Source organism: Solea solea, chromosome 7 (assembly GCF_958295425.1).
Source record: "Solea solea chromosome 7, fSolSol10.1, whole genome shotgun sequence".
NCBI lineage: Eukaryota > Metazoa > Chordata > Actinopteri > Pleuronectiformes > Soleidae > Solea > Solea solea.
In genome coordinates, this window is record NC_081140.1 from 30535457 (window position 1) to 30670687 (window position 135231).

Below are 135231 nucleotides of genomic sequence, written 5' to 3' on the forward strand. Positions count from 1 at the left end.
GGATTATTTGATCAATAAGACTGAAATGAATTCTGCCTGCTGCAACATTACTTGCAATTATTTTGCTCAGGTTATTTGGGACGTGAAAATGTCATTTATTTTAGTTCAGACTGTTCGATGACTGGATCAATCAGTCCAGAGTGAAATATCTATCATTATTGAATGGATTATTACAATAATACATTGTTATATGAGTATAGAGCTTTTAGTAAATGACAGTTCAATATAAAACAACATAAATCACACACTCTGAAGAAGCCCCAGACTTCTTGGTCCTGCCTTGCACTATAGCTGTTTTTCATCACGGTACGGTGCTGTTTGAAATGGTAAACCGAACTGTTCCACACGATGGAAATGATTAAATTGTAGCCCACTTTTTTGGCAAATCATTATATGTTATCAAGTTAAATATTATCCCTATAAAACATCAGCATGTTAGCACATAAGAATTTGCATAAATGGTCTCTGAGTCATGTGTCTGGTCGGTTGAACTTTGTAATTTTGGTTATATTTCATTGTTAAAGAAGCTTCCTGTGTGTGTGTGTGTGTGTGTGTGTGTGTGTGTAAAACCATCATCGCAGCTGTCTTCCGTCTCCTCTGATTCCTGTCTCACCCCCCCACCCCCTCAAATCAGTGTGTCAGTCCATCACGTCGCTAAATGGGCTGAGGCAGCGAGGCATTGTCGTTGATTTCATACATGTCATACGACACAATTACATGAATGGATTTCACACAGAGACACAAAGAGGCTGCTGTCATCTCTGTTTGCAGCTCCAACGCTCTTATTAGCACACGGCACATTTGACAGCCATGTTGCCAATGATTTGTTTACAATGAACACATAAGAGACTTGTTGGAGATGAGTTCATTATCTTACTTTCTGTCTTTCTTTCTTTCTTTCTTTCTTTCTTTCTCCCTCAGACCACCTTGAATCACCCCCTCAGGACAAATAAAGCTTCCTTCCTTCCATCCGTCTTTGCTGATAGAGTGGTGTGTAGGATTAGAGCTGTGGTTCTCTATTATTTTCTGTCATGCCCCCCCCAGAGGACAGAAATGTTTTCACGTCCCCCCCGAATTGAAATACTATTGAGAACCTGATGATTTTTATTGCTGTATCTGTATAAACCACTGTATGAGTTGTCCTGCTCTGCCTCTCACGTGTGTGTGTGTGTGTGTGTGTCACTGCAGTTTCATGAAGTAATAGAGAGTTGAGTCAAGTGGATCCTAATAGATTCTATAGTGGATCGCACCATTACAGAGGAAAGTCTTCTTCTCTGGAGGTTCAAACAAAGACAAATGTGCAGCAACAAGCGGTTTAAACAGATCTGCTGTACTTGTACTTATTACTACTTGTGTACTTGTACTAATGAATGTAAAGTGATCACAGACTCTACATGAACATGCACAGTCAACAGAGCCAGAGACTGCTTTAGCATTTACATAATATACATAATAATATGTTATCAGAGTCAAAGCAGCAGAGTTACTGCAGCTGAGCTAAAGGCAGAGGCTGATTGTGTCGCTGCCTGGCCCACAGCCATCACAACAGCAGCAGCAGCAGCAGCATCAGCAGCATCATCAGCAGCAGCAGCAGCAGCATCAGCAGCAGCAGCAGCAGCAGCATCAGCAGCATCAGCAGCATCATCATCAGCAGCAGCAGCAGCAAGGATGTGACACACAGGGAGTCGGGAGTGTTCCTCCATGCCAACCAAACCAGAGTCACGGTGCTGCAGGTAGTCTCACAGAGGAGTGTTAGATTCTGTTGGATCCTGTTGTTGACGCCAGTGCAGAGGAACTGGTGTTGTGTGCGACATGAAACTCCATTTTTCAAAGATAAAGATTGGACGAGGGCAGCTGACTTATGGAATCATAAGCTTCCCCATTCATTCACTAATTCCGAATTGATAAGCACTCGACATTAGAAACTCAGCAAGCAGTAAATTATGAATAAATTCCCTTTAATTTGGTGCAATACTGCAAACTAGGGAAGTGCGAGAACCGTGTGTTTGCTTACATGCTTATTTATCTGTGAAAGACCGACAGTGTGGAGCGTTTATTTTGCTTTTTGAAAGGATCAGAGTAAGTTCTCTAGGCAGTGGAACTTCTGTCAGCATGTAAGTGATTATGGTGTAGATTTAATGTATTACACACGCTACCCCAAGGACATCCATGTGCGTAATTATCTACATTAATGGCCTCTGAGCCTGAAGTCATATCTGAAAGTCATTTGTCTTCCCGTTCGCTCACTCAGCTGCACAAAGTCAACTCCTTTCTGTTTGTGATTGCATATCGGCTCAATTAATACATCCTGACGCATCTCAGAGTTAAGCTCTACAGTGTTGGAAATAGGAAATATACATTTGCAGTGGCCAATAATGTTTCCTAAAGTTTCTTAATGGGATAGATCAGGTTTGTTGCATGAGGTAATGCTGACAGCACCTCACATGCAGAACCAGTTCAAGGGCTGGATCCTCAGGAGTCTGGATGTTATCACGATGCGTCGTCACATTGCCGTGACGTAGATTATCCCAACAGATGTCTCCTTCGCTGCCGACCATATTCACATTTCAGCTGTTTTTTACCTTAACCTTTATGATACTAAAACATAAAAAACAAAAAGTCATCCCCTCCATCAGCTGCACACTCCTGTGGTTTCTCTCAGTGAAAACATGGGGACAGATTTTCATGGCCATGGGACACTGCACTTACACTGGGTGTGTGCGGCACAGTTAGACCTGCACGCCTTCTTTCATACCTTATTCCATTTAGATATTTGAATGTTACTACAACTATCACCTGGTCGTCTGGAGTGTAATGACTGATAAGCACTGCCGCTGCTTAAAGGTCTTCAGGTTTAATACAAACTAAGTACAAGGGAAGAACGTCTCTGTCACACAGTTGAATAACATACAGACTTTAACCACTGAACAATAGACTCACTTTATAACATGTGTTTATAACGAGTGTCGCCTTATCACACTGCAGACAACAGTGAGATCATTTTGAATGAAAACTTTGTTTTATAAATCACTCACTCTCCAGAGAAAACTCCTGATTGATGGAAATCACTGATTTTAAATCACAGTGATGCAGCAGGTCCTGTGTCCCTGTGAGTTTACAAAGAAAAGGTGTTCTTATGGCAAGAGAAAGCAGCGTTCTTGAGATATTGTGGACTGAAGCAAGTCTTCTTCAGTGGCCACAATCAGTGTTGCCTTGTTTCTGAGTAAGGTTTTCAGCACAGTGGGACAGCAGTAGGCGTGTGTTCCACTGATGATGTGTCAGAACCTCAAGTCTCACTTCAACACACCAAGACTGAGCTTTTTCTCTGAGGAAATGTGACTCTTGAAGTAAAAGCAGACATTCGTCGACATATTTATGGACACAGTCATGGTAACGACGTCTGTTAGTTGGTGGAGATTATCAGGCGACTTCCTTTTTCTTTGAGTGTTTCTATTATTGGAGCTCGACAGATTGTGTTGCTGTGGTTCAGGTGCAGTAATGCTTTCAAAATGAGATGTGAAGAGAAAAGTGCAGTCAGGAAATGACCATTCATCTCAAAATCCACTGCATTCAGTTTGTAAAAGATAAACTAGAAACATGAGTGTGGAAGATAAATGATTCCATTCACAACAGAGAGGGGAAACTGACACGCGTGTGTGTGTTGTTGGTGTAAGATGGTGTTAAAAGAACAGTGTGCCTCTCTGGTGACCCCACTCCCATCTGTCATGGTAGGTAAAGAGCCCTCTGACATCCACTGACACTCCACCAGGACCCTGATTGCCCCAGTCTGCCGACTTATGGGTGGGCTTCTGTGGATAGTGAGATCAAGGACACACACACACACACACACAAGAAGATATCAACAAACACATTTCCTCCTCATTGTGGGGTCAGTGTGGGGCGTTTAGGTGCCTGACAGTTTGTTGTCACATTCATGACAACAGTGATGGGGTCTTCCACCACCTGGCTTAGATTAGAGCTCACCGCCAGATGTACACACACACACACACAGACACACACAGACAGACTGAGTGGTGGCAGTAGAGAGCCGTCTGGGTCGTGACAGGCATGATTGAATAAGCGAAGCATCTGTTCTCGTCCTCGGCCTCCTACAATAACAAAGCCTGATTTGAAAATCTGCTGCCTCGCGGCTCTGTTTCATGCCTCATATGTGGACAAACATTCAAGAGCTCCTACTCTGTCCATGCTTCCAGTGCTCAGCTCAAACGTTCACCATGTTAATGATGTGGGGGAGCTGGACTCTGGACTCTGTCGCAGCCCAAAGGAAAATCCACATTACAGCGACTTTCTTGGGTTTATTTATATAAAATGTTCAACTGTAACAACTCAAATGCCTCAAAAAATCTCACGTCAAGGTCCATTTAGTAGTAGTTGTGGAGCTCTCAGTCATATCACTGTGTCTTCAACAACAGATGGGGGTTTGCTCCGTTGTCATGGAGACATAAGGTTCAAATTTCTCTTGTTCCATGTCATGTAAAACAAATGAAGCTGAGTGATCATTGATCCTTCTATAATGACCACCATGGTGACTGACCGTCTTTACACTTTTGTTTTATCTAAATTGTTGACGTAGCTCAGTCCATATAGAGTTTGGTTCAGTTTAATCTTTTTTAACTTGAATGATAAAAAAATAACTTCTCCATTATATCTAAAAACGTATTTAATCACTGGTTTGAACGGGTTTTCCACCAGTGGGAATGTGTCTGAGTGGCATTCACTCTAACCCTAACCCTTTCACTCAGGAAACTCAACAAAGACAACTGCAACAAAACAAACCGAGGTACACCACATACACCAGGGAGGCAGGGGGCAGGGGTAACAAGACACAGGTGAAACACATGAGGGCGGGGCAGCCAGGACAGGAAGTTAAACTTAAACAAAATATGCAAGAAAAAAACTACAAACTTAAAACTTAAACACAGACTGTCAACAAACAAAGACTGCCGACATAAATCCAGAGGTCGTGACCTGACCCTAGGTGGCAGCGTTGTTACCTCTTTAACTTCAAAATATGACCGTACATAGATTTGTTCTTCTCATCAGTCTGAACATTCCCGGTCTGGATTTCCTCCCTGTTTTTGTCACTGTTGCCTTCTGTAACTACCTGTAATAGTCATGTGACTCTGGTGTAGATGTAGGTGTGTCAGTCCAACTTTGAGACATTTGATTTAGTGCAGTTGAAGTCAGACTAACATGTTTACACAGATATTAAAAGTAATGTTCATAGAACCTCATGTCTGGTCTGATTACAGCTGGAGACGTTTGGTGTATTATGTGTATTCTAACATTACTCAGCCGTCCTTCATGTGTACTCACACCTTCATGTGTGGACGTCCTGGACAAACACATGAATACACAGGAAGTCAGTGGGTGGAGGAAGTGCAGTGTGAGTGAGTGAGTGAGTGAGTGAGTGCAGAAGCTTTAGCCAATTGTAGAAGCGGTGTCATTATCTGGAAATACAGTTAATCTACAATCATGTATCATATTATTACTGGAGCATGTGTGTGTATTTTAGAGCTTTATTTTCTCTTACGCCGTAAGTCATTCCAAAGAAAAGACAAATGACAAATGATGTCAGGCTGCTTAATATTTTCGTAGTAGAAACAGACCATTTAATGACCAGTGCCTCATGTTTAACACTCACTTGGCTTCTCATGATCCAGAAGAAAAACCTAAATCTCTACAGAAAAGAGTGTAATCTCATGTATTTCCTCAGAAAATTAATGAGCTATATATTATGCTTTCAAAGCAACTTTTCCAGCACTTAAGATGAGATGAAACTTTAATGACCTCTCTGGGGAAACTGAGTCTTTGCAGCAACAACGAGAAGGTTCTGAACAAATGCATGCTTCCATTGTTCCTGCAACACTTTACTTGACCATAACAGTCATTTAGTGAGACTCGAAACACAGGAGTGCCCACAGGAGTGAACACAGGAGTGAACACAGGAGTGTGTGCTGACTCTTTCTTCTGGCACCAGATTCACAGTAAGCCAACGTAACTCCATCAAGAGTCGCACATCCAGTGACTTCTCTGTGAACACAGTGAAGCCCCGCCTCTGCCCTCACACCAGCTCCAATTGTCCACTCACTCATCTTCACAGGCTACTGTCTAATCCCACCCCCAACACCATGCACCCACCAATAAACACTCACAGCATCTGGCAGTCTGACCAAGGTTTAGCTTTTCATTTAGGCCCAGTTCAGACCTGGTATCATATAAGGCCCAGTTCAGACCTGCTATCATCCATCCTCACTCTGACCATTCATAGATTTTTCTCCCACTTCATCCTCCACATGGGAGTGAGTAAGTAAGTAAGTCAGGGTACACACAGGTGACCATCATCACCATGGCCAACATAGAGATGAACAACCACGTCCGCTGATGCTCACGGTGAAATGTTGAGGGTCCACTTAAACTATGATACATTCATTTCAGATAAAATGATGTAAAAACAATGGTGTAACATCAAGGGGTTCCATGAAGGTGACAAACAAATGATGGAGGTTTGTTTGAGGAGGGTAAACTGCACAAGATAACATAACAGAGCAGCTAACTATGTCTTTCTCAAGTGAGTAAAAGAGTGAAAAGTAGCAGCAGGGTCATTATCAGCAGATGAAGAGAGGGTGGGAGGTCTGTGGGTGACAACGCTCCAACATCTTGTTGACAGGTAGCTGTCCAGCGGTCCAGACTCTGTCCGACAGGCCTGCCAGAGAGATGGTGCTGACGTGTCCTGTTCTTGTGAAGACACAGCTGGGTTCCCGCTGTAGTCTTCGGTGAAGGAAGTAAATGATCATCCTTTACAAGGCAGCAGTTGTTTTACCGGGAAACTCTTGACATGTTGTGATGTATCACATGGTCGTCTTTTGGGCTGATTCAGCGATACTGTGCTCAGAGTGGGACGAATGTCATCAGAAAACAAAACTCTGAACATCTGCTGCAAAACATTTAACGTTATCATTTAAAATCAGTGAAGCGGCAACTTTCATATTCCAGGTTGTATATGTGCTGTAAACTCAGGTGTCTTTACATGCTTTTAAATTAAAACTGCGTTTTTATTTTCCCCTTTTTTGAAGTGTGGTCAGATGACGGACACAGCACTAACGCCGTGTTTCCACTGGCTCGCCTCGGCACGGTTAGGTTGTGTTGCCACTAGCATAGTACCTGGTCCCACACAAGAGTCAAGCCGAACAGTGCCAAACTGTAGATCAGTTAAAAAGACTTTACAATCCTAAAAACTTGTGTTAATCTCTGACAACAACCAGAGAAATGTCTAGAATCTCCATATTGATCAGAGGAGTCTGGTGTATTCAGCCCTGCTGATCGTGAGCTGCATCACAAACCCTGCCGCTGTATTTCAGTCAGTGACTGTGTCAGACTGACTGACTTCACTGACAGCTCTGTCTCAAGCTGCTTCCCAATGCAGGGAGTGAGATGGAGGTGGGACCGGCTCAGTTAGCGGTAACCACGTGTCAGTGCCTTATAACCACACATGAAAAGATGTGGTCTATGCTTTAAATGCACTGTTGCACACAATCACACATTTCTGTAAATGATGTGTCTCCACACAGAGTGACCTTGAGTGTACAGTTGGTGGGTTTCTACACCAGCGATGGTGGTTGGAGGCGCTCTGTGGGTTACAGCACTGAAACTCATATTAGTGGGCACTGAGTGAAACAGTCAACCACAGTGTTTCAGGAAAGCAGTGGAGCTTTAACACCTACTGTAACGCCCTGCCCTGCTTCCTGTTCTGGATTACGTCTAGGCTTACAGTAGAACAGGACACAAACACACACACACACACACACACTGAGACTTTTTCTCACTGTCAGCCTCTCTGCCCCCCCCCCCCCATTTTGTTCACCTTTCCCACCCACTCACATCCACACAAGGGTTATTCAAACTGCTGTATCGTAGCTGCTCATTCTCACATGTGCACACACACACACACACACACACACGCAGTGACATCCAAGCTATTACCTAATCCACTTAATACAATACCTGTTATAATAATGACTTCTTAAGAGTCATGGTAATGGACAAACAGCAAAACATCTGAAGCATTATTAATAAAAACACACATTCACAGCAGCTATGATAGGATCACACACACACTCACACACACACACATGGACTTTTGTTACATGTAAGGGTAATGGAAAGCCCCCACCTGAGTGTGCTGGCCTCATTTTGGTAATTACCCCGGTGGAAGGTGTAATGGAAGCCTCACACCCTTGAGCAGAACAAAGTGACACAGAGAAACACACTCAAACACCTGCCAACATACACTGTGTTGACTTATGAGCGCATGTTCATTTTCTCATTGTCTCTCCATCGACTGAACCCTGAACACATGGCGGCAGGATTTTAGCCACTGAATAAAAGGCATACTTTGTCAAATCTAAACCAGTTTATGTCTACAATGTTTGCCTTTGCTTTATTTTGTGGTTTAAAAGTCGTATTCTCTTCTCTTACCAAAGCTCATAGAGTTGATCAGTGATCTTAACCCACAGCACTCTGATGTTGGCGTTTGAAATCCTTTGTTCAGATTAATTAAGTGACACGTATCAAACTGCAGCACTTTGGGTTTTTGGTGCAGGAAAGTGAGTTGTTTGCAAAGGTCAGTTTCCACGTGGAAAGAGCTGCCAAACATGTTCTTAAGATGTCACAGAGGTAAGGTAACATGCATGTTATTAGCTGAGCCTTTGGTGTAGTTTTCACTGAAAGTGAGTGTTGTCTCAGGCACAGTCAACATGCAGTGCATTAACACGCATGTTAAAAGTCAGAGTTTAGTCAGACTAAGACAATAGAATGGTTTTCTGAGTGTCATGTAAACATGTTAGACCACTAAAATCTAATTATTCTAGTTGGAATAACATTCCTCAGTGATCTGATTTAAAGTCTGATTACTTGTGATAATTTCTGACCGACTTATCTTTTAGTTCCTCTATTAACTACACTAATACAAACCTGAACTAAATATCTCACCCGGACTTGAACCTAAACATATCTTAACCTAGAAATATGTCTTCACCATGAAATTTAATCATTTACATTACAGGGACATAATGTGCGTCATTGTGAGGAAGACATGCCACCATAAACAAGACAAGTGTTATTTTAAACACACACACACACACACCATCTGTCAAAGGCCAGTCATATCTCTTATCAGCATGTCTTGGCCTGTCATACCTGCCTGTCGTCTGCAGCCTGTGTCCCAGAATGCTGACAGATAAGCCTGAGATTAAGTGTGTGTGTGTGTGTGTGTGTGTGTGTGTATTAGCCAGATTGGGCACACTTGTTGGATCACACTCTCGTCCACTTAAATGGCTCCCACGATCTGCTGGGTTAATCTCACAGAACACTCAAGGATCAAGGGGACAATGTGTCTTTAAACAACAAGTCAATTGAAACAAGACGCTCACGTAACATCATGTGACATCATTTCCAACAGTACAAAGCAGTCATTTGTTAATAAAGATAGATTTTATTTGAGGAAACAATGTTACTGAGGCCAATATCCATACTCACGCTCAGTGCAGTTACATCAAGCTGCTACACTGTCTTTGCACACGGGCAACATCTGGATGGATGGATAGTTGTTTATGTGATGTGCACCATTCTGTGTCTTTCTACCATCCATGAACTTCAACTTCAAAACTTCAATTCTTTAAGGTGACCGAGCATAAAAAACATGAAGTGGCCTGAATGTCACCATGTTTTTGTTGTTATTGTCTTATTCTTCTATGATTCCCAGGTTGATGCAGAGGGAGGCGGCTGTGGTGCATCTGTCAAACACCCATATGCATTGTCTCAATCACATTATCTGGGTGTGTTAGTCCGACATTGAGAAATTTGATTTAGTAACTTACGTAACATACATTCTAACATAATTAGAATTCAGTTTTTCCTCAGAGAAACCTGACCTGAGGTCTTCTCTGAGGAACAGCTGGATAATCACACACTCATGAGACGACAAAGCACAGAATCACTATGTGTTCTTTGCACAAATGTGTGGTATTTGAAAGACTGTTGTCAAAGAAGAGTGCAGAGGTGAAGACGAGAAGTCTGTCTCTGAAGAAGAGTAAGGTCATTTGTACTGTTGTTGTGTGTTCTCTGATGAGCAAATGTAATTCTCATGCTTTGTTCATCTCTAATGCTCAGTTGCTCTCATCCACACACTCGTTATCATCATTTTTGTATCCTACTGGCCTCGTTCTTCAAACGTTAACCTTAAGAAATGTCTTCAATAAAACATGTATTGCCTGAAGTCTGAATAAATGCTGCCTGGACTCCTCCAATGACTCTGCAAAGCTTTTCGGTTGCACTGGAGCTATCCACCGACACACCACAGAGGGGCTGGAAGAGCATCCTTCAGGAGTGTTTGTATTTGAAGACTGATTACATCACAGTGGAGCATCGACGCTGTTCCACCTCAAACATGAGAAATGCAACCTCCCGTTCCCAAGCAACAATGTTCTCAGGCCAAAGCATGCAGCAGTGCAGTTGTCTGAACCGCTCAAAGGAATTGAACAGTAATGTGGTGATGAAAACAGGAAACCCTTTGTCTTGTGATTAGAATTCTTTAGTCTATACGTTTGTGGTGTGGTGTGCTCAAAAAGCCTAGTGCCTAAGAACCTCTTTCTCACTGGTCAGAAAAACTCACCCAGACCTCTTGTAATGAGAATACATACAATCTGCATTCACTCACTGATCGCATGACATTTAATTCATCAGCTTTGGTGCTAATTGGTCGTAATGTAAACATGACACTTATGTGAACATGTTTATTTCACCATCTGCTACTTTATTTGGCAGTCTCGTGTGCAGCCTCTCCAGCATGAAATGATGATGGTGAGCTACAATGTTCCAGTTGCAGCACATTTATGACGTGAGGGTTTTCCTTTGCAACCTGACAGAAGCCCAGAGACCTCTGAAGGAACACATGTATGTTTAGTGGGAAACAAACAGATAATTCTGACAAAATAAAGAGTCTTAAGCTGTGTTTCCACTGAGTGGAACTGTGCAGTATGCTACATATAATTTGTGTTTCCATTAGGAATAATACCAAAACAACCAGCCCCAACTGTTCCATTCTGTGGCAACTTTCCCTTGAGGTACCAGAGTATAGTTAGACTGACTCCACCCACAACAGTCAGCTGATCAGGCAACAGAAATGCATCACTCCTTTACGACTGCTCTAACTTTCCCAACTTTTCCTGAAACACAAGCCTGACGAGGGCTTTACCATTCCAAATTGGAAGGTTGTTTCCCTATCATGTCGTGTAGCGTCAGAGTAGTGTGTGGTTTTATATCGGAAATATCCGTTTGAGGTGTGGACTCTTCACTCAGTAAAATCATTTATTTACATTTACCTTTACAAAAGTTATAATAGTTGAATTTTTTTATCAGATGTTAAAAACAATCAAGCTCTGAACTGATTCGATCGTGATATTTGTGAGTTTGTCACAGTAAGAAATGGTGAGTAACCATCTCATATTATGACTGGTAATGACTAGTTAGAGTGAATGTGCAACCAGCAGGTTTTGTGTATGATGTATCAATGGACAAACCTCTCTCTCCATCTCTCTCGCTCTCTCACCCACACACACATACATGGGGGGGACGGGAGGGGGGGGGGGGGGGGGGGGCTGGTGGTGGGTGGCACTCAGCGACTCACAGTAATAAAAGTCGAGCGTGATCTGAAAAGGCTCTATTGTGGCTTCATTCTGTTTTTCCACAGGGGTAACATTCCTTCCAAATTGGACAAAAGAATTTTAATGGGGCGGCTAATGGACTGTGATTAGATAGGAGGAGAGAGAGAGAGAGAGAGAGAGAGAGAGAGAGAGAGAGAGAGAGAGAGAGAGAGAAAGAGAGAGAGAGAGAGAGAGAGAGAGAGAGAGAGAGAGAGAGAAATAGGTAGGCCTTGTTGGGAGTGGGCAAGACGGGGGTCTAAGAGTTGTGCTGGGGGGTTCCAGTTTCATCCATCCAGAGAGAGGGGGCGATGGGCCAGGAGATTACTCCATTTACCTGCAACCTTTGAGGGGGAACTGGAGAGGAGGACGGAGGGGGGGTTATTGCATAGGTCAGGTTGCAAGGGGGACACAGGGGACTCCTCTCCATGTAGGTATATCTGAACCTATAGTGGAGAGGGCTACAGAAGCCCAGCAGCTTTTAGCTGTAAGTGGGTTGAGTGTGGCTGAAGTGGTTTAACAGAGTAGCGGCTCACTGCAGGACTGATGTCCCTCTGTTTTGTAACGATGCAAACATAAGCCACATAAGCCAGGATGTAAGAGAACGTGTGGTTGTATGAGGCTCACACCTGCGCAGATAATCAACCACAACAACAAGCTGGAAAACACCCAGAACTGAGGTTTGTAATCCACTCGCTCTCCTACACCAAATAAAGGAAAGCTCACATGGATTCAGTGGCTGCTGATGTATACTGATGTATGTATATATATAGTCACAATATTTAAACACATTTAAACTAGTGGAGGCATCACTGGACCAACAACTCATTTGTCTCATATTGTCACATTTTTGTGTGTGTGTGTGTGTGTGTGTGTCTCTGTGACATCACCAGTTAAATGGTGGTGAGGTGAGAGAGGTCGTGAGGTCAAGGCTCACATATCACTTTATCATGCAGACAAACACACAGGAGTCTTTGTCAGCTACTGTTTACTTTCTGTCCATGTGACACAAGTGTGGAAGCTGCTGGGAATGGGATTAAAGTGTCGCCTGAATCCACTGCTACTGTGTGTCTATGCTGGATTATATAAGGATATATACGTATATGGATCTTTATTCTACTATATGTTGTTTGCTTGTTTTACCACACCTGTGTCATTTATAATCAGTAGTATCCAATGTAGTATCCATTGGTTTTCTGCTAGATAGTAAGTATACTATGACATCATGGGTTAGAATGAGTTGTTAGAATAATTGAACAGGTGCATTTTTAAACCTGAGTGAAGCTGCTGAAAAAGGTCATTAACATATGATTCCCATTGTTCTCCCCTGTGGTGTTTTTCCACCTGTACATGAATTGTGCTCAGTATCATTCATTCATTCATCAGATCATCGGATGGATTTATTTCATCTAGCTAAAATCGAGCTAGTCTTAGTCTGACTAATATACCTGGATAATGTGATTCATAGTCCGATTACTCCTGCATGTATACACTTAGTCAGACTGGAGTCGGACTCGGTGTTCTGTGCATGCACCAGAATTTCCTCCACAGTCTTTGATGACGACGTAGAATCAGCAGAACTGTTGCAGGAAATCATACACAGCCTCAACCTCCAGAGCCACGTTTGGTGATTAACGTACAGCAGGTACAAAACATGCGGAACCACAGCACAACCCGTCTCACCTTCACTGTTCTGTGACGTGAAGATCAACAGGAAACTGACTCCATACGCACAGGCTTACAGAGAGAAACACACACACACACACACACACACAAGCACACAACTGTCACTTTAAATAAAGATACTCTGAGATTCTCACAATGATTTTCTCTCTCGATGATTCAACACATTTCTATTTGAAATGTATAGATATTTGTGTAAAATGATCTCTATCACCATAACGTCTGTATCTCTGCCTCCCACCACCACAATACTGTCTGTATTCACACACACACACACACACACACTTCCCTTCATTTCTATATGCAAATAAACCTCAGACACACACACACACACACATACATACACACTTACTTATATACATAATGCCATTCTTCCCCAAATTGGATAGAGATGCTGCAGTGGGATATTTAAATCACTGATGCCAGGCAGCTGCTCCAGGGTCCAGCAGCTCCTATCTCACAGCACAGGACGGGTAATTGCTATTTTGGCACTGAGGTGCTACCTGTGTGTGTGTGTGTGTGTGTGTGTGTGTGTGTGTGCGTGCGAGGATCTTGTCAATAAGACTCAGAGTAAGAGATGTGAATCTATTTGAGATGGATTTGTATGCATATGTGTGTGTGTGTGTTCCTGTTTGGTCCCTGACAGAGTGAATCTCTTCTCTGTCTCTCTGTCTGTCTGTCTGTCTGTCTGTCTGTCTGCAGCACATGTGTGGATGTTGTGGTCGTGTTAGTTTGTGTCCAGTGGAGACAGTCGTGTGCGTCTGTAGCCCACAGCTCCTCAGCTTGATATTTGGTGTTTGTCATCAGTGCATATTGTGTGCTGCTGTCGTGTGTTTTTAGTTGGTTGGTGTGACTTCATCTCCACCTCCTTCCTTCACTCTCACTCTGCTAAAGTGTGTGTGTGCGCTTGTTTGAAGCCAGTACGTGGGCAGCTGTCAGTTGCTCTGAATATCTTCATTTTGAAGGCATGTTTTTGTCTTTGCGTGTGTTTCTGATGTTCTGCGTGTGCTGCATGGTTAAATCAGGAGAGTATAGTCAGTGGTTTCCATGCACAGTGGAGTCAAGCTTCAGTTGGAGCTTGACTCCACTGTGTACAGGGACAACTGCCCTTGTCCCTGTACACAAGCACCAGCTGGAGATTGAGTTATTAAATTCATTTCTGTCTCACTCTGCTGACGTGGCAATATTCCTCCGTTCAGCTTGTTAGTATTATAGTTATATAAGTTATATAAACATAGTCTGATTGATTAACGGGCCACACGGTGGTTGTAGCGGTTACACTCTTGCCTTTGCAGCAAGAAGACCCGGTTAGAACAAGTGCTTTTCTGCACAGAGTTTGCAGGTTCTCCTCATGTGGACGTGGGTTTTCTCCGGGTTCTCAGAAATCTACTGATCACATTTGATTTTCAAATCAGATTTGTGTCCCTTCAGTACGTTTTCTTAAATCATATATATATATATGTGTGTGTGTGTGTGTGTGTGTGTGTATATATATATATATATAAAGGCAGGACATGGCGGATTCCAGTTAAAGCCAAACAACAGTTAAAGCCCCCCCCCACAGATTGTATGATTGTAAATATTTATATAATATATAAATATAAGTGCCGTATGCAGAACTTCTAAAGTACAAACATGTTTGATGACTTTTTGTTACATCATTTTATACAAATATGATTTCATTGTTTTATTTTTCAGTATTAGAGATGAAAACTGACCCTGAAAACATGTCAAAAGAAAGAAGTTGCTTTAGTTTGTGTTTTGAACCTTTTGCTCATTATGTGTACATTGTTGTTTCAGTCACTTGTGAATGAGATGAATTCAACAACACAGCAAGCTCAGATGCTGTATGCCGGGAAGTAGAATGTTGAAATACTTTTTGTGGCACAGACCCAAAACCAGACATCCCATAGTTGCTTTAAGACCCACAAATGGACTGCCATCAGTTTCTATTTCTCGTCTACATTCCAACACTGAGTGGACTCACAACAATATCACATTTTCTGTTGTTTATGACACATGCAAATAGGTCAATGTGCACATGCTTGCCATTTGACAGGACAGTCGCATACACATGGACGTCAAGTGCAAGGTACTGTCAAATGTGATGTGTTATGAAACAGCACTGAGCAAAGTAAAGGTGCCTTAGTTCAGAGTCTGGTATAAACATGAAAAACAATGATGTTAATGCAGCTGATAAAAGGTCCTCAAGTGTAAAGTAATTCAACCTGTCAACTATTATGTGTGTGTGTGTGTGTGTGTGTGTGTGTGTGTGTGTGTGTGTGTGTGTGTGTGTGTGTGTGTGCTCCACATGTCGACAGCTCTCTCCTCCTCTGTGCAACTCAATGAGCTCTTGTTGCTGTCGCTGTACAGCAACAGGACACTATAGCAACCGCTCCACCTTTGGGTGATTACGGTGTTCAGCTCAACCTCGCCCACATCCTCCATCAACACCGACGGTGCAATTACAGCCTGCACATGCAGGAGGGACCAAGAGCAAGAGAAACGCTGGTCTCAACTAAATATTTCACCTCAGCGTCGCAACATCTCTGCAGTCATCAAGTCTAAAAGCAGAGATTCTACTTGTGACAATGGGAAGTAAATGGTGTGACTAACAGCTGTGCTTGTTATATGGACTGTTTCTGTATTTTATTATGTATATATATATATATATATATATATATATATATATATATATACACACACATATATATACACATATAATAAAATACAAACAATACAAATATTGTTACTGTTCATGAACGTTAAACTGAGGCACAATGTCAACATGAAAGAGCATGAAAAGTTACGGACTGCAGCTTTAATGTGCTGCATCATTATGAGCGAACGCTCGGTTTGTCGTCGCCTAACGATCTTCTCTCCTCATCCTCATCCTCTCACACGGTCGATGAGGTGAGACATCACTATCTATTTATTCTTTCTCTCATTGATACATCAATATGTAATAAACATGCAGATTCATGAATTCAGGAGGTTAACGACGCGTATGATAATCATCATATCTGCACCACCTTCACTCTCTGGCCTCAGTCACCTCAGTCACCACGTTCACATGTCACATGTTTGACAGTATGAAGTTTTATGGCTGCAAACAGGAAGAGGAAGTGACTGCAAATAGAGATGAAGCTTTGCTTCTGTGAGTGTGGTCTTCGTAGATATTACAACCACATGTCTTTCTTGTTTTTCTTGCTTATAGTAATAATAAAGACAGATGAATTCTTCCTGCAGAAGCTTTGGATATTAGTCTGTGTGAGAGGAGCAGCTGAAGGACCAAACGCTCACTGCGTGCTTGAGAACTCCCACAGCCTTCTGTGCTTTTTCTTGGTCATGCACTAAATTAGGAGATGATGAGATCAGCTGGAACACAGTCTCCGTCATGAACCTCCAAAGTTTGATCAGCTAAGTGTCACTGTGTGTGTTATTCACACTGCGTTTGCCTCGTGTGTCTGCTGAAGTCCCGTCTGTGACATGTTAGGATTGTGTCTGCTGCTAAATCTTTATCTTTATCAGACAGTTTGTGTTTCTTTATGAAACTCACTCCCTGCACCAATGTCCATAGAGAAAATCAGAGGTTTTCCACCGTGGCAAACATGAGTTCATCCCCTGCTGATGTTATTTTGTGACTCCAGTGTTTGAACTCTTTCACTAAAGTGACACAAACCTGGTGAACAGAGCAGCAGCTGCTGTGTCCCTGTGAGCGATGAGAGCGGATTCATTCACTGGACTTTGGTGTGGGACAGTGAGCAGGTTACAAACCTCAGCTCAGTCAGAAAAGGTTTTTAATGGTAAGATACAGTGGTGAACATATCCTGACATTCAGCAGACACAGGTTTGATTGTGAAGTGGTTCATGTCGTTCTCAGTGAGAATAAGCGTTCATGTCTCGAGCTGGGGCGAGATGAGGACACACACACACACACACACACACAGCACAATCATCAGTACTGTACCACTTTAACGTGTCCAGTTCTAATACAATATCACTAAACTATGAATCTGTTAAAAACACATTTGTGCTGAGTCATTTCGAGCTATTTCAAATACCTAATTCTCCCATAAAGAAGAAGTGAACGGCCACAACATGACTCAGCTAAGATGCAGCTGCATTGTTTACAGTCTGCACATAGTGTAACATCGTGTTCTGATCCAGTGATTTTGAGCAGTATTGTATTGGCTCATCCACAGTTATAAGATCATTTGACAGATATACATATATGACTTATTAAAGTAAAGGTGGTCTAGGCCCAGTATGTTTTAATGCAGCACTGGTGAAAACATCATATCTTATCAGGAAAACCTGTTTTTGTCCAACTAACATTTTCTTCTTCCGTCAATATTGTACAAAAAGTGACTTGTTTTCAGAATAAAAGCTTTGAATTCTGAATTCTGCACGACTTTGTCATTTTTGAGGAGAAAATCAAGCAAATTAGAAAACTTTTTTTTAATTTTTAAATCCTATTTTTGAATTCACCTACTGGACCAGATATTAATGCTATAGTGGGTTTAGTGAGTTTGGTGTTCACCCCAACAACAGAACACAGTGGACTACAAGCACAGAGGAGTCTCATTGTTAAGGACCTTCTATGACACTGTGGTCTGCTGGGAGCTGACTGGATGAGAGGGTTAGGAGAGCCAGCCCGGTCGGTCCTGGACATCCCTGTGAACACTGATGATGTGGCGTAGCTGACCTCTGACCTCTCGCTCCCGACATGACACTGTGGCAGCTTTAAGCAGCTCTTTCAGACGGAGGTCATTCATTCTGCCATTAGACTGTATAACAGCAGCACTGTGTCATAACACTGTGGAACACTAACATACACTCTGTCATTTGCACGACTACAACTCACACAGCCTGTAATATCTGGTTCATCACATAATCAGCAATAATCCTGCTCTGCTTACATCCTCAACTAATAACACAAGTGTAATATTATTATAACGTGTGCAGTGTAATATATGTAAACATGTTTCATTGTTTCTGAATGTTGGTCATGTCTTCCTGCATATATATATATATATATATATATATATATATATATATATATTATATTACTTATTTAATCTGTTGTAGTTCCTTTTGCTCCCATCTTTGCTGCAGTAACAAGTGAATTTCAATAAGGGCTAATCTAATTTAATCTAAAATAATCTAATCTAATCACATTTGATCTAATCTAAATGTCTTCTCCTTCGTCCCTCAGCTTCTTCCTCTGGCGTGACCACAGCAGATCCCCTGCCTCCATCTTGCCCCGCCCCCCGTGTCCTCCCACTCTCATCTAAATACATGCTTGTTTAATACTGTATGTATTTGTATATGCACACGTTGTTACTAACATGCCAGAGCCTCAGAGTGATGTTCTTCATGCTCTGCACACACACACACACACACACACACACACACACACACGCTGTCACTTCTCCGCCTCCTTGTCTTTCCCCCTTAAATCATAATCCAGAGGCAGAACAGAGTCCCTGACACGGGGCCATAAATGAACTTAAAGACACCTTAAATCATCTCCCCTGGAGCTCTTCCTTCTCTGTTGTAGCTGCCAAATGTCTTTTGCATGTAATCTTTCACATAAAAACTCTCCAGCTGCCTGGAATTGGACCTGATTTGTAGCGCGTGGTGTTGATGATGCTCGGAGCGTTGAGTGACTGTCGCACCACAGACATCAGAAAACGCGTCCAACGGCAGCGACTTCATCTGGCAGCCACATGACTTTCCTGGATCGTTACTCAGCCGCCGGAACAACCATAAAGTGATGCATCTACAAACAAACCGTGCGACGACTGGCTTGTCATGAGGTAACAAGCAGTCATTTGTGATGTTGGTACAACTTTGTTACCGTTACGGCCCATAAAACAAGACACCGTAGTCAGAGCCTGAGAAACATTCATGTGTTTGTGTGTTTGTGTGTCAGACTGAAGCAGAGAGCGGCGTGTCACCTCGCTGCGTCTGGATCAGAGAAGTAATATTACAGCATGGCATTAAAGAGCCTCTCTGTGGGGACACATGCCTCCTGCTGTTGGGTATCAAACCGCTGGCATTTCCTACAACAACAAGCCAAGACTGGAAGAGGAGGGTGGTAAACAACAGGGTGGACTCTGTGAATACCTTCAGGTGATTCTGAGGTGACACAAAGGCTCGCTCGCCGCTCACTCACATTTCCACCATCACAGAGAAAGCGTTCGCCCGCTGGGCTCCACTGGTGAAACTGCTGCGACGCTCATCGACTCTCACGCTGTCGTCGGCTGACGGGTTATGAACGGCTGTTGACTTTTCTATGTTATTTGTGAGAGTTGGTGATTGTTCCCACTTGTTTTTCTGTTGTCTGTCTTCATATGAAACCATCACCTTTAAACAGGAACACGCGTTAGGCTGAGGAAGACGCCTGAGGAAGACGCCTGAGGAAGACGGCTGCACATCTGTCAGTCTGATTCTGTCACAGATCTTTCTCTCCACTGAGTGCTTGCTCATTTATTCTTGCTTTACTATTGTAAAGTATCTGCCTTACTATGTAAAGAGCCTTGAGATAATGATTGGATCAGAATCAGCTTTATTGGACTGGGGTTTTATGCTTAGCACACGCTGTACATTAAACATAAAACATGAACATACATAATCAACATAACAACATTCAACTGGAAAGAACAGGACAACAAAGAAGAATAATTTAAAACACATTGTAGGTGGAAGTGACTATAAATGCAGCAGATGCCAAGTGTATTTATAGTGTTCATAGAGAGCTCCTGGATCTGCTGCAGCCACTAATGTTGTGCATGAGACGAGCGCGGCTAATGTCTGACTATATTATTTACTTTATATTATATTATTACTGCATCTCAATCTGAGTGTGAGCGTGGAAAACTCATCACCTGTCGTCACGTCCTGTTTTCTCCTGATTTGACCAACTGTGATAGTAAATGTCTCTGTACACAGTTGAATAGACCTTCAATCCCTCAGATTAATAATCTGGATGACACATGCAGATGACCACTCCCAGCACTACAGTACAGTGTTGCCATTCACTCATTCACACTCACTCACTCAGAGCAACAACATCCAGGGCTTTCTCCATCCTATCCATGAACATGTTGATCATTAGTCAAATGCAGATGGAATTACTGCGAGAAAACAATCAAACTTGACTTTCTAATGCTTTAAAGTGATTAAGAGTAAATGCAGGGAGACGTGAACGTCTGATTGTGTGAGTGAGGAGGAAACTAAACTAAGAGATGGAATATTGTTAAAGTTAAATACGAGGTCCCGCTCGTAGCCTCCTGGTTACTGACAACGTCACCTCGGGACTTTTACCCAGAGATTTATTTTACCCCAATCAAGGACACGCAGGTAAACTCCACTGAAGAGGCAGGGGACGTGGTTCAGAATCTTACAATAAAATAATCAATTTATCTATTAGATCTTTTAAAAGCACAATTTATTCATTCATACCAAAAATAAATCTGTTCAGGCTACATAAAGCACTAAATGCTCTAAAAATGTATATAATACAGAAGTTAATTAAATCTAAATAACCAAAATAAATCTCAGAAATCAAAAACAAAAGAAGAAGGCGGAATAACAATCAAATTAATAAACAAAATAGAAATAAACATAAACTAAGAGACCAGCACAGGAAACACGGACCCACTACAGCCCACGAGAGCCACAGCAATAAAGACAACCACAAACGCACGAGTATGACGCCCGCGCGCGCGCGCACACACACAGACTCGCGCTGCTAACCACGCAGGTGTTAGCCGTGAAGCACCAGTTTGACGCAGAGGGAGCGGACACTTACCGCCGCAAACCGAGGAGACAGCGCACCTTCAGCGTGGCAGCCCAGCTGCTCTGCGCACACGTGCGCCCACACACACACACACGAGCACATGGTCCTACTCACCGAGAGCCGCACACTCCGACCGGAAGTGACGCGTTGGACAGGAGCGCAAAGACAGAGAGGCGGGAAAATCTGCCGCATTTATAGTCCCGTCACCGACAATGCCGAGCTACCAGTGATGTTCAAACTGCGTCATACATGTTGTTTTTATCATGAGTGTTTAACATGATCTGCCCTGACACCGATATTATGGGATGCACTGAACTGACACCAGTACAGGGTCCGATGCTGCCCTCATGGAAAAACACTTAACTTAAATACTTCACTTAAGTTAACAATAAGTGGATGTGTTGCAATGTCAGTACAGTAGTTCAAGTAAAGATAAAAGATCTAAAGAACCAACACAAAGCACAGCAAAGGAAAATATGAACTATTATTCTTTGAAAGTCTAATGTACTGTTGCTATACTTGTGCTGTTCCCTTACACACACGGCTGTATTCTGTAAGTGTAGTTTAACATATCTGCATGTACATGCCTGGAAACTAAAGCTGAAATATCTTCAAACCCTGTGAGTAGTGAGTCGTCCTCACTCTTCCAATACCTTTGTATCTAATGTTATATTTAGTTCACAGTCAAAGTGAGACAAAGAATATTTGTTTTCAATATAGTTTTTTGCTTTAATGATATTATTATTATTATTATTATAATAAGTACTGAAATGTATCTAATTGTACTGGGATATGTGCGTTCATAATTCAGATGTAAACAGAGGAGGAAGTGTAACTGATAAAGCAGTGAAGAAGAAGAAGATCACACACAGACACCATGTGACTCAGACAACAGGTTTCTGGAAACACTTTCAAAGGCTGGAGATAAAGAGTAAAGAGTGGAGAGGCATCGTGGCTGATCCAGTGACACATGCTGTGTATATATATATATATATATATATATATATATATATATATATATATATGTATAAAGATGTATCTGGTAATGATAAGAGGAGACTGAGTGAGTCTGAAATCATCAGCACAGTCTTCACTGAGCTGGCTGATCTAATGGGAGGTTGTATGTGACTGAAACATTTCATTGTGTTATTCCACTATGTCAGATAACACAAAACACTTGTGTGTGTGTGTGTGGGTGTGTGTCTGTATTGCTTGTGTGAGCAGTTTTTCCAGTCCAGTGGATTTTATCTCTGACATTCTGCCTCAGAGCGACTCTCCTGCTCCTGCTGCTGCTGCTGCTGCTGCTCCTGCTGCTGCTGCTCCTGCTGCTGCTGCTGCTTCTGCTGCTGCTGCTGCTCCTGCTGGTGCTGCTCCTGCTGCTGCTGCTCCTGCTCCTGCTGCTGCTGTCGCTGCCACTTTGATCTCCATCCTCCCATTCTGCTCCGGTCTCCTCTGACTCCCACTTGCTCTGACCTCCGGGGACGGCCTTCCTGACTGCAGCCCCGAGGAACACCCGCGAGAAGCTGCATGTGGATCCGAAGGCGGTGGGCAGAGCCTGGAGGGTCACGGGGCGGCAGGAGGGAATTTAGGAGAATTAGTTGAAACAATGGCCCAAACTGTAGTGACAGAGGTGGGAGAACATGACAATAGGAGTGAGGGAGGGGGGCTTTGCTGCAGGTTTTTGCTTTGTTGACAATAAAATGTGTGGTACACTTCCTGGAGAGTAAATGATTGAGTGAGGCTGCTGTGATGGTTTGTAGGTGAAAGTTTGACAACTCTTGTTTTTAAGCTGCTGAAAGGAAAGTCTTATACATAAAGGTTAGGACGCCTCAATCCTGTCCGATACTGACTTTTCTTTCTTTCTCCTCTTTTATCTTAAAACATGTTCACTTAGCTCACACAATCAATGCAGCGTTGCAGACGTGTGCATATCTCACTCACGTTTATATATAATATAATATATAATATAATATCATATTAAGGGCGTTTGGATCATATCAGATTCTATCTTTTTACTTTGTGCAATATCCAATCCTGTGATTTTGACATATACTGTACAGTATATAAATCACATAGATTAGATTAAGATTACATTGGATTGCCATTCAATTATTCAGTAGCTTCAGATAAGCATTATCAAGTGCACTGATGCTTAACTTGATGAAGATTATGTATGTTGTTTAGTTATTATACAATATTACATGCACATTTGCTGCAAGCAACAGTGATTAAAACAATAAAGACCGAACAACCACTTTGTTTTGTTTCCATTTTGATCATTAGACAAACATGTTTAAAAATGAATGCACACCCAGTTACAATATATGAATATATATATATATATATATATATATATGTATAACATCTTTATAAAAACAAAGAGTTTATTGTTTATGATGAAATACAATGGAAACATTTATATCTTGTTTTAGACATTGTGTATGTATAATATTTCATGTATACATATTTATATAATATTTACTTCTTTTATTCTTCAACACAGTCCCAGGTTTAGTTAATTTGTTTAACTCTAACAATTTGTTTGTAACGTTTTCATTTAATTCCGTGTTCATGTCGTTTCGAACGTCTCTGTAAAGAACAACAGTCTCTCTTGCCTTTAGAGATCGTTTCGATTTTCACTCAATAATATCCATCATCACCAAACACAAAGTTAGTGCTAGTTAATTTGGTTGAGCGTGTGTGTGAGTCGGTGTGTATGATTGGCACACAATGCAGATGTGTGGGCAGCAGATGCCATGTGGAGAAAGCGCAGTGGGCGGCTTTAGGGAGGGAGTGGGGGTCTCCTCCCTCACTCCCACTCACCAAAAAAAGCTCCTGCTTTGACAAGAACATAAAGGAACGATGGGAGTGTCATCAATCAAAAATACTGTGACACAATTAAACAAGACAAGAACCACAACCCACCCACTCGCACCCTCGACCACCATCACGCACGCGCCACCATTGTCGCTCCCTGAAACTTTGCTGCCATTGGTTTCTCCTGGTCCCTCTCTGGGTCCCCTAAGGTTGTCCCCTAAGGTTTTCCCCTAAGGTTGTCCCCTAAGGTTGTCCCCTAAGGTTGTCCCCTAAGGTTGCCAGGCTTGTTGTCCCCTATGGTTGTCCCCTAAGGTTTTCCCCTAAGGTTGTCCCCTGAGGTTGTCCCCTAAGGTTGCCAGGCTTGCTGTCAAACAGGGGAAAGTGTGTTTCTTTTTTGGACAATCATTGTTTTGGGAATAAATTGGACAATTTGAGTGGAGCACCAGATGCTGTGTGTGCTTCATTACACAGGTTGAGATGGTCTTTAGCTCTGCAGTGGCACAGTGGCACAGTGGAGTGCACACGTCCCAGAAGAGCCTCATAAACCCACAGACAATCATCTCTGTCTCCTCTAAATCAGCCTAATACGCTTTGATTTCCTTAAGTAATCCAAGATTTGGACTCTACTGCCTCTCAACTTCCAACCACATCTAAATAAAAACACTGCACTCTGTTTCTTTGAGTGGCATCTGTGAGAGGAAAACAAAGCCCCACACTATGTTTGTGAAAGCCTTTGAGACAAAGGCGGGTCTATTCACAGTGAGATCAGTTGTATGAGAAAATCTCTCCATGTTTCCTTGTTTTCCTTGTTTGTGCAGGGATATATATATTGTAGCCAAGTCTTGGAAGAGCCTGGTGTGACGGATACAAAAAGGCATGGGAACTGCACTGTGCCAAACACGGATGCTCCAGGCCATAGACTATATGTCCTCACGATGACATAACGATGACGACAATGATACTGTAATGAAAAGAGGGAAATGGATCTGTGTCATCATCTAAAACAGATTGAAATCAACTTCATTTAAGCTTACAGTGACTTTCATCTTGTCACATGTATCAAATGTATTGTTTTTACAATATGATAGTGAGTATCGGTATCTGGGCAAAAATGAGAAAAAAAAACAATCCAAAATCCTATTTCTCCAACGCTTCCCTCTGCACAGACAAGTGTACAGTGTCAGAAAGTCATGTTTGGGGTTTATTTCTTCTTCATACGAGCAGATTATGTGGGACAATATGCTTCATACTGTTAAAGGCGATATTGACGTCAGTGTTGGACACGAAAAAGTGATGAATATTTTTGGTGTGAGTCATTTTTTTCCAGCATTATAAACTTAAACTCTATATGTTATTAAATCATTACATGAGACAATTTGAGCGACACATTTACAGTTCTATCTGTAAAGCCTACTATCATTTTTAGGTACAGACACAAAAAACAAGATGTTGATTTACACATTTTATACATACATATAACTCCAACAAACACTTTATGGCCTTTTTGGCCTTCTGTACTTTAAGCATGCATTAACATTTCAAAACACAGGAACAATGAATGATATATGTGACTCTTTCTTTGAAGAGCAACATAAGAGACAACTTATTCTCATTAAAATCTCATTTCATTTACGTTGAAATGGCGAGGAAAGTGCAGCCAAAATCCACAGTTTCACTAAAGACGACCACAGTTCCCCGTGTTTCAGCAGCAGGAGTGAGAAACGAGTGCATCACTTGTATTTATAGCATTTATTATCATCTCTCTGTTATTTCTTGTGTTGGTTTCAAAGTGTGCCCTGCTCTTTTCATCCTTTGCTTTAAAGGTCACAGACTTCACACATTGATATGGAGCCAGTTTTGTCGACTGAGTGATCTGAGTGTATTTTGACTTTCCACTCTCAGAAAGTATCATAACTCTTACAGTAGATAAGGATCCGATGACTTGCCTCAAGGACACTTCAGCGTGGTTGGATGTTTTCCCGCTGAATCACTGTCTCTGTAAAAAGTAAAAAAACAAAAACAAAACAGCATTCCACTCACGAGGAGATCCAATAATGTGAAGCTGCTGGTTGTGGATGTGTGTGGTGATGCAGAACAACAACCCTAACCTGCCCACACTGTGACTATCTCCTGTGTGGATTATTGAGAGGTTGCCTTCTGGCCACAGCGATGGTCACATCTCATGGGAGCAATGGCAGACCTGTGTGGGAGGACATGAAAGAGTGGGAGCCCCCTGTGGGCTCAAGCCCAAACCTGGACACAGCTGGCTTTTCTCAAACACCAACAACAAGGCCTTTGTTTGAGGGGAAAACTGCACATGTTACATTGATTCCTTTGCATCTTTCACCTTTGCAACCTCAAAACATGCAGGTCTGCACCTGCACGTCCATGCACGGGCACATATTCATCATGAATACCCATAATACCTGAGGTAAACACTGCAATAAACACAGAGACACGGCCCAGGACAAGCACATCAGAAAAATGTCAATTTCTCAAAGTGCAAACCCGTGTAATGTTACAGAGGGAGGTCACTGCTCGCGCTTGTTCTCTCATCCAATTTGCAGGCAGGAGCAGGCGTCTGTACATCCGCTAGGTGGCGACCTTGGACTGATGGGGCTCACCTTGGACAGCACAGCGCAGCGCTGCGCTCGACTGGAGCCAGACTACATGATGCACGAGCAGTAGTAGCAGCACTGTGTGTGTGTGTGTGTGTGTGTGTGTGAGAAAGCGAGAGACACACACACACACACACACACACACACACACACACATAGTGCTGGAGGAGACAAAAAGTGACGCAGTGCATTTGAATGTACACATATCTATATTTGAGAGTCAAACACACTCTGCTTATAGGATCCATGTGACATTTAGACTCATCATTTTCAACCAATCCGTGACTTTCTCTGTGAGTTTTTTTAGGATCGTTTTTCTTTTTTAAACATACAATGAATTTGCTTTGTTGTGTTTGGTGTAAAACAAACAATGCAACAGGAAACTGGGGTCAAATAAGTGCATTACACGGAGCACATGAGCAAATAAATACAAGTTAAAAATGAAATCTATAATAATATACATGCATAATATACACTAATAACACATAATAAACACTGGTGTAAGGTGAGGAAACATGTCGCGTGCATGGTGGCAGAGGAGGGGGGTGTTAATGATTATTGCCCCCAATCCTCTGCCCCCTCCACTGTTTTCTCGCCCCCCTCATATATGGTTTGACGGTCTCCGCCGCGTCACTCACACACCATAGACCCGCCTCCTGGCTGTGGTGCGCTCTCACTAGTGTGTCTGTGTCCGCTTCAAACCCCTATTCCACGGGGAGAGGGTAAGAGAGAGAGAGAGGGACCAAGAGCGAGACTGTGAGTGAGTGAGTGAGTGTGTGTGTGTGTGTCAGCGAGAGAGAGAGAGAGAGAGAGAGAGAGAGAGAGAGAGCTGGAGCTGGAGCTGGGAAGAAGAGCAACGGCAGAAAACGAGGAGAGAGAGAGAGAGAAAACGGGACAAGGACACAAATGGCACTCATGGCAGGGGTTTTGTTCACGGTCAGCTTTCTTGTTTCTGGGATCTCTACATTTGTTTCCTCGGCTCGGATTTATCCTCCTAATGAAGGTAAGGAGATGTTTGCAGAGGAAACAGGAACCAGGAACCGCCGCCGCCGCGGCTGGACTTGTGCGACTTTCGCTCCGTGTGTGCCGTTTGCGCAGCGGAGCCTCTCACTTGTGCGTGGCCCCTGCGTGGTTGCGACTGTAGTGCGGATTCATCTTTATTTTGTTTTATTGGAAAACAGAGGAGTTTTTTTTCTTTTTTTTTATCACTTTTGGGCAAACAAGCTGGAATTGCGGCTGTCCCGGCACGAGGCACCGACTCGGGCTTTGGATCCGAAATCCTGGAAACAGGGACACGACTTGTTGTAATCAGGGCTCTGCGCGCGGCTCTGAGAACGTCACGCTCACCAAAAAACATCAAATGATCACTTTCATTAAAAGAACCGCCACATGTTGTCATGTTGACTTTATATTTGGAAAATGATGGAACATAAAACCCCAAACTTTCGTTGCGCCGTATGGTGCACACAACTGCATATTAATACAAATGCAATAATAGATGATTCTAGTTATTTATCACTAATTCATCTTTGTTTATTATGCGTTGAGTGAACAAACAAACAAAAACAGTTTATAATGATCATACGCGCGTCCCAGGCTCGGCACACAGAGATCTCCGGGATTACGAGTTCCAGGACGCAGTTTGAAAATGCTCAACGCACTGACACACACCATTATATGCATTTAATATTCACTATAAACACACATATCTTACATTTTCTAGTATACTAGTAGACTTTATACACCCTGATCCGACGTGAGTCCTCTCCAGAACTGCGTTTTCTGTTTCTGCAGAAAAAGCTTTTCGACACAAGTCCAAAAAAATGATGCATCACGATCTCAGTGTTGGTTAAATATGAAATAATGTGCTGAACATTTAAAATAGGGTTTATAGAACGAGTATATTGACTCATTTATGTGCCGAATCAAAATAACCCGCACAGATTTATAGAATGTGGATATAAACAATCACTACATCTCCATACGGTTGAAGTAATATTGTAATATTTCGTGTTTTAAAATGATCTTACAAGGTAATTCTGTGCTTTTTTTATTTTAATATTTTCTCCTAAATTCACGCACACGCCGCGCCACCACGGCTTCTCTCGGCCGATTCCGCTCAGACTCGGCGCTGCTGCTGCTGCTGCTGCTGCAGAGCAAACTGAAAAATCATTATTTAAACACACTCGGGAAATGCATTTGTCATCCATTGAAAAAAAAGAAAATAAATCATTATCTGCAAGAAAAATCAATCCCTGTGACACCTGCAGAGCTCAGCAGAGGCTTAAACACAACACAACAAGCACAAGTGTGTCATTTGTAAGCTCTTTATTCTCCTGGTGTGCACACATTCATCACACATTCATGTTTTTATATCTGATAAATCACTTAAAAAAAATGTTCAACATTTAATATAAAATGATCCTTCTGTGAAGTGTTTCATTAATGTTGTGTTGTTGTGTTGTTGTGTTGTTGTGTGTGGGATCTGCACACTCACTTCTACTCCTCTTGTTTTCCAGTCACGTTACTGGACTCCAGAGCTGTACAGGGGGAGCTGGGATGGGTCGCCAACCCAACAGAAGGAGGGGTAAGTCGGCTTCAGCACTCAAGTGTCCCCTGGTTAGGATGCATGATCCCCATTTCAGCCCAGAATGGAGAGATGTTATCTTTTATTGGCAGAATAGATTGTTTTCCTGGTGAGGGCTTCTCAGAAACATCTTTGTGTGTGATTTATTGTGCGGCTGGCTGCTCTGATGGGACGTCAGGCTCACGCTGCAAAAATCATGACACTGACATATGGATAAATCAGAATTGGCTGTTTCGCTGTTTATACAGAAAACCGTCTGGGGGCCCCATGGGGACCCCAGTGTTCACTCTGAGAAGCACTGGGTCCATAAGTAGCCCCTCTTTCTCCTCCATCCCCTGCGCTCTCTAACCACTCAGATGCTCGGGTTGATACTGCAGCGGGCGTCGGGTTTCCTGAATAGACGGTGGATTGAATCGGTCTTTGTGGAGAAACTTTATATCCCTTTCCACCGTTGAGTCGTGGAGTGAGGAGGGGGAGACAGAGAAGAGAGGGACTTGGCAGCTGAGAGAGGCTCCTCTGGTATGGATGAATAAAGGGGGGAAAGAGCAGTGGGGTTCAGCTCCTGCCGCAGGACGGCTGTGCCGGGCTGTGCCGGGCTGTGCCGGGCTGTGCCGGGCTGTGCCGGGCTGTGCCGGGCTGTGCCGGGCTGTGCCGGGCTGTGCCGGGCTGTGCCGGGCTGTGCCGGGCTGTGCCGGGCTGTGCCGCAGAGTATGGTAAGGCCTCAGTGACCCTGATGTGCCATTAGCATTAGCTTTTTTGGGGATGGGTCTGATCTATTTTTAATTATGGGACGATTTCATCACACTTTGCTATAAAAAGCACTCACAATGATTTTACAATGAAAATCACAATACATTCAAGTGCAATATCCACACAGCAAGAATCATGTTGAAAGAATCGTGTTGAAATACTACACAAATGTGTTTGTTTGTCGACTGAAGCCAACAAACATCTCATCTTTACAATTGTGATTTATTTTGTAATAAAATAGACGCTAAGATACAAAAATGATACTTCATACTGATTATGACTCACACAGCAATCAGAATGTCGCACAAATAGATTCTATAAGATATTGTGCAGCTGTGATTATGGAGTATTTCACATGAATTGCTTGAAAACACATATACAGACTTAGTGATTTGTTTTGAAGAGCCACAAGAGGGAGCTTTTCTGTCTTTCTAGTCAATCCTGGACCTTTTTTTTGTGTCACCTTAACATCTAAATCCTATCTATGATAGAAAAAAGTCAGCGGTCACGTTAATGAGAAAAGTGAGCAGTAGGTGACTGTTGTTCTCCTCACAGAAATGACACAAGCCTTTTAATATTTCCTGACAATTAGAGCAAATGATCCTCACTAATGCAGCTAATGAATATGAAATTCACCGTGTGCACATGTTGCTCACATGCTTTTTCATAATTGAGCTCAGACCCTCCTCTCGGTGATTGACAGGGTCCTGGCAGCACCGTCAAGCCCACATTCACCCTCTCATTACCACCAATTGGCCTTATTCTTCCTCCTCGCTGCTATCAGGGGAAGGTGCAGCCTTATCTCAGCACGGCTTGATTTCCACAACAAAAGAGGCTAAAGGAAGAAAGCAGAGTGGAATGGAACAGCAGGGAATGATCGACGTTTGCTGCAGCAACGTTTACCATTCACTCCACTCTTCTCCAGGGAAATAAAGCTTTAAGCCAGATTGTTTATGATAAGGTGTCACAGTCACGTATCATTATTATTATCATTATTATTATTATTATTATTATTATTAATAATAAATATTCTTCTTGTTTGAGATGGTTTGAGCTGCGGCGGCTCTTGTTTACAGCAGAGTTCAGTCAAAGACGCTTTGAACCTCTCAGTACACGCTCGTGTTTGCTCAACGGCGCTCTGTCGGGAGGAAGAACTTTATCATAAGTAAAACAAACACGCCTTCTGGCAAAAATGAGCCAGGCCGCGCTGGGTAACGTGATCCATGTGACCCACGTCAGCGTCTCCCACTCTCACTCACTCTCCCTCCGTCTCCCAGTCGTCGTCCTGTGTGCAGACGTGAAGCAGGCCCACATTAGATCATCAGTAGTGATTCTCAGAGACTTTTACTCTTTGCACTTCCCTACTTTCATTCCTTCCACTTCATCTTCTCTCCTCTGTGTGTGTGAGTGTGTGTGTGTGTTAAAAAGATATCAGTAAAATAAGTCGTTGAACTCATCACTGATGCACAGAGATGATGATGAATTGTCTCACTCACACACTCGTCATGAAACATATTAATTCATCGCTACAATAAATGCTCCTTTAATCGGGTTAACATGTCTAATAGGTGCCATTGATAAAATATGCATTAAGTTTAGCCGTCAATGAATTTCTCTGGTGAGACTCAAATATTGACTCATCCTTCCTGAACGCTCCTCTCTCTGTCTCTCTCTGTCAGAGGCTTTTATTCTGTCCTTGTGTGAGTGTTGTGTTAGTTAAACTGACATCTTAACATGTTAGTGTGGCTGAATGTTAGTGTGGCTGAAATCAAAGTCCAACAAACGTTGAATTACTATATACTCATGTTATGCAGTTCCTACCCCTGAACTAGTTAAAGAGGCCAGTAAACAGAAGAAGAAGAAGAAGAAGAAGAAGTGAGAAAAACATGAGAAATTACGAGTGGTGCATTTTTGGAATGACAGGGAAACAAATGTAAGGCTCTGCCATCTCAAAGAATTGAACATTTCAAAGTTCATGAATGACAGAAAGACTTGGAATGGTGTTGAACATATTTCATAGAAGGATATTTTGGTGTGTGACGTCATCAGTCAACTGGAATAGCCCTGCTACTAACTAGCCTAGCAAAACCTACAAACCTAGCTCAACTAAACTGAGCAGCATTGAGTTCTGATGTTTTTCTGTGTTTCAGGGGTTCAAGAGTGTCCTAACATTGTTTTCTCTGTCTATGTTTGTCCAGTGGGAGGAGGTGAGCATTATGGACGAGAAGAACATTCCCATCCGGACGTACCAGGTGTGTAACGTCATGGAGCCAAACCAGAACAACTGGCTCCGCACTGATTGGATCCCCCGCGGCGGCGCTCAGCGCGTCTACATCGAGATCAAGTTCACCCTGCGAGACTGCAACAGTCTGCCGGGAGTCATGGGAACCTGCAAGGAGACCTTCAACCTTTACTACTATGAGTCCAACAACGACAAAGAGCGCTACATCCGCGAGAACCAGTTCGGAAAGATCGACACCATCGCCGCGGATGAGAGCTTCACCCAGGTGGACATCGGCGACCGCATCATGAAGCTGAACACGGAGGTGCGCGACGTTGGCGCTCTGACCAGGAAGGGCTTCTATTTAGCCTTCCAGGACGTGGGAGCGTGCATCGCGCTCGTGTCCGTCAGGGTCTTCTACAAGAAATGTCCGTTAGCGGTGCGTAACCTGGCCCAGTTCCCCGACACCATCACAGGAGCAGACACCTCCTCGCTGGTGGAAGTGCGTGGCTCATGCGTGGATAATTCAGAGGAGAAGGAGGTTCCTAAGATGTACTGTGGGGCTGATGGAGAGTGGCTGGTCCCCATCGGGAACTGTCTGTGCAACCCTGGACATGAGGAGCGCAATGCAGAATGCCAAGGTAAGGAAGTCACTATTTATAGAACACTCTCTCTTTTCTGACATCGCCTCTCTCCACTGCACCTCACCTCTTTTTTATTGCTCCCCCTCCCTCCCTCCGTCTCTCCCTTTTTATGCCCGTTTCCCTCTCTTTGTCCCTCCCTGGATTCACCTTCCTCTTTCTCCTCGCGCTCCTGCTCTCTATAGTGAGAGAAGCAATGATGATTGTAAATGGAGTAATTAGCGCCCCCACTGGGAGGTGTTGTGCAGTGGGGAGCATCCCAGGGGAACTGGTGACACTGGGAGGGGAAAGTCTCACCCCCACCTCCTCGTTCTCTTTCTCCCAGTGGAGCCTGGAGCTGGGAGAGGAGATAGACAGCTGTATATGACGGGAAATAGAGCGAGAGACTTTATCATTCCAAGCAGGTATGAGACGAGTGAGGATACACAGCTGTGTGTGTGTGTGTGGGGGGGGGGGGGGGGGGGGATTATTCCAGCCTCATGTTTGATGAGGTCAGTGTCCACTTCCTCCTCGTGGCTGATCCACTCTACGACCTTTCACATTTAAAAGAAATTATGAAACGGTATAAAAATCTACGTCCAAACATTTTTAAACTCAGTCTCAGTTCATTCAGAAACACCCGTTTTCAAACTCCTGCATTGGTTCTAATGTTGATTTAACTCCTTTGATTGATGACTGACGGTAGACTGCAGTTAGTGGTGTGCAGCATGGTACTGTTCAGGGCATCAGCTGCACATGCACCTCAGGCAGGGCACAGTTGCCCGCTGCCTGAGTGAGTGCATGCTAATGTTTGCCCCGGACAGAAGCAGCAGGCGACAACACTAAAGGGGGCCAGGGGCAGGGGCAGGGGCAGGGGTGATTAACAGTGGGATGGCACTGCTACACTTCCCCTAATTTACAATGGAGCTTTTATCTTGGAGGACTAATTACCTGACAAACAGGTCTGGTGATTTAGGATTATGGCGAGGCTGTCCTGCAGCCCCCCTTCATCATCATCTTCATCATCATCATCATCATCATCATCATCATCATCATCATCATCAGCAGCAAGTTAACGTCTTACATGCTTGGGAACGTGTTAGTGCTTGCATCATCATCGTGTCCCTTTACTTTAATTATTTGAATCTACCTGCAGCCCATTATATGTCAATAATGGACATTACTGAGTCAACACTTTAGATTTTATAATCAGCTGATGTTGATAATGATCTTATTAAAATGTCAAATAATTAAAGACTAAAGAAACCAGTCAAATTTGTAAAACTATTTTATAGACAAAAAACCACCAAACTGACATTTATACTGAATAAGTCAAAGTGTGTTTTTTAAATCTCACCGTTACCTTTTAGAGTTATTGAATGACTGCACAGCTGCATACGTCTGATACTGAGCTGTTGTTTTTGTCATGACATTGTAGCAGTACGGCTGTAGCCTTAGGTGTGTGTGTGTGTGTGTGTGTGTGTGTGTCATGTGGGCTGAAAGAATCCATGTTGTCCATCTTCCCTGTCTCTGAGCTCAGGCGGCTGCGGCCCGGTTTGTGTCCCCGGGGCTGGCTTCAAAGAAGCAGAGGGAAATGGAGGGATGATTGAAGGAGAACAGACGCTAGTTAGTTACAGACGTGAGCTGGTGATCTGTCATGCTGTTTACTATAACAACCTCCCATTTTAGCCCTGATCTCATGCTGTACATCATAACTTTAATTTGCCTGCGCCAGTGAAATGGACTCTTCATCTCTCCTTTAATTCCACTTAAGATGAATAGCTGTTAGTGAGCAAAGAAGCAATAAAGGAGCTGGAACGCGTGGCTTTATATGACTAATGCAGTCCTGCAGCGCCTGCCAGCCTCTGAGCTGGCACTATTGTTTTTCAAGCCAATATATCCATTGAGTTCACATATCACTGCATCTGCATCTGCATCTGCATCTGCTGTGTTTAACTTTCCAGTGCCAGCACATGCACTCGCTCCACTCTGAGCTCCGATTACAACGTTGAACAAGTTAAACATTTCAATGCAGTAACATGCACGTGATTTAACGCTGACACTGTGACAGGCTCTTTACACGAGGAGCTCCACCACTGCGTTACCACCGCTGACCCAGGGGTTTACATGGGAGCTGAGTCTGGGGGTAATTAGGGTAATAGTAAATTAAAAGTTAAGGTTTTTTGACGGGAAAGAAACTTTGGTTTCCAGTCAGAATAAAAAAAAATACACATTATTGAAATAATCATATATTTTTAATTGTTTCATGTGCTGAACATGAGCCTAGTGTGTGTGTGTGTGTGTGTGTCTGTGCTCGTATACGTGTGAGGTCACGAGGGCACGTTGGTCCCTGTTTCCCAGCGTCAGATGAATGGCCTCTTCTCCGTCATTGTTTGGGGCTGCTGATATTTTTTTTTGGGAAAGATGGGGGGCGGGGCATAAGAGTTGTATTCTCCACTCCTGGCAGAGGTCAGGGGTCATCCCCTCCTGCATCCATCTTAGCGCTGTGTCTGTCAGGGTCGTGGATCCAGGATTGATTAAGACATCAGGGTTTTGACAGCTGTGGCTGCAGAGTGTGTGTGTGTGTGTGTGTGTGTGTGTGTGTGTGTGTGTGTGTGTGCTCTGGTGTTCATTCAGGGCCAAGGCAAGAGAAGCGACTGGGGCACTGAGGGCCACGAGGGCCCCCTGATCTGAGACGAGAGACTCTGTCTGTTTGTGTTTGAGATCCTTTCCCTGTTAAGCACCTCCCCCCGTGGACGCGGTGGGGAAGGGTGGAGGGTCAGGGTGTCGCCCCGCTCCTCATCTGCTGAGGGAGTTCCTACTGTTGGTGGGGTGTTGATAAGAGAGAGATTACTGAGAACCAAGTATGTCGTTATGGGTAAATGATCCTCACGGTGTTTTTTAGCTGAGGTGAATAAACTTTTGAGGAACGGCAGCAGCTGACGTGGGTTTGTAAAATGTTAATGTTCACGTTAAAGGACACGACAGCGATGCTGTTGTTTCAGCGACATGTCCAGTCTCAGAGACATGTCCAGTCTCAGCGACATGTCCAGTCTCAGCTTCTCAAATCACATGTGGAGGCAGAATGCTGGGGTTTGTGGGTTTAGCACAGGAGGCCGAAGAATGGTGAATTAATGGTGATTTCATTTAAGTGGATGTTGTGTGTGTGTGTGTACTTGTATATGTGACCTCTTTGGGACCTTAAAACAGAAACACCTTAAACCAGTCGTCCTCATGTTGTGATGAAGCTGAATGAAGATTTTGATTGTGGTTATGTTTAAGGTTAGAGTTCAGTATTAACTGTTCTAATGAATGCAAGTCAGGAATAGCTCTGTGTGAGTGTGTGTGTGTGTGAGTGTGTGTGTGTCTGCGATGCTCTCTCTCTGCAGTCAGTGTTAAATATGCACTTGGGAATATCATTCTAAATTCACCACATAATTCTATTTAGCCCACTGGTCCCCAGTGACTGTATACAGACTCCATCCCTCACTCTCCTCCTCCTCCCTGTTTGTGTCCTCCCTCCCCGTCCTACACATATGTACATATCAAGTCTTCATATTATCTGTTCCTTTAACAGCTTCTTAAAGTCTGTGGAAAGTGATAAAAAAAACACGTCTTCTGAGTTTTTCGACCCACAGGAGAATGTGGAGAATGTGTTACTCCACCTCGTCAAATTCAAACGACTCTCTGCATTTTAACAGTTGTTCTCTCTTTTGCTTTATTTCACTTTTTTGCCTCTCGTAATTTTCACCCATTCACACTCGTTCTCCGTCATCCTCCTCCCTTTCTTCACCCTCCACGTCTTGGCTCCAGCCGTGTTTGTCAGCCTGTGTGTGGTGGCAGCAGCAGGAAGTGGGCTGAATAATGACATTACCTTCAGCGTTGGGAGTGAGTCACAAACACACGTGTTGAAGTGTGCGTGTACTAACATGTTTACATGTGTGAGTGAGAGAGAGAGAGACAGGTGATGCAGGTACATCCAGACACACAAAGACTCATGTATGGTCGGGCTCAGCAAAATTAGTAATTTACTTTTTATATCATTCAATTTAAGTCAAATCATCTACATATGTGGATATAACGCTGTTGAGATGTTTGTGCAACAACACGCTGGAAATACACTAAAACATACACTGTTTATGATCTGTATTACATGATCTTCAGATAATACCTGGTTCATTTATTTGGCTTTTTCATGTTAAATGAAGGATATTTACGTGTCTTAGAAACAATGAAATCACCTTTAAATACAGTCACATTTATTTTTTTATCAATATATAATATTTAGTGTATTTGACAAAAGTATTCAATCCAAATGTAAAATCTAACACCATATTTTGCCTCATGTCCAGCTGTAATGTACAGCAGCGACATACACACTCATCACTCTCGCTGAGCCTCATTTTGTGCTGCTTAGAAAAGACGAGGAATCTATTACTGGCCGAGAGCAGAGAACGATGAACAGATACACACACAAAGGACAAAATGTCTCAGGAGCAATCTTCATCATATCCTCCTCTTCCTGCTGAAATAATTGCTTAAAGCACCCCCTCCTCTTTTTTTAATATTCTGTTCTTGTTTAGCTCAACAAAAAAAGTCCTCTCAGCACTTCCCCTGACTGACTGGGGGGAGGTGCTGCTGCTGCTGCTGCTGCTGCTGCTGCTGCTGCTGCTGCTGCTGCTGCTGCTGCTGCTGCTGCTGCTGCTGCTGCTGCTGCTGCTGGTGGTGGTGGTGGTGGTGGTGGTGTAGCTGCTGCTGCTGCTGCTGCTGCTGCTGCTGGTGTTGGTGTTGGTGGTGTAGCTGGTGGTAATCCAGCCATCATTAGCGGAGGTGCTGAAATGCTTTTCCTGCTCGGGCTGTCGTCCTGCCTCGCTGTTTGTTCCCTGTTCAATCCCCGACACTCATCACCTCTCTCTCTTTCTCCGTGTGGTGCCATAAGGGCAGGAAGCCACCAGTGATGGAGACCGTGACCCGGGCCAGTGTGTGGCCACAGTGCTTTACACTTTACACTGCCGTGTGCACATCCGTCGACATCCACCTTTAAGTTCTTTATTTCCCTTTTTTGCTTTTAGAATAAAAACAAAAAACTAAAAAATCAAGGTGAACATTTAGCTTGTTTTTATCTGTTTTTGAAGCCGACACGAGTGTTAAAGTATGTTAAACTACAGCTGAAGTAAACTGGAAATATCAGGGCTTGGTGTTAGACACACACACAACAACTGTTTTAAACGTGTGCCATTAAAGTTCTTCATTATTCTGTGGAAAGCAGAAACATTGGAGGCTCCAGAAATGATGGTCTGTCACTTTTCTCAGTGAGGAGCTGTCGCTGTGTGCTTTAACTAAACAGCAACAGGTGTGATTGAAATCTCCAGAAATCTCCAATATTTTTTTGTTCAAATTTGCCATTATGATGTTAAAGGGATAGTTTGGACTTTTTTAAATGGGCCATGAGGTGTGATGCATAGTCAGTGTTTTTACAGAGAGAAGACAGCATTGCAACACACACAATATACATGAGTACCTTTTTTACCCCCACTTAAAAAAACTATACCTTTAAAACTTAAAAAGCCTCTTTAAATTAGATTTATTTTGGTTTTTTTTGTTAATGGACACTGTTGCTCTGTTCTTTAGCTGCACAACTAGCAACACAAATGTGTGTGTGTGTGTGTGTGTGTCTCGAGACACAACGCCACATCCCGAAGAAAACATATTTATAATTTAACCCCCTTTTTATCTGCTGATTATATTATATTATATTATATTATATTATATTATATTATATTATATTATATTATATTATCGCCTATAGCACTACTCGATAATGTGTCAGACTTATGTTTACTTGAGGTAAGATTCAGATGAATTGTGTTGTAGTGTAACAGAGTTGTCAGCTAAAACCAGCAACATGAGTTTATGTTGATGGAGTCGAGCCGCTCTCTCTTCTCTCCTCTCTCCTCTCTTCTCTCTTCTCTCCTCTCTCCTCTTCTCCTCTCTCCTCTTCTCCTCTCTTCTCTTCTCCTCTCTTCTCTCTTCTCTCTCCTCTCTCCTCTCCTCTCTTCTCTCTCCTCTCCCTCATCTTTTTGAAAAGCATCCTCACTTTGATGCCCGTGATGGGAAGAGGGAGCGATTAAAGCAGTCAGCATGCAAATTAGCATGTCAAAAGGCCCTGAATCAATACCCAGCTCTCTACCAACACAATCCTACAGTCCTTTCACCCCCACTCTCCCCTCTCCCTCCATCCCTCCCTGCTGTTCCCCCATTCCTGCGGCTGTTTCCCTTCTTCTCCCTCCACTTCCCCCACTTTGCATGCTCTTTCCCTGTAGCTCCTCTCTCTCTCTCTGTCTCTCTCTGTCTCTCTCTCTTTCTTTCACTCACTTTAAAATAAAAAAACAACCTCTGCTTTAGCTGACAGAGAGAGAGAGAGAGAGAGAGAGGAGGCTGAGGTTTGTAAAGAGAGATGGACGGATGTAAAGGCAGAGAAAGACGGAGAGGCAGAGAGAAGTGGATAGCGATCAAGTGGGCATGGGTGGACTGGTTTTCATAGAGAGAGAGAGAGAGAGAGAGAGTGTTGTGAAAGAGAACACGAGGGCCTCTGCCACCTTTTCTGTGCTGAAAGAGAGGCCAAGACGAGTGGAGGAGATGGAGACGAGGGAGGCGAGGGAGACGAGGGAGACGAGGGAGGTAGAGAGAGAAAAGCAGACAAAAACAAACCAGGGAGGGAGGGAGGTGAGGTGGAGGAGATTCAGTTCCAGTCTGGCAACCAGGCTTTTTTCTACACTTCATCCATCGCTTCACTATTTCAGAGAAATCCCTTTGATCAGTGGCTAATGTGTTGCTGATCACAACAGCTGTGTGTGTGTGTGTGTGTGTGTGTGTGTGTGTTACCTCTTAAGGACCTTTTCTGGCATAAACACTGACCTTGTCAGGACCACATGGAAATCAAAACCAGGTCCTAATGAGGCAGGACCTGATCTCTGAGGAGCTGGTTATGTTTAGGGCTAAGACGTGTGTGATGTGTGGTGAGGTTAAGGTGTGATGGGTTGGAGTCACTGCATGTATCATAAACTTCTATTAACGTTCCGATCTGGCTGTGTGATCTCGCAGCAGCTCTCCCTCATCCTCTGACAATGGGAGGCTGATTGCAAACACCTTGGAAATCCTTTATCTGTCCCTCAGTCCTTGTATCATAAGCTCTCAGTCTTTCCTCGCCCCCTTTTGTCGTCGCGTGTTCTCTCGGTGGCTGCAGAGTTCAGCGGCCGAATCAAATGCTGCACTGTCACAATCAGTTATGAGAGAAAAAGCCTGGCAGTGAAAGCTCTGGAAAGTGATTGGCCCAGAGACCAGATGCAGTGTCCATTTGAATGAGCTGTGTGATGCCTTTTTAATCACAGAGGTGGAGGATGTGTCACACTCACAGAGACGCACGTACAAATGAAGGTTATTCTAACCAAACACGTGAAGTGTTGAGAGAAAGCAGCAGAAAAGTCAAGTATGGAGAGTTTTAACTTAGTAAACCAACAAGTTTATTTGAAAACAGCTGTTGTGTTCATAAAGAGTTGTGCATATACAGTATAAGAGTACAATGGTGCACTTACACATGTGTTGTCATGGGTGCTGCTGATGGAAAACTCTTTAGTTTCTGGGTCAAATTCTTATCAATTGTGCAACAACAGCAGAGTTTTATCTCCCAACATCCAAACATCCAACAGTGAAGGCTCACATTCCTCTTTCACACCAACATTAGCAAGTGTTTGTGAGGTTTTGTGTCATATCTAATAATATATATAATACTAAGTTAAGTCACTCATGCACTTCCTGTTTTATTTGGATGCAAATGATGTGTGTAACCATGTGACGGTGGTCATCCAGGTGAGGCCAACCAACGATAACGAGAAGCGAGAAAACTGTCGAAATGTGGTCCAGGTCGTCGATAACCACAAGCTCATATTTGACCCAAAGGAGGAGGACACATCATGTTTTGGGTCTCAACGAGTACAAAAACACTCATCAGGATCAGAATCAGAATCAGGATCAGGATCAGGATCAGGATCAGAATCAGAATCAGGATCAGGATCAGGATCAGGATCAGAATCAGGATCAGAATCAGAATCAGGATCAGAATCAGAATCAGAATCAGGACCAGGATCAGGATCAGTATCAGAATCAGAATCAGGATCAGGAGGATCAAACAAATCTCAACATGAGTAAACTAAACCAGGGAAACTTGCTATGAAACAACTTGACGACGTCACTCATGGACCAAACAACAGGAACTGGCGACATGACGGTGAAGACCAGGACTATATAAGCAGGAAGTAACAGGTGAAAGCAATAAGGGGCGGGGCAGACAATCACAGGGGAGGGGAGGAAGTCAAAGGTGAATACAAAATAAAACAGGAAGTGCATGAGTGACTAAACCTAACAAACTTGACGTGATATGACCTTTGGTTTGCTTTAGTTTTCCTCTGATGAGTAAGTTTTGAGGTCATGAAGTGTCTGCTAAATGACATGTAAATGACATGTAAATGACATGTAATGTAATGAAGTGTGTGTGACACACAACAGAAAACCACACAAATCAAAGAGTCAATGGCATCAGCATTTTCATGTCAATGTTTACATTGTCTCTGTAGAGCTGATGAGAATCAGTGTCTATTGCTGAGTCATGTATCTGACATGCCTGATGTGTGGCAGTGTTTATTCTGAGTTCTTTCTGCCAAATTAAATCAGCTTCACCTACATTTGACACACTGAACCTTTAAGGCTTTTGTGGAGGCTTGTTTGACCATATTTTTATTTGTTTGCGTTTTAAAGAGGAAGCTTACTATGCAAATGAGGGAACATCATTCACCAAGGTGCTTTTTATAACTGTATATTTTTACTTTAGCAGAGAAAAACGCTCCTGAAGCTAAGTGACTGATGACTGTAGCTTCATGTATTAAGTAGCAGACATGAGCATGTTATTGATCTTCTCAGCAAGAAACATATCAAAATATCCTTCATTTGACACCTCCTCACTCCTCACTCCTCACTCCTCACTCCTCGCTCGTTGCTCCTCTTCTTAGTTCCAGCACGGAGACTTTGAGATCAGGTGGCCGATGCCTCGCTGCGACCACGTGTGTTTGTGCACTGACGAGCAAACTACACGAGTATCAAACTGCACCGTCAGGCTGACCGCTCCGCAGGAGAGCCCGAGTGTGATCTGGGGATGTGGAGGTCTCTCAGCAGCAGCAGCAGCAGCAGCAGCAGCAGCAGCAGCAGCAGCAGCAGCAGCAGCAGCAGCAGCAGCAGCAGCAGCGGGGGAATCCGAAGCCGCTGATCTCCAGCCAAAGGCAGAGGTGTGTCCATGCTAGGCTAGTCTCAGGGATTAGAGACCTTGATCCTTCCTGATCCGCAGTGAGCTGTCAAATACTGCTGGAAGAGGAGCGAGGGAGGCAGAAGAAAAAGAAAGGCTCAGGAGAAAGACAGAGGCAGAGTCATGGATGTGTGGCACAGGGAGGGTCCTGATAAATGGATATGAGTGTATATTTCAGTTATCAGACGAGCCTTTTTTTCAGCGGCTAAAATCAGAACGCTCCACGTCCACGTCCACGTCCACGTCCACATCCACATCCACGTCCACGTGTTCACGTGAACCTCATTGATAAAATCTCACAGGATAAAAACCTGAACGACCACTTAAATGTCAGAAGAATCATGAGTAGACGTGAGATAGATCATCTCAGTCTTCAGCATCAGATAATAAACCATAAAGATCAAACTCTGTGTGAGTAAGAACATTACTGTTATCACTGATGCTCACACACACACACAGCAGCTCCCACAGTCCACTCTGTGTGTGTGTGTGTGTGTGTGTGTGTGCGTGGTCCCGTCATCACTGCGTCACTGTGTGTGTGTCTGTCCTCACATCAAAGCTAACAGTTAAAATGTTACACATTAGCAGAGGAACCCTGTCTGAGCGGCAGCCATTAACCCCCGCGCTCCTTTTACACAGCCCGTGTTACCCCCCCCCCCCCCCCCCCCCCCATGTAAGACCAGGTTCAACTAGCCCTTGGGTAAGAGAGGGAGACTGACTAACTTTGGAACACACACACACACACTCACTTACACACACACACACACACACACACACACACTCACTCACACACACACACACACACACACACACACACACACACACACACACACACACACTCACACACACATGGTGCAGAGGGAGCGGACACAGGGTTTCACTTCGAGGTGACGGACAGAGAGCGGAGCGAGGCCTGAGTGACACCGGCAAAGGTCAAAGGTCAAAGCGGTGACAGCCACAGTGGAGACCAGTGGACCGTCACTGCACTGACATGTGCTGTTGAAGAGTTAGTGACCCAGAAGAGTTTTTATGTACCCTGCATTAACACACGCACACACACACACACACGCACACGCACGCACACGCACGCACACGCACACGCAGCATATAACCACATTTAAACACACACACACACACAGTGCAGAGGCACAGTTTTCTCATGGACACACACACACACACACACACAATGGAAGGTGTTTTTTGAGGCCCCAGACAGGCTGTCGTCTGGGAGCTACAAGCAGATTACCTAAACAAACAACCTAAAAATACCTTCCTTTTCACCCGTAAGACGACCCTCTCCTCCCCCTCCCTCCCCCTCCCTCCCCCTCCCTCCCTCCACGTGAAAAAATCCCCACAGGGCTGATGTTAAACTTGCCCCTGAGAGCACACTGACTGTGGTGATGATGTCATAATGATCATAAATCTTTATTTATCTGACACCAATGTGATGTAGTGTATTTAGTGTTTGGATGAAAAATCTTGAAACACAGTTATAATAAAACATGATGGGTGTGTTTCCGCCTTGTTTTTAAATCAAGATATTTTGTATCACAAAAATGAACCAAAGTAACCAGTGGTTGTTAAAATATAATTCAAAAATCGCTTTTAAAAGTGCAATTATTCTTATAATTAAAATAAGTTGACAGAAGTCTGCATGTGAGTGGATTTGTGTTGTGTTTGTGCGGCAGCGCGACACGTGGTTTGCACTTGTTTACTGAAGTGCACGAGGCCCCATGGAGACGGCCTCCCTATCGCTTCCTCTTCCTCTTCCTCTTCTCCTTCTCCTATTCTTAGTGTGTGTTTGTGTGTGTTCTCCTCACACATCCTCCCTTTTCCTGCCTCATTCTCCTCAGCTCACGGCGGCTCAGCGGCTCGCCCGATTGTTTTGTGTCCCCTCGCACAACAGCATTAGCACACTCACCCTCCCAGCAGCAGCAGCAGCAGCAGCAGCAGCAGCAGCAGCAGCAGCAGCAGCAGCAGCTCTCCACTTCTTTTATTCCATAATTGAATTGAAATGAGAGTGTGTTCATCATAAACAATGTGAGGAAAGCTGCATACACTGCCTACACACACACATCCAGCATGAGCCTTGAACCTCTGGAGACTTTGGGGAAACTGGACCACAACAACACCTTTACCGAGTGTGTTTACCTGTGTGTGTGTGTGTGTGTGTGTGTGTGTGTGTAGTCCCGAGGGCGTGTGAAGGGCTTTGTGTGCAGGTGTGCGCAGGTCTGTGTACATACTGTACATCTCTGTCTTGTTTGCCTTGAATGATGGTCTGTTACCCGCCTGCTGTGTGTGAATCTCAGGTCACAAAAGGTCCGAGATGGTTTGGCGCCATGCCCGGCGTTGGGTGGGTGGTACCATCCCTTTGTGGCTCTGGCATGGGCACAAAAGTGGAATGTGAGTGGCTCTTACTCAGTGTAGCCAAGTCAAACAAAGATGGACCTGTTTGTTTCTCTGGGCTCAATTATGTCCCCTCCAATTGTTGCTTTAACTCTCCTTACATTCACCTTCAGTACCCCGGGTCTCAAGTGTCCTTTGTCCATTCTGAAGTAGTTGGGTGGAATACTTTAGATGGTGGCGATATAACCATTGTTCCAATATTGTTTCTTAAAGCCCGGCTAGAGAAATGATGGGGGAAGTTAAGCCTACGTGTAAAGACCGTGGTCTGCAGGAAGTCCTCCGAACAATATTTCTTTATTTTTTTACAGTTATGCAATCCAAACCATAACAATACAGGTGGCACCACCAACAATGTCTTTATATTTGAACAGGAACAGGTTTGTCCTGTACATTACAAAAACATTGTTAGTGTGGTCACACGAGGACACAAGTGGAACCAGCTTTTAGCCACAAACGGCTCATCTGATGGAATATACGCCCGCGTAACGCTGTGATACCTCACGTTCAGATCGTGTTTTACAAATGGAAACTAAAGTTTCGTGAAGCATTCATTCATTCATTTAGCTCAGCTGCTGGTCACTGCTGCTGCTGCTGCTGTTTGGTAAGTTTATGTCACTTTGGTAAAGTCACAGATCAACACATCTGATGATGTAAAATAACAGTCAAATTCCAGTCAGAACAGCAGCCTTTCATTTAGTGGTTAAAATCTGTGTTACCGTGTGTCCCTGCCACTATTATATAATCACACTTATTAACACTAATATAATATTAACATAAACCCCAACGTTGACTTAAAACCTTTAAAGGTGCTTCAATGTAAAATAGCGCGTGCATGTTTGCACAATGTAGACATGACTGTGGTTTAAAATGAGCAGAAAGAAAGAGTTTCATTATTCCTTTGTTACTGATTATAATCATTGGCTGTTGTGATGTTGCACACGTTTGCTCGTCTGGTTGTTTGGCCGGCGTCGTCGGTACAGACATGTTAATGAGGCCATGCAGCGTCCTGGGTGGCTCCTGTGTGATGGATGGATGCTGCTGGACGTACAGTTATAAATCACCCAGCGTTTGAATGACGCTCTGCTGGCTCTGCAGTGATTGTCAGTGTTATTAAAACCATTTGCCTCCCTGGTCTTTTGTTCTTGCCCTTCATTAGGGCTGAACCCAGGTTTCACTGCCCGACGTTTTTTGGGTTTAGCATTTTAAAGGACGGCACAGGAGTGGGACCTTTCCCCTCTCTCCAGGTCAAGGTCAAGACGTGTGTGGAGTGTACGTCATCAATCATGGCGATGGGTTTCGGTGGCCGTGTGTCCCTCATCCATCACGCTGAAGGGTTTCGCCGGCCGTGTGTCTGCGTGTCGCCGTCAGGGCCGGAGGTAATTAATAACCCACGGTGACAGAATGAATGAGTTAACCTGCTCCACTCTCCTGCTGCTCTAGTGACAGATGTTAATGGTCAGCAGCTAGTTATCCCTGTTAATATGGAAGGGACTCAGGTGTATTGATTTGTTTGGTCTTTCATCGTCTCCATGTCTGTTTTAGGGACGGACAGGTGGACAGTTGGACAGTTGGACAGTTGGCTAGCAGTGCAGTTAGCAAACTGCAAAGGCTGCAATTGAATTGTTCTGTTGTATAAACTGTTAGATTCTTTAATATAGCATCCTTGCATTAGAGTATAGTTGTTAATATTCTGACAGAGTCTCATGTGGTAATGTGTTCTATAATCTATAACACAGTAAATATTGACCTGAAGTTTGATTTACAAAGTTAAATTCCAATTTAACATCCAATCCCAGCGAAGGCCAAGCAATATATGGAGATTATATCCTTATTATGACATGAGACAAGATACAGTCTTAGATTTTGGAATGATAAGTTTCCTGCTTTTAAACACTGATGCATTGATAATCATCATATTCATCATATGAAACACACACAGTATTATACACTGAATATTGGTTCTGTGGGAGGAACTTGGACTACCTGGAAAAAACCCACTCACACATCCTGGAACTCTGGTTCCAAATCTGTGACCTACTTGTGAGGCAACAACGCTAGCCGCTTATCCACTGTGTACGGAGGAAACTTTGTCAGAATAATTGCAATTAGATATTTAAGCTAATTCATAGCATATATTAAATTATATTCATATTTAATACAGTGTTAGCACATCCACAGTGAACATGAAGCGCTGGTGAAATGACTGTCACTTCCAGCAGGAGTCTGACCTGAGCCACTCACAGAAAGGCAAAGTGAATGGAGATGCAGGAATGAGAGAGAGAGAGAGACTCTCCTTGCCCTCGGGTCGTGAAAGTCGATCGCTGCATTTGTTGAAAGAGCAGCTTTGTGAGGAAGCCTCTGTGACTGCTCTTCTGAAGTGCGCTCCCTGTCTGTTCTGACTAAAACAAGAGTGAGCGACTTTTCATCACCCAAGGAAGATAAAGGAGAGAGAAAACGCTGTAGTTTGATGTTAATTCTCTCCTTTTTGATTACAAGAGAAGCGATTGTTATTGTGTGCTGGGTGTTTGATTCCTGGGCTTTTTGGGATGCTTATTGTGAGGCTCTCATGCTCTCATGCTCTCATGCTCTCATGCTCTCATGCTTCCAGTCCCCAGTGTGTTGGATACTTTTGTTGTGCCGGTTGCAGAATAGCTCCACTATCAGGCTTGTGATGCGGGTCACTCGAGGTGGGCAGCAGTGGGAGGGTGTGTGGGTAGATGTGTGAGGAGCATCTACCCTGGTGTAGGTTGTTACCACAGAGGGAAGCTGGCTTTGCGTTGGCTCCCGTGTGGGCAGCTATCACCATTAGCTAATGTGTGCTCCGTGGATGAAGCTGCGTCGATGGTGCAGTCGAGAACACAAGTTCCCGATTTCCCCTCCCCTCATGCGGTGAAACCAATTCAGCCAGCAAAATCCCCACATGGACAAAACTACTCATTAACTCCCCCAAACCTCCCCCTCCACCCTTGTTGCCCCCTTTTCTCCAAACGTGCTTTAGCTTAGAGACAAACAGGGCTGTGGACAGGGCGGGGGAAAGACTGACAAAAGGGAAGAGAGGGACTAAAGCCAGAGACGAGGATTGAATAAGTGAAAGAGCTGCCAGGGGAGAAAAGGGGAAGAATGCGATGTCCCAGTCTGTGAGGATTCCATTTTTTCGCCCTTCCAGAATAGAACAGTAAGTCACCAGTCTCTTTGTTTGCCTTTGATCTCTCAGCACCTGACAAACCCGTCTCTGTCTGAAAGAAGGCCTGCAGAGAGAGCGCTCAGGAGAGTGAGACACGGAGATAGAGGCCGAAGCAACCAGTCAAAATAATATCTGACGGTGTGGAAAAACCAGGTTAGGCTTTTAAGAGGACGTATAAGAGGATATGAGGAGCTCAGCGGCCACAAAAACCAAATACACATGTGGTCACGTGTGTGTGTGTGTGTGTGTGTGTGGGTTTGCCACGGCTAACCCGGACAGTGATAAATCCAGAACGTCTTAAGGGAGATTCCTCTGTAAAGCCACCGTCTTTTGGACCACCCACTACTGCGGTCTCTTCTCTCACCCTGACACACACACACACACACACACACACACACACACACGCACACACACACACACACACACACACGTTCTGCTAATAAAAAGTGAATTCTCCAGATTGACTTGAATATCGGCCTCTTTTCATCCCCCTGACTCTTCCTCTCCGTGGATCAGCGACCGCCGTAAACAAGCGCTCATATGTTGACATCACAGTTTTCAAACAGAATGTTTGAAATGTTTAAAAACCACAGATTAAGACGCCAAAAGCCTGTCACTGGCAAACAAATGTGAATTTGTAGTTCTGCAAAGAATTGTGGCACAGCCGGTGGGGAGTGTGAGGTCAGCCTGGGACAGCTTAATAATTGACAGAGGGGAAAAACTCATCAGGCGTGCACAGTTTGAGGTAAGACGCACTTAGACTGTGTCTTTTTAAAGGAACCCGAAAGCTGTGAAGCATGGGACTCAATTAAGTCTCCCTGCAGCTTTTAGGAAGGGGCGTCTTGTTCTCAAACAGCTGGTTGACCCCTCGCTCAACTCTGGACACTTTCCTGGTCAGCGCACATGTACAAACCCCCTCACAGCAACTTTTAGGTTTTGTCACCTGAAGCGGTCACAACCCCTTAAACAATACCCACAAATCCCAGTGTCCTTCTGTCTGCAGTGATGGGATTGGGCGTTTAGAGATTGTTTTAAAAGATAAAGCCACGACACAAAGCACCTCCCGACTAATCTCCTCACTCTTTTTCTCTTGCAACTGTGGAGGAAAGAAACGGCGGGTTTCACACCCCCCTGCAGGCTTCCATCAAAGAGGCCCTTAGCTCAGCGTTAGCGAGTGAAGCGGCAGAGATTTAGCCGTGATTGAGTGATTTGAGCGGGACCAGAAAGGCTCAGCAGGTCGCAGCTAGTCCGGCCCGGTTAACGCCAGGGCTACGCTAATCCCGCTGCTTCAGAGGAGCTCTGACTTTATTACAAGTCCATGTGACGGACTTCCCAGTATTGTGAGGGTTTGTGGATTCTGTGACGTGTTGCATGGTTGGAGGAGCGACTTTGATTTCGAGTGCGTGGACATGTTTGAGTTTATGTGACCGTTCTTTTGTACGTAGCATCCTCTGATGAATTTATGACGATGTCCTTAAAGTCCATGCTTCAAATGCACATTGAGATCTGAACTGTGTGTGTGAGTCTGTGAGGAACTCCAGTTCTTTGGTAAGACACTGTCAGGGCCTTGCATTCATGTGCTCACCCTTGTCCCTCATCTTAACCATAACCACTTAATGCCTTCTCCAAATCTTAACTCAACCTCAATTTGCATCTTAATTACAACCTTAACCAAAGACTCAGAACTGAGGTTCTGCCCAATTAGGACCAGGTTTTGGTCCCCTACTGAAAAAGCCAGTGTTTTATACCAGAAAGGGTCCTAAAGAGGAGACACACCCACATACACACACACATACTGCCTTCTCTACCAAACCTAAACCTCCGAACCTCCAGCCTGGATTCCATTTGCTGTGCACTGCCCCTCACACATCAGCTTCATCGATTGACAGCTTATTTGGTCCAATCAGTGTTGTGGGTGTGCACCACACCTCTCAGAGAACTGTTCTTTTGTCCTGCTCCTCTGGTTCAGTGCTCAGGGGGTGAAATATAAACCTGTTAGGCTTCTACGGCAGTTACAGGAATGGATGGATGGACGCAGCGGAGAAGCTCCTTGAAAGAGGAGCCCTCCTATCAAACTGTCACTCACAGGGAAGGCGGGCACTGTCACCCAAAGGTTTCACTTAGGTTACCATTTCAGACTGAAGTGTGTGTGTGTGTGTGTGTTCTTGTATGGGTACCTTTGTGAAGACCAAAAAATGGGTATTATATATAAAAATGGGTAAAATTTGGTATTTTGCTGATTTTGTAAAGTGAGGACATTTTGGCTGGTCACCCCTTCAAAGGGCTTTTTGAGGGTTAAGATTTGGTTTAAGGGTTAGACATTTAGTTGTGATAGATAAGGTAAGGGTTAAGGAGTGTCCTCACTAAGAATACTGCGTAAACGTGTGTGTTTAAGAGTAAAGTGTGGTGCCACTGGTTTATGGAATGGCAGCAGCTCTGGTTTCACTCGGGCTCCAGGTGTCGCCAGTATAACCGCACTGGTCGACTTTGTGAGAAAGACAATCTCAAGTTATTTGATCTTGTGTTTTTGTCAGAGGATCTCGAGCTCTGTTGTTGTGTTCTGTGTGATAACACAACACAGGTTTGTGAGGAACGGGGTGAAAGTGTTGAAGAAGGAAAACAGAGACAAAGGAATGGAGGAAGAGCTGTGGAGAGACCAAGTCGCCTCAGGGTAACATATTGTTTTCTTGCTGCTAATTTGTGGAAAATGGGCGCGATGACAGGAATCAGTCTACCCCGGCACTCTCTGAAGTCAAGTGCAAAGACAGGGCATTATTCCTTCATTACACCACACTTTTAACTTTATTTCTTATTCTTCTTGTGGATCTAACCTACAGAATAAGCACGACTCACTGCAGCGCTGCAGACCGAGGGTTTTACTCCCTTTCATTGTGTTCACTGGATTATTTACTTTGTCTATGATGAATGACAACAGAGGGGCATCTTGTTTTACCGCATGTGTGGAATTAAACACCTGTTTGTCTTGATTTATCTTGATTTATCTTCGTTTATCTCTGTGATGTGTCAACATGACACGCCCTTGCTTTTTCTGCGAGGCTTGTGTGGTGTCTGAGCTTTGGTCGTGTGAAAACGCTAAAACAGAATTCTACACATGCCAAACGTTCAGTATTGAATGTGACAGCACTATTTTAATGTCTCCTCTAACCTCACCTCCTTTCCTCTGTGTCCTTTCCTCCTCCAGCCTGTAAGATTGGATACTTCCGGGCTCTGGCCAGTGACGGCTCGTGCTCCAAGTGTCCGCTCCACAGTTACTCCGTGAGAGAAGGATCCACCTCCTGTGTTTGCGACAAGGGATACTTCCGCTCGGAGACGGACCCGGCATCCATGCCCTGCACCCGTAAGTACACCCACATGTGGCACTGGAACCCATGACATTCATACAGCTGTATTAGCAATGGTTTACAGTGACTTGTAAACACAGAGTCTTGTGTTTTGGCGCAGCCACCCACACTCGCATGCAACCTGAATTATCCCCTCTCACGCACAAAGCCCTGGCTGCTTTCATGCTGTGTTCCTCTGGAATTCTTGAGGTCCCTGACCTTGAATTTCAAACCCAAAAACTCCAAGTGACCGCTCGTACGAGTTGGGATTCCAAGATGACTGACTTTGTCGCCGCTGGCCGATCAGTAAATGTGAACAGTTTTCTGTCTAAAATAAATCACAGCATTTGACGAACACCTCAGTCACTTATGGCACATTTATACTAAAAAGTTCTACTCAACAACTAAAATGTGACATCAACAGACTGCCGGCCACTGATTGGTCAGAGAGCGTCGTCATGAGCGGGACGTCTGACTCAACTGTAGATCTGTTAAGAATCCAAATCTTTTTACACAGAAAACAACGGCTTTGCTCGTCACTAGTTTGTGCGTTTGTGTCGCGTATAAAACGACGTCACATGCAGTTTCATGCAGTCGCGCTATGAAGATCCCGCCAACGCTGAGGAGGTTCTACGAAGTGATGGAAAATGACGTGTCTGATACCAAACCAAGAAACGCTAGAACTGTTTCATTGAACACCAGGTTGTACTTAGTGAGTCATGAAGTGCTGAATCCCAGACTGAGCAACAGCAGAGGAGGGAGAGAACAATGAAGGACGACAAGTGGAGATAAGATGTTTACAGAGACAATGAAGATAGTGGGAAAAAAGCCGGAGACGGATGATATGCAAAGAATAAATCTGATGTTAAAAAGAGACAAAAAAGCTTCAGGAAAATTCAAACAGGAGCACATGGAGCTGAGGGAAGATGTTGAGCTGAATTTCTCAGGATGTGTGACTTTCCTCTCTCTGGATGTGAGTCAACCCCTGGTGACCGTGCTTGGTACTGACCTCAGGCCCTGACTCACAGTGACTGAGATAACAAACAATGGTTGGACACTCGGTACCGACTCATATCGTGGTTAAAATGACTGGATCACGGAAACAGAAAAGCGTAAAATCCACTAAAAAACCCAAGATTTCATATCAATGACAGCCTTTATGTTGATGTGTTTATTACATGTCTGTATACAGCTGGTTGTTTTTAAAATGGCTGGTGGTAAATGCAGCTGCACAAATATGTTATTCAAAGATTGGTTGTTTAAAACAGCGTTTCCCAAAGACTGGGTTGGGACCCACAGATGGTTGCGAGAGATTTTTTTTCAGTCCCCAAAACAAATTTGCAGAATTTTCCCAAACCTTTTGTTAAGATTTGCATCCATATTTTTAAATACAGTGCATGCAACGACATTGAAATGTCTTGAAAGCAAACATCTCATGTTCATGTTTGATATCAGCTGTTACAGTTATGATTGTAATTATTATTATTATTTGATTGTGATTTGGGTCACTATAGTTTGTCATCTTTAAAAAGTGGGTCCTCATATAGAAAGTTTGGGAAACACAGGTTTGAAATCAGTAGATACTCAACGTGAAATCCGTTCTGGTCGAGAACACACAGAGTGTGCGTCATGAAGCAATCTACACATGTGTTTCGGCCTGAGTGTCGATTAATCACTCACTCACTCACTCACTCACTCACTCACTCACTCCCCCCAAAAGTGAACTGTGAGAGCAGAAGCATGACTGAAGTCCCAGTAATTAGTGTCCCGTTGTTAAAGAGACTCTGCTCTGTTGTTAAATACACACGTGAGTTTAAATTGCATTTTGGCTCAGTCCTGGTATTGAAGTATTGTGTTGTTTTTCAACACTGACCATTAAACCTGACACAAACTTTATTCCCAGATACATTAAACAGCTGTTGTTAATCATACACACACACACAATACAGCTACGATGTGAAGAATTCTGTCATGATTCATTGATTAAAAAATAAATTAGCCTCTATTTTGATAATTAGTCAATAATTATTGCATGATTTTAATTTCATTAGGTCAAATATTTAGTTTAATTAATGTAAATACACTAATTTTTTTAAACTGTAAAATCTACATAACTGTTGCACATTTCCTGCTGTTGGAGGAAATATTTAAATGATATATTAAATATTCCCTTATTCCTGTAACTGAATGAGGTAAACATAAAAAAACATACAATATGGTTTAACTACAACCTTTTAATTTGTGCTTTTATAGTTGTTCTTCTTTAACGCAGGTTCCGCCTGATAATAATAATAATTCTCAGAGTTTTGAATGAAAATCCTCAGATGTTTAAACATAAGTCTCGTCTTGTATTAAGTTACAACCTCTAATTTAATGGAAGGGATTGGAGCTCATCCCCGTGGTCCCGTTAGTCACTGTGGCATCACCAGCAGCTGTCAAAGCTCATTACTCGCCTCGTTTTATTGGACCCTGCGCTGCCGTTTCTCCCACATTCCCAAACCTTCCTTCCTTGGTGAGGAAGTGAACGTTAGAGCCAGACTCTCTCTCAGCGAGCCCCGCCCCGCCTTGACCTATCACCCCGTCTGTCGTCTGCTGTTATCCTCCCCTCTGCCGTTCTTCTCACCCACATGTCAGAGCTGTGTAATTACAGCTGTCACTCATACATCCTTTCTTATTCACGTTTGGTTCTCAGTCTCTCCGTAGATGAGCAGATGAAGAGGGAGAAAAACTCTCGTCAAGTCATTTCCCTGTTTGACTTGTTCAGTATGAGGCTGGGAAACGTGTGTCTGTCCGTATGTGTGTGTGTGCGTGTGTGTACGTGCGTGTGTGCGTGTGTGTGTGTGTGTACGTGCGTGTGTGCGTGTGTGTGTGTGTGTGCGTGTGCAGGTAATTGAAAATGCTTTTCCTCTCCTCTCGTAGCTCGAGGTCTGACGACGTAAGAGGATGATTAAAAGTGCATGTTGTGTAATTCTGTCATGATGCGACTGCTTGTGTGCAGGTTCTATTCTTCTCATATTCTTGTGACTGTCCTCTTGATGCTGCTTTAACATTTGATCCAAAACTTCACACACACACACGCACACACACGCACACACACACACACACACCTGGTGACCGGAGAAGTTGAATCATGCTATGGAACGCTATCAACAGCAAAAACATGCCATGGTCACATGATCACTGCAGACAATCCAAGTCACATGACAGATCATGAAAGTAAACATATCAATAAATATAAATAATAAACAACCAAACCTCTCTCTCTATATTAAGACATTTAAAAACAGATTTTTCACAGTGACATTTATGCGTCCTGGCTTGTTGCCTCCAGTGGTTTTAATGTTACTTGAGTTGTTGTGACGTTTATTATATATACTTGTCACACCTCCTGAGACACATACACAACAGTGACATCATTAACGCTCATAGTGCACTGTATAAGTTTACATGTTATATTGCATTTGACAGCAGGCACATCACAGAGTAAAAGTAGTTGAAGTATTTAAAGGAGATAAAATACTATAAATACTATACTATAGCAGCTCTGACATGTACTCAAGTACAACGTTAGAATCAAAATGATCCAGAATACAATACATCTTTTGAATGAAAAGAAAATGTCTCTGTATTGTTTAGTGTATTATTTTCTTGTTGAGTGGGTTAGGGTTGAAATCAGGCAGCGTGCAGAGACCATAATAAAACTATAGGATCATTTCCCTTACATGCATTACAATAAAAAAGCCTGTTTTTGTGAATGTAAGTAAAATAAAACGTTGGCAGTTAAAAACAAGAACTCTAGCCTGAAAATCCCCGTAAAACTGCGGTGCGGACCTTTTAAATACAAACTAATGTCTCTTAGTTTTATGTTAAGACACAGTAAAGTAAGACAAACACACAGAAGCTTCACTGCTGCAGCTCTGTTTTAAGTCAAGTGTCAGACTACAGCAGAAGTGTATGTACTTCCCACCTTATGGTGAGTAATAAAACCCGGCAGTAATAAGGACCAGTGACAGACGCCCGCGGGAGCCGGACTGCACTGCGTTCACCGTGTCAGGACGGGTGTTCTCCATTTTGGGGTTTCTGTTGCCACTTGATGTGTTTGTCAGATTTTTGCCCAATTTTCTTTGTGGTGGTTTGGTAGAGGAAGGAGGGAGGGAAGGAGGGAGGGAAGGAGGGAGGGAGGGAGTGAGGAATGAGCACAGAGTGGGGAGGGATCCAGAGGGAGAGGCTGAATGAATCCCAGCCGGATGGTAATAGCGAGGTCGGCTCTCCGGCCAACGTTGCCTGCTCACTGCCTCGGTGCGGCACAACACTCAGCCAACAATTACTGATGGAAAGAGGCAGAAAGAGAGAGGGATGAAAGGAGGGGAAACGGGAAATGGAGGCATGCAGAGGCAGGAAAAAATGTAGAATGTGAAGTGAAGTAAATTGAGAAAGACCAATTAAAGAAGGGAGGGTGGAGGTGGAGGTGAAGGCGTGACAGGAATGAAAAAGAAAAAGGTCTCAGAGCAAATATCACGGCCATGAACAAATGGAAAAACAGACGACTATTTCTGACTTTCCCTCTGGATTCCACTCACTCACTCACTCACTCACTCACTCACTTCAGGATGCATTGAGCTGAAGTCTTATGAAGGTTTCTTTTCTTTTGCGCTCCTTCCTCGTCGTAGCGTTCTGTCTCTCCGAGGATTAATTATGGAGTGTCAGTCACAGCCGACGACTCTCCCACGCTCCCGTGCTCCCACTGGAGAGCGACAGGTACAGCCACAGTTAGCCAGTGAGTGTGTGAGTGTGTGTGGAATGTGTTAAACACTTCATACACACACACAACTATTGTTAGACGTGATTCTACAAACACACACGCCGACGCCGGCATTTAAAGCTGCAATAGACAAGTTTCGTTTTAAACTGCAACTATGTAACTATGTAACTATGTAACTATGGTAACAACCACACCAGTCTATTGTCTGTGTCCATGTTACCATCTCGTGTTGAAGCGTGCATTAGCCTGCATTCACTTCCTGATTAGATGTCATTGGTCACTGTCTGCGACCTGATTTGGATTTTAAATAATGTTACGTTCACAGTATTTATTTTATTTTCATTTTGTTTTATGAATCTTTGTTAGAAAACATTTAGTTTCAGGTGTTTTAGTGCTTTATTGTTTTTTTAAAGCAGTGGGTTTAGTTTAGTTTGGGATTATTTCCTGCTGTTATTTATATTTGTTAATAATAATTGTGATGATAAGAATCTGTTATTCACCACAGTTTGTTTCTACTGTATCGTCATGACAGCTGTCTGTTACGTCTTTGAGCTAACAGTCTGCTGGTTTCATAGTTGACAAATGAATGAGTGAATTTCCCAGATATTTGACAGAAAGGCAGGAGCACGCACACACACGCACACACACACACACACACTGACAGGGACATTGAAGTCACCTTTTCCTCTGTGCGATGGCTCGGAGGGCAGTGGAGGTTATAGTTGAACTTAGCACGCTGACAGTTGTGAGTGATGGTTTGTGCCTTATTTTAGAAACCCCATCTGTAACTTGTCGCCCACATCTGAGAAGCAAAGGAAGGGAACGAGGTGCAGGAGAGAGGAGAGAAGAGAAAGTGGAGAAACTAGGGGAAGAAAGTGCTTTATCACCATTTTTAATGAGAATTTATTAATAGGATTTGATTGGAGTGGTTGGTGAGAAAAGGCTGAGCGACACAGAATGTTCTGCATCCTTTTATCTCACCGTCTGCATCTTGGAACGTAGAGCAGTGGTTTCTCAGCGGGGGTCTCGGAACCTCTGTGGGTCCAAACTCATATCCTGGGGTCCATGAAATAATTATATATAAAATAATGAAATATAATTTTATATTTAGATGTAAAAAGTTGATGCATGAGGCAGAACAAAGGAAACATTCAGACCTCTGGATGCTGTCATGACAAAAGAAGGTGAAGCCGCACGTACAGATGGTGCGACAGCGAGTGAAAGGCTGAAATCTGTTCAGCAGAAGTTTATTGCAACAGACTGTGTCCTGCAGGCGCTCCGGTCCAGAAACATGGAACCAGGTGAAGCACAGGGCAAGACTTACTGAGGGTCTGAGCGACACATGTCAGAACCAAACACCACATGTGGAGTACAGTTGCAGTAAGTTATAATAATCATATGTTAAATTGCTGTTAGGTCCATGAAAGCCAAGGTTTTTATTACTGTGAACTACAGTATGTTGTGTTCCATATCAAAACAAACACTTGTTGTGATACGATGGAATGACAGGTCCTTGATATGCAGTAGCTTTGTGTAAAAATGTTAAAAATGTGACTGACAAAGGCACACCCACGCGTCACAGAAACTTATTCCCACAAGGCTGGAGATTTTTATCTGAGTCTGGATGACGCGCACCACCACAACCAAAATATTACTTCAAATGGTAAAACCTAAATAGAGTAAGTTAATTCAAACTAAAGTAACTAAGTTGTCTTCATATAACAATAGAAGACACGAGATAAACGTTGTTTTTCTTTGTTTAATGCAAACCAGGGGGTCCCTGACAGTGCTGAACAAATGATTGTTTTCAAATTTAAATCACTATTCAAATAAAGAGCTAATTATTAAGCTCTACTCCAACATGTTGTATACAGTTAATATCTGTGTTTAAGTGATCCATGACTCAAAAAGTTATATTGCATATCAAATCACAATTGAAGCATCTGTCCCAACAGTCGTAATGTGATCCCAAAATCACTCAGCCTTAGTCCCTGACCCACGTTAGAACCCTGACCTGGAGGTCAGTTCCAGTCAGAGACAATCGTCCTGACCTCACATCATCCATTCCTGCCCCCTCCCTTACTTCCTCACTCCATCCATCCATCCAGACCTTGGATGGCTTCTACAGCCTGGGTGAACAGTGACAGTGTTTGTCTTCGTCCATATACATAATGAGCATCTAGTCCACAGGTAAACCTGAAGTGGACTCATTCTTGCTCGTGTGCACACGATGCTCCACTCGTCCTCTCTGCTGCTGCTGCTGCTGCTGCTGCTGCTGCTGCTGCTGCTCTTCTCCGTCTCTGTGAAATCACTCATTGTCACTGTGCTCCTCCAAAAATAATACTGATAATTAATTTCCGTTGTGAAATGAATCGTGTGTGGACCGACTCGCTTTCATATTTCACCCTGCATCGATCCCCCAGCTCGCTCGCATGCGCTTCATTAGTCAGAGACAGAGACAGAGACAGAGAGAGAGGGATGGTGGGAGAGTTAAGTCAATTACCGCTGTTGTGTTTGAAAGCATTGCAAAACAACACATTCATTACAATGGAGCTGACACACAAAGTGGGATTGATGAGGCGCAGAGTTTGTGTCACAGAACTGCAGCTCAGCTTTTTACATCACAGTAGAATCTTCACAGGGTCCAGAGCAACACAAGTTATAGAGTGTGTGTGTGTGTGTGTGTGTGTGTGTGTGTGTGTGTTTGTGTGTGTCATAAAGGCTCGCTGTTAGTCGTCTCTCTGCCAACCTCCAGCTGATTCCACATACATGTGTGAATGGGAAAGAAAATCTGTCGGCCTATTGGATTTCAGCTAACGTGCTGGATTATCTGCAGTGAAACTGGACCCTCCCTTGCTATAATGGACAGGACATTAAAAAGGAATTTGAGAAGTCTCAGGTCCCAACCATGAGACGACACACTCAATTATAGTTTAGTTTATACATATATATATATATATATATATATATATAACCACTCAGTCAACTAATATGTTTTTTTTTTCTCTCCATCTCACAAAATACCAAAGTTTCGTCAACATAAATGATAGGGGGGCAGCCCAGACACGTGTAGGTCTGGGGTTCCTCTGAGCAAGGTACCCAATCCCTCTGGCTCTCCATTGACCGGGTTTAAAATTTGGACACTCTAACTTGACCTCAGTGGCGGTACTCGTGGTGCAGGTCCCAATCCTGGATAAATGGGAGGGTTGCATCAGGAAAAGCAGCTGAAAAAATCCCTGTAAAATCAAATATGTGGATCAGTGAAAACGCTGGTCATGAGCTGAGGCTTCGAACATCAACTCTTTCTTCTGTCTTCCTCTGCTCTAGGTCCTCCATCTGCGCCCATCCATCTCATCTCCAATGTGAACGAGACTTCTGTAAATCTGGAGTGGAGCCCGCCCCGGAGCTCGGGAGGACGCCAGGACCTGACATACAATGTGGTCTGCAAGCGCTGCGGTCCTGACGGCCGGCGCTGTCAGCCCTGCGGCAACGGCATCCACTTCAGCCCCCAGCAGCTGAGCCTGAAGGGAACCAGGGTGTCCATCAACGAGCTGCAAGCCCACACCAACTACACCTTTGAGGTGTGGGCGGTGAACGGAGTCTCGCCTCAGAGTCCCGGGCCGGAGCAGGCTGTGTCGGTGACCGTCACCACCAACCAGGCTGGTAAGACATTCAGACATGAAGGCTTTACTTCAACAGTTTATGGATGTTTGCTTCCTGCAAGTTCACCGATATTTAAGGACGTTAAAGATACAGATCAGTGTCATCATCATCATGAGTTACTGACACTGTGTGTGTGTGTGTGTGCCCCTGCACCGAGAACCAGGGAAACCAAGGAACACAAGGAGAAACAGATGTTAACCACTCACTGTAACAGAAGGTTCACCTGATAAAACGACATCTTAACTGTATGTCCACTGCTTTATATTAGAGGGAAACTCTCCACAGAGAACAACGTTTGTGTGTTTGTGTTAAAGTCACACAAAACACATCTGAATTAACTGATGGAAGCAGCAGCAGATAAACAACTCAAAAGTTACACAGAGACACAAACTGCAGTTTGGATACTGTACACTCAAGCATTCACCGATTGAATTCATTGATCCTCTTGTTAATCTGCTATAATCTATGACCTGTGACCTGTTTACAGTGATGGCCACTGCAGCAGAGTATTGTTGAGATGTTAATTACAGTCATTTTCATGACTTCTACTTATTCCATCACTCCCCACAACAGAGCTTTCACACCGTTTGGAGACAGTTGTGTTGAGTAATGTTTGTCATAAATGATACATTTCTGTGTGTTAATGCACTTTACAGACTAATGACAAGGAAAGTAATGAATTTGCATTTGCTCCCTTGTCTTTCCCCCTCCTCTGTTTCATGAATTATTCATGTATCGATGCACGTCGTCAGATTTGATCACTCAGTTTGCTAAATGTAGGGCATCTCCAGGGGTTGGCTTTGCTTCTGGACTCTTATGTGCATATGAACAACAACATGAAGTGTGCTGCAGAAGCTCTTTAGCTGTGTTTGATGCAGAGCATAAGTTTGTTGTAAGTTGAAGTCGTTTTTTGGGGGCAATCTTCGTGTCAAAACATGTTTATTAAAGCTGTGAATAATTTGGGTGAAGGCTGGATGATTACTGAAGGAGGGATGATGGATTCTCTGCAGTGGGAAATGATTTTCTGCAATATTTCACTTGAGTTTTTGCATAATTAGGCATGAGAAGCCCAGACTGAAGATAGGGGCAAGGCGCTATATTTAGCTCAGAAGCTAATGAATGAGCTGAGTTGTATTGATCTGTGGAGGCTTCATTACTAATGCTGCTGGATGGTGTGTGTTTGTATACGTGTATGCGTGTAATTCTTCTGCTAAAATACACCCATGAATCCAGCGTCTCCTCGTGAGCTGGGGAAGAGCTTCTCCAGCCTGGGGTTGCGTTCAAAGCCTCCTGTTGTTTTGTCATTTAGCCATTTTGTAACTGGTTGTTGTGCAAATGGATTTTATGACCCTGGCCCTTTCTCTTCGTCCCTCCCTCTTCTCCTCCACTTATAGCCGATCATTACCTTAGCCTTCTTTATTGCCCTGCTCTTGGGTGGTAAGCTAAGTGCCCCTTTGTGTCGCCTTTTTTATCACTAATTTCCATCCCTGGGAAAAGCGAATATCTTGAATAGGGCTTGGACTGGAAATGTAAGGACACAGTGGCTTGATTTATTAGCTGGGGTCAGGAAGATAGAGATGAATGGATGTGCTGCCTTTTGGAGAGCAGCTAGTGCTGCCAGAGCGCCATGTGTGGGAGCTTCACCCATTAAAGGCTCGTAAGAACATCTTAGAAGCAGATATCCCACTATATTACTACGATATAAGTCATAATCCAGGATTTTTCAAATGTGGCTGTTTGAGATTCTGACACATATGAGGCTTTTTTTTGCTTTTCCATTAGGAAAGAGAAGCACCAGGTACCAGGTACTATACCTGGTACCTGGTGCTTCTTTGGTACCTGCTCCGGCCACTGACTGAGTTATGAGAGTGACATTTAACACAAGAATCAATGCCATCAAGAGCATTACAGTGAGCATGCATGGATGCTGTCCACAAAAATATACCGTGGTCTGTGGACAACGTGCAGACACAGACACAAACTGAGCTACAGACACACCTCAATGTTTCCCACCATTTTATGTTCATACCTTTCACACAGGGTAAACATTGTTGGGGCAGTTGACAGGGATAAGGTTCCAATCCTGCTTTCTGTGTGGAGTTTGCATGTTCTCCTCATGTGTTCTCTTCGGGTTCATCTCTGTATGTGATGGACTGGCGACCTGGGATTGGCCGAATCATCTTCTGGGTCTGGTGACAGTGACACACACACACACAGACACACACACACTATAAAACATGCAGCAAACAATGATGAGACGCAACGGAAACATCGTCTATATCTTAGTCAGCAGATTAGCCTAAAGCAACCTCGTGTGTGTGTGTGTGTGTGTGTGTGTGTGTGTGTGTTTGCACATGTGCACAACTGAGTGCAAGTGAGAGAATATGTTACACTAAATATTTTCACGCTCATGGACAAAGACATTTCCCCCACATTTCAAACAATGTGTCTTCCATGAGTGTGTGTGTGTGTGTGTGTGTGTGTGTGAATAACTCCAGACTGATTGGATTTCTTACGGCTAATGCTCAGCGGGGGCTTTGCAGGATCTGGTTACAGCCGCTGGTAATCCAGCCAGTCATCTGCGGCTGTCCTTCTCTCGCTGTGTCGCCTCCCCCTTATCCAGACACCGTGGATTACACGTTTATTAGGATGGATTTATTAGGATTTATAAATGATGTGGAAAGACAGCGCCGCTGCTGCCGTCCTATACAAGTTCACATTTCAGCTACAGAGGGAGAAGTGAGTTGGGAGGGAGGACTTATGGAAGCTTTACGTGATCAGACAGTGGATAAATGTCCCAAAAAATAATAAGACATGATATGTTGTTGATTGTGTGTACACGTGTGTGTGTGTGTGTGTGTGTGTGTGTGTGTGTACAATGAGTTCAGATTCCACATCTCGCTCCATGAACAATTCCACTGTCATAAATCAGCGTGAGTGTAACCCTCTCACCCTAGAGGGAGGGGGTGAGAGGCGGGACGGCGAGGCTTTGAACTGACCCCTGACTGTAAATGGATGTTTTTTCCCCTTTCCACTTTGCATGTGTGTGTGTGTGTGTGAGTGAAAGGTGTTTATGTCTCCATACAAAATACTTGGCAGGCTGAGGTGACTGAAAGTGCACGTGTGTGTGTGTGCACGTGTGGGCGTGTCTGTCAGCACACGTGTGTGTGAGTGACCGGACAGACGTGCATGTGGTAAAGGAAGGGGAGGCTGTTGCGTCTCATATGCAGGGAGCCATTTTCTCGGCCGCCTCTTTGGTTATTTCTCTCCCTCAGCGGCAGCGAAATTGAGCGATTCCAATCTGGCAACCACATGTGAGCCCCGCCCCCCCCTTCCCCCTTGTCTCTTTTAATGTCAAGACTGTAATCGACTGCATATTCTCTCAACTGCTTGCACCGACCACAGCCGCTCCTCGAAGCACAAAGTATTTGTGACAAACAAAGACAAACCCTTCACTCTGTTTTTGTTCCTTATTGTAATGTCATTGTATTGAATACATAAGTGTTTAATCCATGCCTATCATACGTAAAGTTAAACAACATTTACAAAGAAATATTGAAAAACTAAACTACTGCAGCGATCAGCTGTTACTCCACCAGTGCTTCAGCTGATTTTGACAGAAAATAATGTGTAAATTCCACCTATAATGAATGTGTATTTAACTCTGAAAGACATCAGCAGTTGTTTTTTTTAATTTTTAAGTTTTTCCTGCATGGATTCATAATTGTACAAGAGAGAATTAGGATGCATCAGTTTTGTAGGCAGTGTAATTGCAGTGTCCTGTCTGTGTGAGATAATGTGACTCGCTGAATTATTATTTTTGTTTATTATGTCATCAGGTCTCTCAGGTGATGCCGCGTTTGTGTGTCTGTGAAGACATTTTTATGGACGGCACATTTCTAAAATAGCGTCTTAATATTCATTGCGTTTAAAACTTGCTATTCCACCAGCATTCTCAACACATTCAGGAGGCAAGAAATTACAGATGGACTCCATCATTTTTAATGTATCTAGTGATAAATGTCAGCTCGTGTTGCTTCTGCATGGTCTGCAGAACTCACATGTCAGATTTAGTCTTCATGCAGACAGTTTCCTTCTATTATAAATATTGTATGTACATCATTTCAGTTTGTTGGTAAAGACTAATTGACCTTTAACGAGCCATGAAACATGGCCGACCTTGACAGACGACATACTCAGTGTCTGCTCTGCCGTCTCACACAGTGAACCTCAGGAGGAGCCTCTGAGAGAATCACTCATCTTTATCCTCACTTGAGTCGAGGGCAAAATAAAAACGCAACAAGAGGAGGGGAATGCGATTAAAGTGCCATATCTGTCATGTTTGTCGGAAAGATTGATGGGAGGATTGCCGTAGGGGAATGAAGCCCTGTGACCCCTCAGGGGTTTTCTTTCTGAGCCGGAGCGTTCCTGCTCAGCCCCAGGAGGGCCTTCAAATTGGCTCTGGCTGCTGGGTATGATTGATCGCAGGGATACAAATGGCTGCCATCTAATTGTTTAACAGAGGTGCAACACATTAGGCCAACAGGATGACACAAGCTTGGGTTAATCTGTTTACCAAGAGATGTCTGCAATCCCATCCCTCTCTATCTCCATCTCAGCCCACACCAGTCAGCCCCTGCGTCCGGCTGCCTCCTCACTGTCTCTGAAACTCGACCCGTGGCTCCTGGTTGAATTCCAGATCTGTTTGAACTCAATCTGCAGCTAAAAGCACGGTTTTGTTAGCGTTAGCTCGGAGGCTAGGCTCCCTGGAGCCCCCGGTCAAAGTGATGAGAATGTATATAATGTCATAGATAATCCGATCATAATCGGTGGACCGCAAAGGCCTCATTAATCATCCCGCTTGTAATTTTTTAAAAGGCAGATGGTCTGAAATGAGTAAGGTTACAGTATCTGTGGGTCCCAGAGGTCAAGAACTTGTAAGACCAGATGTCGAGATGAAATTCTGCCTGGGCTTCTCTGGAATTCTCTTATTTTTCATTTATGTGGAGTCAAGTTGTTTCATTTCTGACTTTAGACTAAAAGCCCTGAAAAGCCCTGAAGCCACGTTTATACTAATAATCCAGTAAGACATGTTGTGCTAGTTGAAGCTAAGCAGCCGTAATTCACTCTCAATCTGAACTCGATTCAAAGTGTGAAATATTTATAACACCACCTGTGATTATGCTACGCTGGGGCTCGGGCTAGCCTTTGTCGCTAACAATGCTCTCTGTGGTATTTGGTGCACACAGACAGCATAGCAACCTGTCTCTGGTCATTGAAGGAACAACCCTGACACAACCTTCATGGAATGCACCGTTAATAAAAAGCAAGAAGAGAAAAAGAGAAATACGTCATTTGAATGCTCGTTCCGTCTTTATTGAAGCTCCACGTGTGCAGAATGTGTGTGTGTGTGTGTGTGTGTGTGTGTGTGTGTGTGTTTGTTATAATTCCACCTGAGCCCATTTATCTTCTTGACTGTTGAAAAACTCAATCTGTACACGAGTGTCTTTGTGTTTCCGTGTCTCTCTCTCCTGCGTGGACGGATGATTTTCTCTGGTCACACAGACCGTGCAGATAAAGGCCTGATTTGTGCAGCTGTGACACTCGGGTGGGAGAGGACGAGTACGATCCATTATCTGCGCTTTAACCTTCACATGTTACGAGCGTCTGAATGCAGATAGCACACGGCTGCTTGAAATATGGCCTCATTATCAGCCGAGGCAGAAAGGAGCTGAGATAAGATCGCCCACTGGAGCTTTAATGAAAACCAATTGATTTGCTCCCTAGAAGACATAAAGAGGAAAGGCAATGAGATCATTGTGAGCTGTTTGGGGTTCTGCAGGGCGACCCGGGAATTTACACAATTTGAAGTTATTTTGTGAGCTTGTAGGGAAATTGGCTGAGATCCTAGCATCAGCCAAAAGGAAACTGGTAGAGTTTTATGGACACCAACTATTACTTGAGGAATAATAGACCAAAAGAGTATTAGTACTGCTGTGTATTCACACAGCTTTGTAACGCCTCAGCCTTCAAATGGAAGCCAAGTTCAGAAACAACTGGAAGTGGTTGTCTTGTGGCCTGGCTCACTGTTCGAGTGTCTCAGCAGGAGAATAAGAGAGCGCAACACAAAACAGACTGAGTGTCTCCACTGTGGAAACAACAACTGACTTCAACTCTGTGCTCTATGTTCTGTCTCTCACCAGCTCCATCTCCAGTGACTTCCATCCAGGCAAAGGACATCACAAGACACACCATCTCACTGGCCTGGCATCCACCAGACAGAGCCAATGGGGTGATCTTAGAGTATGAAGTCAAGTACTATGAGAAGGTGAGTGGGCAACATCCACACTACTGTCATTCATCAATAAGAAAGGATTCTGCATTTCACTCCTGTATAACAAGTCATCTGCGTTGGCATGGCTTCCATGTACACCAAAACTCAGGTGTTACAGTGACTCCACCCCTGAGTTCATCGCGTTCCAGTTGAGAAGTCGGGAAAAAAAAACATGGATGCAAACATATCTCGTGTGTCGGTAGATTTTATAGCTATACTAGTTTATAACAATGGTAAACATGCTATTTAGTACACAAACAGCTTAGCAACATGTGACAACACTGTGTGTACAACTGATTCCATTGGAATCCAATGTGAGGGTTCATGGGGTTTAGGAAGTTTCCGAGGAGGAAAACTGAGGAAGGAAAGCCCTTTGACTTCAAATGGAACACTGAAGACTTATATCATGTGACCAATCATGTGCATGCAAGCGTTAAAGGAATACTTCACCGATACTAGAATAGTAAAAGTTGCACTAACAAGAAACAACAATGTTGTCTTTCGTCCTCAGGATCAAAATGAAAGAAGCTACCGGATCATAAAAACATCATCGAGGAACACTGAAATCAAGGGCCTCACCCCTCTCACCTCCTATGTGTTCCATGTGCGGGCTCGCACCGCAGCAGGCTACGGGGAATTCAGCGGTCCATTTGAGTTCATGACCAACTCTGGTGAGCTCAGCCTCGATGCCGCGACTCTGCTTGTCTTAATGACATGAATGCAGGAGCAGAGAGCGGCTCAGAGCCAGATATATCACGCCTCCCTCTGCAATGATAGCATCTTTTATAAGTCCGTCCCTTTCATTGTGAAGTCATTCATCAGCATAGCTGTCAACTAGAAAAGATAAATGATATTGTGCTCCAGCACCTGACTGGCAACTTGAGTAGCTTCCATTATTCAACATGCAATGAGTCTCAGTGAATGTGCCAGCTAAGTTCCCACATTATGGGTTTTTGAAGAATAATACTGTTTTTGACATTTTCCATTGGAAGGTGCTGAGAGCTACTTTTTTTTGCTTCTCGTCAACTTAAATGTGAGCACTTTGAAGCCGAGAAGGAAGTATTTACGGTTTCCAGCAGACGCTGAGACAAAGTGAAAGCCCAAGAAAACAACTTTAGCAGCATTTACATGGGTGGACTGTGATCACCACTTTAAATGAGCCCATTAAACTCCACTGACCTCCCAGTGGGTCAGTCATAAAGACTCTCTCATAGTGCCACCAAGAATTTGACTAAACTCACAGACGCTTATTTCAAAATGTAGTGGAGATCCAAAGGTTTTTTGATTTTTGATTTAGAGGGTTATGATTAGATTATTACATGATGGCTAAGATGTATTACGTGTCGGACTCTTGATTTATCTGCATCTATTCAGAATCATTCAAGAGATGAGGGTCAGTGAAGGTTCTCAGTCACGCAGGTCAAGAGGTCCTGCTTTAGATGTTTCACCTCTCATACATGAGGCTTCTTCTGGTCTGAACTGTCCTCAAAATGAAGGGAGGTGAAACATCTTCAGCAGAACTCAAGCAAGTCCATTTGCCTGTATCTGCCCTCGTGAAGGACAAGAGAGAACAAACAGGAACACACTTGGAAATGACCAAACTCTGCTAAGACGACACAGTTTCTCACAGTGTCAGTGAAACACCCTGATTCTGGATCTGTGTCTGCATGGACCACCACCAAAATCTTATTATTCCTTCTTCCATGACTCATAGCCTCCATCTGCAGAGGATTTCAACCAAATCTACCCTGTACTTTTTCAGCTATGCTGCTCTAAACCTGGCAGACAGTCAGGCAGACAGAGACAGACAGGCAGACAGACAGAGACAGACACACTGCCACTGTTAGCCCAGGTGTCCTCTTTGTAATGTAAATAGAGACAGTGGTGCATGATAATGACACGGTCAAACTCACATTCTAATAAGCAACCTTTGTCTCTCAGGGACCTGCAACACAGTCAAGGAGGATTATAAACCAGATTAAATATGTTAGTGTTTGTCTCAGGGATGATTTCATGATGATCATCATTTCCTGTCTTCCTCCACAGTTCCAGCTCCTATCATTGGTGACGGGGCCAACTCCACAGTGCTGCTGGTGTCAGTGGTGGGCAGTGTCGTCCTCCTCATCATCCTCATCAGTGCTTTCGTCATCAGCCGAAGGTGAGCTTCATCCGTCTCACTCTCCCTCTGTCCCTTCTGCTTTCTGTCTCTTCCTCTGTCCCTTCTGCTTTCTGTCTCTCCCTCTGTCCCTTCTGCTTTCTGTCTCTCCCTCGTTCCCTTCTGCTTTCTGTCTCTCCCTCTGTCCATTCTGATTTCTGTCTCTCCCTCTGTCCCTTCTGCATTCTGTCTCTCCCTCTGTCCCTTCTGCATTCTGTCTCTCCCTCTGTCCCTTCTGCTTTCTGTCTCTCCCTCTGTCCCTTCTGCATTCTGTCTCTCCCTCTGTCCCTTCTGCATTCTGTCTCTCCCTCTGTCCCTTCTGCTTTCTGTCTCTCCCTCTGTCCCTTCTGCTTTCTGTCTCTCCCTCGTTCCCTTCTGCTTTCTGTCTCTCCCTCTGTCCATTCTGATTTCTGTCTCTCCCTCTGTCCCTTCTGCATTCTGTCTCTCCCTCTGTCCCTTCTGCATTCTGTCTCTCCCTCTGTCCCTTCTGCTTTCTGTCTCTCCCTCTGTCCCTTCTGCATTCTGTCTCTCCCTCTGTCCCTTCTGCATTCTGTCTCTCCCTCTGTCCCTTCTGCTTTCTGTCTCTCCCTCTGTCCCTTCTGCTTTCTGTCTCTCCCTCGTTCCCTTCTGCTTTCTGTCTCTCCCTCTGTCCATTCTGATTTCTGTCTCTCCCTCTGTCCCTTCTGCATTCTGTCTCTCCCTCTGTCCCTTCTGCATTCTGTCTCTCCCTCTGTCCCTTCTGCTTTCTGTCTCTCCCTCTGTCCCTTCTGCATTCTGTCTCTCCCTCTGTCCCTTCTGCATTCTGTCTCTCCCTCTGTCCCTCCTGCTTTCTGTCTCTCCCTCGTTCCCTTCTGCTTTCTGTCTCTCCCTCTGTCCATTCTGATTTCTGTCTCTCCCTCTGTCCCTTCTGCATTCTGTCTCTCCCTCTGTCCCTTCTGCATTCTGTCTCTCCCTCTGTCCCTTCTGCTTTCTGTCTCTCCCTCTGTCCCTTCTGCTTTCTGTCTCTCCGTCTGTCCCTTCTGCTTTCTGTCTCTCCGTCTGTCCCTTCTGCTTTCTGTCTCTCCGTCTGTCCCTTCTGCTGTCCCTTCTGCTTTCTGTCTCTCCCTCTTTCCCTTCTGCTTTCTGTCTCTCCGTCTGTCCCTTCTGCTTTCTGTCTCTCCGTCTGTCCCTTCTGCTTTCTGTCTCTCCGTCTGTCCCTTCTGCTGTCCCTTCTGCTTTCTGTCTCTCCCTCTTTCCCTTCTGCTTTCTGTCTCTCCGTCTGTCCCTTCTGCTTTCTGTCTCTCCGTCTCCCCCCGAGGAGAACGATGTCTTACTTAGCGACGGGACGTCACTCAGACACGCAGTCGCACAGCCAGTCTGACTGACTCACGTCGGACAAGTGACGACTCGCCACACCGGCACCGTGATTGACAGCTCCGACAGCTGAAGGGATGCAATCAGTGACCTCCCTCGCTCCCTGTCCTCTGCCTCCTTCCCCGACTCCTCACATCATCACACCGCCCGTCTGCCTCTATCTCTCTGCTTTAGTGGCTGTAATCCCAGCCGCTGGTTATTTTCTCCTGTTGCGCCTCACCGACTGCCATGAGGAGAATGAGGGAGAGGAAGGGGGAGGAGGAGGGAGGGGAGGGGAGGGTGGACAATGAGATAAGCGGGCAATGAAAAAAGGGAGATAGAATACAGAGAGTGAGACGGAGGCATCAGGTGGATGTGCAGAGCGACCCAATCTCAGGGTGTTAACCAGAGAGCGAGACAAAGCACCGTCACAGAGATGGGATTACATGCAGATGGAGCTGTCTCACCTCACCACCTCCCTTTCATGTGTGTGTGTGTGTGATAGTGCTCATCCTACTGTTTAAAAAGGCTTTGTCTCATGTGTGTGTGTGTGTGTGTGTGTGTGTTCTCCTCTTCATATGGAAACCAAATCACTGTTTGTTTGCATGTGTGAAGGAGGCCGAGCTCTCGCTCTGTGTGTGTGTGTGTGTGTGAGGACATTATGGTCTGTTCTGACTTTATCACACATCCTATAATGGCTGTTCACGGGTAAAGATGTGATTTTAAGGTTATATTGACGTTGAGGGTATTGAGGCTAATGCTAAGGCCTGTAGTTGTGATGGTTAAGCGGCTGAGGGTCCTCAGCAAGACTGTTGACTGTGTGTGTGTGTGTGTGTGTGTGTGTGTGTGTGTGTCAGGCTTGTTCATATGCATGTGATGTCACAGTCATTGTGTGGCTGCAGTCACCCTGTGATTGTGGGAGGGACTGTAATCACGTAGCCGTTAAAGCATCATTACACAGCGGCAGAGGAGGACAATGTATCGCACATCTGGTCATTTCCAGCACTGACCCCACACATGGATATGAGCACAGGTGTCAGTCTGCCTCAGGGATTCACAGGATTTAAGTGCTTCTTCACTGGGATTTATTTATAGCTTCTCTACTCCGTGTTTTTGCTGTTTGCCCTTCAGACACTAACACTCCTCAACGATAGCTTATTGGATTTAAAGTTTTAAGGATATTATTTGAAATAAAACAAATGAATCTGCAAATGATTATTTAGCTTAATAAAAGTATAAAGCAGCAACATAACAAAGTGCTAAAACTCACAATACCCACTATTCAGAATGTTCCTTTTCATACAGAAAAAGATCATTATCTGAACATGTAAGCTGCACTTTTACATTCAACTGGTTTAAAACAAAGGTTTGACAAAGGAAGGAAATTCACTTGATGGATAGATTATAGATCATATTAATATATGTATATATATATATTAATATTATATAATAATATATAAGATAATAATAGCAAACCGTCATGTGAAAGGAGATGAGTTTTATATTTGATGTAACAAGGATTTCAGGTCAGCTGGTCACATACCTGTTTCCTGCTTAAAGTAACATGACACCAGTATCTACTCTTTTTCTCTCTACTTTGTTCTTCTCTACACTAATGCACCCTTCCTCTCTCCTCTCCTCTCCTCTCCTTTAGTCCTTTCCTCTCTCCTCTACTCTAGAGACTAGAGACTGAATTAATTGAGTGTCAATAATGTATGCTGTAAATGGGTTGAGGAGCGTTGGTGTTAGTTCTAATCCAGGATGACTGTAATGACGCTCCATCGTCATCATTAGCATGAGACTGCAGTTGTAGTTGTTTCCTTTTCTCTGACCATCCTCCTCTCTTTTCTCCCAGAAGGAGTAAGTACAGCAAGGCCAAGCAGGACTCTGACGAAGAGAAGCACTTACACCAAGGTATGTCCATGTAAACACACGCTGGGTAACTGGTGTCAGGTGTCATGTTCGTGCACTTTCAACCACAAATGAAGCCCATAAAACAGGAGGGGGGTGTGTGTGTGTGTGTGTGTGGGGGGGGGGGGGCGAACTATTTTACAGTGAATGTACTCGCATCACAACATGCGCCAAACACCTCGTTATCAAGTCATCAGTGTTGTTATTTGCATCCCACAAAAATTTCAAGTTAATGAACCCAGTCTTTATTGAAGTCAGCCACAGTGACATGAAAGCAGCGCAGTCAAGAGTGTGAAACGGGGTATGGAGAGAGGAGGAGGAGGAGGAGGAGGAGGCGGCTCCAGAGAGGAAGGCAGTGTAGCCTGTAGCATGATGGAAATGAAGAACAGATGGAGTTTTGTTGCCGGAATGAATTAACCTTCATTTTCACCCCCTTCTTTTCTTTTTTTTACTTCCTTCCTTCCTTTCTTTCTTTCTTTCTTTCTTGCAAACATCTTTCCTGCAGGAGTGAGGATATACGTCGATCCCTTTACCTACGAAGACCCGAACCAAGCTGTCCGAGAGTTCGCCAAAGAGATCGACGCCTCCTGTATTAAGATTGAGAAAGTCATCGGCATTGGTGAGGAGCTGTCGTATATATATGTATATATATATATGTATATTATCACGATATTATCACGTTATTCATACATGTTTGGAATAAAAGAATCCACTTTATCTTTAACAAAGGCTCACAAAATAAAACAATGATGTCGAGACAGCAACATTTAGTCTGTGAACAGGTCAGTGAGTAAAAAACAAAAGAGGAGTGGCTAAATATGTTGTCGTTGTTTTTTCTGTGGCTGGAGAAAAGTCATCCAATGACAAAATAATAAAGAGGAAGAATCAATATCCATTTCCTCTCTCTCTGCACCAGTCGGTGAGCAGAGGAGGGGGAGTGAGGGATTACAGACCCTGATCAATGTTTAAAGTGGACTTTCACGAACCTGACACACACACACACACACACACACACACACAGCCTTCCTGGTGTGATTTACAGAACACGTGTGTGTGTGTGTGTGTGTGTTTGCAGGGGAGTTTGGCGAGGTGTGCAGCGGCCGCCTCAAGATGCCGGGCAAAAGAGAGATCTGTGTGGCCATCAAGACTCTGAAGGCAGGATACACAGACAAGCAGAGGAGGGACTTCCTGTCCGAGGCCAGCATCATGGGCCAGTTCGACCACCCAAACATCATTCACCTGGAGGGCGTGGTCACCAAATGTACGTAGTCAATGCGGTTATTTACTCGTCTTACGTGTGATAACATCTGGATTTGATCTGCAGTGAGAACAGATTGAGTGGATATTCACCCCTGGATCACGTTATTCTGCAGTGAGGTTTTATCGGCTCTGGCTCTGGTAATGGAACCATGACACCCGGTCCAAAGACTAGTCTGTTCATTTCTTATTTCTTCTTTATTCAGTCTCGTCACGTAGTCCGCACTGGTCTTCATCTTGATCTCAAGCAGCTACTGTAAATAGTCGCCGTTGGTCACTGACGGTATCGCTCTCACATTGACCGCTCACGCCACGTCTGTGACGTCCAACACAACAATGTGAAGAAAGAAAAATGTGAAGAAAGATCAAAGTCTCGAGAGTTCACTCACATTTAAAAAAACAAAAGGTTCTGGGCAAGATGGAGGCAAATAATCTGCTGTGGCGTACGTTAACGGAACATTACATTGTTTTTGTTCCTGTTCTCCTTTGTCTCAATAAATCATGACAGTCTGTGGTTTTGGGGAGACGTGAGTGTCTTACCTGTCACTGTGTGTGTGTGTGTGTGTGCGTTCATGCTACCGTGTGTGCAGACACACATTCTGCTTCTATGACAAACTATCCAGGACACTCATGTTCAGTATATGGAGACTTTCAGGGTATCCCCGGGTGGCTTTGGTCCAGATGGAAGGGGTCCAGCGTTGGTGGGGAGGGGGAGGGGGAGGTGGAATTACAAGTTGCTGGGCAGTAAGGAGGGAGGGGAGTCTAATGGGTCCAGGACCAGGCCCTGTAGCATAGCACCAGGCTCATTAATCATGGTGACAGCCGTAAATGTGTTTGGGGTTAGGGAGTGATACCCTATCCCTCCTCTATCTGCTGCTGCTGCATGGCCACAGACCTCTCTACCTCCACTCTGTCTCTGTTTCCTCCCACCTTTTTACACCTTCCCCCGATGCTATTTGTTAGTCTAGCTGTGCATGTGCATTAGGAATGGGAATCATTTGGATTTTATCACGACCACAAATGCTTATCATGCAAATTCTCAGTGGGGGTGAAGAAAAATGTGCTTTTTACCTCATGGTTCAGAAAAAAAGGAAAAAAACTTGGCGACAGCGCTGTGACATCAGCTGTTTTCTCCTCAACTCATTTTCCACTTGTTTAGCAGTTGGACTGATGTCTGTAGCTGCTGCTGCTGCTGCTGATGACCAACATCATCTCGTGGATTATATTTAGCACACAAATTAGAAATAGAAATTCTTAAAATGCGACGCCAACAGCATCTTAAAACCATCATGAAATGTTACCTTTAACACTGCAGTTCTGCACTGACCTGCATTTATTATATTGTTTCTCCGTTCATTCATATCATTATTCTATCATGATGGCTGCAGTAAACAGGGCAGGACAATGTCAAAGTGACAGCTGACTAAACATAAACATAAACACCACGGTCGCTCTCTTTGTCGCTCCTGCTCCCTCTTTCTGGACCCAGCCTACTGCAAGAGACCAAAACCAGGTTCCATGTGTGCTTATATAGCCGACTGATTACCTGATTCTGTCCAGCTGTCTGATCACCGGCTGAGCCACGCCCTCTCCTGCAGCAGCCGCTGCTCTCACCACATGAACCTTTACAGTTTAATCACCAGCTCAAATGAAACATAGTCATGTGGAAGTGGGAGGTTTTTTTAATCTTCACTTATATAGATATTTTTAACTTTGCACAACTGAAAAACATGATGACAGCTGGTGTAACATAAGAGGACACAGGGGACAGGGCAAGATGGAGGCAGATGATTGGCTATGGCCACCCCAACAATGAGAAGACTAGAGACAGAAAATAAGAAGAAGAAACGTGGCATAAATACTGATTATTGATGTGTGAATGTTCTGTGTTAGTGTCGATAGAGTGTCCTACATCACACATGTATGTGCAGACACGAGACTGGACGACTCAAAGTCAATGTAAAGTTTAACAAAAAGTTTACTTATATATAATATATAATATATATAAACAAAAACGCTCACATCAGGAGGATGAAACAAATCTCAACAAGAGTACTAACTAAACCAGGGAAACATGAATAACTTGCTATAAACAAACTGGACAACGTCACTCATGGACCAAACAAGAGGAAGTGGCCACATGACAGGAAGACCAGGACTATTTAAGCAGGAAGTAACAGGTGAAAGCAATCAGGGGCGGGGCAGACAATCACACAAGGGGAGGAAGTCAAAGGTGAATACAAAATAAAACAGGAAGTGCATGAGTGAGTGAACTTAACAAACTTGAGGTTTGACAGATGAAGTGTCTTAATGTGTCATGACACAGTCGCCAGGTCTTCTCTGGTTCTCTCTGCACATGCAGATACACACTGAAAGTGAACAGCAGCAGAGGCAGAACTGCTTATCACCTATCACACCGCTCTCTCCGTGGGGGATTGACCTCACGCAGTGAGACAGACAGAGAACAGGCAGACAGATGGACTGGCCAAAGAAAAAGAAATTGGGTAGCGGCTGCAGCCAGGGAAGGTGCAAATAGAGACGTGGCGAGAGCAAGACAGGGAGAAGCTGATAGATTAGAGAGAAGACGGAAAACAACAGCGGGAACGACAGGGAGAAAGGAAAAGGCCGTGGAAGACAGACAGAGACGGAGCGAGACAGAGTTAGAGAGACATGAAAGGATGGTGAGCCATGGGATCACTCCACTCCACCTCCTTCCACTCTTACTTGAGAGCTTGACACTAGGTTTGGGCAAATTAGTCCTTCACACTTGAGTGTGTCAGCGGAATCTATTAAAAGTCCATTATTTGAATTGCTCTGCACTCTCTATTACAGTCAAGTTAAAAGGAATTCTCAATCTGGCCTCAGTTTGCTGGCGTGTCCAACTGAGCCAATTAAACCTTATTAATTATGGAGCAACTCCAAATAGGCACTAACATACATACATACATGTGCTTTACTCCACCATCATCCACATCATTACAATCACACGTGATGTGTTTAAAGAAACATTTAAGAGAAAACTCAGCGTCAGCACACTGTTCACCAACATGAGCCTCTGTTTCATTGGCAGGTGATAATCGTCGCACTGGTGCGGCGCTGGCCCAGAGTTCATTGCCAAAGGCGTTCAGGCCGATTCAGTCAACAAGAAATTAGCATGCAAATGCATGAGAGGAAGAGGGCAGGGCTAGGAAGGCGAGAGTTTAGGGTCGCAGGTCAGACGCTCCCCAGACTTGATTGGGGAGCTGTCAATCACGGGCAGCCTTGGGGCAGAGGCGCACAACAAAGGGAACAAAGAGGGGGGCCCCATACTCTCCCCAACTTTAACTCCACTTCCTCTTGCTTTGGGAGGCTGTTGCAGGAGCTGCTGGAGTGCAGCATATTTAATGGAGTGCCAATCATGTGGCCACTGAAAACCTCACCTTACAAAACGAGACGTTTTACACAAGTTTAAATTCACCTTCACTGTGGAAGTACAGCACGGTCCTGGGAGGAATTCAGCATGTGCTGTCCACGACGCTGGTTAAGACAAAAACAAGTACCCCCCCCCCCCCCCCACTGTCCTCCTCCCTCATCTTCATCCCGAGAGACAAAGACACATAGAGACTCACCAGGGAATGTCCAGCCCCGTCGCACAGATAAAGACACAGACGCTCCCCAGAGAGAGACGCTATAGAGGACGCAGAGGGACGGGGTGGAAAAGGCCACAGAGAAGAGAGAGAAGAGAGAGAAGAGAGAGAAGAGAGAGAAAGAGTGTTGGGAAAAAAACAAGAGAACGAGCAGGAGAGTGACAGATGCAGAGGAGAGAGAGGGTAAAGGGACAGTGACTGACATAAAAGAGCAAGTCAGAGGGATTGTGGGTGGAGACTATGATGAGACTTTGTGTATTTGCATAAACTCAACAATCTGTGCTTGTGTATAAGTGTGTGTGTGTAATTTGCTTCAGTGGAGAAAAAACATCAGGGCAACCAACTCTGAGCTCATTAAATCACACACACACACACACACACACACACACACATACACACACACAAACACAAACACACACAGACAGACACACAAACGCCTCCCTCTGATGTGCATCACCATGATCATCTGCCTCTCTCTCTCTAGGTAAGCCAGTGATGATAATCACAGAGTACATGGAAAATGGATCGCTGGACGCATTCCTGAGGGTCAGTCATGCATGTCTGTCTGCGTGCATGTCTGTCTGCGTGCATGTGTGCATGTGTGTGAGCGTAGCCGCCTGATCTACGCTCTTATCTCCGTAATGTCAAGCAGGCAGAATTACAAGCGTGACTTACTGAGGTTTCACTGCCGTGTTTCCAGGAACAAAATAAAATAACTGCACCGATTGTGAAAAAGTAAAATCAAGGAATAAAGTTGTGTCGTCTCAGAGTCAGATTGTCTGAAAATAACCTTTAAAACATTCTAATACACAACAACATTATCGTCTTATTCACATGACATTTACTGTAATTATCAGCTGTTATCACTTGTGTTATCAAATAAAGTTTGACGTTGTACGATAACAATGTGTGTCCGTCTGCAGAAAAACGACGGCCGCTTCACGGTCATCCAGCTGGTCGGTATCCTGCGCGGCATCGCGTCGGGCATGAAGTACCTCTCAGACATGAGCTACGTTCACAGGGACCTCGCGGCGCGCAACATCCTCGTCAACAGCAACCTGGTGTGCAAAGTGTCCGACTTTGGGATGTCCAGAGTTCTGGAGGACGACCCCGAGGCTGCGTACACCACCAGGGTGAGTGTGTGTGTGTGCGTGTCTGTCTGTCTGTCTGTGTGTGTGTGTGTGTGCGTGTGTGTGTGTGTGTGTGTGTGTCACCTTGTCAGCGTTGTCAGGGTTCATTGATCAGTCCATCTTTCATTTACAGGGAGGGAAGATCCCGATCCGCTGGACGGCCCCTGAGGCCATCGCTTACAGGAAGTTCACCTCGGCCAGCGACGTGTGGAGCTACGGCATCGTCATGTGGGAGGTGATGTCATACGGCGAGCGACCATACTGGGACATGAGCAACCAGGACGTAAGTGAGGACACAGTATACAGATGTTATTACAGTGTGACACAGAGTGACTTACAGCAGCTGTAATCTACCTCTCAGGTCATCAAGGCTATCGATGAGGGCTATCGGCTGCCGCCGCCCATGGACTGCCCCGTGGCGCTGCACCAGCTCATGCTGGACTGCTGGCAGAGAGAGAGAGCCGACCGGCCCAAGTTTGGCCAAATCGTCAACATGCTGGACAAGCTCATCCGGAACCCCAACACTCTGAAGAGGACCGGAGGAGACGCTGCTGTCAGGTGAGACCACACACACATGCACACACACACACACACACACGCACACACACACACACACACGCACACACACACACACTGGTAATGTTCTCTGCAGACTGTAACGGTGCTGTGCGCTCAGGAATGTAGCAGCTTAAAAAAACATGAGTGTGTGAGCGCACGCAAATGTGGACGCACTCATCTAATAGCACACGACGAGGGCAAGAGGGCAGCTCTTGTGGGGTAATTAGCACAAGTGAATCTTGTAAATGCAGCTTTTAGAAAGGAGAACATCATGTGTGTGAAATGGGATCATGAAGCTTCTCCACCTTAAAGAGTCTGACGTCCTGTTCTCACAGTTCTCTTAAAGACAATTTAAGAGTCACCAGAGCACAACAACAACTCCACGCACTCCCCTGTAAATGTTTCATGGCCCTGACAGCACTGCTGCTGCTGCTGATGCTGCTGATGCTGCTGCTGCTGCTGCTGCTGCTGCTGCTGATGCTGCTGATGCTGCTGCTGCTGCTGCTGCTGCTGCTGCTGCTGCTGCTGCTCAAAAGACTTTAGGAAAAGCAGAAAAGCTGCCATAAGCTGCCAACAGAATGAAGCACAAAGACAACGATGCTTTGACTGATTAATTTAATCAGTAGAGGCTTAAATTGGTGCAGCCCCACCCAGATTATGACATCACAGTTTTGAAACGTCACATCATGTCCTTCATCGTCAACCCTTCTCAGGCCCAACACCACCCTGCTGGAGCCCGGCAGCCCAGAGGCGTCCTCGGCCGTGGCCACAGTGGAGGACTGGCTGCAGGCCATCGGCATGGAGAGATACATGGACAACTTCACAGCTGCAGGATACACCACTCCAGAGGCCGTGGTCCACATGACACAAGAGTGAGTAGGAACGAGAGGAGACAACGCACAAACCCAAACACACACACACAACTCAGTCAAAACACAGAGGCTTCAACTTAAACCTTAGAATATTCCATGACTTCATTGGATTTACTGGATTTACGAGAAGTAACTGAATATTTATATTTCTATTAAGTTTCCACGTGTCTGTGACATTTGTAGTTGTTCACTTGTTGTGATGTGAGGATCAGAAGTGTGACGTTGGCATGTGGAATTCCTCGTACAGCAGTGAAACTGACTGTCAAATTCATGGTGTGTTTGTTATTGTTGTCCGCGGTCCTGAAAGGCCTCCTCTATTTTTATATCTGTCAGGGACATGGCTCGCATCGGCATCTCCTCGGCAGCCCACCAGAACAAGATCCTGACCAGTGTCCAGGGAATGCTGTCCCAAATGCAACAGATGCAAGGCAGAATGGTTCCTGTCTGACCCGAAGGTCCGAAACAACGGCGAAACGGAAGCGACTTTGTTTCTTATGGGGGGGAAATAAATCAATAAATAACAAAAAAGAAGAAATGTAGAAAAAAAAGAGACAAACAAACTATGAAGAAATAGTTTACCTCATCCGTGCACTTTAAATTGGATCGAAATAAAAGAGAATGAATTGATGAAGATGAAAAAAAAGTGGAGAAAATTGCACTTTTTTTTGAATCTGCCCTTTTTTTCTTGTGGTTTTGGAGAGTGGGCACTTCTGTCTGCAGCGTTTATGGATAGATGAAGGGATGGATGGAAAAGTGCTTCCGAAAGGCCGATCTGGAGTGCCTTTAAGGGTCTGGAAGGAAAAGCAAGGAGGAGGGGAACCACACCTTTCTTCCTCATCACGGGCAGAATGTTGTTTCTGGAACTTTCTTTCTGGAATAATCCGCAGAGCAGATTTTCTTCCTTTCTTTCCTTCTTTTTTTTTATATCCTGTGACTGTGTTTATTGTACATTAAATGTGTTGCCGTGGAACTCGCCAGCTGCCACAGACGCCTCTGTGTGCTCTGTATCTCACAAACACCATAGAACCGCGACGTCTCTGAGAGGTGGACGGTTTATTCCCCGGGGAGACGCGGTGCAGGAGGGGGCTCAATCTGAGGCGCTCGTTGTTTTTTTGTTCCTCAGTTGTGGCCTCAGGACTTTACTGAGAATGTTTTTGATCTTCCAGAGGAGACTTCTCACTCCCCCCGCCCCCCGCCCCCTGCCCCCTCCCCCCCCCCCCCCCCCCCACACACACACACACCTCAGATAAACATACAATTTGGATTCTTCCACTCATCTTGTCATGGGAATGGACGCTGTGCTACTGCGGGACGTAGCGTCTCGTCCTCACCACTGTTGATGGACAGCTGTTTGGACCAGTTGAGACGCCTTTTTATGGACTGGACGCCAGAATGAAGGAATTTACTGGCAGGATTTACAAGGACAAAACTGTCCAACAAAAGACAACATGGATGCTGAGTCCATCAGAATCATCAGTGTTGCCATCGCCAAGAAAATACAGCCAACTTTACTCACGCCATCATTAAGGTATGTTTGTTTTTATACTATTTATTATATTACATACTGTATATATTATATAATTCATGTTAAAGAAAAAAGCACAAAATATGTCGGAAAAAGAAGGAACAATTACAAAAAGGGAAATTAAATAAATTGGTGTAGAGACTTGAATTCACTTTTACTCTACACACACATACACACACACACACACACACACACACACACCTTATCCAGCTGGAGCACACTCAGCATTTTCTTAGATCCGACAAATAAAAAGCACTCCCTCCTCAAAACTGAACCTTCAAATAAACTATTTACACTGCAAAAAACAGCTCTAGAAATATTCTTTAATGTATTTAAAATTGTGTGTTTCAAGAAAAAGAATCTGCCAGTGAGATAAAGCAAATTGTGTTTGGCTAGAAATACTTAACACTCGCTTGTAAATCATAAAATCAATGAACCTTATGATCAGATAAATGGGCCAAATACTCGATACAATTGGCCAAAAAAGGAAATAGTGTCATGTGATAAATGTTGACTTTAAGAATGTATGCTCTAGAATTGATGACATTTGCAAACACACACCAATCAGAATGTTGAACACGTACTTAATACACAAACCAGGAGCAGGAGCTGTTGCAAACCATTGTTTTAGCTTCAAGTTTAAAGTAAGCTGTAATGTTTTATCAAGACAAAGTGAGATATTTTATTTCAGAAAACTGGATTCTTTTTCTCGTAGAAAACTTGCTTGACAAGATTCTTTTTCTATTTGGGCAAAAAAAATGTTCCCAGAAATCAAGCTTATTTTACTTTGATCAGTTTTTCCAGTGTATTCATTTATTTCATTTTAATACTTTAAATGTTATCTTAACATAGTTCTCACCAATTGGTTCTCAAGTTCACTTCTTTCTTTTTGTAAAATAGGAAAAATCCCCTCCATCTCTCCACTCTCTTCACAGAATTCCAACAGTGAACGTGACTCAAATGCATCAATTCTATTGTACTTTTTACCCATAGAGAATCATATTGAGGTGATTGTAGCTCCTTTTATCACTGCAGCTCGCTTCTAATATAATCAACCAACATCCAACAAGTATTGTCACACTCTTAATCTGAACCTCACCCCAATCTGTGGCTCCATCAGCTCCACAAACTGTTAATGAACATGCAGGTCATGCCAGAGCCGATCAATAACAGCCACAGGCCTGTGATCAGTCTCCTGCTGCTGCTGCTGCTTCTGCTGCTGCTGCTGCCGCTGCTGCCGCTGCTGCTGCTGCTCGTATGCTAATGAAAAGAATGAATGAGCAGCTGACCTGCAGTCAGACGCACAGACAGCACCAGAGTTTCAAAAACCTCACCGGAAACAAAAGCCCCACAACAATTACAATGAATGCACAGAAATGTAGCACATAGGTTAACACTGTGTGTGTGTGTGTGTGTGTGTGTGTGTGTGTGTGTGTGTGTGTGTGTGTGTGATCTCACTGAACTCATGTGATGGAAGTCATTCACTCAATTTATTAAGTAATAATAATAATAATAATAATGGTGGTGGTGGTGATAATAATAATAATAATAAAAATAATAAAAATAACAATGCATGTATTTATATATCACTTTTCAAAACAAGGTTACAACTCGTTATATAGAATAACAATAGTAGAACATCATAAAAGTACAAAATACAAGCAGTTTTAAAGTGTTCACTGTGAAAACTGTAAAATCAGTAAAAAATAAATAAATAAAGTAGTAATAGAATAAGTAGTTTTCTGGGCTGATAAAGGTTTGTTCCACAGCCTGGATTGAGATATGGTTACAAAGTGTATGGTCTATGGACGATGTTATCAGGATGCTTCTTCACAATGATCTGATAAATTAACACTTAATTCATTCTCATGTTGAATATTAATGTCAGATAATAGTGAAATGTGCAATTTAGCCAAACCTATTGTAAATATACAGGATATAGAAAGTTTTAAAATGTAAATTTAAATATTTTAAAATGTTATTCAGACTATAGAGTGCTACATACATTAACAATCTAAACGTTACATTTTAAATAGTATTTATTTTTAGAATTGTGTGTATTAAAATGATACTCCCTTATTTCACATGGTTAACAGTTGTTTCAAAAATACTGTAAATCTTTCATTTAAATCCAAATCTTCATTTAAATGAAATTATTTCATCCTATTTTATTAATAGTTGATATCCTCTATATTGTACATTTATTATTTATTACCCTTACTGTCTCTGCTGTTCCATTTTCCCATAGTGGGACTAATAAAGAATTATCTTATTATTCCATCCTTCATTTTTGAGTTCATGCTGTTTGCAGGCACAAGTAGTGAGACATTATTTATTGCTAACTTTGAATTGTTGCATGAACACAATAGTAGTAGTCGGAGTAAATATTAAAAAAGCCTTTTTCATGAAAGAATATGATAAATAAGGGACTATAATTCATCATCAGATGCTTGAGTCGTGTTGTAGACTTTACAAAGGATTTATGTCTGTGCGGCTGTTAAATCCATATATGGAGTAATCATGGAATACAAACACTCATTCAGGGCGAGTTGTCGTGTGCCAATAAGCCAAGGGCATGTTTCATGTATTATACACACATCAGCATGTGGCGCGCACAAGTTAATACATCTTCGTTGCCACAAAATCCATATTTTGCCCCTGTAGTGCTGCTGCTGGCTTTATCTGGACAATTTTGTTTAGTGTATGAGTCGAATGTTCCACTGAGCTGGAGCTGGAGCTGGAGCTGGAGCTGGAGCTGAAGCTGGAGCCGGAGCCGGAGCTGGAGAGCTGTATTGTTGCTCAGGACTGGATGCCAAGCTTAAATTGTTTACATTCAAAACCACCGTGACTGATGCAGCCTCTTCTTTTCTTTCTCCCCAGCTGCTGCCGTCCATCTAAAACAGGATCCCAGGCTCGACGAGAACTCTTCCTCTTTTGTCTTCCTCCTCCTCCTCCCCAGCTCTCCTCTCCTCCGACACAGAGATGACAAACCCGTGGTGTCAGCTTGACAAACCGGCCACCCGTCTGTTTTGTGCTGGAATAACTCACAGCGTGAAAAACCAGAGACAATGACAAGAATGTAATATAATAGAGAAGCCCTGCTCCAGCAGATAATGTGCTTTTATTTTGAAAGTTTCATTTTATTTTGTCATTTTTTTTTAATGCCTTTGTTCTGTCCGCATGTAAAGTAACAAGTGTTTGAGTGTGTGTGTGCGTGTGCGTGCGTGTGTGTGTGTGCGTGCGTGTGTGTGTGTGCGTGTGTGTGTGTGCATGTGCGTGTGTGTGTGTGTGTGTGTGCGTGTGCTGTCAGTAACTGTGTCTGTGTTCATGCCATCGTTGAGGAGGTTTTTACATATTTCAACAAACCCTGAACTTTTCTTTTGAGCTTTTGTGTCGGAAAATGAAATAATAAAAAAAAAGAGAAGTTTTTATTTTCTGCTGCTGCTGCTGCTGCTGTCCCGTCGTGCAAACTCTACCCGGCAACAGCGTTCTTATCATCCGACTTTCTGGAATGCGACCCATTTGTGCTCCTGCAGTCGCTGCAGCCGGACAAACGGACAAACGTAGACTTGAGTCCCTGAGGACACGTCGATTGCAGCGCTCTGTTGAACTTGTGAGCAGTTTAAAACCTGAGAAACCTGCTGGTTAGTTTTTACCACTACACGTTTAAATCAGTGGACTGTTTTCATTTTGTTCCATTTTCTCTTCAAAATATACTTCTGTGAATGTTTTTGCTTCATATAATTCAAGAAGACACCTCCGCCCTTAATACAGCTCCACTGCTCTTCCCTGTTTTGGCAATGATTTTTTATTTTTTTGTTGTTTTTGTTTTATCGATCATAAAAAAGGACCTGTTTGGAATTATGCAAGACACTTAGAAAGGAGAAGGAAACCAGAATGTACTGTAAAATACTTTTTTCCTTTACTTAAATGTCAAAAGATTTGAAAAAAAGTTAAAAAACAACAACAAGAAAACATCAGTTATTGTTTTGTCATTGTTTGCCTTCCAATGCCATGTGATCTAACATTCTCTCAATCTTTTTTTGTACCTCTTTTTTTGACACGATCATATTTGTTTGGGCTTCTTTTTGTTTTATATTTGTTTTTTGGTCAAGGAGCTCTAGGTACATGTAACTTATGTCATTTATTTATGTCCTTTTATATCTAGTTTGTAAAATAATAGCCTAAAGTGAAGAAAAATAAAGGGGGTGCCAAGTGCATTCTTATTAAAGTAGAAACCATATGATCATTTTCCTGTCTGTCATTCACACACACACACACACACACACACACACACACGCACTGACATCCACTCATTTAACCTTAACCATAACCAGTTAACTATAACACACAGGACTGTGCTAAGTAAAAAGGTTTATTTTTCTTAAAGCACAAAAACAGGTAAATAGGGTCAGATTAAACAGAGATTAGCACATTCACTGACGCGCACGTGCAATAATCCACTGTCTGACACTGACGAAGACGAACTCACCACAACACACAGGAAATGGGAGTGGTTAAATACAGCTGACGAATCAGGGAGACGACAAACAGCTGAGACGATCGAGACGCACGTGAAACTGATCGAGTCATCGCGGAGGGGAAAAGTACGAGGGACGAACAAGACTTCAAAATAAGAGCGGACTTTCACAATAAAATGACATGGACAACGCAACATGACGTAAACCAGGCAAATCTTAGCCCTAAACGGAACCAGTTCCTCAATAATGGACCAGGACCAGGAATTGGTCTCCATGACAACTATTGTTTATGCCAGAAAAGGCTCTAGGGAGGTATCAAATACAAGAACACACACACACACACACACACACACATGGTAAAGTCATCAGCAGTTTCATCAGTCTTGCAGGTATTGTGTGTGTGTGTGTGTGTGTGGATCTGATTACCTATTATTCATTGATTGCTGTATTATATGATTGCATATAATGGAAGGATTGCATAACAGAAGGGAGAGGCCAAGGTAGAACATCACTTTCTTGGCCGCACATTCATTTTCTAATTTTCTTCCATCACTCCCTGTAACTTCACCACACACGCACACACACACACGGTGAGAAAGGGCACAGTGTTGGCAGTTAGTGTCCTCGACAGCCGATATCATGACTCCAAGACTTGGCCCTCCGCTCCTCTCGGTCCTTGAGGCAGCAGTAAGCACTGCTCACGTTGGCAGAGTGTGTGCGTGTGTGTGTGTGTGCGTGCGTGTGTGTGTGTGCGTGTGTGTGTGTGTGCGTGTGTGTGTTTAATCAGTACAACATCTGTTTCCTGCACTCATTTCCCGCAGCGATAAACCGCTGATTGTCCTCAGTCTTTGATAAGGGCCCAAGAGAGAGAGGGGGGGGAAAGAAAAGGACAGTTTTAGAAACGGAGCAAGGGCGAACGTTGAGCCAAATGGCATTTAACACATGTCCTGAGAAATCACCAGCACAAGGCATGCATACATTAAAGCTCTGAAGTTTGCTGTGGAAGATGCTTATCGGTCCTGGAGGGGAACGTTTGCCTCCTTCACGCATTTTTGGCAAACTCATAGGGGACAACAGATGAAGATCAGTGAGGCACAACATGGAATGGATTGTTTTTATACTCTACTTAGTACGCTATAGACCTTTGATTTAAATAATATACTTATAGAAATAATATATAACGTATATACGAGGGCTACTTTGATCATACATGCTGATTCTTACCATAGAACCTCTAACTTGAATCTAAAGTGTGGTTTAGATTCACACAGCCAGCACTGAGACGTGAACATTAGTCTGGGTGAACCTGGCCCAGGGTTCCTACACCTTGGTTGACATCAAATTCAGGGACTTTTCAAGGATTTTCTCAGACCACTTCCCTCAAATTCAAGGACTGAATGTGCTGATACAGTGACTGAAGCTGATTGGCCCAATGGCGTCCACTTGTATTGATTGAATTGCTAAATTCAGAATATCCTGATAAAGGGAACCAATCATAAACCCCATGACGACAGAAAAGCGACGCCAAGCGGCCTTTGTTTTCATCCAACATGGCGGCCACTGAAGAGCTGCTATCTTCTGATTTGATGGTTGCTTCCATCTTAAGCGACGTGCTCCACAGAACTCCCCCACACTCTACCAGTCCAACTTTTAGATATGTAAAATACTTTGACCTGTTGTTGGCGCTGGAGAAAAAGTCACGATATCCAAAGTCTAACATCTAAGTCCAGGAGGAAAGAAAAGGTTAAATAATAATAATTAAAAAAAACAATTGTGATTCTCGGTGACACATTTCTTTACAATCCATCTAATATTTGTCAAATCATTTTGAAATGAATCCCCGCAGAGAGAGGGCTCATCCTCTGGGTAACATGAATGTCTGTAGAGAATTTAATAATGTTAATCTAATCTAATGGCAGGGAGCTGACTGACCTACTGGCACTGCGTCCGGAGGGCAGCACTGCTTGCATGGGGGAAAACAAGATTGAATTTTGTTGAAAGAAAAAGAAAGAATGAAGCAAAACAAAGGCAAACAAGATGTGGAAAAAAGAGACAATGTGAGAGGAAGACAAGAAAAACACTGGCTGTCTGACAAAGTGAGCTCACCGGAGTGTAAGTGGAGTTATTTCTCTCATAATGACCACAACACGTCCAGTTGTGTTTGGAGAATGAAAGTGCAGTTCTATAATAAATCATTTGACTTTGTCTAATACTAGTCCTGTGTCTTTAGCATTCCATCCACAGCAATGTACAAGTTGGGAATTGGACAGTTCTGCAACTTTTGAACTCATCAGTCAACAAAGTGGACTGAGGTGGAGCGGTCAGTGTGTTTTGACCAATGATTGAAATCCTATTTCATGCTAGAGCAGCGTAAGTAGTCCTTTGATTTGCTCAGTTCCTCCATGGCGATAATGGTGATACTTGGTGTTACTATGGTGATATAAAACGTTTGAGAATCACTGGTGTAGTAATTATCACTCACAGTGTTCACTCAATGTGTTTTACAACAAAAAAACTTCAACTTTAAGAGGAAGCACACACACAAAAATGAAATATACAAAGAATATTAAAGACAAGAAGATTAAAAAGAAATAAAGAAAAAGGATAAAAATATAACTGTTATAAACAACACATTCTGATAAAGAAGTACATGCAGAAGAATAAGTCGTTTTTCATTTAAACAGGTTACACACGTGCACATACACACCAACACAGCTGCTGTCAGCCTGTGTCTGTGTGTATTAGCATACATTATGCTAACGTGTATTCATCTCCTGTGCGTGTGGTCACAGGAGACATGTCCAATACTAATGCCAGGTGTGTCCATCCATCCAAACATCTACTGAATCCCTCAGGACGGATGTTCAAGTTTGTAATTATACTTTATTTATGTCAAGAATTAGTGAAGAACATTACAATTGTGGAGTAAAGCCTGAAAAAGTCTCCAGTCTCAGTTACAGTCTTGTAACTGCACCTGCATCTCATGGTGATTCACTTTATTTCAAATATATAAAGATGAGCATATGAAGTAGAGAAGGAGAACAAAAACAAGAGCAGACTCCTGCTATGAGGCTGCAGTAACACTGATAAAGAAAGAGGGAGACAGAGAGCAGATCTGTAGCTAATGTTATTAAATCGCGACTAAAATGGTGAACATTAACTTGTCTCCATGTTTGTTGATATTGGTGCTTGTACATTACTGTTCTGTACAAACACTGACAGACAGCAACATTCACATGCTCTGGTCCCCACTGGTAAGGTGGCTGGTAACACGACACAGTTACAAGACATTTAGTCTTTTATCGTTTTAAACTCAGGTCTGGCTGGGATCTCTGATCAGGCTCAAAGTGAAAAGGTCTTAAAAGGGACATGATCACAAAGTTGATTTGCCATAATTATCATGGTTGAACCCAAAAATGCAAATCCCAGAAGTAAAAAACTCAATGGCAGAAATATCTGAATAAACAGAAGGAAAACTCATAGTCAGTGGTCAGAAAGGTGGTCTGCTCGGAAATGTCACAGAAGATAAAAGGAACACCTGATTCAAGGAGAAAGAGGACATGAGGTGAGACTATCAGACACAGGTGGAACACATCGGGGCAGGGGCAGGTAATCAAAGGGCAGGGGAAACACAGGAGGGCAGGAAGTAAAGACCTGAAACAAGACAACATGTGAATTTCAAAAATAAAACAGGAAATGTAAAACATGAGCGAGTATAACAATGGTACATGATTCATTACAGGAAGTTGATAGGACAACCGTGACAACAGCTGTTTTCTTTACAATTAAAGTTTATAAAAAGCATGAATCTGAAAATCATTGGCCAAGAGCAATTCAGAGTTTATACTCTTACGTTATTCATACAAATAAATCACTCAATCACTGTATAACTTGTCTTAGCTGTGGTAACGCAATCAAGTCTCAATTCAATTCACCCTCTCACTTTTATAACCAAACAAGGAGGCTAAATTGAAGACCAAGTCAAGAGATCTATGTAAACCACTCTACTCTTTCGTTTGAGCGCCATCATTCGTCCACTTCAGGTCACACACACACGCACACACACACACACACACACACCACTCGAGCAGCTTTTGGCAACCAATCTAATTAAGAAACCTTTAGGTGAAGTGGCAGCTCCTTAAAGTGGCTTAACCCCTGCAGCTTCATACTGTCATTGCAATCCTTTTCATCAGGTCACTTTCTTTCATAATTCAATTTCCTGATTCTGCCTGGTCTGTCCTCTAAGCCAATCACAATAGGACATCACCCTTCACACTGACATTATGATTACTCTGTCCTTTGTGTTGTCAAACTTAAGTACGTCCTCAGGTCCACACAATGGCATAATCCATAATCCAAATGCTTCGACTCTAATCTCCAGCTGCTTCAAGCAATTTTGAGTCTTTTGAGTTTTCTTAACTCTGGGGGGCATTGTTGTCGTTGTGAAGGACGATTTGAGAGGCTGTGATGACGTATCAGGAAATGTGAGAACGGATAGAAAAGAGGAGAAAAAAACAAAAAGCCTCGAGCTGAAAGCTTCAGTGGGAAAATAGACAGGACCAATGAAAAGTCTGCACATATCGATCCAGAGGCTCGACCTTGTGTCTGGACTGCGAGGTTTGACGTCTGAGGACGTTTGATGGCCACTGCAGATGCAGCGAGACAGAATGTCTCTTACTTTGGCTGTGACACGTCTTCTGTGTTCAACACACACCAGAGACAGAAACAACTCAAGGACAAACAGCCCACAACATGAAAGGCACTTATTGGAGAACCAGAGGGGGCATTACAGAGGTACATGGTCATCACTGACTGAGCTGTGGGAACCAACCGGAGACACAGGAACAACATGGTAACAACATGGCTGCCAGCAGGGAGGGAAACAATGATTTTAGCCTCTTACCTAATACATTCTACACCAGCATAAGAGTATATCCAAAGAATATACAGTAGTTGTCACTTTATCTCACCGTTTGTCTTTTTCACTGGAAACAGAATTTCTCTTGCACCAAAGTCCAGAGAGAAATCTGAAACAATCTGAAATAATATTTCTGGGGTAACGACTTAAAAACTACACTTCACAAACAAATCAAACAAATCTAATCTTGTATTTGTTGTGTTCCTGCTGTCAGCTGCTGTCAACAGTAACATCTGTAGCAGCAGCTCATGCAGACACACTTCACAAAATCTACACTCTGAACATTACAAAAAAACACAGGTGACCTTCATCTCAATGTGCCTTATGTTAGACACACGCACACGCACACGCACACACACGCACACACACACACACACACACGCACACGCACACACGCACACACACACACACACTCTATTCCAGCTTGTAGACATGACATTGGTCTTGTTCTGTAATAAATCGTGATTTTCAGCGCAGGAAGTGGGCGGATGATGAAGGTATTGTGGGGGAGATGGAGATGAAGGAGTGAAAGATCTTTCCTCTGTTTATGCATGAACTATTCAGCACCTCATCACACACAGATATAAATATGGCTGCGAACATCTGTCTAAAGGTTAAAGAGGACAAAGCCAAAAAAGACCCATTCATGGCAATAACAAACTAACGCCATCAGTCAGACAGTGCTGCAGACTGTAGTGGGACACTGTCTGTAACGTGGCTGTTGCTATGGTTGTAGCTCATCTATGCCGTTTAATCTGTTACTACTGTTCTGTCCCGGTATGAAGTGATTGAAGCGTCTGTTTCACATTTCTAGTATCAGGCGTTTTGGAGTTGACCTTTTACATCATTGACCAAAACAACTGCCATTTAGAGTCTTTCTGTAACAGTCATAGTTATTTGAATCCTAACTGCATTGTCTGGGTGTGTTAGTTTGAATCTGAGCGATTGAATTCAGTGAAATTTCAGTTGGAGTTTTTATGTATTTTCAAAGTTGTTTTCTTGTCAGACACAAAATAATTTGATAGAATTCATTGATTCCTTTGTGACACCATGACTTACGTAAATGTCTTCAATAAAAAACGTCAGCGGCGTCCTCGATGAGTTTGTTTTTTTTAAGATAAAACGTCTTGTGTCGTGGTGTGAACACATTTGTCCTTTATCCTGAACCAGCTGAGTGTGGAACTCTGAAACTCTGACGATTCACACACCTGTCGCCGTGTGTGTACTCTGCTGCTTCTTGATATCACAAATAGACACACACCCACAGACACACAAACATACTTGTAAACAGGAGATGACACAACACACAGATAAGTGTCACGGCCACGGAGGAACAGCCAAGAGAGAACCCAACCCTGGACAACGAGGCGGTCCCAAAAAACTGCGACACAAGGTTTTAAATCTTTAAAAGACAAATGTGAAGCCGTGTGTTTTGGCTAAACAGAGTGTGGCGGTGCATCTCTCTCCACCTGCGTTTGGTGGGAAAACCATAATCTCCTGTGATTGTTGGTCTGTTGGGAGAGTGAAGCTTTATCAGCCGCACCAGACTAATCTCACCTCCGGGCCAAAGGGCGCCGGCGTGACTTGCCTGTTCCCCAAATGAAGGCGAGAGGAGGTCATTTCTCTTTATCTCCATCCACTGGCCGTGCTGGTGGCCCCACCTGATAGGCTGACCTTTAACCTCACCAAACACACACACACACACACACATATACAAACATACAAAATGCTAATCTCTAAAGCAAAGCACTTTCTCTTGCTTGTCTGGGACTCTGGTGTCTGCAGGCTGGGAGGTGAAGGAGAGAAACGTGCACACATGTGGTTTCTATATCTGCCGGCAAGATGACGGTTAATCAAGCCGATCCCCGCCCCCCGTTCCATCACCTTGTGCCCCCTCGGTGAGAGTGCGGCAGGCTATCAGCTCAAGCAGAAAGCTGGTTATCAGAGTGAAAGCAACGATCACAATCCTCCTGATAACTGCCTGATAGACTGAGATGGACACACAGCTGTGTGTATAAAGAAAGACACACGACAAGATTGGAAAAGAGAGGAGAGTGGATTCATGTTGAAGTCTTTGCAAATGATGGTTCAGGTATTTTTGAAGTGTGCTTGTATGAGGTATTGACGTGTGCTGACTGCACCAAGTGCAGCTCCTGCACAGGAAATCATTGTGAAACGCAGATTAAAACAAATCAGCATTTAAAAATGTTTCCATTAGTAAGTGGAAATGAGTTCTTTTGTGACTTTGGTGTGTGAAAATGTTCCCAGGGATTTATCTGAGTGACTTTTCCTGTGAGAAAAAACATCTGACAGAGACAATGAGGTGAAAATAAAGTGTGCTGACTATAGCTCCATGTTTTCTTTCCATTACACTCCAAACACTGTAGTACATATGCCAGGCCTATATGTGGCACTGTGACCTGGTTACACCAACATTGCAGAAGAAGATATTGACTATGTGTGCTAAGATTTGATAAGTGTACATTACACTGTATATAATCACAGAAACAGTGACAGAAGAAAGTCTTAAATGATCATGAAGCGAAAAAACCAAACAATCTCCAAACACAAGAAGAAGAGCGTCCTCCACAACAATGACAAAGATACACAACAGTGAATCTATTGAGATTTTCTACTATTACCTGGATTTGTTTTCATGCCGAACCCTAATACAACCGATTTTACTTTAAACATTAAACTGTGCTCGAAAGAAAGAAAGAAAGAAAGAAAGAAAGAAAGACGCACCTTGTGACACAACAGCCATCCATCAGTCGTGAGAAAACGGGATGCAGATGAAAGGAGACGGAGAGTTCACTAATCCTACTCAGAGTCAGACGCTGTGGTTTTCTCCGTTCGGTGCAGCTTCAGACTTTGGACGTTTGACAGCAACGAGATTCCTATCACTGCTCACATGTGGGCATGTAAACGCTCTCACACACACACACACACACACGCACACACACACGCACACACACACACACACACACACACACACACACACACACACACACACTGCTAATCCTCACCTTTCAGCAGGTCAGATGATGTGGTCCAGGAAGTCATGATAAGATCATGCAACACTGTATCAGCCTGAACGTCATGTTTCTTTCAAGTCTTCACACAAGAGATGTGTGTGTGTGTGTGTGTGTGTGTGATATAAGACAATAAGGTTTTGTGTTGCACATTAAAAATGTATTACAACCACCGCGGTTATGATGCCAATACACACACTAACACTAATACTGCTAATGTTTTGGCTGGTTTTATTGTATCATAAAACCATGTACAAAGAAACAGTTCTATAAAATATTTACAACAAAAAACAAACAAAAAAAACTAATTACCCTGGCAAGAAAAACTGATTCAATAAAACATGCATCGATAAATTGAAGACAAAAATGAACAAATACAATATAATATACAATAATAATAATTTAGAAGAACATGTATATGATGTGAGCAAAACAAAGATTAAAACACGATTAGACTAATTACATTATAATCAATAGGGCTAGGTTTATTAATGATCAATTAATAATATTGCTAATATATGTCTATGATTATATCCATAATCTAATTTCTAATGATTTACAGTGAATTTACAAGAATATGCACATATGAGGTAATATACAACATAAACTTACATCTTCATATATACAGAGGAACATGTCACATGATCTTTTTATATGTCGCACATTAAATATGAACAACGGTTCATCAGTGAAGATTAACAACAGCTGAGCTTTTAATATAATGAAGGCAAACGATGAAAGAAAGTAATAAATAAATGAACAAGTCCAGATGAAGAGTCAAAAATATAAAATAAAAAAACAGAGAAATGTGGAATTTGACATAAAGCTGTCATAATGCAAACTTAATCACGTAATGAACCAATACACAGTAAATCAAACTCTAATCACAGTTATACTTCTATAAAAGTATATATACTTCATTAAAACAGAGCTTGAATCCCAGATTTGAAAGATGACTCATGATAATTTGCTTCATATATAACACTGATTTTAATCATCTGGTTCAGTTTATTAAAATGTAAAGTATTATTTAAGTTGTTTGAAGTGTTTTTAGACTTTTAGACTGAGAGCAAATTCTCATTGTCAATAAAATCAAATCTGTCCACACTAAATATTCTTTTCTGACTTTCTCTGAAACTTCACTGTATAAAGCGCTCACGCTCCCAAACCAAAATCAAGAGACACAATCAGTGTTTTTGGCTCATGGAGACGTCTTTTAGTCGTTTTTTAAATCTTTGTCACTATCAAACACAGAAATCAGAAAATAAGCCATTCTAACTTAAACAGCTTCTGTGAGCTGTGATGTCAAACATTTCCTCTATGGACTTTGGTGTGAGCGAGTGAGCAGTTTGCAAACGTCAGTTTCAAGACGGAAAAAGACGTCTAATACAGTACAACCAGACTTTTAATAGAAAGACAGACATTTATAAAATCTAATGAAAGACTCTTACGTTGCTTAATGGAAATGGTACGATCCATGGTGCATACTACATGTACCTGCCTTACATTTCCACACCAGGTGAAGAATATTAGGAATAATAAATGAAACACATTGATCATCATATTCTTGGTTCCCTCCACCAAAAGCCTGCAGGTCACATAGACTTTAAATAACCCAGGGCTACAGTTTGACCTGTCGAGGGTGTTCCCACTCTGGCTGTCTGAATCATGCTGTGGAGGACTCCAACTCCTTAACGACTCCAAATTAACATAAGAATGTTCTCTTTTTTTAAAGATGAATGACTTAATGAGATGGTATTTCCTGTTCTCTGCTAATTAGAAATCAGTGAAAACTACTGGACTTGAGATCATGCAGCGTGATGGAGTCTGATGTGAGGCAGAAAGCACAAAGCTCAGCGTGCTTTCTTTGGACAGTGAAAATGAACTAGTTCATAACGCCGCGTGTAATAAGCAGCGGGCCGGTGTGTATATATACGGGCCGGTGTATTTATTTGCAGCTCTTTCACTCTTTCATTAAGCCGTGCTCAGCTTGCCTCCTCACATCCTATTTGAAACATCATTCAAACCCAAAACTCCAGCCTTGCCCCGTCTCGGCTCCTCCGCCCCCCTCGGAGTGAAGGATTCTGGGCCTGGGCCAGGTTCTTCACCCATACACGACCCCATCGACTGAGCTGCTCTCCACTGGCTGAATGATTGATACTGGCCTTTGCTAACTAGACTCCAGAGTCCAAGAACAACTAAGGCTCACTGTACAGTGGACTGCGGTGTGAGTGTGTGTGTGAGTGTGTGTGAGTGTGTGTGTGTGTGTGTGAGTGTGTGTGTGTGCCCTGGAGACCCAGTAAAAATGTGTGCGCAGGAAGAAGTACAGTGTGTTTGTGTATATTTGTGAGAAAATGTGCTCGCGGGTGTAAAAGTATAGCATATAGTCTTTTGAGTAGTTAACCTTCCTCCTGTGTTTGGTCTAAACTGAGCCATTTTACAACTTTCCTCCGGCATAAACGTTGTGTTTTTCATCTTTTCTTTGTCCCAAGACGTCGTGATACCCGTGTGTTTTATGTTTTAGCTGCTCTTTTACACACAAAAAACATTTTGCACACACATTTTTAAAGCTTAATTAAACTATCTAGTGGCTGACGTGTAACTTCTTTCAAACTTAAATTCTTAAGTTGAATTTGAAAAGTGGTTTTATTTCCAAATTCACACTTCAAATGAGACTGAGATGAGCAACTATAATAACTATAATATTATTATTATTATAATAATAATAATAATAATATAATAACAGCTATCATAACTATAATATAATAATAATAATAGAATAACACCTATAATAACTATAATATAATAATAATAATAATAATAATATAATAATAATATAATAATAACTATAATATGATCATCCAAGAAATTGTAAACATTCTGGTGCACACACACACACACACACACACACACACAGACACACACACACACGCACACACACACACACAGACACACACACACACACACACACACACACACACACACACACACATTCACTGGTGATCTGTAGTGAAAGTGAGGCTGGTAATCTCAACCTAACTATTTGAATCCTTTTCTCAGGTGCAGTTACACATGTTAACCACTGCATAGTTGAATGAAGCTCTAAACATGTTTATGTTGTAATATTAGAGCAGTGATCTGTGATCTGTGATCTTAGTGTTGGTACATGAGCACATGCTTAGAACCTTATCTGGATCATTGAGGTTCAGTGAGACCACACTGGCATGTAGTGATGGAGACAAAGCCTGGTTGTAATAAGGTTAAAGTTAGGGCTAATTGAATGAAGTGGTTCATGCTTTGGTTCACCGGTTAGCCTGCTGGCACTCTCTGAACCCATGACACTAGTGATACAGTCCATTAAGCAGCTATAACGGGTCAGGCCCAGACCTGGCTCAGGTCACACAGAATAAGAGAATTCTTTTTTTTCACTTGTAAAACAAAGACACAAATAATATCATGAATATTTCAAACCTTTATTTTCAGTGCTTGTTAATACTGGGGCTCTTCACCTATTAATAACTATGATTGCTGTATCTTTGCCATCATTACTGCAGGTCAATGGACTCGTCTGGGGAGGCTGTCCCCATGGAAACCAAACTATTCCCTCTTATTAATTGGCAATTAAACTGGGTCAAGAAACCTTTCTTAACTAATTGCAGAGGTCCAGGAAATAATAATAATAAAGAAAGACCCTCATGTCCATCAGTCCCCGTCGGCTTCATGGCTCCAGAATCAGAATCAGCTGCAGCTCAGCGGTGAAATGTGAGTTTACGGTGCTGAGAATGTTCTGAAGTCATGTGACCCAAGTGCAGACAACAAATATCAGACAGTTTGGTACAGAACAGACAAAGGTTCCCAAAGTCTGGGTCGGGACCCACAGATGGGTCGCCTGGTGTGTGTCAGCCTTTTCCAAAATGGCGTTGTTTTGATTCTAACTGTTGCATGATGGATGGCGTGACGTCAGCTAAACCAGAGTTCTATATTAGAGTTCTAATATGTTTTACACGCATGTGTGTAAATGTCGTTCATTCACATCCATCGATTCATAACTGTGACGACGTTCACGCTGACATTTACTCCTTTTTTCCGCTGCCTGGTTTCTTTTTTCCTCACTCGTGAGCCGCTGCTTTTTCTCGAGTCTAAATAAAGTGTGTGCGGGGGAAACTCAGTCCCTGAGACAAAGGAGATGGACACATGGGGGACACATCCACAGGAGACAACAGTGAGTAAAGGGAGAAAGAGAAGAGGGTGGAATTCAGTTCACTTAAAAATAGACCTCTGGCTTTTCTCTCAGAAGATATGACCGAGGACTGACAGCAACTATATCTTCACACTGAAACTGTCGCTGAGTTTCTTCTCAGATTATCAATATTTTTTTCAGTTAACGTATTTTAAATAATTTAAAGTTTAAAAGTTTAAAGTTGTGGAAGTGGAAGTTCAGCTGGTTTCACTGAAAATATACCAGATCATATCTACATCTGCTTAAGTCTACGATGATCTTAAGAACATGTTTGCATCCATTTCACAGTCAGTATGTTCTCACTTTAATGATGATTCACACACTGAAGACACAGTGATGTGTTTGTAATCAGAGTATTACATTAGCAGTGGACTCACCATGATCACACCTCACTCCTCAGTCAAACCCTGTGTCAGCGATACGAGGGAATCAAACCGGCAACCTGACAGACAGTGCTTTCATTTCTTTGACTCACAGACGGAAGGCATCTCTTCCATCTGTTACTCTTGTAACTGACCTTTAATGTAATGTAATGTTTAACGGCTCGTCAGTGAACGCCTCTGGAGGAGCTGCTGCTCTGTGTGTGTTCCAGATGTTACTCGTCTTGTAGGGACGGAAATCTGTCTACACAGTCACACTATGTGGACACGTCGTCCTTACTGGGACACAAATGAAGTCCCAGTAAAAATGTAAATGATTTCATCTGAAGGTAAATACATGTTGGTTGGTTAGGATCAGGGTTAGGACACTACTAGTTATGGTTAAAGTTAGAAAAAGTCGCCACAAAATGAATGTAAATCAATGTAATGTCCTCTGAAGTCATGGAAACCAGTATGTGTGTGTGTGTGTGAGAACATAAACACACAACACAACCTTAAAATAGTCCAAATAAAAGTGTGTTGTGCAGAGACACCGGCATGGGAACAGGTTTGGTCTAAGACTCACAGATACACACTTCCTCTGGCCTCTTGGTTTTCAGGTCACGACCTTTCTGACCCCTAAAACAGGTGTGTCAGGCGTTTGTGGAGCTTTTTTTGTGCTGGAAACAAATGATACGTGTAAACACTCTGAAAGTGGGACAGAGGGCTGATGGCAACGGAGTGGAAAAGACGTTTCCAGTGACTGACCCGAGAACATTCCACATTAAGGAGAAAAAGGAGCAGGATTATTTTCAGAATGAAACGCATTGACGAGTCTGTGACATGTGCAGGATTTGCTGAGCTAATGTTTCCTCCCGCCTCCATAATCTCAAAAAAATACGCAGGAAAAATGTGACTGTAATTTCAGTCCATTTAAATCTCAGTCGTTCTCTATTTCCTTATTCTCATTCAGAAAGTGAACATTGACATTTCACTCGTAAATCGTGCTTTCACATGTTTCCTGATAGTGTGTGAGAACACAAATGTCCCCTCCCACATTTTCCAGAACGTTCCTGTCAGCTCTCCAGTCGTATTTCATGTGAGAACCAGACAATCTCCTGCTGTGTTGTCCAACTTTGAATGGCACAGTCTGTAACAAGAGCACGGCATTATTTAACTTTATGTCTCAAACCAACTCATCTACCCGACAACCACTCAACCGATCCACTTCCATGTTGGTGTGTTGCTGGGAAAAAAGGCTGATTTACAGTCAGCAGCTCACTGGATGGAGAATGAGTCTATTACTCTTGTACAATTGTAAATAACTTTAAAAATAAGATATGTATTTTATTTTATTATATTATTATTATTAGTAGTAGTAGTAGTATTTTTTTTGCCAAATACTTAAAGGGATAGTTCACGTTTTTTTAAATTGTGGTTGTATGAGTTACTGTCCGTGGTGACTGTGGCACTCACTATCAGTGATAACATAGTTGCCAGTGGAGACACAAGAAAAAGCAGATTTTAGCCACTTTATCTCACTGTTACACAACTTATTTTCCCAATTTGGAAACCATTTGTAACTCACACCAAAGCTCATAGAGAGAACCAGCCCTTTTAGCCCACAGTTGGTCTGATGCATCCTTTGCTAGGGTTAGGGTTTGACAGGGTTAGGGTAAGGGTTTGGGGGTAAGGGTTTGGTAAGGGTTAGGGGGTAAGGGTTTTGGGGTAAGGGTTTGGTAAGGGGTTAGGGTTTGACAGGGTTAGGGTTCAGGGTTAGGGGTAAGGGTTTGGGGGTAAGGGTTTGGTAAGGGTTAGGGGTAAGGGTTTTGGGGTAAGGGTTTGGTAAGGGTTAGGGTTTGTGTCACTACCAAAAGGGTAAATGCAAATGAGGGATTTCAAACACCAAAGTCACTAAATACAAATATTTAAATGACAGGTTCGACAATAGTGAATGAAGAACTAATGTGTGCTGTAATATTTTGTGCTAGAGATGAACAAACTTCAGTTTCTAGTTAAAAATAGGCAACTTAAAATGTTTAAGATATTCGACGTGCAGACATAAGTGAATTATTTTTAAACTGTCTATAATAACATATGCACGCAATTTTAATGTACCAAAATACTGCGCTTTACATCCTTACACTGCTCAACTATTAATACTTCTATAAAAGAGGTTCACACTTGATACATGGCATCACATCAGTCTTCTCACTGAGGAGACACTGCACCTAGAAAGAAAAGAAAAATCGCCCCAGTCAAAGTGTCTTCTGCTCCTTTCATCACGTTTAAAAACAGAGTTTACACTCGTTCATCTTGTTCCCTCTGCATTCTTTAAAGCTTCTCTAATCCCATGTTTTGCTCACATGTGTTTGAGTAAGCATGAGTGAGTGATAAACATTATTATCCAGGGATGAGGTGTAAGATGACAGCGAATAACACACATGGACAAAGATGAGGGGAGCTGATAGGGGAGAGATCATTAGTGTCACCTATCGATTTACATCCACGCCGCTGCTCTGCGTGTCACGATGAGACCTCGTGCATAATTCATGTGGGAGCTATGAAAGAGCCATAAATACAGCACTCACGGTCACACGGTGCGGCCAGTTAGCAGAGGAAGTGCATGGAAGAGGATGAAGAGTTGCACTTGGAGCTAATATTAAGGTCCAGGTCTACTTCATGCACATGACGTGATTTGTGTCATCAGAGCGTGCAGCCCAGATTGTGGCATCGCGTGGTCGGTGCATGCGTAAACTGTTCGGTGGAATATTAAGTCTTATGTTAACGATGATTTAAACATCAAGCACACAGTTCATTTAACGGGAACTCCACGACTCACATGTGGCAGTAAATGAAATATGAAATATTGTTCTTGTTTAATAATACATTTATAAACTCAAGACACGAGAAACTGTGAAACTATACTGCACTGGAGGAAATGGTTATTCTTGGCCATAATAATGAAATAAAAGTGCCAGTACTCAAAATTAAGAATTACCAGCACACTGGGGCAGCTGGAATTTTATGTTTCATCTTCTTACTGGTAATTAAAACTTAAAGTAAAGCTTGTAGTGTCTTATTAAGAATTTGAAATGTTTCTTGTGCAAAACTTGTTTGCCAAGATTATTTTTTTTCTTTTTAGGCAAATAAAATAGGAAGAACATTTGAGAAATGAAGCTTATTTGACTTTGTTGTTTGCTGTGTTTACATTCACATTCAGTGCAGAGTGAGAGTGGAACATACCTGTGAGGAGACGTTGGACCCCCAGAGTCATGAAGGCCTTCTTCAAACTAGCCGCTGCTGATTTGACGAGCCACACGATTTACATCCCACTCCCCGCAGTAAAACAGCCGCTCGCCTTTCATTCCCTCCACCAGGCCTTTACGATCTGGAGTGTGTGTGTGTGTCTGTGTGTGTGTGTGGGGGGGGGGGGCTGAGTTATAGGCTTTGTTTTGGACAGAAGAAAAATAAAAATGTTACGCAGCTGCGGGATGTCGAGGATGTGGAGGATTTGTGGAGGATGTAGAGTGGCACTCTCCGCCTCAGATTTGTGGAGAATTCAGAGTGGTGTCTAACTGGAGGACGTCAAACACAAAACACAAAGGGTGTGTATTTGCAGCAGGTGCAGTTACATCCAATCACAACAATGAGTAAATCAAGCAAATACGTCACAGGTGTACGACTGATTCACTCATTCTGCCTGAGAGGGAAAAGTGCAGAGGAGGTGGAGTTACTTTAGAAAAGATAAGTTTGTACAAACAGATAAAGTGAATATAATAAACACTCTGTTGTCTCATGACTTGTAACACAAAAGGTTCAGATCCCTCAAAAGAGCACGTTACCCTGATGCACTTCACTAAATCTCCACACCACTGAGGTCATCACCTGGAAAACGACCATCCCTCTCTTGTAATGTGCACTTTCTCACACACAGCCACACGATGTACAATAAAGCATTCATAGAAACCAGAATCATTTTAGCCCGGGCTTATCTGCACCGCTGCAAGAGCAAGGAAGACAGACAGATGAGGTGTAGGAGGAGGAGGAGGAGGAGAAAGGAAGGAAGGAAGGAAACAAGGTACAACAAACATTAATCTGGTGTGGTCAGGGTTCGTCTCTAACCCAGAATATGAGGAGCTGGGAATGAGACACGCTGCATGGCTCTGGGGCCAAAGCAAGCAGAGGAAGGTCTGAGCTGAGTCAGATCAGGCTGGAGAGGGTGAACCAGAGGTGGAACGGGTCAGTCTGGGTCAGTCTGGGTCAGTCTGGGTTCGTTAGCATGAAGCAGCCATTGGGGGAGTCAGGATTGGGCAGCGTGATATACATTCCTGCAAACAGGAATCATCAGTTCCTTGATTCCCGTCTTCAGGTCCATCAGTGTCCTTGTTCACATGCAGCCCTGATGGTGGCACATGCCAAGGACAATATATTGGAATGGAATTCAGAATAAAGAATCTACTTGTGTTAAACACTCCTATTTCCATATGTCTACACATATCTACAGGAATGGATACACAACAGTAATTATGGTTGATATATAGTTCATATGTAAATACCTGATTATGCAACACCTTCTCATGGAAGAGCGTCATATACAGCTGCGCTCTGTCAAAGCGTCGCCTTACAGATGAACAAGAAATCCTTCTGGAAAACAGAAAGATGCAAAAGCACCTACAGTGTCTTCATATTTCTATGCATAAAGCGTGTGGAGATAATCAAACCCACCAATTCTCCACTCTTTCAGTGATTGATGAACATAATAGCTGTTTAGCAGCTATAAACCTTTTTATTCTGAACTCAGAGCCTCACACACTTGGGATTTTTAACTGCATCCGAGTGCTTGATGTTCTCAATAATGTTTAACAGCACATGAAACAGCCTACATGGCTGCCATATTGATGGGTATGAGATGAGCTGTGGATGAACTGGGCCAAGGGTATATCTGCTTCAGTCAGAGGACACAGGGGAGCCTCGATCCACCGAGGAGCAAACTGGTTTCTAGGTCAAGAAAGTTACTGGGTTGTGTGCGAAGGAAACGGAGACAAGGCACAAGGTAAAGAGTTTAAGTCAATAAAGTACATGTGAGGGTTGGGGCGTCTGTATGGTAGCTTTGAAGGCTAATTAGCTCATGTGCTGCCAGTCAAAACAAATAATTGTGTGTTTCTGAGTGTACAATACTTGTGTTTGGCCTTCACACTCCTTCAAGCCCCTGACTCCGTTACACAAATACAGAGAAAAAAGATATCAAAGGTATTTCAAATCAGAAAGGACAAGGTTGTGCTAAAGTGCCGGGGCGGACAACTTGGAAACATCCTTTGATCATTAAGGTCAATAAAAATAAAAAAAACGCTAAGGCCGTGGTGAAGGGAATGAATACCTCTCTGTATCGAGAGCATACCGTCACATACAGGCAGCACACAGAAATGTCTGGAATGCCTTTCCCCAACTATGTCCTCCTTTCTATTCTCTATTTTTTCCCTTTTCTCAGGGTCATTGTGGCCAGATTATACTAAAGCCTGAAGGATTGTCTTGTGTAATCCAGTATTGATAGTACATTTGATTTTATTCTAAAGTATTTGTGCTGATTAAATCATTGGAAAAAGGCAACTCTTTCCAGAGTCCCAGTTTAGTTTTGTTGGTTTGTTTTTTAGACAACAGTAAGTTTTCCTTTACCTTGTTAACCGTGTAAAGCACGTCACCACCTAACATTCTGAGGAAGGAGGAAGATACACGCCGCAACTGGTTAACAAGGTAAAGGAAAACTTACTGGTGTCTAAACAAATGAACTTTGAGTTCATGTTTACATTCAAGTGATACGGATTCATGAATCCACCCTTTTAATCTTGGCTTTAAATGGGTTTTTGAACAGTGGGAATCTGTTTAGTCAGCATTCAGTTCTGGTTCAAATGACTTTGACTCCGCATTAGAGGCAACATTAAATTGTCCAAATAAAGTTTGCATGTTTTTGGACTTTGGATTTAAATCCAATACACAGGGCAACAGTGGTAGCCCTCACTCCACCGTGTGGCCCTAACCTGGTTTTGGGTCTCTGAGTTGTAGTCCCTGCTACCAATAATACGCTCCTGATAATCCACAGAACATCCTGCCAGAGGTATTTATAGTGAGTAGTTCCACTGAAACACACTGAAACAATTCTCTTCATCCATATTGTGCTGGAATGAAACCAGATTCCTCTGAAACAGACTTCAAAAATCACTTCTGTAAGTCTAAATGTTGAGACGCTGTATTTTATTTGAAAACCGCTTTTTAATCTTTACGACCTTTCCCTCTGTGCCTCCCTCCATCTGTTAATGCAGCAATGACTTTTCCATGCAAACTCCTGCAGAGCCGCCCGTTTAATAAACACTACATTTCAGGAGTGAAATAATATGCAAGTGCACACAAATAAACTTTGACTGCATGTGTGGGTTTATGTTCTGCTACTGACCCCAAAAAAACCTCAAAGTGTGATAAGACATAATGAATTTCTCTGGCCTGACATAAAACACCAGAGTTTGACTCGCTGTTTACTCTGCTGTGGAATTCCAGATACATGGAGACACACACACACACACACACACACACCAGTACCCTTTGCAGTGATAAAGTAACATTAAAATATTTATCTACACTAAATTGTGTAAAATTGATCTTTTTTAGTGTTCAAGTAAAACTAGAAGAGTTAAATTATCATTAGGACCAAATATGATACAATTGAAGTCATTGAAGTAACAGTAAACATGTTAGAAACACTGTAGAATGTGTTGAATGTCACTTGAAAAATGAACAGCAAAAGAGTTGAAAATATTCAATTGAACTATTTTCTTATTTGTACAAATACTGTATGTAAATACAGTATTTGTATGTGCTAAACTTGTGCATGACTTTGCCTTCATGTGTGTTTTTATCGTGAAATATTTATCTTCATCGCTCCGTCTCTGTCTCTGTCTGCACGGCTATTGTCTCTAAATCAATTCTCCTGTGAGTCGACCTTCAGAACTTACTGTACGTACTTTTCCCCCCCGGTGGCAGGATTGATAACTGGATTACAGGCTCAGTAATAAGTACACAATGGCCTTCTTTGATAAGAGCAGCACTGTCAGAGACACAGAGAGACACAGAGAGAGAGAGAGGAGACTAACGGCTGTGGATTACTAAATAAAAGAACCATAAAACACTGGAGAGCTTATGCTAACACACAGAAGTAATGATGTTAATATCTGCGTTTAGAGCGACAGACCGCACGCTGTACATTTCAAATGTACCTAAAGCTGTGAGACTTTGTCTCACTGTTCTGTGTCAGCCTCACTCTGCATGGCTTCCATCAACTGCCCTTTTTCTTTTTCTCCTCAAACTTCTAAATGAGAATCAGCTCCTACATTTCTCTGCTGGTCCGAGAGCAGATTACGTTCTTAATAATATTCATTTATATTTTTTGTATTTCTTTACAGCCATGTACAAAAAAATGAATGTGACCTTTTTTTTTTGGCCAGGTTTGAAAATGTAATTTTACATTAGTGTCTCCAAGCAGACTTCCTCCTCTGCCCTTCCCTCTGTGATCAGGACCAGGCCTGGGAAAATGAATCTATTTACTTCTTGAACACACAAGAAGAGCAAATCTTATCATAATCTTTGAAATTATGGCTCCACTTTGGAGGCCGTCCAGGCATCTGGCAAATCAATCAGTCACATCAAAGACACCTCGAGTGGTTGAAACGTTTTGTTCCAGGCCGGATTCTATTAGCCCACAATTTTGCCACAATATGATAAGAAATGTGGAAGAAGAAGAAGAAGAAGAAGAAAAAAAGTCAAACAAATTCAGGAATGGTGCCTCTGCTCTCTGCCCTCCATCTTCTGTCGCTGCATCTGTTCACTGTTAGGCAGATAATGATTTCCCCCTCCTCTGCTTTACACTGAGCTCTGGTGTTCCTATAGAACCGTCTGGGAAATCTTAAGATGTGTGTGTTCAGGTATTACTAATGTTGTGGGGACCTAACTCTGTTTACACACTCACATTATGGGGACTATATCCCTTATGGGGACAAAAAGCAAGTCCACATGCAGTCCACAACCATTTTAAGGTGAAGACATGTTGTATGTTTAGGCTGAGGTTAGTGTTAAGGTTAGAGTTAGGGTTAGGCAAGTCGTAGTTATGGTTAAGGTAAAAGTCTCCAGGAAATTAATATAAATCAAAGTAATGTCCTCTGAAGCAGAGCCAGCCCAAGGCTAAGTGGCTGCTGGTTGTATGTGGAGAAAAAAGATAGAAATCTGGATATCTGTAGATATCTAAAAGTTGTTTGGTAATACTTTGGAATTGAAGATTGCTCATTTACCTTTAAAAATCAAAGTCATTAAACTTCAGTATCACCACACTTACTGTATGTATGTACCAGACAGATTCTCAAGCGGTTTGGTTATAAACGAGACATAATAAACAAGACCATTCCCGTGATACTCTGATGACTAGCATGTTACATTGTTTCTATTTTCTTGCCTATAGTCTGACGTCTCCTACGACGTACTCCTTCACGTTAAACAATAGGATAACAGAGTGCTCTGACATGACGTGACATGCAGACATAAACACGACGAAGAGGAAGAGGGATGATGCTGCTGCTGTCAGGTGGAATAGTGACCTGAAAGAATGTGAGGTTGAGCTTTGGCAACAGTACCCCTGCCTTTCTGACGTCTCCTCAACCCCAACAACTCATTGCACCGCCTCCCAGATGACCTATGAACTTGCACAGTGTCGTGAACAATGATTGGTCGGGGTCAGACTTGTAACTGCCAGTCGTGAGAACAAGACACGGCAACGATCCACAATCACTGTGATCGATCATCTGACATCGTGATGCTCGATTAGTGTGAATAACATTACTGAAATTAATGCCATTTAATGTGTTACATTGGTATCAATAATAGTTGAACACCGGCTACTCCGAGGTGGTGGGAGGCGGCCCCCCAAATGAAATATAGTTCAGGGCCTCATAAAGGCTGGGGTCGGCCCTGCTCTGAAGTCATGGAAACCAGACTCTGTGTTTTCACTGTAAAGTTTTTCTACAAATAAATAGAACGAAAGACCACGTTCACATAAAAACATCAATTATCACTTACTACTGAAAAAGTCAGTCTCAGATTCCTACGTCAATGTTACATTTTCAGAATAATAACAACGTTGCAATATCATCTTCCATTCATGTGTTTTTATAAAGTTCTAATGCTAGAAAAATAGGATTGGAATGAAAACCTAAATATGGGGGGGGGGGGGGGGGGGGGGGGTTCAGGGACACTCTGCAGTGGGTTTTATGCAATGATTGAATTAATTACAAAAAATCAGAAAGTACATTCAGTATTTTTTTCAGATATACTAAAATAGGTTGATGAAGATGTGTCACCATGTTTTTTTAAGTGAAGTGATTCTTCTCTGTCCACAAATCAGTTATTACACAATGTGACATCTGATTACAGCATGCACTTTTTTTGCTGATGTTGGTATACATCAGTGTGTCATCGGCATAATAAAAACATTTTAATGTTATTCAACACAACACTTTACTTTAAAGGATTATAATGAGTTTTTTTAAAAGTAGTTTTTTTAACCATTAGAACAAATATAATTTTGGGTAGGGTATAAGAACATACAATGCAGAGTTTCTTATATCCTTATATCCTTACCCCTACGGCACAGATAAGGGGTCAAGCATGAAGTAGTTAAATATTGCTGACTATGCTGTGTGTCTCCTCCACTGGGAACCAGATTAAGTTTAGTTGTCTTTAATAGCCAAAGGATATATTTGCCTCTTTATTTGTCTTTGTTATGGAGCCTTTTTCTGATTAGAAACTAGAGTATATTGTTGTTTTGTAAAGCACTCACTCAGAAAAGGAACAGGAGTTTTGACCCACTGTTGCCTCCATCAGTACGTTTAAATGTGTTCTTCTGTGACTTTGGTGTTTAACATCCGTCATTCAGATTTACCTCAGTCACACAAACTTAGTAATTGAGACACTAGTAGACCAACAGCTCTTGTCCTTTCTCAGTGAGTTTTACAAAACCACGTTCTCATGCATGTTAAACTGGTCAGCGTTACAAAAACACTCCAGAAAACTTGAACTAAAACTACAACTCAATCACTTTGGACTCCTGTGTGTGTGTGTGTGTGTGACACATAATCAGCCTGGCAGTATCCCATCAGTTGTGGTTTACACTGGGATCCACGTCACATTAGTGGACTGCTGCTGCTGCTGCTGCTACACCTCCTTCCATACCTTCACTTCTTCTATCTCTCTATCCTCTCCCCCTCTGAGCTGCCCTCACCCTGAACCTGTCCTGAGGGGGAGATAGGAGGTGGGGGTGGAACATAGCAGGGTAAAAAACTGAAGAGAAAGTATCTGGAGTGTGTGAGTGAGTGTGTGTGTGTGTGTGTGTTTTTGACATTCCCTTTTTATCTGTGTGGATGAAGGTCGATGAAAGTATGAAGATAAAGTGCCTGTACTGTGTTTTTGTGCCGATCACGGATGAAATCAGACGTTTTGTTACTGATCTGTCCTTGTTTCAGACATTTTAACCCCCCCCCCCAATATGTGTGTGTGTGCGTGTGTGTGTGTGTGCGTGTGCACATACTCTCTACCTGAAAGTTATTTGCAGACAAAGAGAGAAATAAACATGAACTTTGTGCCATGAAACATAAGATCAGCCGAGTGTGGTGTTTTCACTTACGTCCCTCTGACAGTCAACTTATCTGTCCCATCTCGCAGATCTTTTTCACCGCTGGAATAAATCCAAGCTGCTCTGCTCTGAGATCCTTTCACTGAAAATCCTCGCCTGAAGGCCCGCCATCAATCCCAGCTCCTCTTTCATGTCTAATCGACTTTTACAAGCCCCAGTCTGCCCCGTCTGCCCCGCAGGCCGACTTTTTACAACTTTTTTCGCTGCTGATTGGCCAGATGACCGAGTGTCGCAGAGCGGCACAGGTGCAAACCATTAGTCCCCTTCATCACAGCCAATTACAAACAGGTGTGTCAGCTGCAGCCAGGCCAGGCCAGGCCAGGCCAGACCAGGCCAGACCAGACCAGACCAGACCAGGCCAGACCAGGCGAGGTGGCTTTGTAAGAAAATGAAGTGACATTTTAAAGGTGATGCATCTGAACACATTTGAGAGGAAATGAGTTGTTTTATCTTCTGCTTATTTTCATTTTCCAAAGCAAAATTAATTAATTAATAAGTTTAAATACTTATCACTCATATTCATTTAATCATTTAATTAGCAATTCACTGCTGCTTTAGCTCATTATTATGAAGTTTGGTCATATGATGATATTTTATTGTGTTTACTAATTATGCTATAATATTATTAAGGATGGGTTAAAATGCTGTAGTCTTTTAATATTGCATTGCATAGTTATATAATATTATTGTTACATTGTGTTATTATTATTATTATTGTTATTATTACATAGCGCTGCTATATATACTATTTGTCATGATCTTTCTCTGTCACCATATTCACCTCAGCTCACTAGCCCCTCCTTCTCCTCACCTGCCTGCCAGCCCCTCCCTGCTCATTAGACCAACTCTCCCCACCTGTTGCACTCAGCTGCCTCTGATCACCAATGACCCAGTAAATAAACTCTCCTCTCAGTTCACTCAGTGTCGCCAGCACTAGTCTCTCCAGCTTGTCGGATTGATTCCCCGGCACCGACCTGTCTGCTCTGTCTCTGCTCCCTGCATCATTACACTATTATGTAGCCTTATAATGTGCAGTCATGTATTAGTTACAAGTTTTCAATTTTTATAGAAACAAAACCAAAACAGCAACAATACAATGTAATAAGCCAGAAATACACAGAATAAAACCATGTCATTGTTTTATGTTAAATGATGCAGCTTATAAAAGTGATGACTGTTATTTTTACATGTTTTTAATGTGAAAGTGACTGAAAGAGTGTTTGCAGTCACAGTTGTCTGCTCACAACGAGACAAAATGACTTAGGAAGAGAACTCTTGTCACTGCGGCTGCTTCACTGATGGAGTACAAAAGGTTTTCTGCTGATGAAGCTTTCATTTGTGATGTTGTTGAACTCAAAGGACGCTCACAGTGAATCTGACACATTTACATTCAACTCTTTGTTTAACTTCATTAGAAAGTGAAAGAGTGAATTCCTTTTGTGATTATTTTGTTTGAAAAGTGTTTGAATTCATGTTAATTTATTTATAGTTGTGGTTGACATTCATAAAAATGTAAAACTGAACTTTTCTAAAAGTGAATTAATGAATTCATTTATTAGTTTAGTTAACAATGATAGTGAGAATTAATAAACATTGTTGACAGACCTGATTACTTTATATAAACTCTATGTGTCCAGTTCTCTAATATTAACTGGTATATTGAATATAACTTATAAACTAAGTGGCTGTTTGACACATGTATCAAAGTGATTTTGTGTGTATATAAGAAGAAGGAGGTGAGATAAAGAGTGACTCACTGCATGTTTTACCTCGTTGCCCCCGGTGCTAGACAAACCAGACTTGTACTGAAAGTGATAGAGAAATATAACGTCACCAGACCGAGTCAAATGACTGTAGGGACTTCATGTCTGAAACAGACAAACTCTATTTACACTCAGTATTACCATGGACATCTTAGTATTATAAATGCACCAAACACGGACAGTGATCCAATCAGTTCAATGGTCAGGGACACTGTGACCTTATTGACCTCAGATGTAAATGTAATTGCTTTGTCAATCCACAAACTCTGTGGGTGGAACTGTGTCATCATGCATGACTGTCAAAGCAGCATCTTAAAGAGACTCTCCTGGAAGGAGTGACATATACATACAACAATGTGGATTTCAGACATATTAATGAAAGTATCTTTATTGTCATTATACAGTTGGAATTGCATAACAGGAAGAAACAGGAAGAAAGAGGAAGAAACAAACTCTCTGTGGAATAATCTGCTCTCAGCTCATTATCTTATTGGCTTTCATGGAGCCAACCATGAAACTATACCTCTGTAACCATGTATACATGTGACGCAAATGCAAGTGGCAAAAAAGACCAAGTCTTTAATAAATTAAAGTAACAAAAAGGCATATTAAGGTGGGGAAGACAGGACAGGAAGCAAAACTTGACAAGGTATCAACACAAGGAAAGAACTCCAAAATAAAAGAAGGAACAAAAAAGCTGGGTCAAGAAAACCTAACTACAAACAGAATGACTGTCCAACCAAAAGACAAGCTCAGTAACAACTGGACTTTGAATTATATGAAAAGCTCTATGTTTATAATAAATCCTTTATTATATAATGAATTGAATAATGCTAAAGACTGACCAAGGGTTATGAATTTCACTCACAGCGAGCAAGGAAAATGAATATACAGTCACTGACCTATTGTTGCTGCTGTTCAGACATACAGTTCATTTTATAGTGATCAGTTTCCAGACTGTTAGTCATGTTATTTTGATTCCATGCTTGTTTGGTGGACGTATTTGTCCGTCTGTTGGAAGTGGGGATGTTACATCTCTGCTCCTTCTCTGCAAATCCAACCTCTGCTTTGAGGTGAGCATCATCTGGCTCTGTTGATCATGATACAGGACATCTGCCCCTGATGGTGGTAGAATATTTATGAAAGCCCATTATCACATCATTTGCTCTGCATCCATTAAGAGTACATTGTGTGCTTACGGCAGCGTATGTAGCCACTGATCTGAATTATGGACTGCCTGCTGCCTGGTTTCAAGCTGCACTGGCACAAAACACCAGCTCTAACATTTGGCCGTTGGTTTCTCATCTTCTTCACTGTGAATGATAAAGGTCCATTTCATCTGTCTTCTTTGCCATGTTTGAGATTTTTGTACAGTTTCATCCAGAAGTTGCAGAGTTGACACTTTACATTGACACAGAAAATCTGCTGCTACCTTAAAAAGTTTAGCTGAACATGGAGATGGAAGTGAAAGATGTTTGTGAAACATCGTGAAGAGTTCTATGGATTCATTCTTCTACTTTATAGCTTTAAATCAAAAGACTTCATTATTCTAATGTTGAAAAGTTTACTAGAAGTGTCTTAACTTGAAGGATCTGGCTGCAACACCTCATTCATTCCGATGCATTTGTCCTCTGTAAACTTCAGTGAGATGAGATGAGTTTACAGAGATTTGATGTCAATAAGCTCCAAATACCAATTTTAAAGCTGGAACAACACACAAAGAGCTCGCTAGCTTCATCTTTGTGCAATCTGGAAAATGAGTTGTGATTGCCAAATTGCCGCAGTCATCTGCCAGAAAGATGGAAGAACATGTTTCTTTCAGCACTGAGTCTGGAATGAGACATTTACTGCCAAGGAGAGGAGAAGCCGTTTATTTTGGTTTTTTGATTCCATGTGTTAATACACTCAAGATGCACAAAGACGAGCCAATAAATCAGCAATAGTGATTGATGCGTTTGGTGTCGTGTGAATGGAAAAAAGCTTCCCTGTGTGGATCCGAGCAGGTGACGGGCGGCTCAGTGATGGATTGTTTGGGGAACACAACAATCGAGATCAGGTGTTTACAGCATGTCAATATTAGGAGGGAAAAAAACATAAACAGCAATCTGTGTTTTGGCCAAAGTGGAGAAATCTCATGTAAGTGTGTTGAAGGGGAAATGTGATGTCAAGTAAAAGTGTAGTTTATTGTGCGCTGTCCAGAAACACGTCAGGGTTGACGCCAGAAAAGAGAGGGAGAGATGTTCTCAAAGTTCAGTCAATGCAGACAGACATGTGAAGGCAACGTATGGCACTCTAAAGGGATAGTTCATGTCTTTTGAAGGGTGGTTGTATGGGGCAGTGACAAACTGCTCTCACTGAAAATATGTCTGTGAGTGAAGAACACCGGGGAAAAAAGGCTTTTAGCAACTTAACAAAAGACTCACCTCATAAAACCTACACCTGCTTACGTTCAGGATATTTTAAGAATATGTTTGGCTTGATATTTCGCTGTTAAACAACCTTTTCTGACTGGAAACTCAAGTGTGTTATCCATATAATCTCTGCACCAATGTCCACAGAGAGAATCAGTATTTTTAGCTCACAGGACGCTGTTGCCCTTGTGTTTACCCCCCTCCACACCTCTGTCAGTCCACTGGTCATATCTGGGGTGGATTTCTTCTATGTAGCTTATTCCTCTTGTGTAAGCGTCTGCTAAATGCTTTAATGTTAAATGTTTTCTTAAGATATCATACACTCAATCGGGCATCGCTTCTATTTCATGAAGTTAGTCTTTTGTTAAGTTTTACTGAGAGCAGCCAGCATGTCCATGGGGGCCCAATAAGGGTAATATTCAGGCTGACAATATGGTTTTGCCCATTTGCCCACTAATGCCTCATGCTAAGTACTCAGTGGGCATCTGATATGGTTTCAGTCACATGGTCTCACATCAGAAGCCCATGTGGACAAACCCACTTGGGACCCACACTATGGGCTTGAATAGAACCCTCATGGGGCCCACATGGACACACTGGCTGGGTGGATTTTGATTTGAAATGCAGACGACACCTTTGTCTGGAAGTGAATCCTGCTGATGGTTCAGAGAGTCAAACTTGACTGCTGCTTAATTAGTTAAGTAGCACACTGTGATTTATTATGTGGCAGATGTTAAAGTCTCGTCAGTAAAGCTTGTGTGGAATCAAACAGACATCAGTGACTCATGCGCTGACGAAGGTCTGCAGCGGTGAGAAGCATGAGCGCTTTTACACGATTGATTCATTACAGATTCTACCACCGAGATCAGATGTGGTGCAGTCGTACAGTACAGTGAATGATTGTGTGTGTGTGTTTATGCTCGTACGCTGCTGTTTGTGAGTCCAGAGAAGAACTCGATGCTTTTTACACAAACACCAAGCCAAAAAAAAACTTGTATAAACAGAGCAGAGGCCACAATAACTTTCCTGCCAAACTCTGGGTTTCTCATGAACCACACTCAAGCACAAGTGTCCACACACACAAACAAATGCACGTGTGGACGATGGCAATTTGAAAGTAATGCAAACATGCACTAAAGTGCAGACTATGTGAAAGAAAAACAACACAAATGTAAAAAAGGAAACACATGCGCTAACAAACTGACCTTGTGGCTCACGTCCTATTACATTACAACAATGTGAGACGTAGCAGAAGGCGGGCAAATCACTGTCAGACTGGATCCAAACTAAACATGAAACCACGGCTCCCACCGACCTTCTGGAGAGTCATCCAAAAAAACACTCACAAACATGTCTCAAGGAAACAATCCATTCTCTGTGTCCCAAATACTGACTTTGACCAACGTGGACCACAAACACACACAGAGCACGTGCTCAGTATCTAGTTCTGACTTAAAGCTGCTTGTTAGAACGAGCTCAGATGATACAGTGAAAGATGGAAGTTACATGCATCAAATATGAGGGTTGTTTATTCACAGAGTTACTGTTAACTGCAACACGAGCACACAATAGTTAGGTTAACACACAACCTGAAGACTTCCATCATTAATTCATCATTATTCACACAAGTGTTTTGCTCAGGGACACATGGGCACATCCCGGGGACCCACGTCCACAAACCTCTAGTAGAAAGACAACCACTGATCCACAGCCCCCCCATGTTGAGGGAGTTGAATGTGAGAGAAGGAGGTCAAATATTAGTAGGAATGAGTCATTTTGAGAGAGAGGGAGGATGAGGAGGGAGTTGTTTAGAGTCTGATATCCATCCAAAAAGTGTCCAGGGTTTGAGAGGAGGCTGGATCTCCTGCACTCGGACATTCAGTCAACTGCATCCTGGCCTGGAATTAAACAACACAAGTACACTGTGAGGCCCACAGGCCAGTGTTTGTTGACTGTTTCCCTCTGGGCTTGAGATCTGGGAACTGTGGAGGTGAAGGGCTGAAGGTGGAGGTGATGATGACTTCAGAGACAACCCATGTCCTGCACTGTTAACTTTTACTGTCTGGGGTTGTGAGGACTTAAAGCAGTTGGCAAGTGTCTATTTATACATGTGTGTGTGAGCGTGAATGAGTTATGGTAGCACTTGTGTTTGGAAACTTTTTTTTTTTTACATTCTCCAAATACTGTGCCAAAATGATATTTCTAATTTATTACAACTGAGGCAGACTTAGGAAGCGTGGGCGGGGCCTGTGTCCCACATACAGCTGGTCAGTGGAGCAGGAGATGATGTCTGAGGGTGAACACCATCAAATGCTCAATGCTAAATAACTGTATTACATGTATTACATATATTACATGTAATACATGTGATTTTGACCCAGTTCATCATTTGTCTGACTGACTTTCAGTCGAACTCTCACTTCAGTTTTATTATTAAAGATAGAAATGATGGAAAGTGTTTGAGCTAAGATGAACATTTTGAAATTGTAACATTTAAATAGTTTCCAGGTGTCTGCCTTCATTATTGTTTGTAGAAAGACCTTATGACATCAATTTAAAACTGTTTATTGTGGGCTGTTGTGTTTGGTTGCTAAACGTGGCTTGGCATGAGTTCTCTCTCCCTCTCTCTCTCTCCCTCCATCTCTCTCTCTCTCTCCATCCTTTGCTTTGACTTAGAGCTGCGCCGGCCGCCCTCACAGGAAGTGATGCAGCCCATCTGGGGTGGTCGTTAACATGCACGGCACAGAGAGAGCGTTTGGCACAGGGAACCCATGAGAACATCTTACACACTGAATCCACTGGTGTATAATAATGGGGGGAAATCATTTTGGGGGAGGAGGGAGGGAGGGAGGGAGGGAAACGTCTGGAAAGACAACAAAGCTGTGGGAAACAGTTCTCTGAGACAACCGCAGAAGACTACTTTATTTTCCTCTGGTAACTCGCAGCATCTATGGCTTTGAATAGTTCAGGAGGAAAATCAAATCATTCATGAAGAATCTTTCCTCCGCTATCGTCGCCCATTAGTCTTTCATGTGTCGTGAAAGTAAGTGACTTGGATGTTGACTTGTGTCTCTGTTGCTGCCAGATCCCTCAGTCCACTCCAAACCTCTGCAGAGATGCAGTCAGCATGACATGATCCCACTGTGTCATTTAAGATCATGTGACACGATGATGATCTTTACACACGACCAGAGACGGTAGATCAGACGCTGCTGTAAATGTGATGTATGATGAGGTCATGTGAGTCAAAGTTTCTCTTAACTTTTATGCAGATTTATGCTTCATTAAAACGGCTTTGCCTGCATAATGAGCTCAGCGCTGTGTCACACCGGGTGCCGGTAGATGTGGCCATAAATCTGTTGCTGGTGTTTTTATGAATACCCACTGTGCAATGCTTTCAAGGAGAGGTGATCTAATTGTGGGTCTGGAGACAAGCTCATCTACATATGCATAGATACACAAACACTGACTGGCCACTGATTGGTCAGAGAGTCAAAGAACCAAACAAAGAGTTTAACATCCTGAAACATGACGTAGTCTCCAACATTTAAGAAGAACATTTGTAAAATCTGAGTATTTAACAGAGGAGTCTGGTGTATTCACAGACAGCACTGCCAAAAGCCAGGATCACTAACTGTTCAGCACGATGTCAGTGACTGTGTCAGACGCAGTCTGCGCTCCGGTCGTGCAGGAAATCCTGAAAGATTCTGTCGTTTTAATGAACTGAGTCTAATGATTCAGAGCACTGACAACAACTGCAGTGCTTGTCGGTAGTTTGTGTGTTTGTGTTGCGTGTAGACGTTACGGCAGGTTCACACAGCCGTGCTATGACGACCCGCCCACATCGAGGATGGGAAGTCGAGTTGGGTCGAGTAGAGCTCGGCAGTGCTGCTCGGTCTGTATCATGGCAAAGTGTCACAAGTGTCAGGCTGGTTGTTGGTGCAGGTGCAGTCAGCACTGACGTGAATGAAAGAAAACCTGAACTATCCCTGTGTCTGCAGTGTTTTGTATTTCTGGTGCTTCAACCTCAACTGTAAATCAACGTCTTCATCACCTTCATCCGACTGCACTACATTAAGTCTGCAAACATATCTGAATGATTCTTGTTGTATTTATCCATCGTGTGTATGAATGGTGTAAACTGGTTATTGTGGGGGAAACTGGAGCCAATCCTTTCAATAAACTACCGTTTATTTTTTTGTCCTTTTCTGAAGTTTCTGAAACAAAATGAATCTCTAATGAGTCAGGGATCTGAACATGTGTGTGTGTGTGGTGGATAAAGGAAAGATAAAGGTGCACATTAAAATGTAAAACAGGCTAGAGTGTATATTTATTAATGTTAAAACAGCTGAAACTATAGTAGCTAAGTGATTCATTATTACCTGCACTGTCTTAGCCCATGGGGAACACACACACACACACACACACAGAGACAGAGACAGTCACAGGAGACACATTTGGAGGTGTAAGAATTAACCTCCAAACTATCATTAGTCACACGGAGCACGTTCACACGGCGCTCCAGAGAACTCATGCAGATGAATTCAGAGTAGAATATAAATGTAAACACTGCAGAGCGAAGCTGTGGGCGGCACAGAGCAAGAACAATCATCATTGTGTGTGTGTGTGTGTGTGGTCCCCGGGGGAAACATTAATGGGCGGAGTTATCAGCATCTACTCCAGGCTCACCCTGCTTCCTCTCAGATGATGACATGAGGACATGAGGACATGACGACATGAGGACATGAGGACATGAGGAAGTGAGGACATGATGACATGATGACATGAGGACATGATGACATGATGACATGAGGACATGATGACATGCACATAGCGTTGTAGTGTTGGATCTCAAAGTACATTTAATGTTTTATAAATGTTTAATATAATGTTTAATTTTGGTAACACTTTAGATTAGGGAACACATATTCACCATTAATGAGTTGCTTATTAGCATGTAAATAAGTAACATATTGGCTCTTAATTAGTCATTATTAAGTACTTATTAATACCATTGACTAAGAGTTTTCCCTCAATAACCTTAGAATTATTGCTTATTAGCAGTGAGTAAGGAAGTTGTTGTATATGAATTATGATCTCAATGTGCTTTGCTTAGTCTGGACTTTCTAAGGTGGTCGTATCACAAGAAGAGTTATTTTCCCTTAATAACACTTAATGAATATGGTCTGTTCTTACACAACAAAACACAAGTGTTAATAGTGTCCAAATAACTGTAAATGAAAAGGAAATGTGTTACTTAGAATATGTTCCCCATACTAAAGTGATTTTTTTTTCATTGTCTAATAATAATATGACAAGAAGGCGTTTCTATTCTATTCTATTAATGCACTAGTTTTCAGAGTTATTTTACTGTCGTGTACACTGTTTTCAGAAGATTAACCTCTAATACACACTTTCTATATTATTCTATTCTATTCAAAGACTGACACACTGGAGGATGAAAACCTCATCTCATCTTTAGTCCGTCCCATTATTTCTGTGTCACACTGATCTGAATACAGTAAATGAAGAGAGAAAAACTTTTGTATCCTCTGCCAAATCTAAAGTTTCCCTCTGCGTGCCAGCATCTGCTCCATCCATACCCATCCATGTTAAAGCACATGCCAATTTGAATGAAATCATCACCAAGCCTCTTTTTTATCTCTTTGTTCATTAGTTTCCATACGCTTTCCTGCTGCTTTCACAGCAGGTTTGATAATCTGCTTAAAAACCTCTGGGCTGTGCTGTCTGTGTGGCGACCAGCCACGGTCAAATGCACCAGGACAAGGCGAGAGAAGGAGCGGGGTAACTGAAATTAATCTGGATTTGTGCAGGAGGAGGAGGAAGAGGAGGAGGAGGAGGAGGAGGGCAGATTTCCATTTAAATACGTCTCACTCACAGGATTTGGCAGGTTGTTGCCATGGCAACAGAGTCCCATCTCGGGATTGTGTGTGATCATCTGTCTTTTTGCATGTGTGTATGTGTGAGATGTGAAAGCACATTAAATCATATGTTCAGGATCGGTATCACGTCGATTAGCGTCTGAAACAAATGTGTCTGTGTTACTGAATCATTTCATCATCAACACTTCATTATGACAAATGTTAGTAAAGAAAAGATACCAGTAGATGTGAGTGATTAGACATTTCTTTCACTTTCTTGAAAAGTAAAGTTGCAGTGTGTGACATCTTAAGAATATATGAATCTCACGTCTGTAAACCTCTCATTCTCCCACACTAAAGTCCATGGAGAGAAGAAGTTAGAACCGGTTACACACGTGTTGACAGGAGTGCTGATGTGTTTTATTCAGGTTTACGTCAGTGACGCAGCAGCAGCTCCTGTTTCTATCAAAACAAACTAAAAACACAGATTTTCCCACTGAACTTTGGTGCAGGAGAGTGAGCGTGAGTTAGAAGAGGCTGTGATGTAGTCAGCACTGACATGGATCAGTGGTGTAGCTGCTCGCCTGGGTTTGATTCCCTGCTCCAATGTTTCATGATGACACGACTCTGTGTTACGTATTAGAATATTAGTTAGAATATTGACAGGAAAACATGTTTATTATGACACATTTTCTCCTTCAGTTGCAGAGTAATATCACAGCTCCTGCTATAATCACTCAGCTACTCTGTGCACACAAATATAGTCATCACTTGCTGTGTGTGTGTGTGTGTGTGTGTGTGTCATCACTTACCCCAGGAAAGCCCTGCAGTCATGAAGCACTATGGGGTAAAATGGAGAAGAAATGAGTTCATGAACTGGAGCTGCAGGTATAATCTCTGTGTGTCATGGTGTTTGTTGGAGATTGAAAGAAGCAGCGACTGCAACTAAGTAACGAGATATTATCGTCACAATAATCTCAAAATCACAAGTCAACGGATGTGGGTTTGTGTCTGATACACACAACTGATACACAACTGATACACTACTGATACACAAATGATACACAACTGATACACAAAGGATACACAACTGATACACAACTGATACACAACTGATACACAAATGATACACAACTGATACACAAAGGATACACTACTGATACACAAATGATAGACAACTGATACACAACATTGCTTAACAGTGTGCATGCAACTTTGAAATCAGATGAAACTTCATAGTTTTGTGTAAAATAATACACACTTGTGTTCCAGCTCAATGCAGTGGATTTATAAAAAATACATGAAGTGAATATTAAATACAAAATGTGTCATTTTTGATAGAAAAAGGTAAAGTTTTGACATTATTCAGGTTTCTAAGATCAAAGACTCAACTTACATGAATAATAATGATCTGCAACATTATTTATTTATTTATTTACTTCATGTGTTCAACAGTTTGATCAGTCGTATTTTCACCGTGTTCATTAGCTGTGTTTTTAATCTAAAACCAAGCTTGTAATGTTCTATAATTAAATAAATAAATGATTGTTCTGCATCTTTGAGGTTTTATCAAAATGATAATAAAGGGAATCTTGAGTCTCAATCATCTCAAAAAGGTACATTAATATTTTTATGTATGACCGGTCAGCCTGATCAATCACAAATGCGTTTATTATTATATTATATAGATAATAATAGTATATTATAATATTATAAATGAATAATAACCCAGTCCACCAGATGTTGGTGAGGTGTGGCGTTCAAAGACTCAGATTAAAAGACTAAACCAGCCATGTGCTGATCAGCTCAGCCACGACGTCTCTTTTAAACCCATGACTGCAAATTCAAGAGACACCGTAACAGAGCAGAGAGGCAGCGGGGCAGTTTGGAGGTGAAGGGCAGCATTGTGATGAAGGCACCGGAATGGAAGCTGCGTGCACAAGCTAAATGGATTACTTCCCCTCAAATTGAGAGATCATTGTGTGTCAGGAAAACTGCGACCCCCCGCTGGCTGTCAGGTCGGGGGGGGGGGGGGGGGCAGTAATGAAGGCTCAGGGTGAGAGTGAGTGTTTGAGTTCACTCGCTACAGATGGAGCGCGATCTGCCCCACAAAATCTGCCCCACAAGATCGTCAAATAGAGACAACTTGCTGATTGAAAAATAGACAGAGGGGCAGTTACTATGCTACAGAGGGGCAGTTACCATGCTATAGAGGGGCAGTTACCATGCTACAGAGGGGCCGCTACCATGCTACAGAGGGGCAGTTACCATGCTACAGAGGGGCAGCTACCATGCTACAGAGGGGCCGCTACCATGCTACAGAGGGGCAGCTACCATGCTACAGAGGGGCCGCTACCATGCTACAGAGGGGCCGCTACCATGCTACAGAGGGGCAGTTACCATGCTACAGAGGGGCAGCTACCATGCTACAGAGGGGCCGCTACCATGCTACAGAGGGGCCGCTACCATGCTACAGAGGGGCCGCTACCATGCTACAGAGGGGCAGTTACCATGCTACAGAGGGGCAGCTACCATGCTACAGAGGGGCAGCTACCATGCTACAGAGGGGCAGTTACCATGCTACAGAGGGGCAGCTACCATGCTACAGAGGGGCAGTTGCCATGCTACAGAGGGGCAGCTGCCATGCTACAGAGGGGCAGTTGCCATGCTACAGAGGGGCCGCTACCATGCTACAGAGGGGCCGCTACCATGCTACAGAGGGGCAGTTACCATGCTACAGAGGGGCCGCTACCATGCTACAGAGGGGCAGTTACCATGCTACAGAGGGACAGTTACCATGCTACAGAGGGGCAGTTACCATGCTACAGAGGGACAGTTACCATGCTACAGAGGGGCAGCTACCATGCTACAGAGGGGCAGTTACCATGCTACAGAGGGGCAGTTACCATGCTACAGAGGGGCAGCTACCATGCTACAGAGGGGCAGTTACCATGCTACAGAGGGGCAGTTACCACGCTACAGAGGGGCAGTTACCATGCCACAGAGGGGCAGCTACTATGCTGCAGGTGCAGCAGTGGTGGCACAGGTTTGAAGACTGGCAGGAAAAGCAGGGTGGGTTGGGCTGAGGTCACGACTCTATCCACATGGAAATGCAACCAAATGTAAACCATCTGTGAAAAGTTTAAAATGATATTAAAATAGAATAGAATTACTAAGAAGGCATTTAAGAAGTTCTTAGGATTCCAACATCAAGTCCTATGAGCGCAAGTGTGTTTGACCAGGTTTAGTGTTTTCTTTGTTTTTGGGTTAAATTGAAAGGAAGGAGGGTTGATGAGCCAGATGAAGAAGAAAGACACCATCACTGATGTTTGGAAGAATCCTATGAGCTCAGCAGTCTCCAGCATTAGTACATCTGCTCTGTGAGCACATCTCTGAGTCTGGTTCTTCTTCTCACTTGTTTATCATTCCTGTTCCTCTTCATAAGGTCCTGATCTCACTATGTAAAGTGCATTGAGATAATGAATGTTGTCATTTGGCAGCGTACAAGTAAAAATGGCTTGATTTGTTGACTGAATCATTGACTGTCTGTACTGATAAATCTACTTTTTGAGTAATGCAAGGTCATTGTTGCCTCTTCTCTCTTCCTCGCTGTCATTACATCATCTGTCCTGACAGCAGCCTCAGTTATTCAGGTGATGGGCTCCAAATAAACTCTGTCTGTCCTAAGACGTCACACAGTCAGATCCCAGGGCCGCCCGTGCACACACGTGCACACACACACGTGCACACACGCACATGCACACACGTGCACACACGCACACGTGCACAGAATGACATGGTTCTCTTCCTCTCTGGAATGGCAGCAGACAGCGGTAAATTAAAAAGCTCTTTTCCCTAATAATTAGCCCCTCGGCGGGGGCGACCTTTGTGCCTCCCACAGCAGGAGAAGCACACAGGTAATTAATGCCCCCCCCAACCCCACCATCTCCCCCCTCAACATCACACACACACATGCACACACACCTGCCCTATGGGACAAGGACTACACGGGCCAGTGGGTCCCCCTCTGAAACCGATACCCAGTCTCTGTGCCACCTTCATGCCCATGGGCATCCATGGGTAATGGTGAGGAAAGTGTGTGTGTGTGTGTGTGTACTTGTTACCTCTTTAGGAACTTTTCACATGTAAACACTGACCTTGTCAGGAGTCCTAGTGGGGACCAAAGTCTGCTCCTCAGATAAAGTTAGAGGTAAAATAGTAAATGTTAGTGTGAGGCATAAAGAACGTTGTTAGGTCGGGGGTGTGGTTTTGTTAAGCCTGTCTTAAAGAACTAAGACCAGCAGCTGCACAAACCTCTCTCTGTTGTCGGTCTGTGTCTTTTGTGAGGAAGTGTGTGTGTCTCTGTGTTTGTGTGCTAGCATCCACATGTGCTGTGTGTGTGTGTGTGTGTGTGTGTGTAATAGTGCGTTTAGGCTGTCAGAATAGCTGTGTAATGGTGCGTGGTCCCTTTTGATAAGTCTTACAGTTGTGAGGGCCGCGCGTCCCCGTCCTCTTATCTGCAGAGGACAATGTTGCACTGAGAGCAGCTGCCGCCACAAGCACAACACACACACACACACACACACAGACACACACACACACACACACACACACACTCATACACACACACGCACACACACCCACACACACACACACACACTCATACACACACACGCACACACACACACACACACACACACACACACACACACACACAGTCTGGTTTCCGTGACTTAAGGGGACATTACATTGACTTACATTCATTTCCTGAAGATTTCCGCTAATTTTAACTCTAACTGTAACTGTAATCCTAAAATGAACCATTTGTCCAAGTCCCAATAATGTATAAACAGATTAGTAATACCTAGAACACACACACACACACACACACACTGCTACCATTCATCCCTGCACACTCGACTCCACACGGGTAGACGCACACACACACACACACACACACACACACACACACACACTACCTCGACAGTCTAAACAACTTAGCTGTTATCTGTCTAACTCCCCCTGACTTGAAATGACTGCGTGATTATGTGACACCAGCCGCCTTAAACAGTAATAATTGATCAAATGAGATTGATTAAGCATGCTATTAGCGCAGCATAATTGGCTTGATAATGAGCAGATTGCCTGCTAATTGCTGAACAGATAATAAGCCTCAGTGAAAGTGGTGATATACATCAGATATATGCGCTCAGTGAAAACCATCAAACCACAGGAAAGCAGCACAGATGCAGATGAAGCAGCCGCACACATCATCACAGTTACTTTAAACAGCACTTTCAACATCAGTCACTTTTTATTCTTCCGCTATAAGGAATAAAATGTCTCTGGACTTTGGTGCAGTTGAGTTTCCAGTGATAAATACAGAGATTAACATCATAATGTTAAGATGTCGTGGACTTAAATGTACAGAGCTTTGACGTGGAGAGTCTTTTTGTGGCGTGTGCTCGGTGAGTGTGAGTGTGTCTGACTCAGTACCTCATACAACCACAATTCATAAATCACTTAATCATTTTCTCACACAAATAAAGTGTTTAGAAAGATGGTTTTAAACTGTTTGTGTAACTGTGGTTGATAAGTGTTGGTGTCTCCTCTGTTCCCGTTCTTCTTTTCTTTCCTGTTCATTGGACGTGTCTTTCAGCATCGCCGTCCATGCCATCAATGGCTCACTGTCCTCCCGCCTGGGCCTCTGTTTGCCTTAGGGCTCCCCCCGCTAACCCCCCCACCCTGAGCTGCCTCCCTTTGTGTGGGAGAAAGACAGAGAAAGAAAGCAGGGCCGGGGCGAGAGGTTGGGTGGGGGGGGGGGGGGGGGGCGTGGGTTTGTAAACACCGGCCTGTCACAGCTCAGCGGGAGATTGTTATAGCCACCACCTCCCTCTCCTGCCACCGGGGAGATTTTTAATCGCCGGGGCGTCTTAAAGAGTCAATTAGACAAAGGAGGGTTTTGTGTCGTCTGTGCAGAGCGAGCCGGACATTGACAAACAACTGTGTGAGAACTCAACAAGCAGCGAGGGCTCTGCTGTGGTCACGAGCTGTCACATTAATGCCTGTCTGGGTACTGTACTGGGTACTGGGTATATATATATATATATATATATATACTTTAGACCTGAGGGCATGTTCTGCTCTGTTTCACAGTATCAGGTGAGCAAGTGAACTCACAGCTGTCATCCCGCTCCATCAGCCATGGCTAAGAAAATAGGGCACTTGTTCATCAGGTTTTATCAGATTTAAAACAGGATAATGTGAGGTTGGAGTTGCTCAGAGCTCATCAGTGCACGCAGTCAAAGGAGTAAGAGGAGGAGGAGGAAGAGGAGGAAGAGGAGGAAGAGGAGGAAGAGGAGGATGTCAAATGTCCCAGTCTGGATTTCAGGCATGTTCCCGCAGACACCAGGCCACTGTGGCCCACTCAAGTCTCTGCTGTCATTAACCTACATCGCTCTAAATTACCTTCTATTCCCAACGAGGGGAGAAGGAGAAGTGTGGGGATTCAGAAAGAAAGAAAGAAAGAAAGAAAGAAAGAAAGAAAGAAAGAGGCAACGAGTCATGTGGGCAGAAAGTTCTCGAGGTGCAGGCAAGAGAACGGATGAGGACAGTGATGAAACGTGACAAGGAAGAAAGAAAATAACAGGGATGAAAGAGAGGTAAGGTCCAAACATTAGGAAATGAAAACTTTGTCATATTTTGTCATCGGATCCTTCATTAAAAGTGAAGAGTGTGATTTATTAGTGTTGTGTTTGCAGCGTGAAAATGGAATTCATCGGACTGTAAATACCCCGGGCTGCCAGCGCCCGTGACTCTGTGTGACTGTGTGTGTGTGTGTGTGTGTGTGTGTGTGACTGTGTGTGACTGTGTGTGAGTGTGACTGTGTGTCATTTTCACCACATTTGGGAGTTCTGCTTGTTAATTAAAATGCTGGAGAGGCAGACAAAGACACCGTGTCATTGTGTGTGTGTGTGTGTGAATGTTTTATATCACGTCTTATTAATGTGGTGTTTTAATGGAAACTACATCACCTTTTATTGGCTACTGTGCACAGTGTCACCGCTGTTCACTCACACAATTGCCCTCATTATGAGACAAAGGAACAACAGAGACATTGAGTTTGTGGGTATTATCACGCAAAGATTGGAATTTAGTCAAATGAATATGAGCAGAGTTATACAAGCACATCAGTCATTACGTTACATGTCATTTAGCAGACACTTTTATCCAAAGCCACTTACAATAAGGTCATCGCTCATAAATGTGTGTATTTATAAAGTTCTATAATGATTTATGAGTCTGTGTCACACATGTGACCCGTCACATCTAAACCAGCACAAACCCAGTAAATAAGGGATTTTTGTTTTTTAAACAAACACACAAAATAGAAAAGGTTTATTTTAAGGCTCCAAAAACCAAGAATTAATACATTTATACAAACAAATGTAAGAGTAGTTTGGGTAATAAACCCTAACCCAAATATTACATACTGGGCCTTTATGGCAACCAAATAAAAGTCATCAGTCAAATTCCTTTTCTTGATTTTATATAAATCCTGAAGTGAAGCATCTGTGAATATATCGACCTGTCATAACATTTAAAGACAGGTGATAGGTGTGTCATATTTCTGCTGTGTAATAGTTAAACAGCTGAATACATGACGGCTAATGGGAGACATGAAGATGAATAAACCCCACTCACTCACACACACACACACACACACACTCCACTGCCTCAGTCATCAGGCACAAAAGAACTCAAATGATTATTGAATTCCAAGACAATTGCAACTGAAGCAAAGAAAAAGAAGTAATGGGCACGTTGATTATAATGGGAATTCATTACAGAGGAGAAATGACCATGAAAGTGAAAAACAACAGTAATTAGAGGGGAGTCACCACATCAACCGGACAAGATGGCCGCCTTTCAGCTCTCATCATCACAGCTTTACCAAGTTCTCTCTCTCTGTTTTAAACTACTGGTACCTACAATGACTTACTTTCATGTTGATTAAGCAATTTAGTTACAATGACTGGGAAAAACAAGTCATGTCAAGAACCTCAGACAAGTTACATGTTAATCGATTCATAACAAGATTAAGATGTTTATTAGTCACACTGTGCAACGTCATACAGGGTTAATCAGGAGTGACAACTCTTCATGTTTACTGAACAATTCACAATACACTGGACACTAATATCAGGTGATCCAGCTTCACTTCACCTCACCATGACAATTCAAGCTTGCTGGAGGTCATGGTCTGGTAAACTCAGGCTTATATGGCCTACTGCCATATGTCAACTCTCTCTCTCTCTCTCTCTCTCTCTCTCTCTCTCTGTCTCTCTCTCTCTCTCTCTCTCTCTCTCTCTCTCTGTCTCTCTCTCTCTCTCTCCCTCTCCCTCTCTCTCCCTCTCTCTCTCTCTTCCATATGCACAACACACAACATCAGATATCTTCATATAGTGATGACATGTGAGTGTAAAGGAGTCCTGCTGCTATGGCCTCCTCATTATTGTTAAAAATGAACGTCTTGTTCAGGATAAATTTCACTTTATTATCGTTCATCATGTTAAAACATGCAGAACGTAAATTATCATTCACGACAAGCAGAAATAATCCAAACATTCTCAAACTGATTTAAAGGTTCTTGTTTTGAGGAAAATAATCTGCAGATGGGGTGAGCAAATTTGTCTTGGATTAGGGTTAGGGGTCACTTTCACTTTCAGGGGTTTTGTAGGATTAGACCATAAAACGTGGAAAAACAGGCCAACGTTTCAGAAAGAGGGAAAAAATTCTGTCATGTAAAAAACTTTACTTAAAATGAGTAAACTGTAAGAATTCATACCTTTGAATTTCTTATATTTGCACACACACCAATGGGTGATAGTAAATTTCACATCATTATTTAACAATTTTAGACAAAAACATTAACAAAAAGCACTTTTTTTTAAACACAATCCATTTCCTCACACGTATGTTGTCATGTGTGCTGCTGATGGAAAACTCAAGCCTCAGCAACAGCAGCAGTTTCTATATTTACTTTTTAGTTTCTGGGTCAAATTCTTATCACTTGTGCAACTACAGCAGAGTTTTATCTCCCAACATCCAAACATTCTTCTTGGACAATAGAGAAGGATCACAAACACACGTCTTTGTGAGGTTCTGTGTAATATCTAATAATATATATAATATTAAGTTTAGTCACTCATGCACTTCCTGTTTTATTTTGTATTCACCTTCCCTCTCATTTCTGACTTCCTCCCCTTGTGTGATTGTCTGCCCCGCCCCTGATTGCTTTCACCTGTTACCACTTACTTCCTGTATAAATAGTCCTGGTCTTCACCGTCATGTTAAACTAAGCTGAACTGTCTTATTGAGACAAAGTTAGACATGTCTTTAGTTTAGATGTGATGATGCAAATAAAATGAGTTTGATTATAATTATAAGTGTAAGGAGTGTAAGGAGACACATTTGTTGTGATGTAATAAAAACATCTAATAATGATCATGGACTACGTTTTCTTTTCTAATAACAAAGATGCAACAATTTGCTGAGCTCCTCCTATTTGTTTTACTTGAGGTCAAAACACATCATTTGAGATTCATTTACAAAAAATGCTAAAACAAAGGGCTTGGTTTCCAAACTTGATCCACTTTTATTAGTGACAGAACTCGCTTCACTTCCAATAGAAAGAGTTTGGAGTTGAGATTGTTCAGAGACTGTAGCTGGAACATGATTGGATCCAGAATTCACCATGATGATGATGATGATGATGATGATGATGATCATTTCCTGCACAGGACAAACTTTACCCCGTCAAGCTTCATCACATGAACATTGTTAAGGATCCGCTCTGCAGCCTTTCTTCATCTTTTTTTGGAACTCTGGAGAAATGTTGCTTCTAAATGATCTGTTTCAACAGACGACACACTATTTCTCACTGATTTTTAAAGATTGATCTATTCTCAAGACTTCCAAACATGTGTGTTTTTTTTTACATTTATACATATATATATATATATATATATATATATATATATTTAACAGCAACCAAAAAAAGAATAAGCCCATTCTCTCATCATCAGAACTTTTTGGATATCGCACATATGGAGCTGTCAGCAGCCAGAATAAATGGTGTTAATGGGAAAACTCTGAATGTCTGGTGCAGTGTTATAGAATACCTAAAAATATGTTGAGGGGTCAATATATTCTCTCTGGTTTGCTCAACTTAGTGGAATTATTACCACCATATGTTGGTCTTGTCTTCTTGTCAACTCATGGAGTTTGAGTAATGGGAACTATTAAGTCTAAAAAAGGTCCAATGATAACATTTCTTATTAATGTATAGTAAATATTAATTAAAACATTAATTAAATGCATTTAGAATTCAAACTTCAAAATGCTCAGCTCAGTTAAGCCATTATTAAATTCAGAAATCAGAAGTTTAGAATATGTCATACTTTCCTAAATATTCAACTTTTTTCAAAGTTCAAATGAATTGAAACAAACAAAGTCTCTAGAAAACGAACCCAGTGCTGCTTTAATGTCATAGCTTGGGAATAACTTTAATGATTTGTGTACAATCTACATTTCAAATAAAGATTTGATTGCAACAAAAACAGTAATCAGAGAACACACACACACACAAGAAGGAAAGGTGGAGATAAAGAAGAGACACGGTGACTGATTGGCAGCTATTGACACAGCATGACTGACAGGTAATGAATGGCCTCATACACCTGATGCCTCTGGGCAAGTGGGCGGGGCCAGGGGTGTCTCAGGTAACACTGTGAAGTGGGTGAGAAAGATTGCAACTGTGATACAAGTCAGTGAGACAGTGACCACACATGTGAGGTCACAGATGCTCACACACTCATGGTTACTCATGCATTTCCTCTTCATCAGTGCCTGAAATCATCATCATCATCATCATCACACTGTGATACTGAACGTATGCAGTAAGGTTGGGTATGAAACGTCAGCTTGTCATTAGTCATTATCTAATAATCTGGATTAGGGCTGGATGATGTGGCAAATAATATGATCACAATATGCTGTATTTCGATGCATTACATTGTTTCCTGTACGGTCGTCATGGCAGAGGTGAAGCACTCAAATGTCAAAGGTCAGTGTCACATTTAAAACGGTAGTTTTGAGTAGAACGAGAATCACTAACTTTTACAAACATTTACAGAAATCTAAAACACGAGTAATGTAGATTCATGCGTTCATTCTCTACTGATTATAAATAGTGTTGATTGTTTATGAGCTGAATGTCTTACATGGAGGAGGCCGGGCTAACGGAGGCCCGCCTCTTTGTGGAGTTTTGTGATCCTGGAAAAGTTTCTCAGATTTACGCTGCGTTCCATTTACATTGGAACTCGAAAGTCGGAACTGGGATTGACGTCACCGCCGAGTTCATCGTATTCCAGTGGAGAAGTCAGAAACACATACAAATGAAATAGTACTTTGTACTTTATAACATATACTGATTTACGTGAAAGAAACACGACACAGTGTTTTTTACAGTGGCAGCCATTTTGGAATCCCAAGTCAGGGTTGGTGAAGTTTAGAAAGAAATAAAATGTAAATTTATTTTGTGACTTGAGATGTTTCTGATGAACAAAGAACAAAACTTCCCTTTTTTCCCCCAGAAATGCTAGAATGCTAAGTGGATTAGCTTAGCTTCATACGCTCAATCACATTAGAAACATGTTGAAACACAAACAGATGTGACATATTTGGTTCCTCCGCCTTCCTCAGCTTACGCCCCAAATCACACACGAGTGATCACAACCTGACATGAGCAGCATGTGCACGTCGTGCACTGTGATCACAACCTGCAGCACATATGCACACACACACACACACGAGTTCCACGAGACACACTTCAGGAAGTTTATACTGAAACTTCAGCAGCTTCAGCACGTGTTCTGTTAGACTTAGATTAACTTAGATTAACATGGAACACTTTAAGAGCCGACAGTGCCTCACAACAACATCCTTTAAAACAACTGCTCGTCCTTGTCCTTCCCTTCTTCCTGTTCCTTCTTCACTGGATGCAAATGAAAAACAGTCATAACATCACGCTGAAGTTCTTTCAACCTCCCCTGCTGCCAGTGTGTTCTCAGCCAGCGAGGAAACTCAGCAGGACACTCCTCTTACTAATGGTCAGTAGTTAACTCATGCTGAGGCTTCATGAGGGAAGCTAATGTGTGTGTGTGTGTGTGTGTGCAGGTCAAACAGAGGTAGAAATGCAAAGATAAAAGGAGGCTGATTTGAAAATGGCATCCATGCACACAGACGTCAGAATGTATGTTTGACTGCTCAACTCTATCAGCTCTGCACAACTACAACAAAGAACAGGCCTGTTTCTAACTATTACACACACACACACACACACACACGTATGTAACATGGCAACAGTAACAAAGCCGCCTGAAAACCATCTTCATACAGACATTTAAATGTAATGCTGTTTTAACTGTTGTGCTGGTTTAGGCAGAAATGAGGGTGATTATAACCATTTGTGAGTTATGCAGGTCGTCAGTGAGTCAACTGTGTTACTTGTTAAGATCCTGGTTTGTTTTGTTCATAAAACACACTGAACCACAGCGTTTAAAGGTCCAGTCTTGGTCCCAAACATGATCGGCGTCACTGGCAGTTGATGGTCTTTGACACACGGGAAGCTCGTTTCAGGCCCACTTATTTATACATGAATTCTACCAAAAGTGGTATAAGTATATATATATATATATATATATATATATATATATATATATATACATGACTAGTTAATGAGGCCGATACCTCAAATATTGCATTGCATTTAACACGGTCGTTAAAATAAAACACCAGTGGGCCGGTGGGACTTTAACCCACAACCTTTGAATTGCCTCTCCACCACAGAGCCAGTATGAGCTCAAGTGTCTCAGATACTTGATTATTACACAGTATGATTGATGTGAGAGGAAGAACATACCTATGAGATTTGATGTGAGAACACAGAGCATAATATCTGTGAGACAGCGTCGTCACGTCAGCAGAAATAAGAGTGACACAAAATCCAAAATGTCACAGAAATGAATTTGTAAAAGAGTTTTTCTCACAACGTGGCAGGTTTATGTGTGAGCGGTGTGTTACAAGCCGTGACTCGGTCATTGGAGTGGACAGTTGAGCTGTGTAAAAGAAGAAATGGAGAGCTGGGAGGACGGGATTTCTTCTTGATAGGAAGCTTTTTGGAAAACATACCTGTTTTAAAAGCACTCATAAATCACAGCCATGGGGGGCGGGGTAAGGCACCTTGACAGCAAACTGTACACACTATACAGACACAATGGGACGATGAGGACAAATGTGATGCGTGAGGAAGAGGAGAAAAACAGGAGGTAAATGGTCTGTATTTATCCACCACTCACAGATTGACTCACATTCATGTGTCCGGTCATCAGGAGCAACACGTCTTGCCCATGGACACATCGGCATGTTTCCCACTGCACAGTTCCAGCCCGACTCGGCACGGCTCAGCTCTACTCTCCTCACCAACATACAGCGAGGACACAGGAGTCATTTAGTGACAGCACTAACGCCAGTGATCGCGAGCTGTGTTACACTTCAGTGACTCCTGCTCGTGCTCGTGCTCGTGCTCGTGCATGTGCTCGTGCTCGTGCTCGTGCTCGTGCTTGTGCATGTGCTCGTGCTCGTGCTCATGCACGTGCAGGAAGTGCTGAACGATTCTGTGAACAAATCATTTGAATTAATTACTTCTAAAGATTCATTCACTGAAAATCACTCTTTTACAAGTCACTCGTTACTAGTGTGTGTGTGTGTGTGTCACGTATAAATACAGCCGTGCCATGATGACTCCGCCCACATGGAGGAGGTACTATACTAATGGAAATCCATACCAAATCGAGTAAAGTCGAGCCATGCTGAGTCGTGCTGGAACTGCATAGTGGAAAAGCATCATAACAGAGCTAGGAATCAAACCCTCGACCTTCTTGTTGAAAGACAACTCACTCTATCATTGATCCCCAGTTGCCCCAGCGCAGGGCATGTAAAAGTTTGAAATGTTGCCAGTGTTAGAGGGCAAAGAGGGGGAGGAGCTGCTTTGATTGAGGAACAGGGAGGAAGCAGCGCGAGGACAGTGAGGGGAGGAAGTGATTGATGAAGACTCTGAGTTACCGGCTCTTTGGAGGAGGACAGGACACCTCACTTCATCACACACACACACACACACACAAACACACGCACACACGCACACACACACACACACACACACGTTTTTGTCAATGCCAACTCCTGAGAACTCCCTGGATGCTCTTTGATCCCTCACACAAACACACGCACACACGCACACACACACACACACACACACACACACAGACGTCCGTTTCCATACAATGACCTGCGTGACCTGAGTGTGACCCTGTCCTCACTGTGTGATAGAAATGAGGTCTGGGCCACAGTTATAATGTTTTTTAGAGTGGGTTTGCTAACCCTAACCCTCGTTTTTATTAGTGTTAGTGTTTGTTCTAGATTCTGAGAATTTGCCAGATGCAAGATTCAAAAAGGTGATAATAAGTATTGTGTCTCAAGTACAACTTTTCAAAATCGCTGGCAGAGAAACAAAAGAAATCCTTCAATTTTTTTAATTCTAGTTTTTATTTTTATGTCAGTTATAGAAAATGTTTTTTTAGTTTTCGTTAACTACAATAAACTTGGTCTAGGCAATATATCTATATCTAAATATCATCAACTTAACATTTTATATTGATTAAAGGTGACATAGAATGCTTGTATCACACATATATGTTAGTTATGGAGGTCTACTTACATATATTAACATGTTTTCATAATTAAAAACCTCCTAATCGCTGCAAACGAGCCGATCAAAATATCTCCTCACTGACGCTCTCGTCAGCCGCGCTGTTTCAGAGCAAACAGTTGCTGTGATTGGCCAGCCAACGAGAGCTTTCCTACTGTCCTGTGATTGGCCAGGTACCTGGAAGTGACGTAATAGATAGGCCAGCTCCCAGATACACAGCTCCCCCTCTGGCACGGTGGATGCTCTGCATCTCAGCAGCTACAACGAGAGTAGTTCTTCTTCTTCTTCTGCGGTTGAATGTACGCAACCGGATGTGCCCGGACTAGTGCCCGCACCGGGAGGCGCTACGGTGGTGAGGATTTCTGATGACGACATCAAATTAAGGAAGTGTCGATCCGCTTCGCAGAGCCCAGGAAAACAATACAACACTATTTTCTCAGCAGTGGCTGAACTGTTTGTTCTTAAACTTTAGGGTTTCATAAACGAGGTAATGACGCAGATACACACAAAAACGCAGCGTTAATTGGAGCTTCCGGTCTATGTCACCTTCAAAACACTTCATTTTATACTTCATCATCCTAATTATTTGTGTGCAGAATTTGTTGTTTCTCAAAGGAACAAGTCAGTTATTATCTAAAATTGAAGCATTTTAATCATGTCAATCACATTCTATAACAAATAATATTTTATTTTAGTGTGCATTTACAGTGTTTCCCTTTCAAAATAAAAAAATGTTTTACTTTGGAATTCTAAGAAATATCATCATGAATGTCTTCCTTGCAATATCATGATGGAATATTCTGTTATAATCTTAAACTCATATCGCCGGCCCCCTTTTGACCAGACTAGATGCTCATGGGGTATTTTGACTCCCTAAACAAAGTATCATCCATAACCTGAACCATAACCAGTTCATTCCTGAACCAGACATGGTCCTAAAATGGTAACAAACACAAGCGCCCACACACACACACACACACAAGCTGACCAGCTGAGCAGTTTAATGTGAGATCAAACAGCATCATACGCCCACAGGTGGACCGGTCCTCAGGAGGACTGGTCCTCAGGTGGACTTGTCCTCAGGTGGACTGGTCCTCGGGGTGAAACCCTCCTGTGCCTGTTTAGTGGCAGACAGCGATAGATCAGCCTCAAGTTCACACTGAGGTGGAACAGCTGAGCAGGAGCTGGAACAAAACAAAGAGACATTATTTAGAAAAGCCACTTAAGACGGTGACTCGTGTGTTGATGACTGGACAGGGACAAAGCTTTAGTGTATGAACACACACACACACACACACACACACACACACACACACACACACACACACACACAAACACACACACAGATGCTTCACATCAAACAGCGTCTCTGCAGACAGGTAATGCATGTGCAACAAAAAAAGAGATGAAGGAGGTAAACAGTATGAGAGCTTTGATGTTGTTTGATGTCTGAGGCATATTGCTGCGTTCTCTTCATTAGAGCAGAGAGGGGACAGAGAGGGACAGGGAGGGACAGGGAGGGACATGAAGAGACGGACGACATGAAAGCATCATTAGACATCGGTGGATTTAACCTCCCACAAAAGGCATATCCAGCAACACAGAACACAATGTCTGTGAACGTCACACGCCGCTGTGTAACAATGATGACTTCTATATCTATATGATGCCACTTTCATTTATGTCATAGAATAAATCAGTTTAGTTATTAGTCATTTATATACATTACAATGTGAATGAGTGAATCATCTCTGTTTGTTTACCTGTGCAGGGACTGACCCCGCCCTTCACCCTACATCAGCTGGAATTATCTCCATTTACTAAGTTTTCAAACAAAAACAACGTTGTAAAACTCTGTTCAGGTGCTTAAACACAACAAGAGGCAAATTCACTCATTTTTAAACTAAAATCAAAAAGTCAAACAAACACAAACGTCAACAATCCTCACGTAGAACTTTAGTAAAACTCACACACAGAACATGTTGCAGTGTTAAAGTGACAATAACACTGTAAATAAATGCTTGTTCCAGTTGTGACGTGTAACACCTTTAGCTGTATTTTAGCATTTAAAAAGCTGAAGACTTTATGGAATAGTATTGAATTAACTCGAATAGTGTTACTTTAAAATGAAATTGTTACATTTAACACAGTTTCATTGTGTTATATATTTAAAACTGTGATGAGATACTATTCAAATATAAACGACGATATATCCTACATGTGAAATGCTTTGAACATGTTACATCAGATCATTTTAGGCTGATGTGCTGTTTCTCTCCTCCTCTGGTTTTGCTTTTAAAATGAGTGGCTGTAAAAATCTGTGGCAAAACATTTGTTAAATACCACAGA

General features: G+C 42.9%; 1 protein-coding gene across 2 annotated transcripts; it reads left to right on the plus strand.

Moving 5' to 3' along the window:
• The first annotated feature begins 27322 nt into the window (after positions 1-27322).
• On the plus strand, positions 27323-84477 carry epha4l (eph receptor A4, like). 2 transcript variants are annotated; one of them, XM_058633581.1, is made up of 18 exons: positions 27323-27648; positions 29165-29232; positions 32181-32844; positions 50971-51126; positions 59199-59534; positions 65738-65862; positions 66380-66539; positions 67915-68026; positions 71214-71269; positions 71772-71885; positions 72342-72527; positions 76634-76695; positions 77073-77282; positions 77413-77562; positions 77641-77837; positions 78551-78709; positions 79043-80237; positions 83115-84477. In XM_058633581.1, exons 1-17 carry the CDS (start codon positions 27552-27554, stop codon positions 79155-79157), a joined length of 2967 nt encoding a protein of 988 aa, XP_058489564.1. In that variant the 5' UTR covers positions 27323-27551; the 3' UTR covers positions 79158-80237; positions 83115-84477. The 2 variants fall into 2 exon arrangements, with proteins under 2 accessions (XP_058489564.1, XP_058489563.1); XM_058633580.1 differs by having other exon boundaries at positions 27324-27648; positions 71211-71269.
• The last annotated feature ends 50754 nt before the right edge of the window (positions 84478-135231 follow it).

What these genes read in the sequence shown, in the direction of transcription:
- epha4l (XM_058633580.1), top strand. Translation starts at nt 27,552, where the DNA reads ATGGCACTCATGGCAGGGGTTTTGTTCACGGTCAGCTTTCTTGTTTCT. An exon ending in GGCATCCATGCCCTGCACCC is followed by an intron (nt 51,127 to 59,198) that starts GTAAGTACACCC and finishes CCTCTGCTCTAG; the next exon opens with GTCCTCCATCTGCGCCCATC. An exon ending in CGCTGGACGCATTCCTGAGG is followed by an intron (nt 76,696 to 77,072) that starts GTCAGTCATGCA and finishes GTCCGTCTGCAG; the next exon opens with AAAAACGACGGCCGCTTCAC.